Source organism: Oryza glaberrima, chromosome 6, assembly GCF_000147395.1.
Source record: "Oryza glaberrima chromosome 6, OglaRS2, whole genome shotgun sequence".
NCBI classification, from domain to species: Eukaryota; Viridiplantae; Streptophyta; class Magnoliopsida; order Poales; family Poaceae; genus Oryza; species Oryza glaberrima.
In genome coordinates, this window is record NC_068331.1 from 19,604,543 (window position 1) to 19,730,327 (window position 125,785).

Sequence of the window (125,785 nt, forward strand, 5' to 3'; positions counted from 1 at the left end):
TATATTAAAACTCCATTTCTCATGTACCGGCATAAAGTATGACGATTTAGGGAAGTTTCATGAAGCTCAGATGCAGTTCATCCTCTCTTCCTCTTTTAACTTCTTGTATTAGATCCATCGAAGTGCCATTCTCATGACCTGCAAGATTGTAGTTAGTTGTTAGTTATAAGTACTGCGCCCGTTGCTTTTGCACAAATGAAATATACTATATGATAACAGGGTGGGAATGGTGTACTGATTTCAAAGAGACCGCTTCAGTTGTTTGTCTTTACCTATGCAATTTCAGCCTTAAAATCATTCTCTACTTCCACAAAGGTAGTGCAGCTGGTATAAGGCTTTAACTCTCTTGAATTATGGATGGGAGAACTGATATGGACAAGTCAGATGATGTACTTCTGCCTGGTTTCCGGTTTCACCCTACAGATGAAGAGTTTCAGGAGAAAGATTCAGCAAAAGCCCCTGACCATTGAGCTCATCAAATCAAGCATGATCCATGGTATCCCCCAAGTGAGCTGTTATCTGCACCTCTTGTTCTTTTTGTTGGCAAATGGACTAAAACACTATTCAGTTTTGAAGATCTATGAAAATAGCAACTGTGGATTTCTGAAAGTAAACACTTTCTGTTTTTTTTGTCTAGTTTCTATGAAACTTCACGAATATTCGTATTTATGACTGCACTTGCATTTGCAGAAACTAGGAATTCAGTTTCTTGTCAGAGATCATATTGTTACAGCATGAATTGACTTGCTTAACTAGATTAGAGGTTTCTGCATTCATCAGATTCAAGAACTTTGATAAGCAACTAGCATCAGCTAGCCCAGGAAAGAGAGAAAGATTGGTTACTGTTGGGATGCGGTCGCTCGCAGTCGAAGTTGGGGCGCTTCACCAACGCCCCTCTCACGGTAGCAAATCCCTCCTCCGCCCTCCTGCACATGGGTGAGCCACATGCGTCAAAACTCGCCAAGAAAACACAGATCAAACAGAAAATATATCACACGAAACTGGATCATACCATGTCCAACCGCACAGATCAAACAGAAAATATATCACACGGTTCTACAATTGATGCATGCGCACACACAGACAGAGAGACACAGTCACTCACTCACTCCAGTGCCTGCTGTCAATTAAAGGTACGTAAGCTAACTCATTCTATAAGGCTCAATTAGGCACCTAGTAAATTTATAGTTGTGGACGTGGCCAATCAGGCACAATTCCTAGCTAAAAAAGACAATCCCAATTCGATTCGACCCAAGACGATTGAAGCAGCAACGAAAAATCCAAATCAAATTTAAGGATGGAAAAGAGAGGGAGGTGCGGGGTGCCGCGTACTGAATCGGTCGATCTGTTGGCTGGGAGGAGACGACGTTGGGCGGGAGCAGGCCGCGGAGGCCGAGCCGGTCCCTCTCCGTCATCGAGAACCCCGTGCCCTGCAGAGAAGCCACGCCACACGCATCAGCACGCTCCCCCGCTGCCGCGAAAGAAGAACACAAGGGCGGAACACAAGGGTTGAACCATGGGTCGTGGAGGATGTCGGAGCCGCGCTTGAGGAGCACCACGGGGCGGTGGCACTCCGTCGTGACGAACCCGTGCGCCAGCAGGAGGAGGTGGTGGTGGTGCTCCCCGCCGCGGCGACCGCGCGCTGGCCCCAACCCCGGCCACGTGAGCGGGAGCGGAAGCCGAGGAGAGGCCGCCAATGGGGCGCCGGGGACGTCGGGGAGGGGGAAGGGGAGCGGAAGGTGCAGGAGAGCGCTCCGGCGGCGGCGGTGCCCCTCTGCATCCTCCACGCGGCGACGGATGCCGGCGTGGCAAGCGGCGAGGGGGGAGGAAGCCGGCGTGGTGAGCGGCGATGGTGGCCGGTCCCGGCCCCTCCCGAGCGTGCCGCCGCTGGATCTAGGAGGGCGAGGGCGCGGCCGTCGATCCCACCGCTGCCGCGCCGCGCCTGCCCGTCGTCGTGGCCGTTCCCGACCTCTCCCAAGCGCGCCGCCGCTGGATCTAGGAGGGGGAGGGCGCCGGCCGTCGAGCCCGCCGCTGCCGCGCCACTCCCTCCCGCAGCCGTGGCCGCTCCCGCATCGACCGGCCCCTCCCGAGCGCGCAGCGCCGCTCCCACCCTCGCCGTCGTCAGTGAGAAAGAGAGGAGAGGAGGAGAGAGCGAGAGAGTAGAGACTGAGAGGAGAGGAGAGGAGTAGATAAGGTTGGTGAAAATTTTGAAGTGGGGAAGACGGGGAGGATGCAAATCAGACTTCTAAGTAAAACATAATTTCAAATCGAATTTTATGGTACTAAATAAACTCAAGTGAAAAAGTTGTCAAAAACAAAATTCTATAACTGATCTACAAATTTTATTTTGGTTATTTCTCGATCCGAGTTTGATTGAACTATATAAAATTTGAGTTTTAAAATATAAGAAATTCAAATAATTTTTCGGGTAGTAAATGATTTCAAATGGGAAAGTTGTCAACAATAAAGTTGTATAACTTATCAAGATTTACAACTTTTGTTTTAGTCATTTTTCTATATGACTTTGTTTGAACAGTTCGAATTTGAATTTCAAATTGTGACAACTTCAAACAACATTTACAAGTACTAAATGATTTCAACTGAAAAATTCATCAATAACAAAGTGATATAACTCATCAAGCTATAACTTTTATTTGGGTCATTTCTTCATCTGATAAAGTGGTTTGTAACATTGTTTACAAAATGTGTATATCTCTTATATAGTTTATTAACTATAAGAGAAATATGTAAATTTTGTGAACAATGTTATTATTACTTTGTCGGATGAAGAAATTACCAAAATAAAAGTTATAGATATTGATGAGTTATACAACTTTATTATTGATGACTTTTTTAGTTGAAATCATTTAGTACCTGAAAATGTTGTTTGAAGTTATCATAATTTGAAATTCAAATTCAAATTATTGAACACAAAGTCATATAGTAAAATGACCAAAACAAAAGTTGTAGATATTGATGTGTTATACAACTTTGTTGTTGATGACTTTTTAATTTGAAATCATTTAGTATTTAAAAATATTGTTTGAAGTTTTCATAATTTGAATTTTAAATTTAAATTATTGAAACAAAGTCATATAGCAAAATTACCAAAACAAAAGTTCTAAGTTGTAGATCTTGATAATTTATACAACTTTGTTGTTGACAACTTTTTCATTTGAAATCATTTACTACCCGAAAAGTTATTTGAATTGAGCGGAGGGAGGTAAAGTGGACTTCATGGCGAGGGAGGGGGCAAAAGGGCTGGGCCGTGGCCCAAAGAGGGAGGAGGGAGAGAGAGGCTGCGGGCTGAGGGATGGAGAGAGTAATACTTGGGCCGAAAAAGGCCCAAGTACAAAGAGAGGAATTTTAATTTATTTTCCATTTATTTTAATAGGTTAAATAAAGTTTAGGGTATTAAAATTAGTTATTGAGCTCCGAAAATTCACGGAAAATTTCAAAGAATGATTTAGACCATGTAGAATATTAAAAAAATATATCCTTCCATGATTTTAAAGGAAAATTTTAGTTACCTCATTAATTCATTTGATTAAATTGCTTTAACTTTTAATACTCCCTTCATCCCATAATATAAGGCGTGCACGCATTTGACCAACACTTAGTATAATATGAAATAAATTTTATTTGTTAAATTTACATCATTATATTGACATTTAAATTTACTTTCATATGGTTATAATTTTGTTGCTGTAAATCTTATAGTACAAGAAATTATAAGCTAAAGATTAGTTTTGGAGACCATGTCAACTTTGACCGTGCCTTATATTATGGGATAGAGGGAGTATTTTTTTTAGAAATGCATTATATATATCTATGACGTTTGCTTTGTGCCCCTTATGACAAATTAATATTCGTCACGATATCACATTGAAATACTTTATGACGATTTCTAGTTGGTATTAACGACGAACACCTTTTTTTCGTCACTAAGCCACCTCATCTCATATTAATTGTCATAAAATGGAATGTGCTAATGACGAATAGCTCCGATGTCACAAGGAATTCGTCACAGAAGGTCATATTTCTTGTAGTGTTTCTACCGATTATTCAGACTCGAGCACATCGAAGGGCGACAAGAATGCCAAAGATGGCAAGGCTAAAGGCGATAAAGACAAAAGTGAAGAGCCCAAGGATGATGAGGCTGGGGAAGAAGAGCAATTGGAATTCAATAACTTCCAGGACCAAGTCGACTACGGTGTTCATCAAGCGCTGATCAACCAGTCATGGGTGCTTGTCAACACCCTGACTAACATGATTAAATCTGTGGTCGATGGGACTAGCTGAGCATCAAGTTAAAGGGCCAACATTTCTTCCTAAGGGTGTGTTTCCACAATATAGGAATTTGGTGACCGGCAACCAGCAGCCTGTTTCTAATATACCTCCAGGGCAGCCAATGGCGTCGGCTTCGGCTTCTAGACCAGGTGCATCATCATCGGCACAAAGATCACCGGTTAATCCGTACATGCTAAGCAGGGAACAGCCTCAACGTGCTGGGCAGAACATCAATCGGCTGACTCAGGAGCAAATTGCGGCAATGTTCAAGCCACCTCAACCGACTGTTGAGCCGATTCAGCTGATACCGACTGAGCAGCGAACACCTATCAACTAGCAACATCAACATCAACCTGTTGGAGCTCAGTTTATTCCTGAATAGCAAGTGCACAATGTACAACAGCGCCTTCAGAATTATCTTGGTGGTAACTTAAACTTCGAGTATAAACCTCATTCACCACAAGTTCAGTACCAGCCAGGAGGGTCACCTCAACCACAGCTTGTACCTCAATTCAATCAGTTTGACTTAGTTCAACAGTAGATGCAAGGAGTGCCTTAGCAAATCCTAGGCCGACATGATTGCAGATGTGATGAAGGAGCAATTTGGGCTTAAACCAAAGGATACTGGAAACTTGTATCGGCACCTTTATTCTGAGTGGTTTGAGAGGGTTCCATTACCAAACCAATACAAGGTCCCGGATTTTTCAAAGTTTTCAGGGCAAGACAATGTGTCAACTTATGAGCATGTCAACCGATTTTTGGCTCAATGTGGTGAGGCAACAGCTGTTGATGCTTTGAGGGTCAGATTGTTTCCTTTGTCCTTGTCTGGATCGGCATTTACATGGTTTTCTTCACTGCCTTATAATTCTGTTCAGAGCTGGACCGATCTAGATAACAGTTTCATAGTTATTTTTAAAGTGGGAGTCGTGAGATGAAGCTTTCTGACTTGACAGCAGTTAGGCAGAAGCATGATGAGACTGTACAGGATTACATTCAGAGATTTAGGGATATAAGGAACAAATGCTATAGTTTGGCTTTGACCGATTCTCAGTTAGCCGGTCTTGCTTTTCAAGATTTGGTAGTTCTGATTAAGGAAAAGTTTTCGGCTCAAGATTTTGAAAGCTTGTCTCATCTTGCACAAATGGTAACTTTGCATGAGTAAAGGTTTGCAGAGGCTAAGAAGAGTTTCAAAAAGGTCAATCATGTTTATCCTAACATGTATGAGTCTGAAGAAGATGATGATTCCGAAGTAGCAGTAGCCGAGTGGGCAAGGAGTAAAAAGGTTGTGACATGTTAGTGGGTGAAGAATTCTGCAAAAGTTGAGAGATATGATTTTGATGTCACCAAGGCGGACAAAATTTTTTGATTTACTACTTCGGAAAAGCAAATTCAACTTCCTGCTGATCATATAATCCCATCGGCTGAGGAGTTAAGGAAGAGGAAATATTGCAAGTGGCATAATGCCGGATCTCATACTACTAATGATTGCAAAGTTTTCAGGCAACAGATCCAGTTGGCTATTGAGGGAGGAAAGATAAAACTTGATGGCTCAAAAAAGCCGATGAAGGTGGATGGCCATCCTTTTCCTGTCAAAATGGTGCATACATCTGGGAAGGCAGCTGATGGGGGAAGTCATCAGAGCTCTCGGCTTAATTCAGCCAGGATTATTAATAAATATCAAAGAAGACATGACAAGCAGGAGGAAAGGTATTTTGAAGATGATGGTGGTTTTGATCCGCATTGGGATTGTGAGTTTTTCAGGTTCTGCTGGAACGAAGGGATGAGGCTGCCATCAATTGAAGATTGCCCTGGATGTAGTGATGTGGCAGGGAGCTCGAGCCGATCTTACAGTAGAGGGAATCAGCTGAATCAGGAAAAATTGCATGTTCATCAGAGGTTGGGTTCGGTCCACCAAGATCGCTTCCAAGATGAGCATGAAGGCAGGAATTCACAGTGGTGTCCTTCTGGTATTTTTACTAAGAATCAGAAGAGAAGGGTCCAGAGGATGAGGAATAGGGAACGTTTTCAGGAAGTATAGCAAGAAATCAACCATCGGCTGAAGAAAACCAAGCAGGAATGGCGCATTAAGAGTAAAGTTACAATAGCCGATGAAGTTGAAGCCGACAAGGCGAAGAGGTTGCTCAAAGGAAAAGCTATTGCATCTTCGTCAGTAAACATGGTTTTTATGCTACATGCAGAATATGAAGCTAAACAAGCCTATGTTGACGATGTAGAGGCATCTGCTAGGTTGATTTTGTCACCAGAACAAGCAATTTTTGAGAAACCAGAGCGGACAGAAAATCAGCATCTCAAGCCATTGAATGTTATTGGATTTGTCAATGGGAAGCCGATGTCCAAGATGATGGTTGATGGTGGGGCTGCTGTAAATTTGATGCCATATACTACATTCAGGAAGCTAGGTAAGAATGCAGATGATCTCATCAAGACTAATATGGTTTTTAAGGATTTTGGTGGCAACCCTTCAGAAACTAAGGGAGTATTGAATGTGGAGTTAACTATGGCAGGAAAACTGTTCCTACCACGTTTTTTTTCATCGATGGGAAGGGTTCCTATAGCCTGGTGCTTGGAAGGGATTGGATTCATGCGAATTGTTGCATTCCTTCAACCATGCACCAATGTTTGATTCAATGGCAAGGTGACAAGATTGAGATTATGCCAGCCGATAGGTCAATTAATGTTGCTAGTGTCGATTTAGCTCTTTGGGAGATGGATGGGATTGATTGCCTATCTGGGAAAGTTTGGGAAGGAGATTATTTAAAAGTGTTCAATTGTGATATACAGCCAATTGAAGACGGAGAGCCCAAATTGTTACTTTGAGGGCGTTGTGGAGGGTTCAAATTTCTACACCAAGGACATGGCAGATGATCTCGATGGCAAGTTAGGACAGGGTTTCATGTCGACTGATGATTTGGAAGAAGTTGATATAGGTCTAGGGGATAGGCCAAGGCCGACATTTATCAGTAGGAATTTATCTCCAGAATTCAAAACCAAGTTAATAGAGCTTTTGAAAGAATATAGAGATTGCTTTGCTTGGGAATATTATGAGATGCCAGGACTCAGCCGATCGATTGTTGAACATCGGCTTCCTATTAAGCCAGGATATAAACCATATTAGCAACCACCTAGAAGATACAAAGCCGATATATATGATGCTATCAAGGCTGAGATTACTCGTTTATATGATGCTGGTTTTATTCGGCCATGCCAATATGCTGAGTGGGTTTCCAACATAGTCCCGGTCATCAAGAAAAATCAAGCTTAGGGTGTGCATCGATTTTCGGAATTTAAACAAGGCTACCCCTAAGGATGAGTACCCAATGCCAGCTGCCGATCAATTGGTTAATGCTGCTTCGGGACATAAGATTATAAGTTTTATGGATGGCAATGCTGGTTACAATCAGATTTTTATGGCAAAAGAAGATATTCATAAGACTGCTTTTAGGTGTCCCGGCGCAATCGGCTTGCATGAGTGGGTTGTGATGACCTTTGGGTTAAAAAGTGTTGGGGCTACATATCAGAGAGCCATGAATTATATATTCCATGATCTGATCGACTTGTTGGTTGAAGCTTATATCGATGATGTAGTTGTCAAATCAAAGGAGGTGTATGACCACATAGCCGATTTGAGGAAGGTTTTCGAAAGAACAAGGAAATATGGCTTGAAGATGAACCCCACAAAATGTGCTTTTAGTGTATTGGCTGGACATTTCTTAGGTTTCTTGTTCATGATAGGGGAATTGAAGTAACTCAGAGGAGTATCAATGCAATCAAGAAGATTCAACCTCCGGAGGACAAGAAACAGCTACAGTAGTTGATCGGCAAGGTTAATTTCGTTCAAAGGGTTATTTCTAATTTATCTGGGAGATTAGAACCTTTCACACCTTTACTTAGATAGAAAGCTGATCAGGAATTCTCTTGGGGGGCAGAGCAACAGAAGGCTTTGGATTTATTAAGGAATATCTGAGTTACCCTCCAGTTTTGATTCCTCCTCAAAAAGGAATACCTTTCAGGTTATACTTGTCAGCCGATGAGAAGTTAATCGGCTCAGTTTTGATCCAGGAGCTAGAGGGCAAAGAGAGAGCTGTTTTTTTTTTATCCAAGTCGTAGGCTTTTGGATGCAGAAACAAGGTATTCTCCAGTGGAGAAGTTGTGCTTATGTTTATATTTTTCTTGTGCGAAGTTAAGGCATTATTTGTTGTCCAACGAATGCACAGTAGTGTGCAAAGCCGATGTGGTCAAGTATATGTTGGAAAGTGGATATATGTTTTGATAGAGTTCGATCTTCGGTATGAATCACCCAAGGCAGTCAAGGGGCGAACCATAGCCGATTTTATTGTTGAGCATCGTGATGATTCAATCGGCTCAGTTGAGATAGTACCTTGGACATTGTTTTTCGATGGGTCGGTTTGTACTCATGGATGTGGCATCGGCTTAATGATAATTTCTCCTCGGGGGGCAAGTTTAGAGTTTGCCTATACTATTAAACCTTATGCTACCAATAATCAAGCTGAGTATGAGGCAGTTCTCAAGGGTTTGCAATTGTTGAAGGAGGTTGAAGCCGATGCTGTTGAGATTATGGGAGATTCTTTGTTGGTGATCAGTCAACTAGCAGGAGAATATGATTGCAAGAACGATGTGTTGATGGTCTACAACGAGAAATGTCAAGAATTAATGGATAGTTTTCGGTTGGTGACTTTGAAGCATGTTCATCGGGAGCAAAATGTTGAAGCCAATGATTTAGCTCAGGGGGCATCAGGATACAAGCCGATGGTGAAAGATATTGAAGTAGAAGTCACCACGATTACAGCCGACGATTGGAGGTATGATGTGTATCAATATTTACAGAATCCATTTCAATCGGCTTCACGAAAATTGTGCTATAAAGCTTTGAAATATACCTTGTTGGATGATGAGCTATATTATCGGACGATCGATGGGGTATTGCTTAAATGTTTGAGTGCCGATCAAGCAAAAGTTGTGATGGGAGAAGTACATGAAGGTATATGTGGTACTCATCAATCGGCTCATAAAATGAAGTGGTTGCTTCGGCGTACGGGGTATTTTTGGCCAACAATGTTAGAGGATTGCTTCCGATACTACAAAGGATGTCAAGATTATCAGAAACTTGGAGCAATTCAAGATTGTCAGAAATATGAAGCCAATTATCAAGCCATGGCCATTCAGAGGATGGGGCATTGATATGATCGGTCAGATTAATCCATCTTCAAGCAAGGGACATAAGTTTATATTGGTGGCGACCGATTATTTCACCAAATGGGTGGAGGCAATTCCTTTGAAGAAAGTTGATTCTGGAGATGCAATACAATTTGTCAAGGAATATATCATCTACCGATTTGGTGTTCCTGAAACTATCACGACTGATCAAAGGTCGATCTTTGTATCTGATAAGTTTGTTCAGTTTGTTGAAGGCGTGGGTATCAAGTTGTTGAATTCTTCACCATATTATGCGCAAGCAAATGGACAGGCCGAGGCATCGAACAAAAGTTTGATTAAATTGATTAAGAGAAAGATCTCTGATTTTCCTCGGCAATGGCATACAAGATTAGCCGAAGCATTATGGTCCTATCGGATGGCATGTCATGGGTCAATTCAAGTTCCTCCTTATAAGCTCGTATATGGACATGAAGCAGTTTTGCCATGGGAAACTACAATCGGCTCAAGGAAAATAGATTTACAGGATAAATTGACAGCCGATGAGTATTATAATCATATGGGGGATGAAATAGAAGATCTAGTTCAGTCCAGGTTAAGAGCTCTTGCAAAAGTGACTAAGGATAAGGAACGAGTTGCTCGTCATAATAACAAAAAAGTGGTGCCCAAGTCCTTTTCGGAGGGAGAGTTAGTTTGGAAATTGATCTTGCCGTTAGGAACTCGTGATAATAAATTTGGCAAGTGGTCACCAAATTGGGAAGGACCGTTTCAGATATACAAAGTTGTATCCAAAGGAGCTTATATGTTACAAGGGCTTGATGGTGAAGTTTTTGGACAAGTGCTTAATGGGAAGTACTTGAAGAAATATTACCTAAGTGTTTGGATTAATTCATGATCAGCTAAGTGTTGCCGATACATGCTAGCCGATGTGTTGACATCGCCTTTAGATGGCCGATATAAGTTATATCACCCTTAGCATTTTTATCATAATCGGTTGTGTTTTGCCGATGTATGATGGCCGATATAGATTATATCGCCCTTAGCAATTTTATCATAATCGCTTGTGCTTTGCCGATATATGATGGCCGATATAGATTATATTGCCCTTAGCATTTTTTCTTCTTATCATAATCAATTGTGCTTTACCGATGTATGATGGCCGATATTTGATATATCGCCCTTAGACCAATTATAATTTTATCAATGTATTCAGCTTTGCAAAATTAAGGGGGCAAACATATATGGAAAATACGGATTTCAAAAGCTACGGATTTCAAAAGCAAAAACAGTGTTAAACTTAAAAATTCATTACAGCCCAAAAGTTTGCAAATTTAAAACCAGATTACATGTTCAGTTTAACCAGACACATATTTTTGGATAGCCGATATAGCCCTTCCCCTAATTTGGTCTACTTCATCGATGATTTGGGCATCGGCTGCATCAGCCCCAGAGATCACCTTCAGATATTTTGTCAATTCGGTTAAGTATTTGACAAATGATTTCAGCTTTGATCTCTGGTCTTCAGTGGCTTTGGGCAGATCGGCAAGCTTCTGCTCTTCAATGGCAATTTGTGCGTTGCATTGTTCCAACTCGGCTAAAAGTTCTATCTTCCGAGCGTTCAGCCGTTCTATGTTGGCTTGAGTGGAACTCGGACCGACTTCCAATTCATCAAGTTTTGCCTTTTCTTCATTGATAGAAGCTCTGCTAGCTTGGATGGTTGCTTCGAGATCTCTTCTTTCACGACGATCGGCAATCCTTTGTTTAGCTTTCTCAAGCTTGAGCCGATGCTGTTCAAGATATGCTGCTGGAGTAATGACATCGGCTAGTTCATCTCGGAGTTGGTCATGGATTTCCAGGAATCTGTCTCTAATGGATCCACAGCTAACCACCAAAGCTTCCAGAGAGCCTTCAAGCCGTTTTGAGATGTCCAGTAGAGTTGCTTTCACATCATTGGCTAGAGGCACCAAGGCTTTGCTTGTGGTTTCTTCTTACTCATCCATAAATTGCCTGATGTCAATGGAGAATATGTCGGCTAAAACCTAGAACAAGGAAATATTAACATTACTGGTTAGAAGAGGTAATATGATAGCCGATATGATTTGTGGGTTCAAGACAAGTACTTACAGGTATGGCAGGAGTTGGTGCTACCTCTTCCTCCACATGATGGCTACCCGTAGCCGATGGAGTATGTTCACTTGACTCAGGAACAGGAGTTGGAGAACGATGAGGCTGAAAAGGACAAATCTGGATTAGCATCGGTTATTTAAAAAGACGAAAAGAAAATTTTGAAGGAGTATAAAGATTTAACTGGTGGAGTTGGCGCCTATGGTTTCTTGGAAGCTATCTTCTTTTTATGCAAGGGTACAAAGTTAAGAATCAGCATATAGATAAAACAAATTTGAGCAATGAATTGAAAATAAACACATACCCTTGGTTTATAAGTGGGATGAACTGGAGATGATGGGGTTCTTTGAGGAGCAGGAATATCGGCTGGAGGTGTTTGCTCTCTTGTTTCACTAATGTTTTCGGCTGCTTCATCCACAGCTTCTTCTAATTCTTCACCTTCAAGAAATTGCTCCACATCTGGATCTATAGATGGCAGGTCATCAGCAGCAGTCTTTTCCTTCTTGGATTTCTTTGTTGCAGCCGATGGAGCAACAACCGATTTTGTTCTCTTTTTCTTGCCAGTATCAGGAGTAATCGACACAAGCGGCAGACCATGTAGTAGTGTTGAAGTCTTGGGGGCATAGTAGCCGATGACTGGGGGAGCTAAGCCACCACTATTAGGAAGGAGCCCTAGAGCGTATTTGATCTCCAAGCCGCTATCACTATGATTGGGAGGGGAAGATTCTGTTGTCTGCAGAAAGGAAAATTACACAGTCAAAATTGATGCATCGGCTTACAATTGACAAAATTGGAGAGAATAAAGGATACTTACTTGAGGGACAGCTTCAGGGAATAAGTCTGTCATGTACATTGAAGCCGATTGATGGAACAGATGTTTTTTCCATTCTATCCACCATCGGTCAAATGCTGCACTTCTCAACATTCTCAGCTTAATGTTCTCAATGCTGCCTAGAGGTGGTCCTGGTATGTTCAGCAGCCGATCCATCATAAGTGCCGATGTAATCTCTCCCCTGCTTTGGATCTTGTCGGCAAAGAACAAGCTGATCGGCAGTTGGCCCATCCCTAGTTGTCTTGCAGCACTTGTCGGATGATAGAATTCGTAGGAGATCTGAATGTTTTTGCCTTGGTAAATGCCGACAGGGAGTATGCAAGGGGTAATGGATGTTGAGAACACTTCTCTGGATTTGTCATACTTATCAGAATTGATTTCATCAAACCGGAAATCAGATGGTAGTTCGAAGCAGGCAAACCCTTCATATGCAAACCAGATTCTAGAATTCCTTGGGAAGCCATCATAGAAGTTAGTGAACCAATCTCTGAAAAGATCAGCCGATAGCTTAGATCTGGTATAGGTAGATGCTGCCTCTCCAAAAGACATGCATCGGCACGTAGTAACTTCTTCTCCATCGTCATTGATAATCGGCTCAAACCTTGGGAATTGTGCTTCTGATAGTGGTGGCCGATCGACAACCTTCATGGTGTGCAAGTTAAGCCAGATTTGAAGGAGCCACCAAGGTGAGAATCCTAACGAGCGATCAATCGCTCCGGGCGATCAATTCCCCCTCCATCCACTTTCCTTTTTTGGCACTGCATTACTTTCCTATTTTAGAAAATTTATGCACCCAAAGTTTACACACCTAAAGTTTACACATCTAAAGTTTATACACTTAAAGATTACAGACCCAAAGTTTATAAGTCAAAAGTTTATATATCCGATTCAAATTTAAATTTGAATTCAAATATTTTTTATATATAGTATTTCTATACATCTAAAGTTTATACATCTAAAGTTTATAGACCCAAAGTTTATAAGTCAAAAGTTTATATACCCGATTCAAATTTGAATTTAAATTCAAATATTAATTTGAATTTGAATTCAATTTTTTATATATAGTATTTTTATACACCTAAAGTTTATAGACCCAAAGTTTATAAGTCAAAAGTTTATATACCTGATTCAAAGTTGAATTTGAATTTGAATTCAAATTTTTTTATATATAGTATTTCTATACACCTAAAGTTTATAGACCCAAAGTTTATAAGTAAAAAGTTTATATATCCGATTCAAATTTAAATTTGAATTCAAATATTTTTAATATATAGTATTTTTATACATAAAATTTTCTAACTTTGTTTTTTTATTATTTTAAAATTTATGGTGTAGGAGGAAGAGAAGAAGGGGAGAAGGAAGGGGGAGAGGACGTATAGGGGGATGGGGGGTGATCGCTGGCAGTGATCACCTGCCCATTAGCGTCACCCCCACCAAGGACCTCCTGTGCCGATTAGCAATCCTAAGGCTATCTTAGCCGATGCAGTGCTCAGGGTCTGATACAGATAACCTAGGAGATATTTCCCAAGGGGAAATTGTTTCTTTTCTACTAGATTCTCGGCTATATGCTGCCAGTTGGCAATAGGACTACGGCTTGGGCCACAAAACAAGAATTTTTCTAGCCACATCAGGAGGAAGGTTGTATGCTCTCTTGGGGTAACTGGTCGTGCCCATGTTCTTTGCAACAAACCCTGACCAGCCACCAATGCTCCGGGTTTTGAACTCAAAGTTGGGCTTCATGTTTAGGCTAACTGGATTAGCCGATGATGTTACGTCCAGACCAGTTATCATCGTAACATCCAAAAGAGTAGGGGTCATCGGTCCTTGAGTAAAAATGAAAGCATTTAAGGCTGTGGACCAAAAGTAAATTGCAGCTGACATCATGGGTTCATCCTTAGCCATATCTGCTGCGGTCAGGGCTAGAGCTTGAGCTATGCCGATTTCATCCCAATGGGTGCGCTTTCTAGCCGATACCCGCATATACCAAGCTGGCCAACTTTTCTCGGCAGATGGCCAAGATTTGAAGGTGTTTTTCCAAAGACCTAAATTGGAGTTGGCAAATCTGAAGGGGATCCGATTGGTTTCAGCATTGATGAACTTAGTGGGATCTAAGTTGCTGATTGGGCCAAGATAAAATTGATACTCATTGGTTATGCTAGGAACCGCAACTTGATGAGAAAGATGCTACAGAAGAAAAGAATAGAAGATTGAGCAAAGAAAGAATCGGTCTTGCGCGAAAAAGAGGAGATTTAGCTGATGGTACTTAACTCAGCATATTCGGCGGTTGGTGCGCTTGAAAGGTCGGCGGAGGTCGACATTGCTGGCGAGGGAGTTGTCGTCACAGGGAATCGCCCGTGGAGTCGCCGGAAAGCTCGAGGAGGTTGCTGGGGAAGATTGGGGAAAGTTTTTGGTTAGAGCGGTGAGAACGGAGGTGACGCCGTGAAAAGTGCAAAGCGGTGGTTATTATTTAAAATAAAGCACAGAAACGGCCAAAACGGAATCGGAGAAGGAAACCCTAGTTAATCTCGGAAGAGGAAATTGAGAAAATCCGCAACATTACCAATATAGCGGACTTGGGGGGCATGTGTTAACAACCAAATTTGGTAAATCATGAACCAGATTCGGCATTGGAATCAAAGTGGATTCGGTAAAGAATTGTACTCGAAGAATAGAGTGCGCATCGGCTACACAGGCATTGGCTGAAGACTGCATCGGCTGAGATGGATCGGACAGAAGATAGCAGATACAGCCGATACAACCGATTTCGTTGAGATGGTTATGAAACCGTTTCCGGAATTGATCAATGTGCTATATGAGGATTGCCACGATGGAGATAAGCTCTTAGATAGGCAATTGTATCCATTAATTAGGGTATTTTAAATAGTTTCTTTAGAGATATGTTTCGGCAAGAGTCTGCCACAATGACTTGTTTGTATCTTAGAGTTTGTTAGAGATAAGAGTCGTGTCCGGCAAGGACCTATCATTTATCTCGGGTATAAATATGACCCGAACCCATGTAATTGACAACAACAGTTCAATAACACTCTCGGCGCATCGCCACCCTTTTACTTTCGTTTGTTTCGACGAGTTCTTGCTTTCGGGTTGAGCTGCATCGATTCCGATCTTCAACAAGAGGTAAACTTGTCATGACGACTTGCGTTCTCGTGATTAGTGCTTCCATCATTATGATACTCTAATCTTGTCTACTTAAATCGTCGAGTTATCATATATGCTTCATAGTCTTTATTTGTTTCGCCATCTAACCCGTGATCGGCTAGTATCTATCACCAGAGAGTAGCCGAGAGAGTTAGATTTCATTATTAATCTAGATTATATAGCTTATCTACCATCTTTCTGAAACTTTCATCATCTTGTCTAGATCTTGTACTTATTTTTATGCTTAATGTTGCATCGGTTGAGTTCGATGTCTTAAGTAATATCCATAATTGCAATATCTGGCTTGTTTTATGATCTCTAATGAAGATAGTATCGGAGTTTCAGCCGATCTTACCTGATTTAGCTATTTTATTCATTGTGTGCTTGATTGACATGCTAAATCTGCCCTTTATATTAAGATGTTATCGCATTAAAGTATATTAGGCTTTCTGTTTAACATATGTTGTTTGTTTTAATATCTTAATATAGAGTGGTATCGGAGTATTAGCCGATACATGCTATATCTATTTGATCGGCTATGCTATAAACATATGTATAATTGTTATCTTAAAGTGTATTTGAATCTAAGTGATTTATAATGTCTCGACTCGCTGCTCGATCTATCGCAATCACTTAGTTCAAGTATATTTTGAGAAAAGAATTATAAATTGTTAATATCTACAGCCGATCGAGTAGATTTAGTTTTACCTTGCTTCATTCTTCATTGCCGATCTAGTATCAACAACACCGGCTTAATGATTGACGATATGTCATCGGCTCCTAGCCGATCGGCTGTCGTTTATGGATTTAACCTCGGTTTCTTATCTTTCTTTCTTATTGATTGCAGGATCAAATCAATTGGCACGCCTTTGAACCCAAGAGCAAGATTTAGGACCTGCACTGGAGTTAAATAGATCTCCCAGGCCAGTGTGTGTTTTTCGCATCAACAGTAGTGAGACAATTTAATAATGTTAAGTTAATTAAGAGATACAATGCTATCTAGAGTAATGTTAAGTTCATTAAGAGATACAATCCTCTAGAATACTACAGTGGATTGTTATTCATTCTATTTTTAAATGAATGGTGCTGTCGACTTATGAACATAACATTTGATCATTAATCTTAATAAAAAAAATATGTAAATATGAAGAATATAAGTCGTGGGTCAAATAAAATTAATGATGAAATAAGTCGTCATAACAAAATAAATTTCAATTATATAGTTGTTTTAATAAAATATCACGGTATATAGCTTTTTTTAAGGGACAACAAAAGCTTTTCCTTGTATATTAGTTGAGAAGGAGAAAATTATATAAAAGACAAATAAAGATATGTACAAGGCCTGTCAAAAGAGACGAGGCTGAAAATAGGCCCCTAGGCAATATCTCCCAAAATTCCGAACTCCTGGAGCCTACCGGCTCTCTTTCACCCATGCTGCCACTTCTTCCTTGATCTTGGCTAGTATTGAGGCCAGCATTGCTACTTTGTTGATGAGGAAACTAGGTCCCAATCTTCCAACAGTCAATCATCGATGCATTTCTAACGCTCGGTCTCTTTTCCTTCACCCAAGCAAGTACCTCTGCAAACGAAAACAAATTAAACTCATTTTGCAGCAATGTTTGTTCAAATATATAACAAGTAAATCTAATATAGAACATATATACCTTTGGTTAATGAATACATAAGGTAGTCATGGTTATATCCGAGCTAGTTGTGTCCTCATCATTTGTGGCGAAAAGTTCTTGCATTCGCTCACACCAGATTTCTCGGGAAACTAGGATCACTAGGGTTAAGGGGTTGCCGAGGGTTGTGAGGTGCTCGACTGAGTGACAATCATTCCACTTGGCTATCTGAAGGTCCTTGCTAGTCCATCTCTAAATCTCCGACCACACTCTCTTTGTAACCCTACATTTAGCATTTAGCCAGCAGATGAACCGTAGATTCATCAACCGTACAACATAACTAGCAAACCTTTTAGTTTTGCCATTCTTCTTTTTCCAATATGCCCGCTGTTCATACACTATTTTGGATAACTAGCCAGGAGCCAGGAGAAGAATTTGCACTTAGGAGAAGATGCCCATGACTTCCAGATCATTTGGTTGAAAGCAGTTCTCACTACTACAGAAAACGTCATAGGTGCCGGTTAGGAATGGGCTATAGGTGCCGGTTTCCCAACCGGCACCGATTAGTCGGCACTTATTCCCAAAATTATAGATGCCGGTTTTATAACCGGCACCTATGACGTTTTCTGGAAAACAAAAAAAAAAGAAAAAAAAAAGGTCGCCGGTCTCCCCCTCGCCTTCCGCCACCACGCCGCCCGCCTTGCGCCACCGCCGTCATCGTGTGCGGCCACTTCACCACCACCACCATCCCAGATCACATCATCCCCATCGAAAAAATAACAGAGATCACCTCATCCCCATCCAAAAAATCAACATCAAACTACTACATATATGGTACAAACTATCAAGAACTCAACAAATTGGACATGAAGGAGGAGAAAACAGAGGTGAACTCCAAGAACTCACCACCTGCCGGACGCCACATCGCTCGTGCCAGCCTCCACCACCACCACCGCCACCGCCATCGCGGGATCCGGCGGCTGCCACCGGCCGCTACGCTACCTCGCCCAGGCTAGTCTCCACCATCACCACCGCCGCCACCTCGCTGCGCGTGCGCCCGCCTCCGCATCGTGGGATCCGGCGGCTGCCACCGGCTGCTACGCTACCTCGCCCAGGCCAGTCTCCACCATCACCACCGCCGCCACCTCGCTGCGCGTGCGCCCGCCTCCGCATCGTACCCGGGCTCAGGAAGAATTTCCCGATCGGTCACCCATCCCTAAATTGCTCCAGGCCAAGCACGGTTAACCTTGGAGTTCTTTAGAGATCGGCTTCTAGAAAAGAAGTTGCAACTTATTGATATGAGTATTCTATTAATCCTATTAAGCCCTAGGCTGGGATGTTACACGCTACCTCGCCACGCGAGCGCCGGCCTCCGCGTCAACCGTCACCACCCGGGCCTGCCACCGCTGTTCCTCCGTCGGCTGCCGCCTCTCCTCCATTGAGGAGGCAAAGGGAGAGGAGGGGCGGATGCTGTGGATAAGGATTGATGGGAAAGGATAAGGGGGCAGTGTGGAGGATAAGAAGGAGCTGTGGTCTGGTTTTTTTTAAAGTAGGTGCCGATTTTTAATAGAGCCGACACGCATACTTATATTATAGGTGTCGATTCTAGATTAAAAAAACCGGCACCAATACTATAGGTGCCGGTTTTTCTTTAAAACCGACACCTATAATATAAGTATAGGTGTCGGTTCTATTAAAAAACCGGCACCTATATTATATTATTGGTATCGGTTTTTCTATAGAACCGACACCTATATTGCTTAAAGGTGTCGGTTCTATATATTTTTCATCGTGTGGAGGTGGAAAAAGGCTTATAGGTGTCGGTTTTAAATGAACCGGCACCTATAAGGTCAGTCCCTATGAGGGTTTTTTATAGTGTCTCGCAGCCCCGAGAAATTGGAGTCTGTAGGCTGATTTATAATAATTTATGTGTATTGCGCTATAGTCCTCTCGGCAATTACACTCTCATTTCATCGAGTCAAAGTAATATAGTATTTTGACCGGAGAACTATAGTTACTTGCAACACAAGTCTATTATTAATAAATAATAACGTCACTTCCGCCCTGGAAATTAGTCATCAACACCATAATCCTTCTCTCTCACCGATCACCTGATAATTAAGGGCCAGCTCAAGCTAGGCCACCGTCACCGCCACCACCATGGGTTCGCGTTCCGGCTCGTCGACGACGACGAGTACGCCGCCAGTGGCGCCGGATGAGAGCCGGCCGCCGGTGGTCAAAGGACCGAAGATCTTTAGCTACACCTGCGCCGGCCTCGTCACGGGCGTCGCGCTCGTCGCCGTCGTCGTCTTCTACTGCAACCGCCACGTCCGGAGGCGCGCGCATGTCGTCGTCGCCGGCGCCGGCGGGCGAGAGGACGACGACGTGCGCGGCGTCGCTGGCGTGGCGGCCAAGATCCCGGAGTTCGCGTACACCGGGTCGGCGAGCGGCGGCGAGGGGGCGGCGCAGTGCTCGGTGTGCCTCGGCGCGGTGCGGGGCGGCGAGATGGTGCGGCGGCTGCCGGCGTGCAAGCACCTGTACCACGTGGAGTGCATCGACATGTGGCTGGCCTCGCACGCCACGTGCCCGCTCTGCCGGACGGAGGTCGAGCCGCCGCCGGGGGACGGCGGCGGCCGACCTGCACCGGCGGCAGATGAGTCGTCGCCGACGGAGGCGCTGCCACCGGTGTAGCACTGTAGCTAGCTAGCTAGGTCCGTCCATAGTCATCACATCACATCACATCATGATTAGTTAATTGATACGTTTTGGGAATATCATTTCTTGATTTGAACCTTATCTAGTTTGGCATGTATGTACTTTGGTTCAGCTTTGTAATTAAAGATCAGAAGGATTGCTGTAAAATATATACGTTCTTGGTTTTGAAATCACAGAATTTCAGGGCAACATTTTTCTGTTTTTATTTCTTGGGTTTAGTTGTTATTTATTATCTTAAAAAATTGGTCCTTTGCCATACAGATTTGAAACTGCGTGTGATTAATTTTATTTATTTTTTCCAATAGCAACAAAATTAGCCCCTTTTTTGTTTTAGTTCCCAAAATTTTTTCCCAAAAACATCAAATCGAATTTTTGGACACATGCATGGAGCAATAGATTTAAAAAAAACTAATTGCACAGTTAGGGGGAAAAATCGCGAGACGAATCTTTTGAGTCTAATTAGTCCATGATTAGCCATAAGTACTACAGTAATTCATGTGCTAATGATGGATTAATTAGGATCAAAAGATTCGTCTCGCGATTTCTAAGCGAGTTATGAAATTAGTTTTTTCATTCGTGCCCGAAAACCTCTTCCGATATCTGGTCAAAAATCCGATAACACCCAAAAATTTTCTTTTAGCGAACTACATAGGCCCTTAGCTCCCTTTTCACTTCCATGTAACCCACAAAAGCAAGCTTCGTTGACCCTATTATCACCATACCTACGACGTTTGGCAGTTTTCTATAGTCAACTAGTACCGTACTAGTCTTCAGAAGAAAAAAAACAATAGTGCCGTACTCAGCCGTATAAGCTACCTTGATTAATTCTCACATAAAGCCATAAACAAACATGATATTTCGTTGAACTAAAAACTTTCTTCCAACGTCTGGTTCGTTGCTGTCACAAGAGAGAGAACAGAAAAAGAAAACTCGCAACACATAATCTCTCCTATGTATCTTCTACATTGATCAGTTAACATAGGAATTTTATTAATGCTCCAAGCTAAGAGAGAGAAGAGAACCAAAGGGAGAAGTATTCGGCTTTTAAAAGGGAATTAAATTAAAGTAATGTTTGAGCTCATTGCTTGGTTTTCTATGGAATAACGGCATAGGGACCCTATCTTAACAAATGAACGGGTAAATCTCAATATGAAACGAGGATGAGCCACGGAAACAACAAAATAATGACCGTTTGATTCAAACTACGATAATATAAGGAGAAAGTATCATAGCCATAGTATAAGATAAATGGTAAGAAAAAATCTTGGGGCAAAGAAGAATCTAGAAAAGTTTAGTAAAAACAAAAAAAAAAAAAGAGAAAAGAGGACCGGTTTCCACTGCTGCTTATCGTCGCCGCGGCCAACTAGCTGCTCTGCTGATGCTCAAGCAGTCACCCGCACCTTCGCCGTTGCATCATCAATGTTGTTGGCTCACCTACAGCAATTAACAGAAGAGGAAGCGTTGTGGCGTAGAGGGAGTGCGAGCGAACAATGAGGGGAAAGATGAGTGAACTCTTCCTTGTCTTCTGCCTCCACCTTGCGTCGGGCCTAGCTCGTCCATTGGAGACCAGCAGCTAGAGAACTAGAGAGAGAGGGATTCAGAGAGAACTAGAGAAACCTCCTTAATAACAACCAGAGAAAATGGGAGAGAGGAAGAGAAAGAGGCCTGTGCAGCTCACAGCTCCCAAGTCCCAATGCCACCTACTCGTGACATCTTACTCTTGGAACTTTTTTTCATTTTCATCCTTCTTAGTATATTTTATCCTATGCTCCACTGAAAATTAAAAGTATTTGAGCAAATACTTAGTATATTATTACTCACCTTTAATTTTTACATTAGCAAGGACCTTATAAATTTCGAATTTACACCATTGTGGATAGCACTTTACATCTGTGATTTTGTTTGGCACCCTTTTCTAAAAACCTACAATGAATACTAGAGCATGGCAAGCAGCTATGTAATTGTCTTAAACTAGATCATTCCATTTCATGGCAGGTGGGCACATAATTTAGGAAATTTCGTGAGACAATGAGCAAAATTCTCTAATTTTGATTCACGGTAACATTTATTCACTACAAGATATATCTATTTATTTATAACTAAAATTCCTCTTTGAACACCTATTAAGCATGTCAAACAAAAATATATGTGCCACAAGCAGAGATATAAAGGAGGATAAGGGGTCATGTAGCAATGGAGATGGTGAGAAGGACACAGCTCAAGCAGCATCGAAGAGAATAACGGTTATAGTTCCAAAGATAGGAAGGAGAAATGCCAGCATATAATACGAATAAAAACCCTAACCTTGATTTTTGCATTTATCATTTTTATTCAGTCAAAATATGTGTTGGGCATTTCAGATTACAAGCCTATGTTGTTCAAGTATAATTTTGTATGTACCTAAGGTAAATATTTGATATTATGATAATAATGTTAGTCCCTTTTAGCAGGAATATTATTAATCCTGTTAATGAACTACAAACACTTATTCACACAAGGATAAATCAAGATAAATCCATAAATATACATGTAAACATATTTAACAGCGAGATAGGTTATAGTTGCGTGAAGACGTGACTTAATAAGCTAGATTACAGGAACTTGGTAAGCTCATATTCATTGTTCCGTTCTTCTAAGTACTTGTGCGAGTCTCTATTAGTAATTCACATTATAAAAACAATTTGACTTTTTTTAAAATGTGAAGCCACCAATATAACTAGAGCTTGTATATACTATGGTTTTGTAAAAAATCGAGTATGGTTTTACATCATTTACTCAAAATGTAAAATGTTTTCAACGACTTCGAGCTATGGTTCGTGATATCATGAATCTATTGTACAAACCTTGCATGAAGTCTACGTACACATCTATTATTGATGGTTTTCTTTTAGATAATATGACATATGTTGTTAAAAGAAGATGAAATTAAACCTGACCGGCCTCCGTGTGTCTACCACTACTACAAAACCATTTTTTCCATGTGGTCAAAATCGATATTCGCATATGGTTGAGTGCCTCACATGCACTCAGGTGTCTACGAAAATCAGATTTTTGCATGTGGATAGAGCAACCACACGTGAAAAATCCTATTTTCACACGTGGGCGCTTAAGCCGTCCGACCGTATGAAAAGTCGCCAAAAAAATCCAAAAATCGAAACCCTAACCCTAGAATCCAGAAGCCGTCACCACTACCGCTGCCATCGTCATTTGCCTCACCTGCCACCGCTGCTAGCAGATCCACACGCATGGGGGGCGGAGAGGTGGCGGGATCTGTGCGGGAGGGGAGGGGAGACCGGATCTGCCCCTCCAGTCACCGCTGTTGGTGGAACTGTGAGCGTGGGAGGCGAAGTGGTGGCGGGATTCATGCGGGAAGGGGAGGGGGCACTGGATCCGCCCCTCCAGTTGCCACTGCCGGCAGGATACCTCATGCCCGAGCCCGTCGCTCTTGCCCTCGCCCGCTACCGCCCTTGCCTGAGCCCGTTGCTGCCTCATCGAGAGGAGAGGGAATGGGAGGAGTGGGAGGCAAGGGGAGTCCATGGGGAGAGAGAGAAGGGAAGGAGTGGTGGGCGGGAGGAAAAAAAAAGAAATGGACTGGAGATACTTAATGGGAGAGAGAAGGGAGGGGAGAAAAAGGTGCGGGTATTTTTGTATGCAGGCTTCTTAAGAGGTCTGTATGTGAAAATAGATTTATTTTCATGTGCGGACATATTAAGAGGTACGCCTGCGAAATTGGATTTCGTATACGGTCCTTGAACCATGCTTAGAAGATCGAGTTTTGTAGGTGGAAGCTGTTATGATCCACCTGCAATCTAAAGAGGATCTCGTCCATAAAAATCAATTCTGTAGACAATGGATTGATTTTAGCAAATTTCCTCCTCACTATAGGGTGAAGGGGAAAGAAAACATAAGGATTTGCTTCTATATTTAAAATAATTGCTGAAATAATCTTTGTGTCTTTAGAATTATCTCTGTAGCTCCTAAAATAGAAAGAAAATTTCAAAGAGTGTCTTAAGGCACGGAGAATATAAGAAAAATTATTTATTTGTATTCCCTTATTTACTTTACTCCTAGTATATTTACTTTTCCTTTTATGTGTTGTCTTAATTAAAAATTTAGTGTAAATATAAAAATATAAGTCATCGAAATTTAGCATAAATATAAGAAATATAAGTCATAGTTCAAATACCAGTATAAGTCATAACAAAATAAATAATAGGTACATTGTTTTTTAAATAATAAGATAAATAGTCAAATAATCATCAATAAATCAATCGCGGTACATATATATTGCTGGTTGGTAGTAATATGTGTATTGCACTATAGTCCTCTCCTTCGTAATTAACCATTTCATAGGGTCAAAGTAAATAAGTATATGATATTTCGATTTTGACCGGAGAACTATTAGTTAGTTGCAAAAATAAGTTTATTTATAACGTCATTTTCGCGCTGGTAATTATTAAGCGCTTCTCGTCCGTGATAATTAAGTACCCCTTTGTTCCAAATTAAATATCGTTTTGACTTTTTCTTATAACATTTAACCATTTATCTTATTTAAAAGTTAGTTTAAATATTAAAAAGATAAGTCATACTTAAAATAATTTTAATAATAAAGTAAGTCACAAATAAAATAAATAATAATTTTATAATCTTTTAAATAGGACGAATAATCAAATATTTTAGAACGAAAGTAGGATATCACTCTGTTCTCTGAATCTGATCAGCATTCAGCAGAGGTACACTACAAACACACCTGTGCAATCTCAGTTCTCAACGCTGGTTAAAAAATAATGTTCTCCACTTAGTCAACACCACAGTCCTTATCTCTCCCCGATCACCCGATGCCGCGGCTCATTCCTCCACGGACAAAGCTCAAGTCACCGCCATCGCCATCGCCATCGCCAACGCCACCGCGCCGTCGCCATGGGTTCGCGTTCCGGCTCGACGACGACGAGTATGCCGCCGGTGCCGCAGGAGAACCAGTCCGTGGGCAAAGGGACGGCCATCTTCAGCTACACCTGCGTCGGCCTCACGGGCGTCGCGCTCGTCGCCGTCGTCGCCTTCTACTGCAACCGCCACGTCCGGAGGCGCTCGCCTGTGGTAGCCGCCGAGGGCGCCGGCGGCGTCGGTGGGCGAGAAGACGACGGGCGCGGCGTCGCTGACGTGGCGGCCAAGATCCCGGAGTTCGCGTACGCGGGGTCGGCGAGGCACGGCGGCGGCGGCGAGTGCTCGGTGTGCCTCGGCGCGGTGCAGGGCGGCGAGGCGGTGCGGCGGCTGCCGGCGTGCAAGCACCTGTACCACGTGGAGTGCATCGACATGTGGCTGGCCTCGCACGCCACGTGCCCAATCTGCCGGACGGAGGTCGAGCCACCGCCGGAGGACGACGATGGCCGACCTGCGCCGGCGGCAGATGAGTCGTCGCCGACGGAGGCGCTGCCACCGGTGTAGCTAGTTCTGTGCTAGCTAACTAGATCTCCATCATCATCACATCACATATATATATATATCATGGTTAGTATTAGTTCATATACGATGGGGCCACTTGCATGTCATTTCTTGATTTGAACCTTAATCTAGCTTGGCAAGTATACTTTGGTACAGCTTTGTAATTAAAGAACACTGAGAAATTAAAGATTCCAATAAAATATGTTACAGAATTTCCAAGATTTTCTTTTTAGAAAGAGAGGGAGCTAGCCCTCTCCCATTTCATTAACGAAAGACAATAGATTCTAACAGAGTCTTGTTACTACTTCTTAGCAGCGTCACTCCGATTGCAGTCTTCTTTGCGAGTCCTCTGATTTCTACAAAATGGGCCATGAATCGATCCAAGAGCAAATGGCATGAATTAGTTCTATGGGGTCATGCAGTTTTTTCTGCTTGAAACAGGTAGCCATTTCGTTTAACCGTTGTTTATCATCTGAAATGTAGTCCATTGGCATACAGATTTGACATACGTGAAATTATAGTTCTTTTTTCTCCAATAACAACAAAATTAATTAGATCTTTTTTTTCGTTTGGCGGTGAAGATTAATTATTAGCTCCCTTTTAACTTCCATATGTAACCTACGGAAGCAAGCTTCGTTGACATTCTGCTCACCATACCTACGACGTTTGGCGGTTTGCTAAAGTCAACTAGTACCGTACTCGACCGTATAAGCTATCTTGATTCTCAAATAAAGCCATAAACAAACATGATATAATTCGTTGAATTCAAAACTTTCCTCCAACGTCAGGTTCGTTGTTATCACAAAGTCGCAAGTTATAACTAGTAAGAAACTCGCGACACATAATCTCTCCTTATGCGTATATTCTTCAGAGATCATTTAACATGGGGATTTTGCTAATCCTCCAAGTGGGATAAGAGGAAACAGAGAGAGAAGATGGTTGCCGGTTGGGCTTTTCAAAGGAAAAGTAAAACGAGGTTTGAACTCATTGCTTAGTTTCCTATGGAATTTAAGGGCGCTAAGGGTAATGTACGTATATGGATATTGTCCTTGTGGGTAAGCCCAATAATAATAGTCTTCAGTTATTTTTGTTGCTACAATGGTGAGCGCTGGATGCACTTTAGACATGAGAACTATTAGGACATAAAATAAGTAACAGTAAGTAAACACACAAGAAAGCGAGGAGGGTGGGGGGGGGGGCAAAGGGGAGAGAGACATAACCTTAATGTATTCCTTATGGTTAGTTGTAGTGGACAAAAAGCTCAAATCTCGTGGCTTGAATCGGCTGTAGCGAGCTCAGCTCAGATCAACTCGAACTCGAAGTCTTAATAAATCGAGCCAAGCTAAGCATTTAGCTCAGGAGCTTAACGAGTCAGCTCACAAGCTACTCGTTTAGCTCGTTAGTTCAAAAGATCAACATTATCTTCACATACTTAGTGCTTCTTAATTAACTAGTGATTAGTCCTTTAATTTCATCCAAACTATTTATGTTTAATGAATCGATTAGTAGCTGTTTATTAATAAGTTTATATATGATAAAATAGTATATTAAAAATTATAAATATGATATAAATACTTAAACAAGTCTAATGAGATTAACAAGCTAGCTTGCGAGCAGGGCTAGGCTTTTAGCTCGTTAACCTTAACGAGCCGAACCAAGACAAGCTGGCTCGTTAAAGTAACAAACTCAAACAAACCGAGACTTAACGAGCCAAGCTGGTAGCTCATCCAAAGGACTACTATAATTAAGAACAACTTCCATAATATATAAGTATGCCATAAGGGCTTAAGACCCTTTCCTATTGCTATATTGTCGATGCAATCAATCTATAGAAGCTTGGTGAGATCAAATCCTCTGTTCCAACTTCCTGTAGTTCTTTGTGTATGTACATACTGAGCAATTAAGCTTAGTGCTATAAATAAACATGATCCACTGGAAAAGAACGATGAAAGATTTAGATTGATCCCACTGTTAGCAGAGAGTAGAGACCAATGTAAAAAGTGATGTTCCCTCAAAAAAAATAATGTAAAACGTGATGTTGTTCAAGAGGCATGAATAAGAAATTGCTTAGGGATATAATGTAATCCTACAGCTTCTTTGTAACGCAAGATCCTAAAAATATAGAAATGGAAAAAAAAAAAACGGGGCAGAATAGGATGTCATACTCCCTTTGTGACGGTTGGGGAGTGGAGAGTGACGGTTGTTTTACTCCCTTTGTGATTATTTTGTGGTTGTTGGGGTCCCTTTTACAAAATTCTGGATTTATCAGATTTCAGAGGACTGTAATAGATAACGTAAGGGCTGAAATAGAAAATTTCATGTCAGTACTGCTAGGGATGCATGCGCCGTAGGATGAGTTTGTTTGAGTAGTTATATCCAACGTGGAAACATCTTTTTCACAAGGCCATTCCGTCTGTGTAGCCTGCACTCTTAATGGCCTTAGGAGTTATATCACTACTAGAGAAACCATCTTTATTGGGTTGGCTAAAAACCACATTAGCCCTGGTTCATATTGTAACCGGAATTAAAAAAACATTTTTAGTCCCGGTTCAAAACTCTGAAGAGACTATACCAACCAAAACTAAAGATCAGGGACCTGTCAGAGCGCCCGGGATCTTTAGGACCGGCAAAAGATCCCTACTTTAGTCCCGGTTGGTAACACCAACCGGGATTAAAGATTATTTAGATCTTTAGTCCCGATTGGTGTAACCAACCGGTACCAAAAATTAAAAAAAACACTACCGCTATGGAATCCTCCCTTATCTTCTCGGAATCCGCTGCGCACGCCTCCCAGACTCTCTCTCTCCCCCTTATATCCTCCGATCTCCTCCTCACACCCTCCTCCGATCCCCTCCTACCTCTCCTTCGATCCCATCCTCCCCTTCCCCTCTCGCGAGCCATGGCAGCGGCAGCCAATGTCTCCCAGCGGCGACGGGCGACGGGCGTTGGCAGCGGCGACGGGCGATGGGTGATGGCAGCGGCGGCGGGCGGCGGGCGTTGGCAGCGGCAGCGGCCCCCCTGCCATCTCCTCTGCTCTTCCTCTTCCCTCAGGCCGTGGCGGCAGGGTGTCCCACAGCGGCGGCGCCCTCCCCTCCACCGGATCCGGTGGGAGGGAAGGTGGCAGGCAGCGAGGGGCAGGCTATGAATTTGTGACTTTAGATGGTTTTAGATGAACGTTTTTTCAGATGTTTTGTGAATCTATTGTAGTGTCTATTTGATCTGTGAATTTGTGAATTTGATCTGTGACGTTCGATCTGTGAATTTGTGTATGTGAAATTCGATCTGTGAGTGTGTGAATTTGAGAAAAACAGTGAAAAAAAATCTTGATCTGTGAATTTGTGATGTTTATTCGATGGAAATAGCAAAAAAAATGGAAAAAAAAAGAAAAAAAACCACCAATATGCACGTGGTGCTACCATCTTTAGTCCCGGTTAGTGTTACCAACTGGGAATAAAAATAGAACTTTAGTTCCGGTTATTTCACCCGGGACTAAAGATACCCATCTTTAAGTTATGGCCCCGGTTTGCAACGTAACCCGGGACTAAAAAGAGGTTGTAAACCAGGACTGATGAGGCATTCTCCAGCAGTGTATCTTATGATACCTCTGCTAGCTACAGATATTATTATATAGCATAAGTTCATATTATAAGTAGTACCACTTATTTGCTACCAAACAATAATTTATAAATATAATATTTACTAGCAAACATGCCCGTGCGTTGCAATGGGTGAAAAAAACATAATGATAATATACGTCTTTCATGCATAACCATGTCGATGACAATCAGAAAATTGGAACATCTTAAATGTAATAGCCCAACCTCGATGATGGCAACCTTACGATGCTTGCTTTACCTAAAATAATTGGATTATTCATATGACAACATGCATATAATCTAAAATATTCTTTTAATCTCATTCTTGCAACCAATCAAATTCTACATTGCCTCGTATGATCAAGTCTACACGAAATAGAGTCACTGTCCACTCTTCTCTATATAACAATTAAAATATGTTTATTTTCTAAGATTATTTTATATAATATGTTGTCAAGAATAGTAGCTATACTTCACAAAAATAGTATGATAATTGCCTACGAAGATGTGCAGGGTCTCCAATATAGGAGAATAGATGACGAAACAAAAGTCGTGTATGAGATGGAAAAAAAGTCGATGGATCCTATCCGACCAAGTGTCCATCAATTTAGCGCTTCTTTCTAATAGTTTTTTCCACGTATGCTTTTTTTGCTTTTCTATAGACGATGGAAATATTTTTTTTCTCGTGTATTTTTTTACGAACTGCGGAACTTTTTTCTAGCGCGTTTTCTTTTGTGCTTTTTTCTGACATTTTTTCTTTACGCATTTTTTAAACTGTATTTATTTTCTCAGGCATTTATTTATTTTTAATATACGGTAGAAACTTCTCTTTTTAAATAGTTACATTAGATTAGATTAGAGATAAACGGACTACTAAAACGATGAATAGAAATTAGACTTTTTTTCTACCCTTTTTTTTGTAGTGCACTTTTTTTACGAATGGTTTTTTCGCCACTTTCTTATAGTGTCGGACCTTTCTAGATATAAATAGGATTCCATTTTCTTTACCGCGTCACATATAATTTCTTTTTATTTGGAATCGGACTTTTTAATTTTTTTTCACCCTTTTTTTACCGAGTCGACGGAGTCGGATTCGTTTCGATTTTTTCCCTTTTTTTCATCGTACATATTTGTTTTTTCGCCTTTTTTTTATTGGAATTTTTTTGTTTTTTTCGCCCAGTCGATTTTTTTACCATATCACATATAATTCCTTTTTATTGAAAATCGGACAATTTTTTTATTTTTTTTGCCTTTTTTTTACCGATTCGTTTCGTTCTTTTTTTTTGCCCCCCCCCCTATTTTTTCGATCGGACATTTTTTTTTTCGGTCCGGTTTGTTGGATCGGACATTTTTTTCTCCCGGTTTTTTTCTCCGTTTTTTTATCGGACTCTTTTTTTTCCCCGTTTTTTTTCACCCGGTCTTTTGGTTTTTTTCGCTCCGTTTTTTGGATCGGTCATTTTTTTCTCCCGCTTTTTTTTCTCCTTTTTTTGATCGGACTCTTTTTTCGCCCGGTTTTTTCCTCGGTTTTTTTCGCCTGGTTTTTTTACGGATGATGGAAGCATCTCTTATTTTTTAAGTAGTAAAGATATATGGTTTCTTAGCGACTTAAAACCTAATAATTTAAAATAAAATACGATAGAAGAATATAAAAATCAATTCTGAAACTAAGTTTCAAATTTAAATTTTGCTCCATCTAGCTGATGAGCTGATTTGCAACCACCAATATCGTGCGACGACCATGAAACCATCCCATTTGGCACATTAGTGCACTAGCGATCTCTTCCTTTCGCCACCATATGAAATAGACAACCAAATACTCCAAAATACAATGTTACTTAACGATCCTGTTTTTTAACTAACCCGTCACATTCACACGAACGGTGAGTGAGTCAATCACATAATAAGCACATTATATTGCACGACAACGTCGTCGTACCGCCGCCGGCCATGATCACGCAAAAACAAACCGAAAACGCGCATTTGGCAGATTACTCTGCAATCAATTAAACCCCTAGCGCTTGACCTCAGATTTGGCTTAATTCCAGCTTTCTGAAATTAAGTTTAGCCTGCAGTTGATTCGTAGAATAACCGTTAAATCTTGTCAAATTAATTAACTCGATGATGATATTTGCAGGTTATAAAAACATGCAGATTCATTTGCACACAGCGCATGCATGCATGGCTGATATGTGGCCTCCGGGCTTGCCCTACCCTTTCGCCCCACCTCCGCCACGGTGGCCATTCTCGCCGCCGCCGCCTCCTCCGTGGCGGCCGCCACCGTCGACGCCGCCGTCCCGCGGCCATGACATCTCCAGTTCTTCTTCTTCCGGCGGGATCGTCGCCGGTGTGCTCATCAGCCTCGTGGCCGCACTCCTCGCGCTCGCCATCATGTGCGCCCTGTGCCAGGGCCACCGCAACAGCAGCCGCGCATCAGCCGCAGCCGCCGCCGCCGCCGCCGCCGCCGCGGCTCAATCGCGACCGCCACCGCAGATGCGCAGTGGTGGAGATGGTGGCGACGACGGCGGCGGCGGCGAGCGGCAGCTCGGCAGGTCGAGCGCTAGCCCCAGCGCGCCGCCGTGGCCCACCGCCCTCGTCCCGGCGTTCACGTACAGCCGGTCGGTGAGGCGCAACGTGGGCGGCGACGACGGCGAGGAGGAGGAGACGGCGGCGGCGGCGGCGGCGTGCTCGGTGTGCCTGGGCGCGTTCCAGCTCGGGGAGACGGTGCGGCTGCTGCCGGCGTGCCTCCACCTGTACCACGCCGAGTGCATCGACCCGTGGCTGGACGCGCACACCACGTGCCCGCTCTGCCGCTCCGACACCGGCGACCCATCGCCGGTGGACGCCGGCCGGATACCGCCGGTGTAGGCAGGCGCGCCGCCAGGTCGTGCAATTAATTGAAGCTTCTTCAAACGGAACTAAAAGGAGAATTTGTCGGATAACTGCATGCGATTAATGTCTGAACTTTCTTCAGTAGTTTTGCTGACCTTAGATCTGATGATGCATTTGTGGATAACAAAACAGTAAAGTAAACGGCCAGTCCTTAAAGTTAGAGCGAGATGTCACTTAGTTCCATAATCTTAAAAAATCAACATTAGGCTGGTCCGCCATCTTGTTTAAGTGACACCTCGTTTCAACTTTAAGGACCGACCGTGTACTTTACTCGTAACAAAAATTAAGCTACATAGAAATGTAAAAACGAGGGATTTGTCTTTATTTGCCATTTAGAGCGTCTGCAATGTGTGAACTAGAAGAGACACTGAGAATCTTTTCACTGTAGCAGAGGTTCTACGCACTGCAAACACGGATCTTAAACTCTTAAGCACCAAGTATAGAAACGGGCTTTTCTCTTTAGAATGAGCAACTCAAATCAAGAAAAAAAATTACAAGCATGGCAGGAAGCCTTTTTTTTTTTACGGGAAAAATAATAGGAAGCCATTGCCCACATACAAGTATTAATCTTGTACCTTCTGAGGCATTTGCCACCATTTTTTTCATATATATTACAAACACAACATTCAAATTTTATAAACTCTAGTTACACATTTGCCCATGGATCGCTCTTTCAACCTGTCTTGAACTATTCAAACTCTCCACCTAATAACCAAGAAGATAGAAATTCAGTGACCAACATCTCAATTTCTCAATTGTTTTCCCTATTCTTAATAGTCCCACACTCCAAACTCCACTTTCACAACATTTTCTTCCATATGGTGTTCACCTAACTTCAGCACAGCAAAATTATCATCCTTATGGAGCTTTTCATCATCATTTTCCATATGAAACCAATCTAAGCCATTCTCCAATTGGAATGTTTGGGGTAGAGTCAAGCTGGTCAATCATACTCACCAATTGAGTTGGTGGCAATGGGCTGAGGTTCAGCATCTCCAGTGTATGCGGTACAACTAATGTTTGGATGAGACCAGGATGGTCGATCATACTCATCGATTGAGCCAGTGGCCATGGGTTCAGGTACAGGTTTAGCTTCTCCAATCTTTATAGCACAATCAATATATGCAGAGCAAATTTGCAATGAAGAATGGACTGAGAAAAAAGATGATGAACAATCAAAAAGATTATAGGATTGGAGTGAGGCTGACAACATACAACTAGTTAGTGCTTGGTTAAATCACTCCAATGACCCAATAGATGAAATTTACATAAGGGTAAACATTATTGAAAAAGGTTGTAGATGAATTATATTCATGGACTAATTGAAGAGATGGAACTCATTGGACAAGGATGAACAACAAGGTTGTCTTGTTCAATGGGTGCTGGATAAGAATGAAGAACACATATGGGAGTGGTCAGTTTGATAACCAACTTATGGGGAAAGCCAGTGCTAGTTACAATCAAATTACTTCAAAATAAGGCATATAAGGGCAAGTCTTCACACTAGAGTACTGCTGGAAACTTGTCAAAGACCAACCAAGAACAAGAGTTTACATCTAGAGTGACAAGAACAAGAACAGGAAATTGAAGCAAAACGAATTAGGCACTTGCACATCATCTTCCAATCAAGATATTGAGAATACAAGTCCACTTCATCTATGTCATCCAAAAGGGCGGATGGCTACGAAGGCTAGAATGGAAGGAAAAGGGAAAATTGCTGCTCAGACATCCTCATAAGACCTAAAATTGAAACATAAGAGGATAAACTTTACTATAAAGCATCAGGAAAAAAGAGCATTGGCAATGGAAAAAAGGGCAGAAGCAGCAATGGTGAATCAATACTTCAAGCTGATCGGTGCAGATACCTCAAACTATAGTGATACTCAGTTAGAGGAACATAACAATTTGAAGGATTATCTAGGTAGGCAGATATTTTCTCAAAAGTAGTAGTACTTGCATTGTTTGGCAATAATTGATAGATTATGTAATGGTAACTTTTGTAGCATTGTTTTGCATGGTTCAAAAAAGATTATTCATTTATTTGTTTCTTCTTCATTTCCTTGTTCAGAAATAAGGTTTAATCGACAATGCTCGATGTCTCATTTCCAACTTCCAACAAGTGAATTCCCTTGGACTTGCAGATAACATCTGAGACTCTAGATTGCAACCCTCCTCGGATCAAAGTCTAGTGTGATTACCATCACAAGTTTACAACTCCTGAAAATTATTAGGATTTTATAGAGGGCCTAATTCTTAATTCTTATGATATAATACCTAGCCTAAAATATGATCACCTAATTCTCAATCTTAATGCAGAATTTGGTGTACTGCTTGGAATTGGAAAATGAAGTTGTTGGTTCCACACAGTTGTAGTCATTTGCCCCGTTCTTCTGTGTGTGTAACGGTACTGGACTCACAAGCAAGGTCACTGGCTTGATGACAAAATCATTGCCGATGATCGACTAGTGGTGTTGGCATCCTCCGGGCACCACCTACACTGGTTAGGACCATGACTAAGAGTCTAGTCCTGCACCTCTCAAGACCGGTGTTGTTAGTGTTTATCAGGAGAGAGCAAAAACGTGAAAGAAATCCTTACCTTTTAGCCAAGGCCGGTCTGAACTTTAAGAGGCCCAAGGCGAGATAAAAGGCATATGCCCTATATTTGAATCCACACACTAACAATGAAACACAAACTATGTACTAATCATGACAATTCAATGTCTATTGTTAAAGTACTGAAGATGAAAAGATTCACATCAAGCACCTCTAGAAAAGTACTAGAAAGCAATAATAGAAATAGATCAGCCTAAAGAAATTAACTATTCACTAGTTTTGATTATCTTTACCTTGATGTGTTGAAGTATCATTTAACTATGGGAGTATTTCTGTTGTCTATTCAATCTTGCAAAATCGGCAGTACTGAAAGCAAGCTGAGTTGAAATTCTTCATAATAGACTCCTTTCCACTAATAGAACAATGGCCATCTTGAGGAGTTGAGGTTCCTCTTTTTGCAGAAACGAACTAACTAGCGATGGAAGCAGCCAAATAAGTAGGATATGAGGATAATAGACTAAAATAAGTAGGATATATACGAGGATAATATATTGTTCTACTAATAAAACAATGGCCATCTTGAGGAGTTGAGGTTCTGCTTATTTTTAGAAGCGAACTGACTAGCGTTGGAAGCAGCCAAATAAGTAGGAGACGAGGAGAGTTCGTTATGGAAATCGGAAGAGGAGGCGCATAACATAACTTGTGGTGGATGCAGAACACAAGCAGGTTTGGCTTCGTGGACTCCTGGGCCTCTCCTAGCTAACAATACAAGGCTAAGTGTTCAAGAGTTCTTTTTTTTTTTTTACTTAATCTAGCATGGCATCATCAGTGCATGCCTTATTAGTGCTCTCCTTGCCCCAAGGCTAGCCCTGCTTTAAGCATGGGAAGCTTACTCCCTACTCCCTCCGTTTTACAATATAAGACTTTCTAGCATTGCCCACATTCATTTAGATGCCCACATTCATACATCTAAATGAATGTGGGCAATGCTAGAAAGTCTTACATTGTGAAATGGAGGAAGTATTTTATAACATTGTGGGATGTGGGCATTTCTAAAAAAAAATTAGAGCGCATCCGACCATGCCACGGTTATTAACGTGTGTGTGCGGGTGGCAGGGTGTCCCCATGCTACTAGCTTGGTTGTTATCCGAGATCAACCAATAGATTCCAATTCCTATTTTGATCTAAATGATTCCCATTCTTCTCACTTCTGAGTATGATATTAATCCAAAATGTAACTATTCTATTTTGTTAAAGCAAGGTTCAAAATGATAACTTTCAAAAATCCTAGTGCAATGCATCATTGTGAGAAAAAAAAATAGTCGAAAGCATATAAGAAATAATGAAGAAGGTAAAAACATGGAAAGTTTTGTAATGATTGAGCCAATAGCAAAACATGTTTATGTATTTGACCTCAAAAGGTACAAAATATTGGATATGCCACTAATTTAACCGCCTCGATCCGGCAAAGTTGTGTGACCATGCATACCTCGTTTGCTTTAGGCTCGTTGTACCTTTAGTACTACCAGTGTCTCAAAAACCTTGCTTCGTACTATACGCCTAGACAAGTAGGATGGATATTCATAATTAGATAATAGAGTATTTTGAGAACGGACAAAGACTTCATTTCTGGGCTATATACTTGAACAAGAGATTTATAGTTAGAAAATAAAGTATTTGAGGATGGAGGTAGTAGCAAATGCAAAGTCTATCCTACTAATAAATTTGGTGTATTCAAAACTTATCTGATGTTTAAGACTACCGACAATTTGGTACAACGGCGACGTCCTTAGTTTCATCCAAAAAACTAAAATAAAAAGGGAGAGAGAGATGTCCTTAGTTTTGGCGGACAGCTCTTGCTCTGTGTCAACTCGTAGCGATCATCGGGGACCTGACTTGTGCGCGCTTGCTTGTTTGCCTAGGGAAAAAACCGATTACTTCCATTAGGTCTAACGGGTCCATCAACCACTTTCAAGATGTTTTGATGTGATCGCTTGCCAAATTCTGTACTACTCCTTGCATCTTCCTTCAACCAGCCCAGTCCTTGTCAACGACACATTTAACATACGGAGTAGTATAACTCTGACCTCTGTATAATTAGAGAAGGTATAATCATACTCCCTTTGGCTGATAATATTAGTCGTTTTAGACAAGGGTAAAGTCAAACTTTAAAATCTTTGACTACAAATAATTTCTAAAATATTTATCTTAAAAATATGAAAACCACATGTGTAGATTAGTCTTAAAAAGTACTTCAATAAAATAATATATTTGTTGAAATTTTTATATATTTTATAATATAAAATAGTTGTCAAAGTTATTTTTTTTGAAGACCGTGCATTTGTCCAAAACCACAAGTATTATCAATCCGGAGGAAGTATACTCCACCGTGTGCCCGGTCTGATGCAGACAAGTATCTCGCATTCGTTACGAAACACTACTGACCCAATGGTCGCCACTTCGCCAACCACCAGAGAATCATTCATAATTCATTCGGTGAGGCTCCCTCCATTATTCAGACGAGCCAACAACCTAATCATCAGAACACTCCATTTCAGCTGGATAAATGTATAAAACCGCGAGGAGGAGGCCGTGCACGCAATCTGACAAAACATAAATTTGGCTCCTCCACCTTCTTCACTCTCACCCAATGCCATCCAATGCCATGCCTACCTGAATTCTTGAGCTCACCCTCTCCCGGCATCATCATCATCATCACCACCACCATGCGCCTCGAGATGTCACCCGACAACCTCCTCTTCTTCTGCTCCGTCGCGGCGTCGGCGGCCGCTGGATTCTGCCTCTTCTCGCTGTACCGGCGGCTCGCGCGGCGGTGCCACCACCACCACGTGGCGCCTGCCGGAGGATCGGAAGAGGAGGAGGAGCGCCGGCGGCTGACCGCGGTGGCCTCCGGCCTCCCGGCGTTCACGTACGACCGGCTGGTCCGGCACAGCGGCAAGGGCGCGAGCTGGACGGAGTGCGCCGTCTGCCTCGGCGTCATCCATGTCGGCGCCATGGTGAAGCTGCTGCCGGCGTGCGCCCACATCTACCACGTCGACTGCATCGACCTGTGGCTGTCCTCCCACCCGACGTGCCCCCTCTGCCGGTGCAGGGTTGATCATCCTGGGCAGGGGCAGGAGACGGCCAGGCAGCTTGCCCAGCTTTCCCCAGCATAGATAGAATTCACCATGTCTGCAAGAAATGTATTAGTTAGGAGTTAGGATTCTATTGGACTTTTTTCAAGAAAAAATGTGCATATGCCGTGTATCAATTGATGGATGTGAATGTAGTACCTGACTGGAAATGTGGATACAGTCATCAGGGTTTCATGAATTTCTTCAGATTGTTAATAGACTTCATTGCAAGATGAGCTTTTACCAGAACTTCATAAGTGTATATAAGATAAACTTCTCCAGTGTCAGTATTAAGACATACAAAATTCAGAGCATTGTAGCATTAATTCCGACAGGGGAATGCATGATATAGCCAAAATGCTGTAGTGATATTTACAGCTGAAATGTTACACACAAACTACCAAAGCAAAACTGAAACAAAACGAAAACGGAGATGGCAAGGACCCCTTTAAATGCTCATTAAATAACAGGAGGGAAAAGGGGAAGCTTGAAAAGAGTATTCCTTTTCTCTACACAGACTTGCAAAGAAATGATGCTTCAACCACAAATACAACAAATTGCATTTCTGCAGTCCAGTAGTTTATCATATACTAGCAGAGAGGAGTTTATGAAAATGTATCAGAAGGGAAGGCATCGAAAAATGTTACAGACAGACATATGCATAACAACAATGACCAGAAATTCAGTTGCCTGGAAGAACTTTTGCTTAAATCTGCACCAGCTGGACCATAAGTTGTTGTTCCTGTGAAGCTGCCATTTTTTGGAGATGTGCTGCAATGGTATGAAGACAGGATTAATGATTTCGCAGAGATTCAAAAAGTTGAAGGCATTTTATTGTATGTGCTAAGAGAAATTTTCTGTCTATTGGTGACATTACAAAGAGTACTGCTGTAACTATGGTCTCTAAGAAATACAAGCGAGCAAAGCAGCGGCGGATTAGAAAGAGTAATTTCCAGAACCACACATTTCTTTCCTCATGGTACTTATCTGTAGGTTTTATGATAATACTGCTTCACAAAACCCCACGCTAACCAAATATGGCATTGTATAGCAAGCGGATCCTCGCCTATCCAGTCCATTTGGTAATTACGTCCGAATGCCAGCAAGCTATAATTTGGTTAGGGTGCGATACAGTGATTATCACCATGAAACTTAAGTGCCACTAGCAAAAACAAGTAAAAGTAATAAAAGATCAAAGTTATATGCAACTACAGCCATAAGCTACTGACAATGATTTGTGAATAGACTACAGAATAGTATTTATCCTGTTTAGTTGGTGTATATGAAGTACGAACTTTTGAGCAGACAGAATTCCCTATTTGCTAATCACTTCAATACTTCTGATTTGCTAATCATTTGACAGAATTCCCAATTGCATTAAATTGGTGTAACAAACTTCAACAAACCTTAACCAAATTTAACAAATGCATAATTTCATAGCACTCTGGTAACGATGTAAACTTGCATAACACTCTAGTAACGATGTACAGTTTTGTTTGTTATCATGTATGGACATGCTTACACATCTTGGATCTGTCACGTTCTATAGGCCGGGCTTCAAGCACTGGGCTGTGGCCCAGCCAAACAAGGTTGAGGCATTAAAATGGAAGCAGCAGCAACGCACAAACACACGGATGAACAGATTGCAGAATGCTTAGGCATCAGGTCTCTTCCTCCCCCTTGCTGCTTCATCCTCAAATTCCTGTTCTCTAGTTCCGATCCTCTGCTTCTTCCCTTGCACTATTCACATACTGCCATTGGTCAAAGTTTTGTAGCACCACCCAAAAGGGACCAATAATAGCTCTGTTGATTCTATACATGATCGATTTTCGATCTTCCCAGTCCAATGACTATGCACTAAACTGTCAATGACACTCCAAAAGATCTGTTGAGAATTTAATCATCTTGCACTTGGGCAATTCACTCCCCCTTGAGCTTGAGAGCTCATTTTTTTTCTGATGTTTGAATCTAATGAATGTGTTCCTTAATTGCACTATCAATCATTTTTCATATTGGTTGGCTGTCGTACTAGCAACTTATTCATTGGTTCGCCTCATTGGCTGTGTTCAGATCGCATTGGCTTCTTCTAATGATGTTTTTGTAACAGAGAAAATATTCTTAGTCGAAGTAATGAAAGCAAGGCCAGATTATTTATTGTGGTTCATAATTCTAGCAGAGACAATCAAATCTGGCCCTTATTTTTCATTGCGCAAAACCAAATACTCTGGAAACAGTAGTATTAAAGAAGCCACTTTTCAGATATCTGAATGCTCACTCTGTACCAGTGAGTTCAGGGTGTTTGCCATTAATGATATGAGCCGTACTTCCCAAACATTGGCTAGTGGCTACATCATACAATGCACCCAGACCATCAGAACTGCAAACCCCCTTTATAATTACCCCTTTTTTTGGGTGGAAGCTAGCAACTGGAACTCAGCCTTGGGCAGTACTATTGAACTACTCCCTCCATCCCAAAATATAATAAATTCTAGCATTCATATTTGTCTGAAATATAACAACTTCTCCACCTATATTCTCTTCTCAAGCAATCACAACCTTCCGCCACTCAAATTCCCTACCAACCTCCTATTCTCAACCCATAACAACATTCTCCCATTTGATTCTACCAACTATTTTAATACCCGTGTCCAATCCAAGACGAAGGTAGTGCGTACTGAAATACAGTTCCCCAAACAGTAAGGATCAACATAAGATCCAGCAGGAACCAAGAAGTTTAAGCTAAATGTAGTTTATCATTGCGTGTATGTTCCACCGACAAAAAAGGGAAACGGGAGCTTGGAGGCTAACCTGGAAGGAAACACGCAGCTGCCATGGCCTGCAAAAAAAGAAAAAGAAAAAAAAGGAGTACTCGTTGGTAAAATTTGAAAATCAGTTGAGCGAAGCATCACTGAGGAAGAGGGGTGGTGGGAGCTTGCTTACTGGGGTTGAGGGCGGTGAGGGCGGCGGCGCCGGAGAAGTCGCAGGCGGCGGGGGCGGCGGGGGCGCCGCCGGCGCGGAGGAAGTAGTCGTTGAAGGCGTAGGAGGCGTGGGCGAGGAGGTCGGGCGGGTCGTAGCAGGCGCCGCCCTGCTGGATGGCGCGGCAGTCGGCACCCCCCGCGGGGCCGCACGCCCAGTCCACCGCCGCCTGCAGCGCCGCGTCGTCCGCGTTGTTCTTCGCCACGCACCACAGCTGCCCCCCGCCGCTCACCCCCACCCCCGGCCCCGCACCCGCGGCGCCGGCGCCGGCGACGGCGAGAAGGAGGAGGAGGAGAAGGGGGAGGGGAAGAGGCGAGGAGGCGGCGGGCATTGGATCCGCCTGAATGGTGCCAGCGAGTAGTAGTGAGAGCGAGCGAGCTGAAGTGAGCTGTGATTAGTGAAAGTGTCGAGTGTGAAGTTGGGAGGCGACTTGATTTGATTTTTGGATGGAAACAAAGGCGGCGGCGCGTTTTGAGGCGTTTTTAGCACAAGCAGCTTCGTGTTCGCTTCGGGGTTTTAGGCTTTCCAGTGGAGAGAGGGGGCCACGATTGCGGCAATTCGCGTGGCTTTGCTGATGCTGCTTGTGCTTTCTACCAGTAGTTTCCAGAGGATTTTTTTTTTTAAAAAAAGAAACATGGTGCAGTCGTCTACAATACACGCACTTACTTTATAAATACACACGCAATCATATCTTTATAAGTACTCCCTCCGTCCCTTAATATAAAGGATTTTGATATTTTGCTTATACCGTTTGACCATTCGTCTTATTAAAAAAAGTTTAAAATTATTATTTATTTTATTTGTGACTTACTTTACTATCTAAAGTATTTTAAGCGCAACTTTTCATTTTTTATATTTACACAATTTTTTTTAATAAAACGAGTAGTCAAACAGTGCAAGTAAAATATCAAAATTTCTTATATTAGAGGACGGAGGGAGTACCTCCGGAAGATGTTTAATTGGGTTTTTTCTCTTTTAGTGAATAGCTGTAATGATTATAATAATATAGCAGAAAAAATATACAAAATTATAGTCATGAAAGACTATAATTAGGGAAAAAAACAAACCACCACACACCGATGCTCCAATCACACACCAAAGATTTGGCATAGAATCGGCCACTGCTATGAGAGATCAGATGTTGCCAGACCTCCTAAGGGTTGCCACTAAGTCGTCTACAAACGTCTCTAAACAATTGAAAGGATGGCTTTAGAACATTGCCATGTGACCGGAACATTTTGTTTGTAGCTTGCTCCAACTAAAATGTTATAAAAAGAAAATATAATTTCGTCAATAGGATTTTGAAGTAGCATAAGCCCACACTTTATTTAAGCCATATTTTACACAATTCTGAATTCAGTTTTTTTAGCTGAGTATTCTTAGCCGCACAAATCCATAGATCTTGGATATGCAATTACATTAATAACATTTGGATAAATCATTTTATTCCCATTTTAAATAAAATAGAAAAATTTAAATAAAATAATATAATTTAATAAACAAGCTTCAAATCCAGTTTCGATTTATGATATGGACTGCAATGCCAAACAGCCTTTGGAGTACTAAAGTCCTTTATTTTTTTTTAAGAAGACCAGCGCGGCCCACTGGCAGTGGCAGAGTACTGTAGGGCACCCACCCTACGAAGCAGCAAGTGAGCAGCCGCGGAGCGGAACCCTCTCGAGGGTTTCAGTTTCACTTCAAACCCCCCCCCCCCACAAAACCAAACAAACAAACCCTCGTCGAGCTCGATCCCCCGCGGCGCCTCACCCCCTTCCTCTCCCTTGCCGCCTCTCGCCCCCACTCCGCCGCCGCCGCCGCCTCGCCTCCCGCGGGATCGCGCCATGGCATTGAACGCCCCCGTCCTCGTGCTGAGTAAGCGCGCCCCCCTCCCCTTCCCCTGCTCTCCCTCCCTCCCCGTGGCTAGGGTTATGGCCCCTCCCGCGTTTCCCGCCTCGGATCTTTTCCATAGGAAACGGTGGTTGTTTCGTGCCTTCTAGGTTTTCGATTTGGTGGTGTCTGTTTGACACCCCCCTCCCCTCGTGTGGTGGGGGGTTTACCTTATCTCTTGGTGTGAACCCGAGATTTGGTTTTGGTGTTATGGTTTTGTTAGGTTTTTGTCATTCTGATCTGATCCCTGTCGCTTCCGTTTATGCGGGAACTTCTCTCTGATTTTGTTTTGTTTTTTTTTGTTTTGATTTGAGCAGAGGACTCGCTGAAGCGGGAGTCCGGCACGAAGGTTCACCATGCCAACATCCAGGCCGCCAAGGTGAGGACAGACTCTTATAAGCTTTTTATATACTGTCTGGATGTGGTGAAGTTGTTTTTTTTTTATTGTACTGTAGGTGATAATTATCACACAGTCAATTAGGGGTAACCGGTGCTAAACAAGATGTCAGATTATTTTTGTTATACCCTTCTTTGGACAGCACATAGTAGGTGTTTTAGATGTAGGCATATGTAGCAACTTAAGCTGTTTTTGTGATTGTTGCGACCCAACCATTGCTTTTGCATTATTTTCTGTTTTAGATTAAAATTTTAAGACCTAGCTGGCTGTCTGGCTAGCTGTAAAAATTGTTAATTTTGAGAACAGAAATGAATTTTCCTGTCACTTGGTAAAACCGTGATCAATTGCTCTGCAGGCTGTGGCAGACATCATCCGTACTACACTCGGTCCTCGGTCCATGTTGAAGATGCTTCTGGATGCTTCTGGAGGTGCTGTCTGAACTCTAATCTAGTGTATAAACACTTCAGTATTGCACTTTTCACGGTGCACACTTGATGATTATTTACTTGTATTGAATAAGCTTTGGTACAGTTGTGCTTCATTCTATTGTATATCTGTTAATTTTCGTGTCGTCCCACTCATAATGCTAGCCTGCCATAGCCTTTTCAGAGGAATACGTTATGTTTAAACACAAGACACTAGATTCCCACTATTTACCACTGAAAGTTGGGTGTATACACAGATATCCTTCCGAAGGGCACAGCCACGAATAAGTTACTAATCCAAATTTGTTCTTTATTGTGTATCTGTGTAAAAATCCCTCCCTAGTCAATATGTTGGCTCTATATGTTTGATGTTGTTACGTTCTGATGCAAGAGCAGTTGGATTAAATTAACTCACTTATTAAAGTTGACATTGGCTAATTGTTTTTTATTTGTACATTTATTTATTACCTACTCAATTATCCCATAGACTACTACTCAATCCTCCCATAGACTAATGTGCTTCCTAAGTAATACAAATCAGGATCAGTGTCTTTCACAAAGTATTTGACAGATCTCGATTGCTGTAGACATACATAATATTTTGGCCATATTGCTGTAATAAATGGGCTTTTCATAACCTTTTCTAAATCTTCACAGGACTAGAATTTGTAAATAAAATTTGTCGCTAACATATTAACTGTGTTTTAACCTTTTTTGAGCCGTGCCAACATTGTAAATGCATTTGCAAATTGCAACAACATAAAACTGCACATGTTTGAAGAAACCATGCCAAGACGCCTATTTCTAAGTTACTAAACCAATGCTTGAAAATTATGCCTGCATTCTCACTTCCACAAAGACTAGTTCCACCGATGTTTGAATTGGATTGCCACTAGATGTCTCACGTGAAGAGCAGCATTAATTATTTTGTCGCTTGCACACAATGATTTTTACTCAGCTTTTACACCTTTATGTATGGAAATGGCTTGTTTTTTTATTTTTTCTCTATATTTTCACATCAATGATCTTTCCTTCACTTTTCTACTTTTGTTTTTTAAAAAAAGTGAAAACAGTAGTTGAGTGTCACTTGTTGCTTATATTAACCATAACTAGTATTAATGATGACCATCGTTTACTCAAAAAAGTTGAGTCTCTTCTGGGCAATGACAAAGCAGTTCAGCCATGTTGCATGTGATCCTTTTGAACTGGTTTTACTCAATGGATAGTCCAAACAGGCTTTTGCACCACATTATTAGGTCACTTGCATACTTTTGTTTATGCCATTTGCAACTTGCGCCTTCATTTGTATATAGCTTTTTAAGAAAATTATCGTGAGTACTTTTGTGCAGTACATTATGCTGAGAACGGAGATAGAAGATAATTCATTTTCTATCTCATCACCTTGGAGGCATTTCTGTTTTCACATTTGCAATTTTCCTGGTTTTACAAGGTCCATTGTATTTGGGTTCTTTCTGTTTTTGCAGGTATTGTGGTTACTAATGATGGCAATGCTATATTGCGAGAAATAGATATTGCACATCCTGCTGCCAAGGTATGTGGAACGTTAGATGTTTTCTCTCTGTTGAGTACTACTGATGAAATTATTAGTCTGATGTGTTAAATTGCCAATATTTTCTGCTAATGTATGAATTAGTATTTAATCTAACTTTCTTGTCACTCTTTGGCAGTCTATGATTGAGCTAAGCCGTACACAGGATGAAGAAGTTGGTGATGGCACAACATCTGTCATTGTTTTAGGTATGTGTTCCCTGATTCATTCAGTTTCATTCAGTTTTATTTAAATGTCATATGAGATCGCAACACTAGGATATCGTGACATCTCTTTCTGGTCGAACTAAAACACTTGGCTATTACTATGAACTGCAAAGTCATCAATAAACGTCTGTGGCAACTGTCAAGGAAAGTTAGCAAACCCCACTACAAATTTTAAGCTAACTCTGCATGATTAAGTAAGATTATTTTGGTGTGTTAGGGGTAGAATAGCAATAACTTGTAGGTGCTCCATCAGATCAATGTGAGCAACTTTGTTGGATTTTATCATTTTCTTCTGATGCACTAACTTTAATTATTATTTTTTAGCTGGTGAGATGCTCCATGTTGCAGAAGCATTCATTGATAAGCACTACCACCCAACTGTTATTTGCCGAGGTATTGCTTGATCATTGTATCAGATGGTGTTATTTCCTTTGTTGATTTTTTAGTCTGTTCTGAAACATTTAGTGTCTCTCATTTTCAGCATACACCAAAGCTCTTGAGGATGCTTTAGCTGTCCTTGACAAAATTGCAATGCATGTTGACGTGAATGACCGTAAGTATATGTCAAGCTTATTACAAATATTGCAAATTTTAGTTTGGAGAATCTATGTATCGTCTTCTGTGTTTTTGTTACTGATTTGAGTGAGATGTACCATAATGCAGGTGCTGCTATGCTAGGGCTAGTGAAGAGCTCTATTGGTACAAAATTCACGGGTCAGTTTGGTGACCTTATTGCTGTAAGTATTTCTTTTATTCAAGATTTGAGTGCCACACAACTTCTCGGTTAAGTGTGTTCAGTTTATAGTTTATCTGACGTCTTGTTGTACTATGCTCAGGACCTTGCTATTGATGCTACTACAACAGCAGGTGTTGACCTAGGTCAAGGTATGCGTGAAGTTGATATCAAGAAATATATCAAAGTGGAGAAGGTTCCTGGTGGTCAGTTAGAGGATTCACGGGTTCTTAAAGGAGTTATGTTCAATAAAGATGTTGTAGCTCCTGGAAAAATGAGAAGGAAGATAGTCAACCCCCGCATTATCCTTCTGGATTGCCCTGTTGAGTACAAGAAAGGAGAAAACCAGACCAATGCTGAACTGATGAAGGAAGAAGATTGGTAAGGGATGGATAAATTCAAATGTTTTGCCAATTTGAATTGTTGAACTATTGTGGTGCTATTGAAGCAATGTAGCATGGAATAATTTGTAAATATGCTATTTCAGGCAGGTTCTGCTAGAGATGGAGGAAGAATACATAAAGAACCTCTGTGCGCAGATTTTAAAATTCAAGCCTGATTTAGTTGTCACAGAGAAAGGTCTCAGTGATCTTGCTATCCATTACCTAAGCAAGGCTGGTGTTAGTGCAATTCGTAGGCTAAGGAAGACTGATAACAACAGGATTGCTAAGGCTTGTGGAGCAGTCATAGTGAACAGGCCAGAGGAGCTTCAAGAATCGGATGTTGGAACAAGAGCTGGCCTCTTTGAGGTCAAGAAGATAGGTGATGAATTCTTTACCTTCATTGTCGACTGCAAAGATCCCAAGGCATGCACTGTTCTTTTGAGGGGAGCAAGCAAGGATGTCCTGAATGAGGTTGAGAGGAACCTTCAGGTATTTGTTAATGTTCCTGTGGTACCTGTAATTTTGCATGCCATGTTCACCAATAACCATTTCTTATTCTTTTTGACAGGATGCCATGTCTGTTGCAAGGAACATTTTGAAAAACCCAAAACTTTTACCTGGAGGTGGTGCTACCGAGCTGACTGTATCAGCAGCACTGAAGCAAAAGAGTTCTTCAGTTGAAGGTGTAGAAAAGGTACTTTTTCAGCATATTTTTATGTTAGTGATTTAAAAGGTTAGCAAAGTGTTCTCATAAGGAGGTGCTTGCCTATTTGTATGTTTGTCTAAGTCATTCATCAATGCAGCATTCATTAGTTTTTTTAATGGCTACTTTCTGTTTTGTGACTATGTTATATCTTATTTATATTTTGTTTGTTTGGATCAGTGGCCCTATGAAGCTGCTGCTTTAGCATTTGAAGCAATTCCAAGAACTTTGGCTCAAAATTGTGGGTTGAATGTCATCAGGATAATGACACAACTCCAGGGAAAGGTAATAATTAAACTCTTCTTGTTAGCACTTGTGGAAATGTTGGAAGCTGGGGCTCTCAGTCTCAGAGGAGGGACTCCAGCATTCATGGATCCTGTCTAGAGTGCTTCACTTCTTCAATGGCTGACTGTTGAAAATAAGCTAGAGGGAAGATGGGGTTAAGTTTCTGGGTAGAGATTTGACTAGGGCTTGTCTGAAAAGAAATACGGAAGCTTTTGTGATGTTTGATTTTCTTTTTTAGTTTGTTGAGTGGGCATAAGCATATCATAGCAATAGTTTCAGATTACTGATCTTTTTACAGGATATGTTGGTAAGTACTTCGTGAGACCCTCAGGACAGACCTAAATTTCCAACTACTGAGTATAATGGAAAGGACAGTAATGAAACTGTGAATTGTCCTTATATACCGACTCAGGAATAATTATTAATCTTATTGACAACCTAGTATTCCATCTTTGCATCATGTTTCTTGAGGGCATGTGCAACAGTACTCTCTCCGTTCCAAAATATAACTACTTCTAGCACTTAGAATTGTTCCAAAATATAACAACTTCTCAATCAACATTCTCTTCCCAACCAATCACAACCCTTCACCATTCACTTTTTCCACATGTCTCCACTTCTCAACTAATCACAACCTCTCCCCATTTAATTCTACCTACTTTCTTAATAACCGTGTCCAACTCTAGAACTTCTTAGGGCATGTACAATGGTCTTTATTAGCGGTCTCTCTTTATTATCATGCAAGTATATTTGGTGACGTGGAAGAGAGAGGAAGAAGGAAAGAGAAAGATGGTTTCTACGCATGACAACGGCATAGAGTCGGCTCTTAGCATTTATTAGGAAATTTTTTGTTGCATTTAGTCTAATAAAGGAAAGATGACTAGTAAGAAAGTATTTTGGTACATTAATGGTTAGAGACCATATTGTCTTAACTATTGTAACGTGATAGCCTCTAATTAACGTAGAGACCATACCGGTCTCTACCTTTGTACTTGCCCTAAGGGACGGAGGTAGTAATTAGTAGCGGGCTCTTAACATTTCTAATTATGAATATTTACTAACATGGAAGAGAGCGAAAGAGGAGACAACATCCTCAGCAACGACTCTTAGCCTCTATAAAATGGAAACTTGGCTGCATGAGGGTGGAAAAAGTGAAAAAACAATAATCATTTTTTTGTGGTTAATAGTTAGCCATTGTTGTCTCAACTGTTGTAAGGGCAGTCTCTAAATGATCTTGTATTGTCTGAGCTCATACTGGGCTCTACCTTTGAACATGCACCAAGTAGTACTTAGAGAAGTAATTGTATTTGCATTACTTTTTGTTACCTGTTTCTAAATGTCTGTTTTTTCAGCATGCAAATGGTGAAAATGCGTGGGTTGGCATTGACGGAAGGAGCGGTGACATTGTTGACATGAAAGAGCGGAAGGTTGGCCTTTTTCTCCATGTGCACTGCTGCATATATCCTGCTTATGTTGTGTACACATTAAAACACCATAGTATTGCCTTGTCGCAGATCTGGGATTCTTACAGTGTCAAGGCACAAACGTTCAAGACAGCTATCGAGGCAGCTTGCATGCTTCTTAGGATCGACGACATCGTCAGCGGTATCAAGAAGAAGCAGGCTCCTGGAGCCTCAGCTCCTAAACAGCCTCAGATCGAACAGGAGGGTGACGCGGACAATGAGCAGATGATCCCAGAGTAGAACTTGTGTGCTGTTGGTGTGAGGAGCCTGCACTGGCGATGTTATGCTCTAAAGCCAGAGTAAGCCCATGAAGGGAGAACGGCTAGTTTGACATGTGAAGCTTTTGCGAGTTGTGTTTCTTGAATGTTTGTTCTTGGCTAAGCCTCCATGGTTTTTTCTGGTTTTAGTTTGAAAATGTGCCGCTTTTATATGTTTGATTTAGGGGCACGATGAGGTTTCTCGTTCTGTGTATTGTATCAGCATTTTGGGATCCCACGTTCTGCGGGGTTAGCTGCTGTTCGTTTTATTAATGTACCTCGTACTGGACGGCTACCGGAACTTTGATTAAGCAACAAAACTAGTATTAGCTTTATGACTTGCATTCCTTAAATCGGAGAAAGAAATTCCTGTTAGACTTATGTTTCTGCTTGATCATTTTATGTTTCTCTATATCAATCTTATACTCCCTCTAGCATTGCCCATATTCATATAGATGTTAATGAATCTAGGCACACATATATATCTATATTTATTAACATATATATATGAATGTTAGTAATGCTAGAAAGTCTTATAATATGAAATGGGGGAAGAAGATCATTTTACCATTGTATGTCCTTGGGTGCGGTTGACTTGTGACTCATCTCACTTTACAACATGCATGATGTACCTATATGAATCTATTTTTTGGTCATAGCGACGGTGATTAGCACTGATGATGGATGTTGGTGTCATCTATCGTACGCACATTGCCTATAGAGTGTTTAGTATGAGTTTAAAAATGCCTGTAATATACCACGCTTTGTTTAAAGTTTAGATGTTATGTTTGTTGACACATACTGGCGAAAGAAAGTAAGAAACAGACCACAGATACTGGCAGTATAAATGTTTGGAAAAAGGCATAACCCTTCTTTTTCTAATGTGAACCACGATTTTCAAAAGTTCAAATCTTTCTTTCCCTGTTATAAAAATTGAAGGTGATTCTAGCGCGCGTCCAGCATCATGTCACGCGTGCGGCATGCGCTCGTCCAATTTGGTTCGGTATCATTCCATCACACGTCCGATTTTTTGTGCGACGTTGCATCTCATCCACGTCCATTGTCGTCCGCGCATATTTGTGTAGTCCATGAGTCTGACCACGTGCAATCATTTGCCCATGTGGGACACCCGCAAGCGATTAGACCCGTGTGGATTGCACGTATCCTGCGGCTCGCGTGACGTGCTTATATGAGAAACTAATTAAGATCCAAAGCTAGTGTTCTTCTCCCGCATGCAGACATGGTAGAACCAATGCTTGCCATGCCACTGGCCGCCATGGCGCTAGTGTTGGTTTGCAGGCTGGCCGTCAGTGGGGACTACTTCCCTACCGAACCAACTAGAACTCCAAAGTGATTTCCTCATTGACGGTTGGTAGCATGTGACGGTTGACGGGGTACCCATGCCCGACGCCTACGGGGGCAAGTGCCCAAGTTGAACATTGTCGAGCTTGGTGTGCGAGCCGATGTGCTGAACTAACTTATCCACGTGACGGTGGGGAAGCCACCAAGGCACTATGCTGCCCGCTCATCACCAGCCTGGCTGTCCTGGACGTCGTGGCTATCAACACCAACGTGCTCGGCGTCAACCTTGACGTCCCCATCGATCTGTCCCTTCCTCAACTATTGTGGATACAAGGTCCCCATCAGCTTTCAGTCTACCTAATCAAGCTCTTAAATTATTACTTATCCAGTCAGATGCTTGCTTGCATCATGCTAGTTTGCATGCAATGTGTGCTAGGATGGCAATGTGTGCTAGGCTGGTAGTTAGCTTCCTTAGTTACCGGAGACATCAGCGAGAAGATGGTGACACCACCAATGTCAAATTGCACAAGAACTAGTTCTCCATCCTGATTCCCGATTTTCAGCATGCAACACCACCTTGCCTGCTCATATCCCCCGATGAGCGCGAAACGCTGACCTAGGTGAAAAAGGAAGGCATCCCTCAATACAGCAGTCGAGTGCTGCTACCCGGAAGTATGACGGGCTACGGGTTAACATGGTGCTAGCATGGTTTGTCAGAGCTGAACTTGACGCGGTGGGTAGCAACAACGCCACTGTCATCCATTAGCTCGATGCATGTTACTCTGTGTTTAGTTACTTCATGTGCGACACGTACGACTCTATTTCTGCTTGCTGTGCGATAGAGTTTCGCGAAGGAGCTCACTGTATGTGTTGATATGCTCCGTGTAACCTAGCACGAACGCACCGTTGTCATCGTTGTGCATGCTGTTTGCTTGGACCACTAACATTGTACATATCCCTAGTGGCTACTCCAGAGTAATTTAATCTTGTGTTTCGTGACCCGTACATGCAAATTAGTCGATCATCGCCATTCACCGTCAAATGCATTGTTCGGATGCAGTCTGCAGAACAGATGGAACACATACAATAAACACTGGTGTTGGTAGGAAGCAAATATTCCACAACTTGGAATCATCCTGGAAAAATATTTTCAGTGGCAAAACTACACAAAAGTTAAATTTTGCGTGTGTACAACTGTATCAAAGGCCAGATTGTTAACCTAACGAGGACCGCTAGTCGACGGTATCCCATTGCAACGATCATGTACGGGATAAATCATGGGGCACATGCGCAAGGTAATGAGCCACTCGCGCTGCTGCCACTCATCAACACACGCGGAGCTACGTGCACCTTGGTGCCAACGCCCACGTAGCACAACACCATCCAATTCATCCCTCTTGCTCTGCCATGTGAAACCATCCGATTCATCTTTCTCTACTCTGCCACGTGGAAAGTTGTGCTGCTCCACACCAATGCTAGCTAGCTGCCTAGCGTTGTATGAAGGGAGAAAAGCACATATGTACAAGAGCCTATAAAAAGTTTCGAAGAGGTTGGTGATGATACGGATAGGTGGGAATGCTACGAGTATACGACGGTACCAGGACTAATACTCAAAAGTACCAGATCTTATGATACTATAGTACTAAATCTTATGATACCATATAGGCACTACATTTGATACCCATCGGTGCCAGACTACCTGATCCAATACCATTGGTACCAGGGCTGATATCCATGTATCAAATCTCATCTAATATTATATGGGTACCAAGTCACATACTTTAATGGTACCAAATCTAATAGATATGTGTATCAGGTCTGATACTTATCAATAGTAGACTATCGAGTCTGATACCTATTGGTACCAATCTGATTCATAGGTACCATCGTACCAGGTCTTATCTGATACCATATAGGTACCAGGTATCACTAGAGTTTTTGTGATGGTATCGCAAATAGCAGTGTAGTTGCTAGTGGTGATACCTCCTAAGCTGAGGTGATGATACTTGTAGGCACTTATGATGATACCTGCTTAAATAAAAATGATGATACATGTAACTATCGATGGTGATACTTCTCAGGTATCAATATAGTTATATATACTTGTACTTGTGATGATGCATGCACTGGTGCACCGGTTACCACCTGCACATGCGGATCCATGAAAGTCTAGTTCTACCATGCAGTCATACATGAGGACTCTACTATGTCTTGGGCCATCGTGCATGCATGTACACATTCACTAAGTGCATGGACCCCACTATGCATGACCCGATTGCGGCATATGTACCAAACACACTTAGGTATATACTCCATGAGAGAGTGGAAACAGAGGCGGCCCTGAAGGCCATAGAGCTGTTGGTGCCAGGCCACGGTTTAAGACTCAATCCTGTGCGACGGGATCTCGTTATATAGTTTTTCTTTAACGTAAAGTTAAAATCCGTGGACATTAGTTGTTACTCAAAGTCTTCAACATGAATTCCAAACTAAAATCACTAAAAAGTCGCAATAAACTTATTAATAATAAATAAAAAGTAAACCTATTCATTTCAAACTTAGTAACCATAATTTTGTTTCAAGTTGTTATATGATTTATTGCTAATAATCTTCCATTCGAGGATTTAATATGTATAACCAAATTTGTCTTCACTCGTTGATTATTAGCAATAAATCATATAACAATCTTGGAACAAAAATTACAAAATAAATGAAACCCAAAAATTTCACCAAAAACCCCTTCACCTTTCCTAAAATCTTTCCCAAATCTCCCCTCATTCAATGCCCGAACGGAACGCAAACCCAGGCAGGAGAGAGCAGCGTTTCCGTTCTCACCAGCCCCCAAAATCCCCCCCCCGCCATGCCCGACTCCTCCGCCGATCCCCAACCCCCACTCCAACCCTCCGCCGCCGCCGCCAACCCCGATCCCGACATGCCGCCGCGGAAGGCCCCCGCCGCCGGCGGCGGCAAGCTCAAGCGGCCCCTCACCCTGAAGCTGCGCGCCGCCGCCGAGCAGCGCCTGGCCCACCTCCGCGCCCGCCTCCGCCTCCACCCGCTGCCCCCGCCGCCGCCGCGCGCCCTCGCGCCCGAGGGGTCCCCCGAGGAGGCGGCGCTCCGTGCCCTCGGCCTCCTCGGCTTCGCCCGCCTCGGCCCCGCCTTCTCCTCCTCCGCCTCCGAGCCCCTCCGCCCCGACCTCGTCGCCCACCTCGTCGCCTACTACGACCCGCCCCAGCGCCGCAGCTTCGTCCGCGGCGTCCGCGTCGCCGTCACGCGGAAGCACTTCGCCGACGCGCTCTGCCTCCCCTGCAAGCCGTCCCCCGCCGCGGCCCCGCCGCCGCCCGAGGATGCGGACCCCGCCGCGGTCGCCGCCGCCGCCATGGAGCTCTTGCAGGCCTACGTCCTGCCGCCGTTCCAGGGCGACGACATGTGCATACTACCCCCCGAGGTGGCCGCCGCGGAGCAGGCGGTGAGGGACGGGTCGGCGCATAGGGTTGACTGGGCGGGCCTGATCTGGGGCCTCGTCGAGAAGGAGATGCAGGATTTGCCCAAGAGGGACGATGGGCTGTGCTACTACGGGGCGTATCTGCAGAGGCTCATCTGGGCGCAAAAGCCGGAGCTGTTCGAGCGCACGGAGGAGGGAGAGAGAGGAGGAGAGGTTGTCTTGGAGGTGTCCGACATGGATGAGGAGGACGGGGAGGATGATACGGATGTGAAGAGCAAGAGCATGGAGGAGTTGGAGTCGGGGGATGCAGATGCTGATGCGAAGAACAGTAACTTGGAAAAGTCGGAGGCCGGGGGTGCAGATTTGAGGAGCAATTGCTTGGAGGAGCTGGTGTCGGGTGATGCGGATGTACGGGGGACGAGCGCGGAGGAATTGGAATCGCATGTTGAGGACAAGGTGAGTAAGGGATTGGAGGAAACTCGTGCAGAAGATGTGGATGCAAATCATATGGACTTGGATGAATCAGAGGCTGTGGATGAGGATGCAAAAGGCAAGAGCTTTGGTGAATCGGAGATGGGGTTTGTGTCTGTGGAAGAAGTTTCTGTTACACATGAGGTGATGCTTCCTAATTACGAGGAGGTGGCGACAGAGGGAGATGGCGATACAGCAATGGCTGCGGTAGAAAATGATGCAGGCTCATTGGCAGAAACAGTAGTGATGACACATGAGGAGTTTGTGGCAGTGCCTGAGGATGATGAAGAAGAGGCAGATGGGGATGAGGAGAATGATGCAACAGGGTTGAGCTTGGGCATCGGCTCCGCCAATGATTATGACAGTACAGATGGTGAAGAGGATGCAAATGTGGAGAATCTGGGTGAGGGTGATAGTGGCAATGAAGAGGCAGAGGAATCAGAGGAAGATGCATTTGGGCAGTATAGGGGCGAAGATATGAATTGGACAATGGGGGATGAGAAGGATCACGGGAGTGATTTTGTAAACCTTCAGTTCGATAATTTGAACAAAGGTGATGATGAGATCAGGAATGAAGTCAGCTACGATGATGGATTCTCTGGAAAGATGGGATCTTTGCATGGGATGACATCCACAAACCTTCTGCAGGCAATGAGCTCAATTCCTGCGACATACAATGTTTCAGAGAACGCGCCTGACCTGTCGTCCGGAGAATTCTTGGCTATGGGGGCTGATGCTCATAAAAATGGACTGGACCTAGGGACTGGGAGCTCATATTTCTTTGAGAATAATGGGAAGAGGCACATTGGAGAAATTGAAGAGTACAATGACCCTATGCCAGGCCATGAGCAGTTTGACCAGAGAAATCCAAATAAGAGAATGCGGAACAGCAACAATAGTAGTATACCACCTGGATCATCAGTCTTCAATGCACATTTTGCAGAACCCTTTCAGAGCTTGATGAGCAAAGCTAGCATGTTCTATGAACAGAAAGAGAGAGAACTTCAAGATGTTCTGGTGGAGAAGCAATATTTGGCCAACATGCTCCAGGAGAAGGAACAAATTATCCAGTCGTTGAACTCAGCCAGGTTTGAGCAAGAGAATAAGTGGCAAGCAGAGCTTAGACGCTTTGAGCATGATCTGAATGTGATGGCACAATTGGTTACTGGTTATAGGAGGGCATTGAAACAGAACCGAGCCTCTTTTGATGAGTACAGGAAGAAGTTCCCATGTGACAAGCCTCGTTATTGTGATGTTGCTGGTGGCGGTGGCCTTGTTCTTAGTGTCAAGGAGTTGGAGAAGAAGCGGTTGGAGGAGGTGCAGCAGAAACTTGCAATAGCAAATGAAATGATTGAAAACTTCCAGCATGAATGGTTTTCAAAGCTTGATGACTGGGCACGTTCTATCCATTTTATATGGTGCAGAACAGAAGAACTGATTCGGGAGATCAATCTTCTCAGGGAAAAAAGAAAAGCAACAGTTACAAACCCAGCTACAGAAGAAGCGAAAGTTACAACCCCAGCTACAGAATTAGCGGAAGTCACAACCGCAGCTACAGGAGTGGAAGTTACAACTCCAGCTACAGAAAAGGTGGAAGTTACAACCCCAGCTACAGAAAAGGTGGAAGTTACAACCCCAGCTACAGAAAAGGTGGAAGTTACAACCCCAGCTACAGAAGAAGCGAAAATTACAACCGCAGCTACAGAAGAGGTGGAAGTTACAACCCCAGCTACAGAAGAAGTGGAAGTTACAACCCCATCTACAAAAGAAGTGGAAGTTACAATTGCAGCTACAGAAGAAGCGGAAGTTACAACCCCAGCTACAGAAGAAGCGGAAGTTTCAACCCCAGCTACAGAAGAAGTGGAAGGTACAACCCCAGCTACAGAAAAAGTGGAAGGTACAACCCCAGCTACAGAAGAATGAGTTCTCACTTTCCTGACATTCAGAGGTATGTGGATATCATGCAAACCAACATCTTGATTTCTTGTGATATGGATAAATTTGTTGGTTAGGACTGAGAAGATTAAGTAATCTGTTGTATTAGGGATGAATGTAATTGTTGATACTCTTAGGAGACGTATGTTTTTGGTATAGTTGGGAAGAATTTCTTTACATATTTAAGAGTGTGCATACTGCATGATATTTAGAACTGTATCTAAGCTATTATTTGAAGCGTCCATACATTTTTATGAGAGATGTTTTCTTAGAATGAAGAGTAAAAGTGATAGGAGGTAAAGAAAATTTCCTTATTTGCCACTGAAAGTTGCACTCTTTTCTTACTTCCACACAAAGCTGTCCATTTCCTCGTACGCCTTTCGTGTTCCTTCGATGTCTTGCTCTCCATCTAACACCAATACGCTGTTAACTGAGTTGTGAAAAGACCACTTTGCTGGCAGTGGAAGCCTCATTGCTGTTGCTGCACTTGCTCCTTAAGTTGGTGGGGTCCTTACTGCTGCACTGAATACCTCCTATGAGCCACTAGCCTACCGCCCATTCTTGTTCAACAGCTTTGATGATATTCGATTTGAGTTGCTCCATGCTGGATAGATCTGGCTTCATGAGTTAGTTTAATACTCCTTCTGATCTCCCTATCTAATTTCCTTTTTCAAATTCTGCATGGATGGCTGGATGCCCTCCAGGTTTCCAGGGGCCTCCATTGGGGTGGCTGCTTGTGTGGCAAGCTTGCCGATGGTTTTGTGTGCCATCTCCTGGTCTTCCTCTACTCCCATGATTTTGATGTATTGGCTGCTGCCACTGACAAAGAAGAGCCTGCTGACTTCCTAGCTATGTAACTTTGTACATATCTATATTTAATATGTTATAACGGTAGGAGTCTCTCCTACCGTTTCTCGTCAAAAAAACTTTGAGCTGCCAGTCATACCCATCCTCCAGATCTGCCACCACTGCCTTGAACCACCAGTTGACGAGCTCCAGTTCATGTGGGGGCAAAGTTTGCTGTTTTTACAAAATTCTGAGCTCTAAGGGTGGTACTCTTGTGGCTTGGTGATGTGGATGTCACAAAAGGGTAGAGAAGTTGAACTAGTGGTGTACAAGGGAATAACAAATTATGAATGAAAAATATGGAAAGTGCATCGTGAGATGGAAAATAAGGAATTTTCTCTAGGTTGAATAATGAAACGAACTCATTAACTCATTCCACGAGGTATTTATGACATCCTTTTATTTAGTTATGCCACTTGATGTATTCCCTGTTTTAACAGTCGAGGATGACTAATAAGGAGGTAATGGTCTTGAAGGAGGCTGGGGTTAATTTGGAATGCCGAGGTTACCTCGTACTAGGTAGTTCAAGGTGAAAAACGGAATCTAGCACAGTTCAAGACTTTTCCCCTTTTTTCTTAAAACAAAAAAGGAAATTGCCTTTGAGCATCAAATCTTTTGTAGAACCAGTCCCAGTATCATATTAGTAATTAGTTATTGCCTTGCTAGATTTGCACATGGTGCATTTTTCTTTTTATCTTGTTGATTCATAAAGGTACATGCGTGTATTATGTACTAAAACATTATCATCCTCATACAACCCTATTAAATTTGCGCAAAACCCAAAGTTACCCTGTGTGTGATAAAGAGCAATAGAGTCTGGTTAGAAAATGCCAATGTATGGTTGATAGTTGATACATAAATTTCATGCTGAGATTGTTTATACTTGTTTGCTTTTTTTTTTTTGGAGTAAGCTATCTTCCTATAAAGGACCTTAGTCAACTTAGTATTTCAAATCAGAACTGACTATTGGGGCCAGTTTTGCATCCACACAACCTTGATTTGATAGAGGAGATTGCCATTCATATTTTTGGGCATTCATGAGTGATGAGCTTAGATGCGTAGTTAACTTCTTCTTCTTCTTTCCTTTTTTTTTTTTTTTTTGAAAAATAACATGCAGATATGCACCTCATGCGTTCTGAAATAGTTAGAATCCTTTGATGTTTTCCGTAAGTTAAAATTTGCTAAAGGAAATTCTAAAATTGTGGTCTTGCCACAAGATATCAAAAAACATGGTTCACTTATTAACTAGAAGACACTCTTTAAGTTTGTATTTCGTAGTAATTTGATGCTGGACACTTATCCTGTTAAAATAACATATTTGACTGATTCAGGGAGCAACTTTCGAAAATGGCCTCACTGCTTCTGTTTTCTCCATCGAACTTGTTTAGCCTGAATTCTTTTTCGCTTTCTCTCTTTACACAATCTGGGTCCAAAGAGGATGATTATACATGCATTGTTCAAGAAGGCGCTGTGCACTAGACGGTCGACAGGGTGTTGGCTAGGTCCAACATGACTAGTGAATTCCAAGCAATTAGCAAGCATATTGCATAAAAGTTACACAATAGAACAAACAAGTAGCAGCACAAGGACCTCCAAGGATGGTTAGCTGCCTAATGAGCCATCTAATGGCTAATCGGTGCGGCTATCTAGCGCTTAGCGACTAGGGCCAAACTTTTAGAACACTGAATACATGTACCAAGGGCAAAATAGACTTTCTGCAAACCTTATCTTTCTTCACTTGGGTGGAAATAATATAATGATGCTCGCAGAGTCCATCAGCAAGTAACACAATTTTGGAATGTCTTGTAGCAAATCCCGCAATTTTGGAGTGCCCTGCAGCAAAATTTCCTTTCATTAGTAATATGTAGTTATGTACTTGTTCTACTTATTTAAATATGAGAAAAATCCACAATACATGACTTCCTCATACTTCTGTGGTCAAACTCAAGTGAAAAAGGGTTCTATAGCATGAAAAATTCATTGATGTTGCTCCATATACCATCAATGTTCTGTTACACTTAATACCTTCAAATGGCTGACCTGTTAATGTTTTTACTAGTTCTGTCAGCTTGAGCCTCCCAACCGTTCCGCACTCACCTTTCTTGGTTCTAGCCTGAGCTTCATCCCCTTTCCTCAAAATCACCCCCTTCCTTTTGAAATCAGGGTTAGAAGACCCCATGTGATGATGGTCAGAATGAAACAGCAGGGGAGCAAGTGCTCTATCCGGCAAAGGCTCCTGCACATGTGAGGCGGGTGTTGTGCAGGAGAGCAAGCAAATGCGGTGCATTAGTTTGAGGCGATGTTTAGACGACTAGGTTGCCATCATGGAATACCATAGCCGGGGCACTTTGACAGCTCAGAGTTCTCTGATACAGCTAGATCATCACATATGGAAAGATTTAACGGGTGTCTAGAACAGAGAATGAAGCAAAAAATTGAGGGCAAATTCTGCTCCATGGGATAAGGTCCCTTACCAACCTGGTTCTATCTCCAGTTCCTGTCAGAGATGAGTTAGCCCACCTGCACTATATCCATGCCTCCATTGCAGGTCAATCAATCATCGATAGACCAAGATGCATCTAGATGTTTTTGCTATGTAGTATTTCACAGGGCACATTGGTCTAAAGAACAAAAATCTCTATTACTCTAAGGCCTTGTTTGGTTAGTCCCACCCACAAGGGGATTGAGGGGGATTTGGAGGGGAATAATTCCATACATATTGAGATGTGGAATTAATCTCCCTCAATCCCCTCCAACCCCTCCCTCACGGGGAATAACTGAACAAGGTCTAAATGAGTTTTCGGCCGTTGGCTCTCCCAACTCCACCGCGCTATGTGCGTAACCTCCTGTTATCCCCTACAAAACTGAAAAAGCCAACTTCCCCAAAAGACCAGCTACCCAGAAAAACTGGTTCAGATCTGCTTGGTTCGGTGCCACCCTCACCAGAGATCCCACATGTTGCTGCTGTCCCTCGTATATTGTTATGTTCTGTAGCACTGCACATGTATTTGGCTAGTAATACAGGAATATGGCAGATGGTGACTACCATATAATGGTAAAAAATATGAACAGAGCAACCTTTTCATGGTATTAAAGTGTACCAAAATATTTCAATGGTAAATAGTGGAGGTCCCGACTCCTGAGTCCCACTTCTAATGGTGTATTTGTTTGGTCATGTTTTGAAATGCACTTCATTAGAGGAAATAATTTATTGGATTTTAGATGTTGATACATTCAATACAAGTGATGAAACTTCAGTCATGAAAACCATTACGTTTTTATATTTTAAACGAGTTGAAACCACATGCTGGCATGCTGCATTCATTACAATGCCACCTGCCAATTAGAGGTAACTTCGAGGATTATGCTATAATTTTTTGTTTTGATTCGTTGTTGCTAAGTTATTAAATTGTTCTAAAACTCACATGACTGGAGTGCTGATAATGTGCATGGTTCTGGCATTTTGTGACTGAGTTTCAGCATTTTTTGTTCATGCCATCCATTTGTTTGTCATGTGCAACTATGCAGTATCCAGGATCACGAATATCCTTATTGAGTTTTTGATCTTGCATATGTTTGGTCTGGCATAAATTGTATCAATGTTCAACATTATTTATAGATTTTATTTGTTTGTTAGCAGGATGTTCAGTGAGCCATGTTTTCCGGGAACTAACATCATTCTCTGTGTGCTAGGTTCTGATGTGAAGATGCCTACTGGCCTCCCCACTATGGCAATGTCATTGTGGATCTGACGAACTCTCCCTCAGAAATGCACTCCAATTCGATGGGTATTTTCATGTCAAGCCCGCGCATCAGCGATGTAGCTACCTGGTGGTATATTCTAGTAAAGATCGGCATTAATCCCACTTGTAACGTATCCTTGTTCAAGGACGGTTAAACGGTTAGTGCTTAATTTAGATGCCCTTTTGACGCAATCACTTTGCTGGGCTCCTGTTGGATAGAACAAAATTGTGCATTCTCATCCTCTGTTTGCAGTGATAGTTCAGTACTTCAGTCGTAATGCAGATTTTTCTTCCATTGTCATGTCTTCGGTTATACCAATGAGTGAGAGGTAATGGATTTGGAAGATATCCCTGTGACCTGGCTGGCATTAGATTATAGCTGACACAACACTAGACATCTGTTCATGTGTGGAGAAAACCACTAGAGATGTGGTAGAAAAGCTGTGTGCACGTTGGATTGTTGGAAAGCTGGTGTCTGCTAAAGTTTTCATAAGCACAAGATTGTAGCTGTGTAGTGAGGTTGCCATTTTGGTTGCAAATTGTGGAAATTCTGAGTTCATTGTTCAGGCTGAGATGGCATGCTTGAAAACTTAGTTTGATCTGCCTGCTTAAGCTTGTACAATGGAAGCTAACAATTGGTAGGGATACAGCTACAAGTTGACCAACATTTGCGATATATTTTTTGTTCTTTTTGAGAGGAAACATGGCGAATCTTACATGTAGAACAGGGTCTAACACCAAAGTTTTGCAAGAACATTAACGTCACATGAAAGATAGGCAGTATTCTGGAAGACGTAGTTGATGGCAGCCTGCCATTCATCAGTGACAAGCAATAAGCATGTTTTGGTTGAAATTAAGTAAAATCTGAGATGCATAAATTTCAGAGGAGCAGAAAGTCAGAAACAGGTACGTCCTATGCACTCTCCTTTTGCACAGTTAGCAGCTTCTTTTTAGGTCTCCCCATTTTCCCCCTTTTGCTTTTCATGCCAAGATATGTTCCCTGTAAAAACAGCCTGATGTTTGACATGTCCTAATATCGTTGCAAGATATATAAAATGGCTAAATAATAAAAAGGCAACTGAACATTCTCTCTTATCTTTTCCCCTCTGAAGTTTAGTAGCGAGTAAAAAATTATTGCACAGTTCGTCAATGTAATTGAGGATTTGTCTTGGCAAAGGAAAATGAAAAAGAGGACCCAGTGAATGTTCAGTTTCCTATGAAATTCTTATGAAATCATAGGTGAAGGAAAAAAAATCTTCCAATTTTCACATGCCCAATTCCTCCAAACCGAATTGAGTGAACAATACTTAAATCCTGTAGGAATTGGATCCTCCAATTTCCTTCTAAAGTTCCTACGATCCGAAGAAACCCTGAAGATATATATCTGCCCTCATTTAGTCCATGATTGCATATCTTTTTTTTTTCTGGCCTCTTTTCCTAAATTTTATTTAATTTGTCAATTATTCCCAAAGTGGGCTGTACGGCTGCTCGACATGTGAGCTCTCGTTGTAACCGTAGCCGTAAGTGTAGTAGCACGGCTCTCTGACGAACTCGTACCCTGCCACGGCGGCGGCGAGGCCGTCGCCGTCGCCGTCGACGCACCAGCCGCCGCCCATGTCGTGCCCCATCGCCGGCGGCAACTCCGCCCGCGCCCAGTACTCGAACGGCGGCGCCGAGCACGAGCCCGGCCGGCTGCTGCCACCACCGTCGAAGTCGGACAGCGACAGCACGTCATCCAGCTGATCCAGCCTGCCGCCGTCGCCGCTCGCCGGCGAGCCGCCGTCGCCGGAGGAGGACCCCAACGGCGGCGCCGACGTCGGCGCCGGGGCAGCCCCGGCGCCGCCGAGCTCGGCCTCGAGGGACCGCATGACGCGGCTCAGCCGGTCGTCGGCGTCGTCGCCTTCCGGCTGCTGCTCCGCCGCCGCAGCCGCCGCCGGCGTGTCGTCGAGCAGCTCCATCAGGAACGCCCCGTCGACGACGACCACATCCGCCTGATGACCACCGGCGCCGCCGCCGCCGTAGCTGGACTGATCCGGCACCGGCACGGCGGCGCCGCCGCCGCCCTGCAAGACGTGGCGATCCATTCGTGTAGTATGGAAACCGTGGAAAGAATCGATCGAGTTGGTGGTGGTGGTGGCGAAAGGCGAGAAAGACGAAGGAGGTATATATAGCCGAGGACACGTACGTACGACGAGAGTGGGTGGTGGTTTACTTAATTAGACAGTGCCACTATACTATCTCTGTGTTTAATACGACCGTTCACCTTTATAAATGAAGTTTTACCTTTCGTCTCTTTGAAAACTACCGCCTCTATACTAAAATATACTACCTCCATCACAAAACATAACAACTTTCAGCTATAAATCTAGACATATATGTGCCCAAATTTATTGCTAGAAATGCTAATATTTTAGAGCGGAGGGAATATAAACCTAATACTGAATATATAATCTAGTAATACAAATTTAAGCAGCCACCTATTTAGATTGGGCCAAGATCAGCGGATCCACAATTCTACTAGAGGGGAAGGCTTATCTCCGACTTCCTCCTCAAGACCCCACTTCTCTTTATTCTCTCCCTCTTCTTCCTCCTTCCCTGTCCCCTTTTTCTCAATGGTGATTCAACGGAGTAGCACCCACGCTGAATCCGTCTTTAAATTAGGACTGTCTATATTAACACAAGATATATCTAATCCAACATAAATTGCTATATTTTGGGACGAAAGAAATATGTAAGTATAATTAATTTTGGTGTGACTTATTTTATCATTAAAGTTACTCCAAATATGGCTTATATTTTTCATACTTTCACTAAATTTCTGAATAAAACAGTGTTTAAAAGTCTGTATTGTCATATATTTTATAAACGGAGGGTTAGAGTTGATAACATGTAGTACGTAGTAGCGTGTACTGGCTGTTGCACGCTTGTTCCCCATGTGCAGCTGACTTGGCTGCACAACTCAACTAGTAGCTAGACAACGACGGGCCTTTCCTTCGTATATATAGTGTGTCACTGGGAGGGGCGAAAAAAAAAAACTAGATAGCGTACAAGTTTATATGTATACCTCGTGTTACCCATGTGTTTATAACCGCGTTTAATTTACATCCTTCCAAGAGGCAAGAGCATTTGTAAGATGCAGAAAGAGAAAGAAAGTAGGTGTGACAATGGCTTTTTTAAACGGTCAAGTCACCGGGTCAGTGTCGTATATTTGTTGTGAAGGTGATTGGGTTTGATCATAAAAAAATTGGCATACCTATTGGACATCATTTCTATTTTCTAGTTCTTTTCCCTTCTAATTTTGTGGCCAAATATATAGCTTCGTAGAAGAAGAAATGCGTGGTATTGAGAGGGAGGTACACTGGTACACAAAATATTTTCCTGGACGCCGGCCCCGGTAGATTCCAGACGAACCGTAAGTGGTGTTGTCTGGAAAAACCGGTCGACCGGCACCGGGCTACTGCCCACACGGGAAAATGCATTATCCCGTGCGGGCGTCTTAATCCGACCGCACGGATAATCCCCATTATCCCGTGCGGCTCCTTAAGAGAAACGTATGAAAAAATCAATTTTTGCGTGCGGGCATATTAAGTAGACCGCACGCGAAAATACCTCTCCCTCTCACCCACTTCAAAATTTTCACACCTCCTCTCCCTTCCTTTACTTTTTTATTTTCACTCCCCTCTCTCTCTCACTTCCCTCCTCTCTATCTCTTTTTCCATCTCTTTATCTTCTCCTCTCCTCTCCTCTCCACAGGACGCGGCTGGCTCGGCGGCGCCGCCGACGAGGTGGCGGCCAGGAATGGGCGCGAGGCGACGCGGCGGCTGGAGACGAGGCGACGATCGGGCGGGCGTGACGGCGAGAGGCTCGGTAGACGGCGGCGGTGAGCGACTCGGGAGTGGCCGCGAGGGGTGACGGCAACTGGCCCCCACTCAATCCGGCGGCAGCGGCCATCCCCCGCCCAGATCTAGCGGCGGTGGCCATCCCTACCCGGATCCATACGGATACGGCGGCGGTGGCGGCCGGCACAATGGTGGCGGCGGCCGGGAGTGGTGGGCTTGAGAGCGGCGGCAGTGGTTGGTCGTAACGGCGAGCGGCTCGGGTGCGACGGCAACCGGTCCACGCGCGGATCCGGCGGTGGCGGCTGTCCCTCGCCCGGATCTGGTGGCGGTGGCCATCCCCGGCCCAGATCCGTGCGGATCCGGTGGCGGTGGCGTCCGGCACGACAGTGGCAGTGGTGGGCGGGCTCGACGGCGGCTGCGCGGAGCGGTGGCGGCGTCGTGATGACGACGAGTTGCGGTGGCAGCTGGTTGCGGCGGCGGTGGCGGCGGCCGGGTGTGGCCGGGTGATGTGGCGGCACGACGACGGCGATGACGACGACGGGAGCGGCGGCGAGCGATTCTAGGGTTAGGGTTAGGTTTTCATTTTATTTTATTTTTTTGTGCATGCGGACGGTATAAGTTGACTAGACGGGATAGTCGATTATCTCGTGCAGTCCACTTAACATATGTGGTTAGGCCGCCGCACGTGAAAATATTGATTTTTTTCAAACCCCTGGGTGTAGACGGGTGCTACCTCCGCACGGAAAAATGGATTTTGACCGCACGGAGAAAAGGATTTTGTATGTGGTGGAGGATGTGATGCCGGTGGGATATTTAGGATGACTAGCTAGTCACATGCCTGTGCATTGTTACAACGGGATATGGAGAAAATATTTTTTTCTTTGTTTTTACTTTCTTTAAGTTATGATGTGGAGGCGCATTGCAACGGGTTATGGGACTTTTTTTTTTCTTTTCCAATTTTTTCTTTCGGTTTTCTGGGACTTGAAAAGGGTGCGGACGGAACAGTTTTTTTTTTTTTATTTTTGGAACGTGGGATAGGTGGAAACCGGAGGACAACTCCCTTTTATGGTAGTAGAGATAAGCATATATAGATATGTGATATTTTAAGTAAAGACAATGATCTAACTGCGTTAAGTACTTATAGGTAGTGCTTAACACCGTTCATATGTATATGTGCACAAAGAAAATAATGTACAATTTGTTTTCACAGGATTATATATTGAATAATTCCCTTGACTACTATAGACTATTGAGGCTGTGTAGACATGTTTTAAAAAAACCATTGAAACTAAGAGAACATATCATAAACGATTTAAACATGGATCATCTAGACTATGAGAAAGACCACCATCTCTCTCCTTTTCATCTCCAGTTCATTCTTGGTGGCTTTTGTCAACCTCATCCCAACATCTGCTAGGACTAATGTATCTATTTCTATTTTTATTGGACAAAAATAACATACTCCCTCCTTCCTTAAATATTTGACGTCGTTGACTTTTTTAAACATGTTTGACCATTCGTCTTATTCAAAAACTTTTGTGAATTGTGTAAAACTATATATATACATAAAAGTGTATTTAATAATAAATCAAATGGTAGGAAAAGAATTAATAATTACTTAAATTTTTTGAATAAGACGAACGGTCAAACAATTTTTAAAAAGTCAACGGCGTGAAACATTTTGGGATGGAGGGAGTATAGCAGTCAGGACGAATACATCTATTTCTTCTCGTCATGTTTGATTTTTTTTGTGTATTGTATAGTGTGGTTCGATTGGATGATTGAATGTTTTGCTATGCAGGCACACGCAAGCACACATTTTTTTTTAACCTAGCATAGCATGTATCTACGTACCGTCTCCACCGTGGGTGGTCATGTAGTCTTAAAATTGATGACCTATAATACTTTCCGTACTTTCCATTTCTTATAAACTTTTAGGTGTGTTTTTGACTGTGTGTATTCTAATTATACAGATGTCGGAAATATATTCAGTGTTTTTTAACCATCTTAATGTGGTTGGCTGAGTTCAATAAAATTTTCTATTATCTTAATTAAAAAGGTGACATCTCCGCGTCGTTGGCAAGCCTCAAATATATATTCCCTTTCTAATTAAATGTCACTTTCTTTCTTTTCTTTGTTTGTTTCTTTTTCTTCCATTGCTTGCTTGTCTAAAGAGAAAACTAGTACACGGAAATACGTTAGAGGAAGGCTCCTAAATTATCGGCAATTATGTCCGTCTTTTTCCCACCCAGTGGGTCGTCGTCCCTTCATGTACGCTCCTCTCCAAGTCCATATTGGAGTATTAAACGACCATGTCATTTTCATCAACAGGGAGCATCTTTTTAAATCGATTATATATATTCTTTTTCAGTTTCATCAATTAGCTAGGTTGGTCTTTTTTTTTATTTCCTCACAATTAATTTCCCTGACTTATCGGTCTCTCATTTACCCAATTGAATTATTGGTTCTACTATTTGTGCATTGTTAGAAAGCGGTGTGGTCTATTAAAACCCAACCAAATACCCATTAGACCATGTTCGGTTAATCCCAAGAGGGAGAGATTGGACGAATTTATTCCACACCTATCGTGGTGTGGAATTATTCTCCCTTAAACCTCTCCAATCCCCTCCAAATCGAATATGGCCTTATGAATAAAACCGTTAAGAAATCTAGTACATATTACCTTTAAAGTTTAGTTGTTAAATAAAAATGATAATGTGAAAGAACTAGTATGCGGTTCTAGAGTCTTAAGGGCTTGTTGGTTTTAGAGGAATTTTAGTTTGTAGGAATAGGAAAAATAAATTAATAGGAATAAATGCATACATTAACTCATATGAATTTTTTCATAAGTTTTGATTGGATGGAAAATTTTCTATGTTCTCTCTATAATTTGTACTCCCTTAGTCCAAAAAAAAAAAAACTCAAACTAGGTGGGGATGTAACCCCTCCTAATACAACTAATCTGGAAGGACTGTTCAGATTCGTTGTACCAAAAGGGGTCACATCCCACCTAGGTTGAGTTTGTTTTGGACAAAGGGAGTAGGAAAGAAAAAAAATTCTCTAATTTTCCTCTATCTCATTTGTACAAACCAAATGACATCCATAGGAATTCATCGTTAGAAATCCAAATCCTTTATTTTATCTTTGAAACCGAACAAGTCTATTACTCTATCCACAAGGACTCTCCACGAGGACTCAAATCTTATGAGCGCGAATATTAAGTATATGCGAGTGCGTTTTTAATAAATTTTTAGTGAGAATAGGAGTTTCCACTTGTGTTTGCGTATTTACTTTTCACAAACAGTACAGTACAAACACAACACCCACAACGCATGCACACTCACTCCACTGGTGGAGAAACCATCTTTGGTCGGTCCGGCAAAATCCACAATAGTCCCGGATCCAAAAAGAACCGGGACTAAAGATTGTTTTTAGTCCCGGTTATAAAAATTTTGATCTTTAGTCCCGGTTGGTAACACCAACTGGGTTCATCCCCTGTCAGATGTATGTCAGGGGGCCGAGGATCTTTAGTCTCGGTTGGTGTCAATAACCGGGACTAAAGATCACCACTTTAGTCACGGTTGGTACTACCAACCGGGAGTAAAGATCAAGATGATCTTTAGTCTCGGTTGGTAGTACCAACCGGGACTAAAATTAAACACGTAGTATATAATCCCTATCACTTATCCTCTCCTCCACAGTTACAACTTAACAGATCGAATCTCACCCCCTCTCCTCAGATCTATCCTCTCTAACTCTCTTCTCCAACTCCTCCACTTCCTCCTCTCCTCCCCCTTCTCTCCCGTTCCTCCTCCCCTTCCTGGCCGGCCTCCCCTTCCCATCCGGCGGGCCGGCCAGCGGCGGGGCCGCGTGTGGCGGCGGCCGGCGGCGGGGCGGCGCGCGGCGGCGGGCGGCGGCCGGCGGCGGCAGCGGCATTCTTTTTTTTTAATTTGTGATGATTCACTGAGATGTATTTGTCCAAGAAGTTACAAATTTGTGATTCATTGTTTGGATCTGTGATGTATTTGAGTAATTTCTTAGGATATTGTGATGTATTTAATTTGTGTGTATAAGTAACTTTATGATTTGTGATGTGGATTTGGTGATGTGAATTTGGGATGTCAGTTAGATTTGGGGATTTGCCTACTTGATTCAAGAGAAAATAAAAAGGAAAAAAGAAAAAGGGACCATCTGCACTGCCGTTATTGTTTCTTTAGTCCCGGTTGGTAACATCAACCGGGACTAAAGATCCCCTCTCTTTAGTCCCGGTTGGTGGTAACAACCGCATCTTTAGTCCCGGTTATTTTAACCGGGACTAAAGACATCTATCTTTAGTCCCGGATCCTTACTCCCGGTTGGAAAACCAGGATTAAAGGGGGTTCCCAACCGGGAGTAAAGATGGTTTCTCCACCAGTGGATCTTATGAACATACACACTCACACTCTACCCCTATAAGTACCTTCGAAAGACTAGACCGGTATATCTTTAGATTGACGAAGTCACTACTGCCGTCTCGTTGTCGATGGGTACGTCGCCTGCCACTTAAAGAATAATTTGCCGTAAATACGAGCACCATATCAAATCTAAGATTTGAAGCCGGGTGAAGTTGATTCCACCGTAAAAAAAATCTAGCCAGTTGATTTACCCTCAGCATGTGTTACGGCTGCACTCGCAGGTTTGTGAGTGTGATGTGCTTCATAGTGGCGCATGTGCACATCTTGTGTAATAAAAAATAAAAAGGATAATAACTATTGGGATGAACTATAAAGGATAATATACAGTTGTACATACTATAGATTCGTATATATCCGCGACTAGTCAGAATTGCAATTATGGGGATGCCTAACATAACCTAATATCTTGGATTATATAATTCAACTAAATATTTTTGAATTTTTTCTATCACATTTATTTGTATGGGATGTCATGTAATGTTTAAGTTAATTGAAATATTCTTGATTCTTGATTTATTTTACTACCAAGATCTTGGCTGACAACTTTCATATAACTAAAATCCTAGCTGTTAGATGAATTTCCTATAACTCATTTAGTTTACGTAACCGATGTCACTTTCCCCAACTTTCCCGACTCATCTTTATCTTTTTCACGCGCACGCTTTTTAAATGGCTAAACATTGTGTTTTTTTTTTCAAAAATTTTCTATACGAAAGTTGCTTTAAAAATTCATATTATTCTATATTTTAAAAAAAATAGCTAATACTTAATTAATCACGTGTTAATGAATCACTTTGTTTTGCGTGCGCAAGAGATTTGTCCCAACCAGCAGGACCGAACACAGCCATAAGGTTCTTTCCGAATGTACCGCTACAACTAAACTTCTCTGGTTTACCATAAGTATATTTTCCGACCTATTAAACAATATATATTTTATTTTAAAAATTGAATAACTGTTTGCAATAATTGTTATTTAAATGAAAACATACTCATCACTTGTCTCGTTCTATGTCACTCAAATTATCAGCAAAGACGACAAAGAATGCAGCCTAAGATCCTCCTACCTATACCGTGTCGCAACCCGCAATAAGAGACGTACGGGTGTCCTGTACGAAAAACTCTCATAGTAGTTGACTTTCATGCATAATTGCATATGGAAGTTTATTGTATGGGCTCTGGATATATATATATATATATATCGTTCCTCGTTAATTAGTATTATACTTTATAAGGCTGTGTTTTGATCCAGGGGTCAAAATTTTTACCGTGCCATATCGGATATATGGACACATATTTAAAGTATTAAACGTAGTCTAATAATAAAACAATTGCATATTTCGCCTGTAAATTGTGAGACGAATTTATTAAGCCTAATTAATCCGTCATTAGTAAATATTTACTATAGCACCACATTATCAAATCATGTAGCAATCAGGCTTAAAAGATTCGTCTTGCAATTTACACGCAATATGTAGAATTAGTTTTTTTTATATTTAATACTTCATATATGTGTCTAAACATTTAATGTAACAGTGTGAAAAAACTTGCCAGTGATGTAAACAGGCCCTAAATTAAAAACTATATGAAAGAAATATTGTCACATCCAATTAATAACCATCCAGACCCATCCCTAACACCCATCTTTGCCAATATTTTATTGTCTCGTGTTTATCATTACATCGTGACATATTAGTGGCCATACAATGTATATATCAACCAACAATAGCCTATGTACCTAAATTGTGACTATTTGTTGCTGTTGGCTAGATTTGACACGCCAAAAATTAAAGTTTGTATAGTTTTGAGTCATATAGAATTGTATCTGTCAAGCTTAAAATTTCAGTTGTATGTAATGCATAACTTTAGCTCAGTTAAGTTCAATTTTGTTATTACGTGACTCACATATACCCGTGGGTTGCAATTAAATATGGGAAACATGGTTCAATTTTCTCTCTCATATTTCTTCTTTCGGTTTATTGAGCGTTTTATTTGATGTGGGATGGGGTGGAAACTAAGCGGTTTTTTCTGACACGAGCGATGGGATGGAAACGAAAGAAAGACTTGCTTTATTGTCTATCCAAGTTTGAATATTTTCCATGCAATGTTGTAAACTTTTACTAATTGTAAGTTTATTCTATGTTTACATATTTAAGTTAGAATAATTTATCATCCAACCTTATATCTAAGAAATGAGGAACTTTACAGGAAGTGATGAGAACTGTTGGATTGTTATTAAGCAATGAGAAAAGTGGCAGAGATAATTTAAAATTTAAGTCGCCTAAAATGTAGACACACTCATTGATATATTTAACTGCTTGCTTTGTACTTCCCAACATTCAGCTGGAGTGACTAACTCATGCAAAATTTTCATCACTTCAAATGAAATTATAAATTCAAATAAAGTTCAGTAAAATTATACTAATGATTAATTTATTTGTTGCATATTGATTGTAAAATAGAGATTTACAGATTGAGTAAAATATCATACACGTACCTATGCAAGCTAAATCCTGGCATATATACCTTCACTAGTACACTACCTAATGAATTATTTTCTTCTTTTATGAAAAGGAAGAAGTGTCGTCAGATGCGTAACAAAATTACTACTATAACTAATTTGTATCTAAAAAACCCTATATATTTGATATTTTTATATATGTGCTAAATCGACCATCACATCATATATCATGAATATATTTCTTAAGCTCTTTAGGTGACAAAAAGATATTTTTTTATAATAAGTAACGACATCAGGAAAATTAAAAAAATTCCGACAAGTCAGTTCTGACGGAATTTTCCTAACAGTGCCATATCAGGATGTATTTTCCTGACGTGATTATGCATTTTGCTGACTGTTTGGGCTGTCAGGGCTAGTTGAGTTTCTGGTAGCCAGTGACTAGAGCTATCTGTCAGGGCCCTTTTATTTTGTAGCCGACTAGAATATTCAATACATCTATGTTTATAAATTGTTTCTAAGTAATACAGATGGTAAGCAAGGACGATTCATTTCTTATGGAATGGTAGAGTCATGGATATATTGCAATGTATGATTCTCTTCAAATCCTGATGCTCACAAATATCCCTAAATCCGAGAATATAATATCTTCTTTTTTTTTTTATCAATGCACAGCCATTTTGTACGTATTGCGATGTGCACATTGTGTGCATGATATATGTGACCACAATAATGCCTTTGTCCTCCTACAGAACCTTATAGCGGGGTTGCTAGCAATAAGAAATGAGACCATCTATTATCAATTTGATAGAAGCCTCCTAATATATTGTGATTTTTAGATCGTTAGATCCCTTTGAAATTTGAGCACATCCCAAAAACCCTAACCCCCTCCTCCGCTTCTTCCCTCTACCCGCCCCGCACCAACGCCAGCGACCTCGACGCCTCAACCCTGTCTCCTCCACTACCACCGCCCCAATGCGCCACTGTCTAGCCTCACCAGTAAGGCCCATCCTGGCTGGCTTTCCCCCTCCCCCCTCTCGTTCTCCTCTATCCGCCGGTAGCTAGGTGCCCTTGCACCACCATCTTCCCCGTCTCCAGCAGCTCCCCATTGCTCATGACCGCTGCCTCATAACCACACGCTCCGCTTTGCCCTGCTTGCCAATGTTGGCTGTTACCCCCATCCCACGGCCACCCCAATCCAAAACCCTGAACCGTAACTCATTGGGTCACTGCTAGTCCCCGGAACTAGATCGAGGAGGAGTTGGGCATACAAAAATCTTCGAGCAAATTAGGTGGTTCAAAATCTGTAAGAAACCCACTTGATTTTTTTGTCAAATGCCATTTAGCAATTCCGACAAGATATAGTCATCCAGACACCCTGCACATTGCCCTTGATGTGTTGCTATCCAAAAGATCTACATGGAAATTTTCTCTCTAATTTCAAAGGTCTCCGGCCTCTAATAAAGCGAGAAATTAACAAACTAAAAGGTGTAAAATATAACGAACCCTGGGTGCGTAATAACTAAAACGCACTTCCCACATAGTAAATGTTTTACTACGTGTTATATGTTCTCTAATACTGGACAGTAAATATTTTACCGTTAGACTTAATATAGGGATTTGTGATGATTGCACTTTCAGTGTGCATTTTTTACTAAGTGAAACCATCACAAATCCCTGTACTAAGTCTAACATATAACTCGTAGTAAAACATTTACTATGTGAGAGGCGTGTTTTAGTTATCACACACCTAGGGTGCGTTTTAGCACACCCCTATATATTATATATAAATATAAAACTTGAGAAGTGGTTTTTCCAGGCGACCAAAACATGTTTCCGTAGGTGGCCAAATCTTCCGCCTATACCTAAAGGACTATGAAAATCATCAACTTTTAGTAGGTGGACCAAGTGCCACAGGCGGCCTCTCCATCTTCCCAGTCGCTATAGCCGCATGCCCATGAAAATAATCTCGGAGCAAAAAAAAAAAATCCCTACCAGACCCCCCCGCTTTCACACCCCTTGCTACCATAACAAATCACAATTCTCACAAAATTTTCATCCATCCAACAAATTCCAATCACAAACATCCATACATCAACACAAGAGCACCGGATTCAAATTCACAACACCGACTTGTAGGTTAACATCAATCAACATGGAAACAACAAACAGAAACATCATCATTGTCATTGCAGTGTGGTGCCAATGAAGGAGTTGTCGTCACAGCTCCGCCACTGCCTACCTTCTCCCTGTTGCCCTCTACTGGTGCAGTTGCCACCGCCGCCTCCCCCCTCCGGTTGGATCTGAGAGGAAGAGGAAGGGGAGGAGAAGGCCGTGCCTTCGCACTCTCTTTTGTCGCCGCCGCCTACTTCCCCCCTCTGGCCAGATCTGGGAGGGAGAGGATGGGAGGGAGTGGAAGAAATAGGGAGGGGAGGGCTGCGTCGCTGCACTAGGATCTGGCCGAGAGGGAGAGGGAGGGCCACGCAGCCGCAACCTCTTCCGCCGCTGCACTTCCTGGCGGGATCTGGCCGGGAGGAAGTGGAAGGGCCGCACCGCCGCACCCTCTTCCGCCACCGCCGCCGCACTCCCCAGCCGACAGGATCTAGGAGGGAGAGAGGGAGGGGCGAGGGGGGAGGGCCGCTCCACCACACCCTCTTCCGCCACCGCCACTGCACTCCTCCCTCTGGTGGGATTTGGGAGGGAGAGGTTGGGGGCGAGGGGAGGGCTGAACCGCCGCACCCTTTTCCACCACTGTCCTCCCCTCTCTGATGCTGACTTCTACTGTAGGAGAGGAGAGAGGCTGAGGAAGAGGGAGTGGGGGAAAGAGGTGGAGGTCTTGGGACTTAGCGGATTTAATAGCTACTACGTATCTCCATATTTTGCCACTAGACCACTTAAGGTCCCTCCTGCGATAATAAAATTTTTCCAAAATTATTTTTATAGGCAGAGTGCTTAAGGCTCTGTCTAGAAAAATTCGATTGTCGCAGGAGGGACTAGATCTAGGGGGTTTCCAGCTATTTTTGCAAACGGTATTTTTTTAATTCGTCTGGAAAAATAAAAGTCCTCGTGTTGGTAAAATTTATTTTTCTAGTAGTGGCAGTTTGTGAGGCTAGACATGTTCTGACCAAATAGTACTACACATACATAGACATAGACATCATCTAGATACACATACAAGTTGCACCATCCTCTGATCCACACGCACTATAGGAGGTATGGAGCACATGGCAGCAAAGCATGTTTATGATAGCAAGCTTAGGAAGTAGCAATGCATCCAAATTGGGGGTCTTATCCGTGGAATTTTCTCCCACTGTGGTATATGCAGAGGAGGACAATGGCAAACGCAAAATGGGTGGCCACAGGCCACCTCTGAGTGTTGAGTCGTTTACCACACATGCATGCACCTGCCAAGTGGATGTCCATCCGTGTCAAGCTAGATTTCCTAGCTTTCCAAGCATATTTTCTTGTCCTTGGATGGGTGTACATGCATCACTAGCGCTGTACTGAAATGCCAATAATTGAGTTAGTTTTTTTTTCTTCCTTTTGGGTTCTTCAATTATTAGATGCCATAGTACGTACTTGATATTGACCAAAAGGTTCAAGTTCTGCCCGTGTGAATCATATTTGTGATCTCCACCTTTTGGGGTTTAGTTAGTCCGACATTTGATATTATTTAACGTAGGGAGCATAACTTAAAATATATGAACAATCGATCCACGACTCACGCATCAGGTAGATATGCCACCTTGATTTGTTGCTTCAGTTGGTAGACTTTTAAAGCTCAGAAGTGTAGCTCTAGAGTCCCCCAAGGTTTGCTCGTAGCTAATAACTGGATAGCGAGCTGAGCCAACCAAATGTATCGGACTATAAGACGTTGTTACTTACAATGGCGCACTGAATTATATAGTCAATATAGCGAAATCAAACCGACATTTTTGTGTAGCTGAATTTTTTATTAAGTAAATTGAAGTTTGTACTGGGTAGAATGTATCTTGTTTCAAACTGGCTTTACTGTAAATTTTCACTTTCCACCATGTTATATCAAAATAAGTTTGACATTTACTAGATTGAGTCATATAGTTAAAGGAAAATCTTATAAACTACAGGTGAAACTTATGAAATGTTTTGAATTTAGACCATGATTTACAAAGTTCCATTCGTATTTTATAAAATTTGATGAAATTTCTATAGGTTTTTGGTGATGTATCCTACTGCTAGGTGAAACTTATTTTAAAACAACCTGGTGTAAAACGAAAGTATGTTCTAAACCTAGTGTAAAGTGAAACAGTGTGTTTTTACCCGGTGCAAATTAAGAGTAACTTATTCATTTTTGTTTGATTTTTCGGTCCTTGAAACAAGAGAGGTGTGGATGAAAAAGTTGGTGTAAATAGTTTATTTAACCAATAAAAGCACAATATTTTCTCCAATTTTTTTTTACAAGGTTCATTTATGAAAGAATATGTTGTTTTATGACCAAGTACATAAATTGGAATGACGTGAATAACCCCGGTCCCTAGAAATTAATAAAAGTAAAGGACCATTGTGCAACCTCGAATCGTTGTGAAGAATGAAAAACAAATAACTTTGAAAATCAAATACTATTTAATCTGAACTATCAGAACCATTTAGTTTTTAACCTCGGTCAAAACTTGGGAAAGATTTTAGTTGATCTGTTGCTAACAATAAGATGGGTGGCCCATGGCTTCCCCTAACTCAAACTTTGAAACGTTTTGGACCGGGAGGTATAAGATCGATCACTTAGCGTCCATTTGATGCATATTATGGATATTTCATATCCCTTTCTTTATGCAGTATTTTTCTTACTACACCGCTTGCTGTCAGTCACCACTCACCAGTGGAGAAGATCATGGTTATCTTATTTTATATAATTATATTCTATATTTGGTGTTTGTTCACTAATTTACGTTATAGTGATGCTTCTACAAAGGAAAAAAAAAACATACAGTCCACAATTAGGATCCATGTCGGCTTTGAGCTTACAGCTGAAAGGTGTAAAAACCATCGGGGTTACGACTTTCCTTTAATGTTCTTCTGCAGCAAGTTGTTGCTCTTATTTTGCTCTTATTTTCTTATACAAAATTATGAGCCCCCGTCACTGATTAACCCTTATCTACTTAACTTTACTTTTATTTCCGCGAGGAACATGCATGATTGTGTTTCTCAAACAACGCAAGCAAGATTAATATTTGCAAACTTAATTCTCGTGTGGATAGTGGCGGTCCCATCGGTCCTGACCTTTGCATTTCCTTTTCATTCCCTTGATCGAGTCTTTTCCAGCCATTATTTCTGCAGTCAGACGCATACACACACATACACAAATCTGATGCTAAACATATATATACTCGACCATAAGTTAGGTATCACTCGCTTTTCACGCACGTAAGCTAATACCTAACGAATATATATCACCTTAGCACGCACTTTTCTCATCTTACACACGTTGGCATCGATCCTTACTTTGACAGCTTCCTTTCAGGATTTGTTAGGTCAATAATGCAAGCCATGGCGCCCAATAGACTTGTTGTGTGAAGTAGCGGTACACGGAATATTTGCTGTGATATCCAGCAACAACTAAAGTATGTCAGTCAGGTCAATAACCCATGAAACATGCATGCATATGTAATAGTGACTGGATATGATAGGATGGTGCTCTTTTGGTGGTGCCTAGCTAGGGGAAACTGTTTTAAACACTCGGGTGGACGTCCATCTGTTTCTTGCATGTCATCAAAATGATTATAGAAATTTTTTTAAAAAAATTAACATGATAGATTAATATGTAATATATCATCTCACAAACATGCAAGTTCAAATTCGACCTCTACAAGTTCTAACAAAAACAACAAATTTGACTGTAAATATATGTATACTAGTTAGAGTTTAATTTGTTATTTTTGTTACAACTTGTAGAAGTTTAATTTGAACTTGCATGTTTGTGAGAAATATATCACATATTAACCTACTTTAGATTTTTTTTTTTTTGGAATTTTTTCATAATCATTTAGGTGGCATGCAAGAAACGGATGGACGTCCACCCGAGATATTAGAATCCATCTCCCCTAGCTAGCCCTGGCTACATGTACACCAGTTTCTTTTCTGAGAGAGAATTTATTGCATGAGACTGAGTTTACTTTAGATCAACGATTTACCATCAATCTTGTTTCCCTTTATAATATGCCACTGAGTTTATCAATTATTTTATAATATGCTATTGAGATGGATACCTTTGAAAATAGAAATACTACAGAATGATATACCGTTGCAATGGAATAGCTGATGTGATATCTGATCTAATACCTACCTACAAGGCATCATATCTGGTACTAGAAATACCATGACGATGTTAGCATAGAACCTAGATACCAGATCTGATACCTACAGGGTATCATGTCTGGTATCAAAGGTACCTGATCTGATACCTACGATATCATACTAACGTCAGCATGGTATCTTGGTACTAGATCTGATACCTACAGGGTGTCATATCTAGTACATACATGGTATCTGCTGATGTCATGCTGACAACAACTGTTCTGTTGGAATGATATACCGTTCTGTAGTCTCCCTCTTTAAAAAAAAAACCTAAAATGCTCTTCAAGACTTACAAGAGTTGACTATTGGTTGACCTGCTATAAGTCTTAAAAAATATAAAAAAAATTTATATAGCCTTCTTACATAATATAAAAGCATGTGTATATTTTAAAATTTTATTTTGCATGTATTAAAATACTACTAAGTAATATACATAATTTTGAAATGCACACAAATGTCTATATTTTGTAAGAAGTCTATGTAAAAAAGAACTTCCATAATTATTCAAAACTTCAAGTAGGTCAATCAATACCCTTGTATGACTTAAAGGATATTTTATTCATTTCTTGAAAAGTTTCCACCCTAATGTTATATTGTAGAAAAAATTGATAAAGTCAGTAGCATATTATAGAGGGAGATAAAGTCGATGCATGGCAAATTATTGTGATATAAAATAGATTCTCTCTTATTTAGATGAATTTTCATCGAAGCGGTAAAGTTATTTTAACATGTGTCTTACATAAACTGTCAATTCATATGTTTATACACTGCAAATTACAAATCTTATGCTGCAACTTTTTCTTAGTACTCGCTATAAACCAGGGGGGCAATTAATTACCTACAACTCCCTCCGTCTCAAAATATAATAATCTCTAGCTAGTATTAGATGGGACACGTCTATGAATATGGATAAGGGGCTGTCCAGATTAATAGTACTAACTTCTTATATTTTGGGATGAAAGGAGTACTTGATTCCTTAAGACATGCTAGTGCAAAATAACACATAAATAAAAAAAAGATGAAAACGAAAGTCAAGAAATACTTACATGAGTGTTATGTTAGCAATCATATGGTGAAAACATGTGACTGAAATCATGAAAAATATGGCTCATTTTTTTAAGCAAAATTGACATGGTATTTATTTTATTAGCTCTCCAATGTAGTAGGTTCTAAGACCATAAAGTCAACTATTTCGTTTTTAACACAACAAATAGAATTTATGCCCGATGTGCTTAAAATGAAATCTCGATGAGAAAGTGTTATCTTCCTCCCGCTCCAAAATGGGTTGAAGGGTCTGTTTGGCATAGCTCTAGCTTCACCTTTCATGGAGTTGGAGCCCAGTCAAACAGTTTCAACTCCACCTAAAATAGAAACGGAGTTGGGTGAAGCGCTCTCACAAAATGAACTAAAGAGGTGGAGCTGGGCTTAGGCTGCTCCACGACTCTACTCCAAACTCCCAACTCCTGGAGCTAAATTTAAAAGTTGAAGCTCTACCAAACAGACCCGTAAAATATATGAATGCATCCAGTGGCTATAGAGCTAACATTAGTAAGTTCTTTGTTTCTGTCGATCGATATCGATCTCTTGATAATTTGATGTCATAGGATTAGTAAGGGCCTGTTTGGCACAGCTCCAGCTCCAGCTCCACCCCTCCTGGAGCTGGAGCTCAGCCAAACAGTTTCAGCTCCACCAAAACTGGGAGTGGAGCTAGGTGGAGCTCTCTCACAAAATGAACTAAAGTTGTGGAGCTGGGTTTAGGCAGTTCCACAACTCCATTCCAGACCCAACTCCTGTAGCTAAATTTAGGAGTTGGAGCTGTACCAAACAGGCCCTAAGTATGGTAGCAACTTTGTGTCCCTAAGCGTGTAGTGGACGTAGACGGTAGACCCAATCACCCAATCCTTCCTTTAATGGATCTAGTGTGGCCACCACTCCACCAGCATCCAGCATCTTCAACCCACCTTCTATAGAAAGCCTTTGAGCTCCTCGTTGTGGCCACCAGCATCCTCCTCACCATGTTCCCTAGCTTGTAGCCAATCCAATCATCTTCAACCCTAGACATGCACACATACGGTTCATGTGGTTCATGTCACTTGGCAAACCCCGAAATTTTGATAATTTAACCTTTTAAAAATTTATATAAAAAATGAGCCATAGCAGAAACTTATTGTAAATATAAACCGTGACCTCAGCGTCATCGGGATTGACGCTAAGGTCCAATGGCGCTCAGCTCCAGCGAGCATGGGGCTAATCGGCCGCTACCATGCTAACAAGTCCGCGTGCAAAGTGTAAGGGGATCAATGCCATGCGGCATGGCACTGACCCCCATAATACATCACAGTGGACTAGTGGTTTACTAGGTTCGATTCTCCCTTTGAGCACTACTTTTTTTAAGCTTTATCTGTTACCAATGGGAAAAGAAATAAAAATATGCAAACCGAGAGACAGAACCTAGATCACAACTCACAACCCTGCCAAGTGAAGAGCTTTACCATTGGGCTACACTGGGGATGACGATTGCAAAGGACATATCCTCTACTTAAGACCTTACTTGGAACATGGCACTGACCCTTTTGCACCTTGCACACAGCCTCATCAGCGGGCAGTGGTTAGCACCATGATGGCTGGTGCTGAGTCATTGGACCTCTACGCCAATTCCGATGACCCTAAGTTCACGGTTTATTTTTAAAATAAGTTTTTGACACTATTTATTTTTAAATAAGTTTTTTTAAAGATCAAATTATCAAAATTTCGGTTACAAACCAACACTATTCACATATCTCTCACTAATGCACAGGTCCACCTATCAACTTATTCAGCCATTGCCCCATCCTTCTTCGATCTTGCGCATTCGCGCTACATGGGTCACAACCTCAAGGACCAAGCTACCACAGTCCTCCCTAGCTTGTCCCCTTTTCTCTCTGTTTTCTCCGTAGGATGGAGCTCCATCAAACTCTACACAATTATTGGACTAATCAATGTGAGCCTATATGGTGCCATTCTCAGCTTGGATATCTATCACAATACTCCCCCCCCCCACCCCCCCTACCCCCCTCCCCCCACAAAAAAAAAATCCTCATTTTTTTAAATTTGGTAAAAAAAATCAAATTTGGTTAATTTGATTAAGTTTCAAAAATTATTTATCCTCAAATTTATGATATTTCGCTCGCCTCCCCCCTCCAAAAAAAAAAAACCGTTTCTACGTTTTAGAAACGTGCAAATGATGTAGTACTCCATGCGTACGGCTATATATATAACCACCAATGGTGCTTCCCCTAGTCCTGAAACAATATAATCTTGTTTGCCGTTAAAACAATCTCCTATTGTTCATAGAGAGAGAGACATCAATAATTAAACTGCCTCTAAGGGGGAGTCCCAGGACGAGGATTTCTTTGGTAGTTGCCAAAACCTAAGACTACTTTCTTTTTGGCAATGCACAAAACCTTGGGTCACAACTCACAACTGAAAGATAATTTCTGGAGCACTCAAAGCTAGTTAGTTGATCACACACACTCCCAACTCTCAACGCACTCAACTTACGGTGGACGGCTTGACCGAATCCAGAGGATTTTACATTCGTTGGACAAACATCCAATAATACATTGATGCGAATAAATTAAAGGATTATCTGTGTCTTTCACTGTCACAAATGACAATACTCAATCTGGAGCACTTTTTCTTCCTTGTGTTCTAAAAAGGTTGTTCATCACTTCTTTGCTAACTTAGATCTGCATGATATCTTATCTTCTCCCACACTCGATACAGAATGTGTGGCATCACCTCTGCATTATTGTTCCAAGTGGTCTAAAAGTATATATATAACTAGCACAAGAACAGCTCATCCCATGTAGTAAGAGTCAGATCAATCCTACTTAATTATCATGACATGCATCATCAGATGATTCATACTTGATTAAGCATCCTAATCCCCTAGCTAATTATTGTTACTTACTCTTAAATTAGGAGAATTGGCAGAGTGCACACACGATTGAAACTAGTTAATAGCAGAGGGGCATCTGACCTAACTTAAACCCAGATAAGCTAAAGTGCTCTAAATTGGGTAGTAGCATTTGTAGCAGTACATACTGAAATTAAAGCCTATAGTGCAGAACGTATCTGACCTACCTTAGGATATATCTAGTTTGGAGACTTTAATTTGAAGTTCCCTACTTAATTGGAGGCTTTTGGAGTAGGACCAGTGTATACAAGAAAGAAGAATAATTAAGAGAGCTCTAGTAAATCTCAACCATTGAGTAACAAGATACTGATATGGCACTTGGCACATATAAAGACAAATGATCCTTTTGCTAAAAGATGTGGAGATTAGCCAGATCTTGCTATGATGTTAATTAATTAATTAAAGAGGTTTCTTGAAAGAAGTCTATGACTTGTGACTGATGTTGCCAACTGAATTTGTCTGATTATATCCAACATTGGTAGTAGCATATTTCCATAATTTCAACTTGTAAGTGCTTCCATATTTACTAATCACTACTCTCTCCGTCCCAAAATATAAAAGCTTTTCGCTTTCAGGATTTGTCCCAAAATATAACAACTTCTCCACCATAATTCTCTTCCCAACCAATCACAACCCTCCACCATTCATTTTTCCCACCTACCTCCACTACGTACTCATCCAATCACAACCCTCCACCATTCACTTATACCTACTTTTTTAATAACCGTGTCTAACTCTAAAACTTCTTATATTATGGGAAGGAGGGAGTATAAGATATGGGAAGCTCAAGATGGGGTTTTTTTTTGGAAAATTGTCTTCTAATATGAACAAGTAAGATTGGCAATCCGGTACTTATACATATTCATAGCAACGTATAGTGAATGAATTCTCCTGTACAACCAATCGGTGTGGCACCGCACATTATGTAATACGAACAAGACATCCGGTACTCTATATTGAAAGCAACGTATAGTGAATGAATTCTCTTGTACAACCGATCGGTGTGGCACCGGAGATTATGTAATATGAACAAGTAAGACATCTGGTACTATATATTCAAAGCAACGTATAGTGAATGAATTTTCTTGTACAACCGATCGGTGTGGCACCGGAGATTATGTAATATGAACAAGTAAGACATCCGGTATTATATATTCAAAGCAATGTATAGTGAATGAATTCTCTTTACAACCGATCGGTACTCTGGCACCGGAGCTTATGTTGGCTAGGCACACTAAAGTTGAATCCCATTTACAAAGCTAGATGGTTTTATTTTGTGGTTTATGGCATTTGATCATACTAAAGTATTAACCTTTCTAGCTAATTTAGGAAAACATTGTACTTGTGTTTTAAAAACATCTTAATTTGAAAAAAACACAATTATATATTGAAACTACACTCTTTTCTTTTCTTTTCCCAAAAAGGTTTTTCCACATTAAATCCATTCCCCATAGTCATGTAGTCTGCCATACGATTTTTAATAAATTAATCCATGGGACTACACACTTGGCTAGATATGTTTGAGTAAGAATAACTAACTTATTATCGACTAAGGTCTCGTTTATTTTAGATTAGTGAGCAGATTATTACCATGAAATATCTACTTGATTTTAGATATAATATAAATATTTTGAAAATAAACTTAATAAAGATCTAAAACGAGTGTTCAGTTATGTAATAGAAGAAGTTTTAAAAACATATTAGTAACTAATCTGTATTAATAATCTAGTTAATACTTCAAAAATAATTCAATAAATCATCTGAAAAAGCTCATTCTGAATACATTAGCACCACAACTTAGTCGTCTGGTAAGCGAGATTCCCAGATGTTAAGCCCACCTGCCATGGAGATTAATTAGTGCCAGGAAGCAACCATATATGCCCGTACAAGTACAACTAGACCAAATATTTGCAATAACTGGAGCTAATTAACTCAAATTAAATCAATTAGCATCTGTACCTTTTTCCAGATATGATATAGCTTGGAATCTCTTTTCTGATTGTGTTCTTGTTCGATCAATTATTAGACTAAATAGTAATTGATCCGATCGAGCACCTGCACAAGCCAGATCGACCATATATTGCTTGTGTACTATCTTTATGAAATGACGTATATATAATTTTAAAGTTATTTTAGTCCTTCTAGTCTGCACGTGTTAATTGATTAGCAGTCTAGCACTGTTTTTCAGTGACCACCAGCAAGGAGGCAAGCACAATTAACCACCGGATAATTAAACAATCGAAAACAGAATATTTTCCACAGAATTGTGTTTTCCGGATAATATTTCTTGGAACGCAGATATTTTGTAGACATTTCATATAAATTAGTAGAACTACGCGCACTCCTAATATTTAAAGCTCCAAGCATGCATCAGTTCAGGCCGACCCCACCCCACGTCCCGTCATCCCACTCCTACCATTGTCGGAGTAAACGATTTATTTCTATCGTGCGCCTCTACCACCCACCTTTATTCGAGTAAATGATTTACTTCAATAATAAAAACAACTCCCCTTCTTGCGATCACACCACACGTCCTACATCGTGCTCCCACCATTATCGGAGTAAATGATTTACTTCGATAAAAACAACTTCTTTGCTTCCGGTATAATATTCTATGTTTCCTGTATCCAACCAACCACTCTCGCCCCCATTTCATTTTTTTTCTTTTTTTGGATCTGAATCGATCTACCATCCTAGCCTACAGATCGGCGACACACCATGGAGGAGGACGATGACACCGTGGCGGTTGATGGCGGTGGCAGGCGAGCGGTGGCCGGCGGCAGTTGAGGAGAAGGCACTGCTTCGGGCCTCGCCGTCAGACGCTGGGTAGCATCTTAACCAGTAAGGAGGTGTTCATCTAGGCCAATAGCAACAACCAGCGGCTGCTCCACGTCGGCGACATTGATAGAACAAGCAAGTAAGGAAATGACACTCTGATTTGCATCTACATACTCTCCTTCCATTTCACGCATGAAGTCCTAACTTTTTTTGCAAATCAGATTAACGTGCAATCTCCAATATTATCTTAACTCAGTTGATGGGCTGCATAGGTTCTACATTTGCACATCGTTCTCCATGTGGCTGGCCGCAGAGGATAGGGTGGATTCCGCTGGTGATGGAGGTTGTTTGCTATTTTTCTTTTGCTCGTCATCTCTATTGACATGAACGAGAATGTTTTTGCAATTTTTTTCGTGCTTGCTAGATGATGGATGGCTGCTACTGTGCAAACGTCGAGCTCATCTCTATACCACACCGCTACATCCTTCCATGATTCCATCATCAACTACTGCTCGCCACCCGGTTGTCCTCTCCACTACCTGTCACAAGACACAAACCATCCTCTTCATCCTTATAGCAAGATCCAGCAAAGCCACCAGATAGATTTTTGGCTGAATCATTTTTTTTTCTTTTATAGTTTGATTCACATGTGAGTAATTTTATTGCTTGTGTGATTGAGCCTGTAATTTTTTTCATTCATACAACTATTTTGTGATACATATCAACAATACTCTTGGTATCAGTTTTCACTCTTATATTGTATGTTGAACATATTACTATACGGTGGCTACGAGATCATGGCTATATCAAGAGGAAGGTGGTAATTGTTTTACTCGCAGACCACGAAATTTCAGTTTTTACTCTTATACTATGTATTGAATACATCAGTAAACATATTACTACACGGTGACTACAAGATCATGGGCTATAACGAAAGGAAGGTAGTAATTGTTTTACTCACAAACCATGAAATCTAAACAATATTTATAATATTGGTAAAAGAATTACTAGCGTTGTAAATTGGTAGTAATTCTTTTCTTTTACGACCAGCTAGGTATGGTGTCATACGATGTGAAGGCATTCATGCAAATAAATTTGTTACTTTTGAAAGAGCAGATGTGGGAGTCTGGGAGTAAATGAAAAACTCATCGGATTAAATTCGTTACTTTTGAAATGTGCATAAATACTAGAAAAATGAAAAACTCGAAAAGAAAAACTAGACGGTAAATATTTTACTAAAACGCGAAAACAAAAAAAACTACATAGAAAGAACGAAAAACAGAAAAATCTGGATGGCTAATATTTACCGGGCCCATTGATGAAGCACGGATGACATAGAAAAGAGAAAAAAAAAAACACGGAAGGTGGGTGGTAAAAAAAAAAGAAAAATGAACCGAGAAAAGGTGAGATGCAGAGGAAAGGTGGGGCGGTAAAAAACAGGAAAATCGGAAGGAGAGGGCATTGTGCGGCGCTCAAACTAATATTTCGCGCTGTAACGCGCGGATTAGTGGTACCAGTTCAATTCCCACAGAGTTCCTCCATTCGAAGGGAGCCCTTAGCTGGGCACCCGGCCCAGAGCAAAAATTGGAAATATATGCGACTTTCAGTATAGAAAAATAAAATCAAATTTTACTACAGCACAATTAAAATTTGTATATTTTGTTAGTAGATATGAAAAAGATTGTTATGGCTAAAAGGTATCTTACAAAACTGATAATTTGCTGAAGAATACGCTTTCATTTCAACTGAAAAGAAAAATTCTTTAAAAAATAATGCTCATAGAGCGAAAAACTTGATATGAGGATGAGTTGAAGATGGAATATCATTGAGAAGAGCAAGATTGTTGTGGAAACCTTGACCTCCTTTTGTTGTATGGATAACTTGCAGTGCCAAAATGAGGTAGAGGTTGTATGAGTAGCTGAAAGTAAATATAGTGGAACGAATTAAACACATCCATGCTCATGTCTGGTGGGACATCCACATTTTAATGTAGCAACGGGGTTCCCAATCTTTTAACGAGAGAATAATAACTTAGATTTGAGGGAGAAGATGACGCTGGTGGTTCGGTTACAACTAGCAGAGCGGCGTTGCGCCTTAGCAACTGGTACATTGGCTCTAATTTGTTGTTGTTTTTGTTGTGCCAAGAAGAATATTTAAGTTGTAGACAATCGAAGAACAAGTAAGAACAAGTTGATAAGAAAACAATTCACAACACTTGCCAAATGATAAAACTGATACACATAAAGTCAGGGTTCTGAATCAAGCATCCAGGTGGTTTAGCCGATACACGCGAATATGAGGAAGTAGCTGAAACTAAACTTGTATCTAAACAAAACTCGAGTGTTCTTGGTGGCTGCTGCTGCCTTAATATATGGTGGAGAACAGCAGGAGGTTGGGGAGACCTTAGCTGAAATGCTCCCTTAATGGGCTCTACTGAATACAAGGCCCAACTCACAAGTTCGATTTGATGGTGTTTCTGGATCCATCTGAAAGTAGACATCAAAACCCTTTCCAACAAGTGTTCATGAGCTTCCAACACTCTTTGAAGTAAAGAGTTATGGCCAATTGAAGTTGCCATTGCCTGTAGAACCGGACATGCTGTCTGAACTTTCCCTTGCTCATGCTGGTTTTCACTTGTTCATTCCATGGCTGCTCCTCCTCCCACCTTGTTCGTGTTCAATGTTCCTGATAATTGAGTTGTTGTGCTTGAGCTCGAATAATTGGTCCTTGCTGTATACTAGGTATGGTTGTATCAATGATAGGGATGTCCTCACCACATTCCCAGTCTCAAATGAGCCCACATAGTTATTTATTTTTCTAGGCAACATCAAACTTGTTAGCATATAAGAGTACTAGTAATAGAATACAAGAGAACAATTATACACTAGCTATAGGATTTATCAAGGTGAGATATTTGGGTTCCTTCAGAGAAAGAATTTACATAGACACATTAATTATCCATTACAACTGAGTTGTATCTTAGGGTATTGAATTCATATCAGATCAATTGATAGGTGACAACAAGCCAAGAAGACGCTTTCAATTAATGAATGGAGTTCAGAAGGCGCGCACATCAGCTTGACAAACAGAGATGAATAATTGGAGTATGTCGGCCAGCCTGATTAAGGCCCCATTTTGTCCAAAACAAACTAATCTCGTACTATGATATGTCCTAGTACAACGAATCTGAATGTAACATATTTTAGTACAATAAATCTGAATATAGAGTTTGTCAAGATTCGTTATCATATATTATGATGTGTATATAGATGGTTTATTTTGGGAAAGAGAGTATGAATAGAGGAATCCGTACTCACATTGCAGATCAGTGCCATCAAGGCATGGATTATAAACAGTGTCCACATGGTCCAACACTGTACAATACAGTTCAGCATGATTCGACTTTTTTTTTATGTTACGTATTTTGCCAAAAAGAAAAAAAGAACAGTTTGAATGGATCGCCGGAAATGCAAATTTTACAAGAGGTTGATGTGCTTGCACTCTGTTTTGTTGTCCTTCCACGAAAAGGGGCAAGATTTATGGAGACCTTGTGACCAACAGACACTGCTTGGGCTGCTCACTAGTTACCGACTCTAAACTCTAATTCAACAGCTCATCTCCACCACTGAGCCCCTGAGTTTTATCATGGCTCATGTGAATTAGTAGTAGCAAGAACAAACGAATAAAAAGTATATAGGATTGGAATGTCATGACTTGTTAGACTGCACTAGAAACAAAACCAATAAGTCCAGGAACGGAGGCACATCTGTTTTATTACAGATCATGCTGCGTCATCATAATTCATAGCATATGATAGTTGGATGAATTGCTACTGCTACATTCCTGTAAACTCTTCCAAATGATGCTGAGTTTGGAATGAATTACTAGTACAACATTCCTGTGAACTCTTCCAAATGATGCAGCTCTTCATATGAAATGCTAATGGATGCAAAGGTTCTGTTTGACAATCTCAACACCAAGACAGAGAAGCAGTCTTGTTCAAGGGTGAACGAACCAACTACAAAGCAGCTTGGAGCTTACTCTTATCCAAACGAGTCTTGAAACTGATTTGGATTTCGTATTGAGCTCCAAGTAGGCGCAGGCGCTTCAACCAGAACAGCTTCTTTTGCAGCTCGTGCGTTTCCGCTTTCTGTACCAGAAATTGTTTCTTGACATGCATCGAGAATTGCTCCCTGGACTTCTTGTCAATATGAGGTGATCGTAACACAGTATACAAGGATCGTGATTCAGGCAATCCAATCTTCTGCGCATATGGAATAACCCCTTGAACCTTGTTAGCTTGGCTCATAAAAGATTTCATTATTATGCGTATCTGGGCAGCCATGACTCAACAGCTGAGGAACTTATGTCACTGATCGCAAATACCCGGACACCTGGAGAAGGTAAATGTTAGCTTTGTCATGAACCACGTAGCAATTTAGAGCTTTCGACAGCAATGAAAACAAAATTTAGAGAAATTTAATAAGCACTAAAAACTCAGACAAATTTAGGCAGATGCCATTACTGTGTAGTGTTCACATGAGTGATAAATCTGTGATGTTCCAGCATACATATGAATCTAAAATGGTAGAAGAGCAGCAGGAAATGAAACAGACATAAGCACTTATAAGTTATAACAAGGGTTCAACATAGGGGTTTTAGCATACGTATTAATGTGCAATGTGAAGCCCAATCACACAATGTTTGATTGATTTCCTGGACCTGACTCCTGCCTGGAAATCTAGTGTGTTTCCAGCAACTTTACTTGATGAAGTAATTGACACCCATTACATATTATTGTGAAAACTGCGAAAGGCAGTAAGAGAAGCACGGTTCAAGAAAATAATTTCAAAATCCAATGTTCAAGATAGATAGATGATGACCCCCGTATGCATGTAAACTTGTAGATGAAGAAGTCAATACTCAACAGCATATATCTCTCCACTGATCTAGAGGTAATCACTGATAAGCTAGAGCAACACACTTTCAATGCCTGCCCGCTGCCTTGGTCCAGGACCCCAACATCTTGTTTCACCCGGCTACAACCCCTGTAACTTAGCCCCAAGGCATAGTGACAGCAGAGAAGATAATCTTCTAACAAATAGAACTGGTTTGTTGTGACTAGTATAAGAATTGAATAAACACTATAGCCTCAGCATTCAACCTTTTTAGAAGGTTAACATCATCAAATTTAAGGCCAGCAGCTTTGACTGCAGTAAGAATTGCAACATGAACAGCAGCCAAGAAAGCTAGATAATTCAAGCCACCATAAATCTCAAAAATTTACATACTACCAATTCAGAGCAAATTGAGATACATTCCAGAAAACCTGAGACTTAGGTAGCACCTAGCAAGCAAAAAGATTACCACATGCTGTGTGGTACCCAGGAACAAATTAGCTTCTGTTGAGTAAGCAACAGAAGGCTGCGGCAGACCATCTGAACCTTACATTTCCTCAATAAAAAAAAAAAAAGGTGCAGAGCACAGTGATTTCAGAACAGGGAATAAGTGATGAGAGGGGTTAAATCGGTCAGGTTAAAGGAAGCAGGGAGTTACAGCAGAGAGTAACCGGCTCAACAAGCAGTTTCCAAGAGGCGCGTGATGCCCAGATTTCCATACTTCCATGTGATCGTGGAAGGTCAGTGGCGTAGAGTGTGTATCCATGACTAGCCCATCAAATACTTTGCGATTTCACCACTAACAAATATTATTAGCACTGATTCCTGATCTCCATTATTAGGATTAAGTTCATTTGAATATAAGCCGGAAATTTTGATAACTAGCAAACCCAAGAATGGATTCACCTCTCAAGTAACACTCTTATCTTAGGAGTAAAAATGGCAGCAACCTACACAACACACTACAGATGTTTCTGAAGCTTCACGTATGCTTCCTCCCAAACAACACACTACAACACAGCACACTCTGGTCGCTATATGATCCAACAGATTACACACGATTCCAAATATTGGAACTCAGGGGTGAAGAAAATAGGCTAATCAATTCGTCCGACAGATTGAACCCCCGAAACATTTTGAGGAACAAACGAACTAACTGTTATTAGTACTAAGGTTAAGGCAAAGATAGAAAGCTTCCAGATCTAGAAGTGAAACTAGGGTTTAAGCAAATCCGAGAATGGTGTGGTTTAGGGACGGGTGACAGAGAAGAGGGCGGATTCTCACCTACGAGCGAGGGTGCGGCGGAAGCAGCAGGACGCCGGCGGCGCCGCTGCTCGCGGTCGCGGGATGGAGATCGGCGCCGGCGCCGGCGCTGGAGGCGGGCGAACTCGCGAGGAGACGGGAGATGGGATTTTTCTTTCTTTTTCTTTCTCTGGGGGAAATGACAGGCCCCGGGCCGGAGCCCGGAAGGCCGCTTCGTAGGCTCTGCGCGGCTGGGCCTAGCATTACGGCCCAACAGCAGAACTCATGGGATTTCCTTTTTGGAAAAAGTACACCGAAGGTCCCTCAACTTGTCATCGAGTTACGGAATCATCCCCCAACTGCAAAACCAGATAACGGGGGGTTGCTACTGCACGCGTCAGTTGGGCCCCCGCGCCCTTTTTTTTTTTTTGGTTCTTTTCCTTTTTTTTTTCCTAAGTTCGCATTTTTTTTCCCGATTTTGACGCGTGCGTTCCTTTTTTTTTTTCCGTTTCTTTCTTTTTTTCTAATCACCCCTTTACAAATACAGAATTGAAAGTTTTAAATTTTGGTTTGAAAGATTTCAAATCTTGATTTGAAAGTTTTTAAATCTGGGTTGAAAGTTTTTAAATATCATATGAAAGTTTTAAATTTGAGTTGAAAGTTTTCAAATATGGGTTGAAAGTTTTAAATGTGGGTTGAAAGTTTTCAAATCTGGGTTGAAAGTTTTTAAATGTGGGTTGAAAGTTTTCAAATCTGCGTTGAAAGTTTTAATGGTGAGTTGAAAATTTTCAAATCTGGATTGAATGTTTTCAAATCTAGGTTGAAAAGTTTTTCAAATTTGAGATGAAAAGTTGAAAGTTTTCAAATTAAAGTTGAAAGTTTTAAATTTAGAATATAGTCTTAAATTTGGAAAGTCAAATAAAACAACCAAACGCTAATACAGAGGAAAAAAAACCTAAACTAATCACAACACTAATCACGTTTCCTAATACAACCTAAATACCTAACGTTAATCATGTTTTTCTATTCTGATTTTAACCCACTGCTTTATGGACACGTGGTCTCTGTGGGCGAAAAAAAAAGGAAACGATGACGCGACAGCGTGATGGTTTGGGCCGTGTGAGATGGATGGGCCAGAAACACGCGCGATATAAGTTTATGGCGCGTACCTGCTAATTAGCAAAACCGTATCCTACATAACTTAACTAATCAAAACTAGTCACAATAGGTCTTTCGGTGGTTTTGACCCCGATTTTAGCGTACGTGACGGCTGAGTCAACTTGGGACCCACGTGGGCCCCACATGTCAGGATGCCACGTTATCTCTCTTTCCCTTCTCTCCCTTCCTTAGATGGGGCCCACTTGTCAGGTGTCTCTTCTACCTCCTTCCCTGCGCCAACACCGAGAGGAGAGGGAGAGGTAGGGAAGGAGGGCGCGACTCCAGTGGCTCGGCGGCAGCGGCCGGCCGGCGGTGGGGAGGACGTCGTCGGGGCGAGGAGGTCCGACGGCCGGCCGGACCAGCGGCCTGCGCCTCCCGCTGAGCCCGTTCGGGCTGCCCATCCTGGAGGTGAGGCGGCGCCATGCGTCCTGGCCGAATTGGCCGACGGCGCCATGCGTCACTGACAAACAAAATTAAAGACATGAATACATGATGCATGCTACTAAAAAAACACGCGAGAATCGATCGATCAGTGCCTCAGTGGTGAGTGAAACACCGGTCATGCAATGGAGCCATGGATGCAATGCACCGCACGTACCGTTGTTGTGGTAGCGCGATGCGGCGCTGGCGATGGCGAGATCGGGGGACGAGGCGGCTGCGGTGGGGATGGAAATGGAGAGCTGCGAGCTGTCCCACAGCGTCCTCCCGTCGTCGCTGCGCGGCCACTCGTCCAAGAATCACCGCAGGGGCTTCTCCGTCGTTGTCGCCGACGTGGCATCGTGGTGGTGGTGGTCCGCCGGTTTGTCCAAGCTCAGGTCGGCGGCGCCGCCGAGGGTGAGGCAATGCTCCTCGGACGACGACCAACCGTAGCCGCCGGACACCGGGAAGAGCGGCGTGCTGGTGTGTGCGCGTACATGTGCTAGGATGGCGGCGGCGACGTTGAGGCGTGGAAGGAGTCGAGGTGGAGCTGGAGAGGAGCTCCGCCACCGCCGCCGCCGCTGTAGCTGGGCACGTCGTCGTGCGCCGGCGGCGAGATGGAGAGCGCGGACGGGTGGTAGACGGCGGCGGCGGAGGGCGCCATTTCCACAGGCTTTCTTGAACGGTTCTTGCCGCGGTGCATGTGCTTCTCGCAGTACTTGGACTCGCCGTCGCCGTACGCCTCCCTTGACCACCGCCATCGACCTCCCCGGTCTCCATCACGGTCCTAGCCGACGTAGCCGAGGCGGAGGTAGAGGAGCGGGCCGTGGCGCGCGGCGAGGCGGTGGAGCGCCTGGTGCGGCAGCGGCGTGAGTAGGTGGAGGTGGCCCAGGATGGGCAGCCCGAACGGGCTCGGCGGGAGGCGCAGGACGCTGGTCTGGCCGGCCGTCGGACCTCCTCGCCCCGACGATGTCCTCCCCACCGCCGAGCCGCTAGAGCCGCACCCTGCTTCCCTACCTCTCCCTTTCCTCTTTGTGGTGGCGCAGCCGCGCAGGGAAGGAGGTAGAAGAGACACCTGACAAGTGGGCTCCATCTGAGGAAGGGAGAGAAGAGAAGAAAGAGATATGGCGTGGCATCCTGACATGTGGGGCCCACGTGGGTCCCACGCAGACTCAGCCGCCACGTAGGCTAAAACCGGGGTCAAAACCATCGAAGAAACTATTGTGACCGGTTTTGATTAGTCGAGAGATGTCGCATATCTGGTTTTGCGGTTGCGGGACGATTTTGTAACTCGATGACAAGTTGAGGGACCTTCGGTGTACTTTTTCCTTTCCTTTCTCAATTGTAGGAATAAGTCCATTTTACGTCCCTCATCTCCTGCGCTTGTGTGAATAGCATCCCTCAATCGGAAAACCGGGTATAACACCTCCTTCTTTTCTAAAAACCAGAGCAAATCACCTCCCTCGGTGATTTCGGAGGTGGTTTTGTCCTACGTGGAGGCGGCGCTCGGCGTGCGTGACGGCGGGGACGGGGACGGCGGCCACGGCGCCGCTGCCAGCGCTACTGGAGTCGCCGCGGAGGAGGTGTCCGAGGCGGCCTCGACGCGTGCCATCCTCTCGTTGTCGGTTTCCTCGTCACGGAGGAAAATGAGACAGCCGAGGTGGACGCGGTGCGTCCACGCATGGCCCTCCACAACGCCGCAGTCCATGTCGGCGAGCACGGCGAACACCTCCAAGATGAGCCCCGTCCGGTTGGCCCCCGTCAGCTCCAGCGTCGTCAACCCCTCGAGCGCCACCGGCCGCGTTGGCCCGTTCCACATCCCAAGAGACTACAAAGAAGCCATGTATGCCATTAGAAAAACCCAACTCCGTCGAACACTCGTGCAAGAATCAAGAAACCACCAAGAAAACCCACCAACCTGCTCGATGTAGGTGATGACGCTGTTGTTGGTGAGCTTGCAACCAAGACGGTCGGTGACATGGAAGACGTCCATGAACGGATGAACCACCTCCCATCCGACGAGATGGCACGAGCGACGGGACGGCGGGAGCGGCGAGAATGATGGGGCGGCGAGACCACGGGAGCCCGGCGGAGAGGTGGGAGCGGCGGGGCGGCGGGAGTGGCAAGAGCCACTGGGTGGCGAGACCGCGGGAGCCCGGCGGAGCGACGGGAGCTCGGCGAGAGCGGCAGGAGCCACTGGGCGGCGGGACCGTGGGAGCGACGGGCTCCAAGGCCATCTTCGTCCCCGATGGGCGACCTGAGCGACGGGGCTCCATGGTCTCGTGGAGAAGATAGCGTTGCGGCCGGGAGGTCGTGGCCGGGCGGGCGCGAGGGAGGAGCTCGCCGGGAGGTCGTGGCCGGGCGGGAGCGGGGGAGGAGCTCGCCGGGAGGCCGCAGCCGACCGGGCGCCGGGGAGGAGGTCGCCGGGAGGCCATGGCCAGCCGGGCACGGGGGAGGAGTTCGCCGGGAGTCCACGGCTAGTCGCGTGTGTTGGAGGAGCTCACCGGGAGGCTGCTGCCGGCCGGGCGCGAAGGAGAAGCTCGCCGGGATAAGAAGGGCGCCGCAGCGCGGCCGAATCCGCCTCCACGCGTGCGGCTGCGAGAAAGAGAGAGCAGGGAGGAAGAAGATAAGAAAAAATGGGGCTGACAAGTGGGCCCCCATGTCACGCCCTGAAGTCCTTCTCCCTAGCCAAAAATTCAATTAATAAATTGTTGCAAGAAATTATTTTTTAAAGGCAAGAGAGAAACCCTAAATTAATAAATGCAAATAATAATCGGAATCGGCATGTGGAATTTTTCTTGAGTTCCCCATGCTCTAAAATATTAATAGGATTTTTCGTGGAATTTTTAGAGCATTGGAAATAATTATAACCAATTAAAATAAGCAAAGTGCAATATTTAATCCCTGGGAAAATCCTTTTTCCCTTTTCTCTTTCCTCCTTTTTCGTTTTCTTGGTCCACCGGCCCATTTCTTCACGCATTGGCCCGCTCTTCCCTCCCACTCCCGAAGTTCACCCGGCCTCCCTTTCCCTCTCAGACGCTAACAGGTGAGGCCCACCTATCAGCCCTTTCCCCCATCTCCAGCCGCCGGCGCCCCACCTTCCCACGTTGCGCCGCAACCGCCGCTCCAGCTCGCGCTCCCATGCCGCCTGTCCTCCCCACGCACCCGTGCCCACGTCGCCGCCCTCCCCGTCGTTCCCACCCGTGCGCGTGCCCCCAAATGGGCAAGATTCAATTTGAATCCCTCCCCCCTATCTCCCTCCACTCCCCCACGTCACCGGCCAAATAGGGGCCATTCCCGGCCACGTCCACCTCTCCCTCGCCCATAAAAACACTCGCCCGAGACTCCTCTCCCTTTTCCCCTTTTCGCCGCGCTCTCGCACGCTCTCTACCGCCGCCGCGCCGCTCCCCGCTAGCGCCGCCGCTTGCCGCCGCCTCCGGCCATGCGCCGCCGCGGCTAGAGCCGCCGCCGCGCCAAGCCGTCGCCGCCAAAGCTACCCCGGCCGCCGCTTCCCCATCCAATGCCGCCGCCGGAACGCCTCTCTCCCCGTGCGCCGGTGAGTTTCGTCGCCCTTCCCATCTCCGGCCGGCCACGCTAGCCACCGTGGGTTTCCTCCCAACCCCTAACCCCTATCCTCTCTCTCCTAGGGTGTCGCCGCCGCCCGTCCGACACTTCGCGTCGCCGGTCGTCGCCACCACCTTCGCCTTCCGCTCCGGCCGCCATACTCGCCGGTGAGGTTCCCCTCTCCTCCCTCTTTCCTTTTCTCCCGTGTGCGCCGTCGTCGCCTTCGGCCGACGCCGCCGGCTTCGGCGCCATCCGCCGCCGCCTCCCGCCGCCGGTTGCCGTCGCCAGCAACCGTGCGCCACCGCCGCTTGCCATGGCCAGCCGGCCGGCTTGAGGCCGAGCCGTGCCAGGCCGGCGCCTTCCTCCTCCCCTTTGAGCCGCCGCCTGGTGGGGCCCACCCGCCAGGCCACCTCCTCCTCCTCTTGTGTCACTAACCCGTGGGTCCCGCCTGTCGCCCCCCCCCCCCCCCCCCGGCGGATGATGTCAGCAGGGACCTTTATTGCACAATAAAACTAAGTAAGGCCTTTCTTTTATAGGAATAAACACAGATAATCTTCTAAAATTCATAACTAATTCATCCGAGCACCGATTAAGTCCATTCAAGTCTCAGTAAATTCATAAAAATCCCTAGAATCCATTAAAAATAGTTTTGTTCCCTGTTTCAGTAGACTTATAGCATGTTTTGCTTGTGTGCTTTGTTTGTCGCGTAGATTTCGGCCGTTTCGTTGATCCGCGGTTTCTCGAAGACGCTACTGTGGTCTCATCAGTGCGAGAGCAAGGCAAGTCATGCATTACAATTGATCATGTTGTACCCACTTTACAATTGTCCCGCATTTCTATTAAATGTTGCATTGTTTTACAATATCATGTGGGATGGGTCCTTTTACTCAGCCATATATTGTTTACCTTATGCCATTAATAACTTAGGTTTTAAAATGACTAGATGTTGGTTTAGGAAATGCTTAGCCATGCTTAGTTCAACTAGTACACAAAGGGGGTCACATTAAAGCATAGACTTTGATTATGGGCATAGCTTTGGATTAGTGCCACCGCAATGGTGTTGGTTAATTAAAATACACTACATGGTGGGCTGTGGGTGCATGGTTTTGCTAGTCGTGCCCATGACGATTAAGGACCGGTTCACGGGATGCCCTGGAAGAACTTATCGTACTTACCACAAGCCAGCGTGGGCAACGGCTGGGCTTGTAGTGTAACTTTCCTCTAGCCGACGTACCCAGGCAAGGGTGGGCGTGATGGAGTTGGGTCGGCCGGAGTGTCCGGTTAATCGGCTTCCGGATTCACCGTGGCATGAGAGGGGACTGCCCGCTGCCTTGCGAGGAGTGGGGGTGAAACCTGAGGTGTGATGCGATTGGTTGGAGGGGGTTATGCAAAGGGTCCTGTCACGGCCTCTTTCCGGTATGTCCTGGTGGCATGTCGGCACATGGGAACGTGTCATGGGGTTGTGTCTTCTGGGTACAGTTGTACACCTCTGATCAGAGTAAAACTATTCGAATAGCCGTGCCCACGGTTATGGGCGGTCGACCAGATTCACCGTAATTAGTCTCACCCTAGTTAGCTAATGGAACTGGTTAGTTCAGGTGGTGATTTGGGCCTGTCTCAGCATGGTGTAGCGTTGAGCAGTGATTGGTTAATATGGATTAATTACTACCACTGTTTTACTGCTTTCAACTACTGTTTTTAAATGTCTGCTTTATGCAAATGAATCTTTAGCCTCCTTTGGTTATATCTTGCATCATACCTCCTCTTCCGATATGACTTGCTGAGTACAGTGGGTAGTACTCAGTCTTGCTCTCTTTTCCCCCACACCAGAGCTGAAGATTTTCCTAGTTGGAGCTGTCTTGTTGAAGTTGGTTTCGTCGCTGCCGTCAAGGATGCCTGTGGAATGGAGTCGTCTCGCTGCAGGAGTCAAGTCTTCAGGCTTAGCTCGCTTTTATCTTTTTCCGCTGCATTGGTAATCTTTTTATATTTTTGTAAGACATGAATCTGTATGTCAACAATTGTCGTTTGTGTACCCTGGCTGGTCCTGGATAGGGGTTTAATACACATTCAGCTTAGAAATTATGGTTCGTGAATTTCTGGGCGTGACACCCCACCATTTGTTTTATTTTAGCATTTGTCACTTACATGTGGGACCCACTTCTATTTTTAATCCCTTTGATGACCTGGCTGCCACATCAGCACATTTGAACCAAGTCAACCTACCACATTAGCCTAAACCACTTACAAAACCACTCAAGGAGTCGATTTGCACCGGTTTTTGAAGATGGGGGAGGTGTTATATCCGGTTTTGCGTTTGAGGGATGTTTTTCGACCGAGGACGATAGATGAGGGAGGCAAAATAGACTTATTCCTCAATTGTAATTTCTTAGAGAAAGTCTACTTTATATTCCTCATCGTTCCGTCTTGTTTAAATTATATCCCTAAACCAACAAGACGAGGGATCTAAAGAGGATGTTTTCTTAATTTCTTCTTACCTGCCGTAGGGATGACAAAACATCGAGGAATCCGCGCAATTTATTTTCATACTTCCGAAATACCTCAAACAATTTGGTCCCAACATCAGAAAAATAGCTGGTGTGATCAACTTTTGTAGTGCCAAGAAGGCAAAACATTGAGGAATCCTCGCAAGTCATGAATAAATGCAAATGCATACAAAATGGGAATATCTTTCCAATATTTAAGAAATTTCATTTTCATAGCAAAGGACTTGCCCTCATAAGAGTAAGTCATTTTCATTGGCTTGCAATAATGAGGCATTTTCAAGAATACTACATGCACAATTAAAATATTGTTGCAAATATACTCCAGATAAAACAACGATGCAATCATAAAAAGAAAAGTTTCAAGAAACGAATATAACTTTTTTTGACAACAAACCAAATTTGATTTGTCAATAGTGGTCCACCATTTTCCCAGTGATAGTGTGTTTGAAAAAAAAAAGCAATAATTAAATGCATGTAAGGTAATATACAATATTTCGCATAAGATAGGTGGAATTCCCTTCCTCTTGCGAAGGTGCCGATGGAACTTCATCATGGTTGGATCATGCAAGATAGCACAGGATTTTTTTTTCACATTTGTTTTTGGTTTTTTTCGTGCTCCAACAGCTACTTTTGGGAGAGAGTCAACTATCAATGAAGTGAAAAGTATAATGAGATTGCTCCCGGAAGTTGAGGTTAGGCATATTGGAATATGGTGTAATAGGGTAGCTCATGACTTGCACAACTCATGACCCTAGGTACAATGCATTTGTGGATCACGGATACCCAACGTTGAATTCATGATGTTGTAAACCTTGAGTGTAAAATTCTAGCTAATTTAATATAATAGGGGTGAAAACAGAGAGGATTTGGACAACAGCAGTCATACCTAGGGTGAAAATAGGGTGAAAATGAATTGGATAATATCCGATCCGATCCGAATCTGCTTGAAATGAGAATATGGTAGGGGCTTATAGAAATCCAGTGATTGTGGTATCTCTAAAATTCGGCAGATGCGGATTATCCAAAATTCCCATTGGATTATCCAATGGCCCAATTCATCACATAACATAAACTCCTTAGTTGTAGGCTCTCACCGTCTCATCTCATGCTTGTGTAGCCACCACCACTCATAGAAACAACTAGGATGTACCCCCCGCGGTGCCGCGGATACTGTTATAAACATAAATGAGAAACAAACACGTAAATACAATAAAAAAGTATGTTGATAAAAGATGAACCGTATGGAGACAACCTAAACATCACCATGCAAGAGTAACAAAGTTATATGTGCTTGAATATTAGTGATAGCATATTAGTTTAATTAACAGTATAGCACATGACAAAAATATTTGCAGTTGATAGAAATTGCAAAAGCTGGACGCTATACAGCACCAACCCATGATAGGCATAAGAACATTGACATCATGCCAAGTGAGCGCGTGATGTTGGAGCGTATACAACATAATCATATATTCTGACTAGTGCATTGCGCAGAAAAGTTTGCAAAATAGCAAACATATAAAAAGCTATAGCATGGTAACAAAACAAATGATAGTAAATGACAGCAGTTTTGCGCGTTTGGTTGTCATTCAACCCATACGGAAAGCACCAAACCATAAGGACAACCTGAGAAACCTGTAAGCATATGAAAAAAAAAGGGAAGCAGGTAGAATATTGTCATGATAACAAATAATCAAAGCATGATGTATCATGTTAAGTTTAAAAAGTAAGCAATATGATTAAATTGAGTTCACAAATCTGGGCAGAGTAAAACAACATATAATGTTTCGAAGTGTACCACACTGAGCTCAGTATACATATAGAACTGTCCATAATTCGTTTAGTTAATCACAAAGTTGAATGAGAATAAATAGCACATACTACACAACTGCTCAACTGCTTGATCTCGTCAAAAATCTTGTCGACAATATGCCGAATCAAGCATTCCTCAAAGATTCTATTGTTTTGTTCCTTCCAAATTCCTAAGACCAGCAAGACGAGGGACCTGAGCCCTTTGCTTTGCATCTTTCCTGACAAAGAGGTCTGGTGAAAGTTCGTAAGTCTAGTCCTCCATAGGAAGTGGGGGTTCAAACATTAACCAAGGATCAAAATATAAAATGAATTTAAACAAATCTCCACCTGTTGTCACCCCAGAACTCTCCAGGAATAAGGTCCTTCCCTATGGAGTTTCACTGAAATACCCTTGAGTTTTCCCTAAGACTCCTCCCTGAAAAATAGAAGAAATGTCAATGCTAGTCTTCCTATTGATGTGCTGGTACCCGGTACTTTTGTTTCTTCACTTTATGTAATAGCAATTGTCATATCCAGTATAGTATTAGATTGCCATTTATGTTTTTATTAGTTGAGGTACGCACACTTATGATTTTAATGAAAATTCATCGACTAAAACTACCAATGAACTCAACAGACCTCTGTGCTGCTCTTGTTTGCAATCCATCATATATCTTGCTTATAATTTCCATCAAAGTGACTTGGAAAATGTCACTTCTTCCCCTAAAATAACCTACATGCAAAAATATACAATTATAACAATAATGCTACAAATGTCCACTCATGCTAGATTTTATAATGCATTTCATCAAAGTAGACTGTATTTGGTTGTGATTGATGCACACTCCAAGGTGACAAGAGATGTTTTCCAACCCATCAAGCGAACAAAATGATAGTACTTATAGGGATATGATATATGTCACTTTTGATAAATAGTAAGGCATTTTTGCACCACAAAACACTAAAACCAGAATTCCAATACTACATTTGAACTCTATTCTCAGCATGTAGTGAAGAAAATGTACAACCCTAGGGAATGGATAGACAAGCACTTACCTTGCTAATGGCTACTGGTGGTTGTGTAAAATCTGCCCAGATCATAAGATATACAAAATTCGGGACGCTGGCCGTCTTGTTTCATTTTAGCAGCACACTATTCCCAAGCAGCACAAAAACCTGTACATATTCATGTTTTTCAGGAGTGTTTGAAACATTGGAGAATTGAAAAGCAAGCACACTCTTCCCAAGCAGCAGAAAAACCTGTACATATTCATGTTTTTCAACAGTGTTTGAACATTGGAGAATTGAAAAGCAGCATGGCAGAGTATGCATGTAAACATTAGGACCAATACTGAAGTTTCAAACAAAGGAATATCTTGTCCAGATTAGATACAAAAAGACTTCTATTGTGGCAGGAACATACTCTTTCTCCTTCAGCAGACATTGTCAAAGCTAACATTGATAATATGTCAGCCATTATCTCTGAAAACAGTAAGGAAGTACCATAAGCATTCATCACTGTGACAAAGAGAATCAGCCACTGCACGACTGGGAAATCAACAGACTACATACCTTCGAATCAGAAGATTCTGGCATGGTTTCGTGGTAAGACTTGAGTGTTCCATAGTGTGGCTGAAGGAGTTTCAGTGGCTTTGGTACAGACGTCATTGAGCTTGTGGCGGAACGAATCTCCTGCCATTTAGGAATATTGATATTTTAATGACAGAAGGTGAAGATCAAAGCAACAAATTTTGGTTTTTTACAAAAACTACAATAGCAGCAGTATTCCGTTACACTAAATTTAACTATGGTGGATCAAAGGAAAACCCTGTGAACCACTGCAAAGCAACAAAATTTGGTTTTACAAAAACAACAATAGCAACATAATTCCATTACACTTCACCAAGTAAATTTAACTACAGCGGATCAAAACTAAACCCTATGAGCCACTGCATTCACCATATTTGCATTGAGATCAGAAATCAAAACCTAGGAAAGTTAGCAGAAGATCACCAGACCTAAACAACCTACTGGTAATCAACAAACAATGAAACCCTAAAAATTTACCGGTTAAATTCAGCAAGCGAACAGTACATCATGCTCTCAAGCGCGAGCTTCTGCACGCCGGGATCAGCGCTCTTTAAGAGCCAAATCCTCGTCTGACTACCCACATAAAAAATCACCAAAGCAACACATCAGCATCAACACAATACCACAGAACGAATCCAACAAACGAAACCGAGGTTCCGAATCTCGATCTCCCTCCATCAGCCGTTGCGGGAGGGGCGCGAGGGGGACACTCACCAGATCATCATCCACGGGTGCCGCCGCCGCCGCCGCTTTCTGTGCGAGCTGGAGCTAGAGGCGGTGGTGTGGAGGAGGAGCAAAGAAGGGAAAGGGGATCGCCATTTTGCTTGCGGCCGGAGGCGACGGGTGTTTCGACTATATTTGCCCCCCTCCTCCAAGAATGGATCTGGGCCTTGATTTTAGCCTTGATTTTTTTTGGGGGGCAAACGGGAGCGATGAACACTATGGTGGAGGCGCGACGCTAGTCCGGCGGTGGACAGCAGCGGCACTGGTCCGGCGGTGGACGGCGGCGACAGCGGGGATTCAGGCGGAGTGAGGGGAGGGAGGATGCGCGCGGAGCAAGGAGGAGCGGAGCGAGGAGAAGCGAGGAGGCGGCGGGGATTCGTGTGACGGAGTCATCGCGTGGGGGCGAGAGTGCGGGCGGAAAGCGCGGTGGAAGGATGTGGTCGCCGATAGGAGGGTTGATGAGCGATGGACGGTTGAGATTGGATGAGATGGCGGATGGACGGTAGGGATTGATCCGAGTGATTTGGCCGGTAGGATTGCTAGGAGGCAACTCCTCCTTTTTATATTAGTATAGATATAGATATTTATTAAAAAAAGAACAGGGGAAAGTTATAATTCTAAATCCATACATTAGGCCTAGAATTTTCAAAATATGCCACTCAATTCGTGCCACCTTCAGGATTTGCCACTTAATTCGCAACACTTTCAGAACATGCCACCGAGCACGCGAATTGTTTCATTCTGCGACACTCCGTCTCTTCGAAGTTACGCCCGTCGCCCGTCCGTATCACGCCATCCATTGCGTCATGTTGCCGCCACTGGCGTGGGGGAGGTAGACCACTGGCGTGAGGGAAGGAGGAGCTTGGCCAGTGTTGGGGAGAAAGAGCTCGCCATTTCGGTGTGGAGAGGAAGAGCTCGCTAGCATGTGCGGGGGAGAAGCTTGGCAACATGGGGAGGAGGAGCTCCGCCGGCACGGGAGGAAGAGCTCGCCGCCATGGGAAGGAGGAGGTCCGCCAGCGCGAGAGGAAGAGCTCGCCGGCGTGGGAAAGAGCCATCGGCGTTGGGAGGAAGAGCTTGCACGAGGAGGAGCTCCGCCGGCACGGGAAGGAAGAGCTTGCCGGCATGTGCGGGGAAGAAGTTTGTCGGCATGGGAAAGAGTAGCTGACGGCGTGGGGAGGAAGAAGAGCTCGCCAAGCATGGGGAGGAAGAGCTCTTCGGCGTTGGGGAAGAGGAGCCGTTGGCGTGGGAAGGAAGAAGTACTCGCCGGTGTGGGGGAGGAACTTATCGGCGGCGCCCAGATGACTCAGTCAGACGTTGTGACACGGGCGGGTGACGGCGCTCCACTTCGGAGGGACGGAGTGGCATGGAATAAAATAATTCGCGTCCTTGGTGGCATGATATGAGAGTGTTACAAATTGAGTGACAAATCTTAAAGATGGTGCGAATTTAGTGACATATTCTGAAAATTCTCGCCTTGCTGGGCAGCTCTTTACGGCGCTGCGCAATAGCCTGTAACTAGTTCTTTCACTATAGCAACTAAGCAACTGTTGGCTATCAAACAGTGCATCGCATCATGCTGCCAAACAAACCTGCAAATCTAACCAGCATTGATCGACTCTGATTTGAGTTACAAATCTGACCAGCAAGTGAGGCTGCTGGGTGCCTAGGCAATGTATATGGGAGGGAATATATGACCGTGAGTTACATAGCCAAGCAAGGATGACCGTGAAATAGCAAAACAAAAAGGTGACGGTGAGTAAAGATCAATCGGCCGTTGATTTTTCAAGAAACGTACAGCCGTTGGATTAGATCAACAAACTGTTCTAACTTCTACCTGTACTGTACAACACATGGGGAGAGGGGAGACCCCATGCCTCTCTTGCCTGCCTTTTAATTGCTGGATTATGGTTCAATTGAAGGTTGGTGGTTGGTACTCTCTGCCACTTCTATAAATAATAAAACAAAAAAACACAGTTTTTTTTTTTAATCCTATGACAATATATGCCAAATCATCTAATCTATAAGGGCATGTACAATGGTATTTAATAGCGGGCTCTTTTCGTTGTCATGCAAGTAAATTTGGTTACGTGGAGGAAAGAGAGAAAAGAAATGAGAAACATCGTTGCTACGTATGACAACGGCTTAGAGTCGACTTTTAGCATTTATTAACGGAAAGTTTATTGTACGAGTGTATAGAAAAGGAAATAAGTATAATAAAAAAATATCTAGTACATTAATGGTTTATAAATCTTATTATCTATAAGAGAATAGTCTCTAGTGAGATTAATTAATAATGAGAGCTTGTATTAAACTCTAACTTTATACATACCCTAACAATCCACAAAAAGAACGGCGCGAAATTCGCATACTAGATCACCAAGCCATCGATCAAGCTGGCAGAGCAATAGCATTTAGGAATCCACAAGAACATATATTTATTTCAGCATCATCCATGGACGGACACACTGGAGACTGGAGAGAGATGGAGATCAGATCGAGCTCGTAGGCTCACGAATTCCAAGCATACAACTACTACAATCTTTCTTCACCACGACGGCCCGGATCTTGGCACCTCCAAAACCGACCTTACCCGCTGCTAAACTGCAACGCCATGTCTTCTTGGATCAGTTGGTGGCGGCGGCGTCGGCCTCGTCGGCGGCGGCGTCCTTCTTCTCCGGCTCCGGGGGCGCCGGGTTGAGCTGGAAGGCGGTGAAGGGGAGGGCGCGGCCGAGGCCGGCCGGGGTGCGGAAGACGAGCTTGGTGCCGGAGGGGCTGAGGACGATCTCGGAGATGGAGACCCAGATGAGGAGCTCCTTGCTCTTCACCCCGGCGACGCCGTGCATCCGCCCCTTCTCCACGAACGCCGTCACTTCGCCCGCGTACCACACCTGCTTGCCGATGGTGTCGAACGTGTGGGTGGCGCCGCCCGCCTGGGTCTGCCGGAGCCACACGAACCCGGCGGCGCGGTTGTAGCCCACCTCCTCCAGGGACGGCAGCGGGAGGAGCCCGTCGGGGAGGCCGAGCTCCACCAGCAGCTCGCGGGCCTTCCGCTCGCACAGCTCGTGCCCCGTGTGGACCTCCGCGCCCGAGCGGTGCTCCTCCACCAGCTGCGACGCCATCGCCGGAGTTGGGTTGTGTTGGGATTCTTGGCTTGCCGGAGTTGGGGAATTTGGGGAGGCGATGGAGAAGGTGATAGGGGAGCTCGCTTTTTATACGCGGTTTTGGGAGAGTTTTGGGGGATGGGATTATGGGAAGAGGAGATTCCGTGCAGCATTGGAGCTGGAATTGGAATTGGAATTGTTTGGGGGAATTAGGTGTTTTAGTTCTATCTGTGACAGCGAAAGCAAAGAGGAGAAGGGGGGAAATCTTCCATAAAAGGCATCTAAATTTGTGATATTTGCATTTAAAATCCATGGTCACCATGCCACTACAAATATGTCAAATTAGAAAAATGTCACTACTATTCGTGATATCGGGTATATGCCACAGCAATCTTTTAAAATTAGAACCATGCTACTCCATCGCGATTTATGTCGTCCATGTCACATTTTCTGACATCGGGGCCTTCATCTCCTTGTCGTCTTCGTCTGCAAGCAGCAAGCCTACGGCGGAGGCTGGCCAGCGAGCTCCGGGAAGGCTAGATGGTGGTCGTGGATGGCGACGACTCCACTCGGCGGTCGTGGACGGTCGAAGAGGGAGCCAATGGAGATGAGCGCAAGGAGATCCTCGACAGCCAAATCAATGCTGGAGAAGGAGGGCACAGTGATAGATGGGGGAGGGGCGAGACGGGAGGAGAGCTCCTCAGTGAGGGCAGCGGCGAGCAGGACGCACATCCGCTCGAGCTCATCGATGAGCGTGATGATGATAGGCTGGGATCTCTGCCCAGATCTGGTGAGGGAGAAGCCACCACCGAGCTACCGAGGTCCCGCCATCGCTCATCCGTCCTACCACTCGCTCGTCGCTTGTTAGTGCGGGAAGAGGCGGTGAGGGTGGTGGTTACTCGTGGAGCGCCAATGGGCTGGAGCATGGGGGCACGGTAGTGGCAGCGGGCGATGACGAGGAGCTGCTGTCCAGGCGCGACGACGACGAGGACCATGTCGTCAAGGTCGATGACCTCCGCTTATTTCTTCCGTGCCAGGGAGGAGGCCGAGCTGCACGCCGCCGCTAGAGGCCGCGGACGCAGAGCTCTCCTCGTTCTCTCCCGTGTGTCGGTGCTGCTGCTACTGGCCAGCGTTGACACCGGAGTTGAAGAAGCCGATGAGGTTGACAAAGCACACACCACAGACGAAGAGAATGTGGATCTAACGAGGATGACAGAAAAGTGTACGACGATGGCATGGTTACAATTTTACCAAATTTCAATGGCACCAAACCGATATCGTAAATAGTAATGATATTTTTTCTAATTTGACATATTTGTAGTGGTATGGATCCAACTAACCCAAAGAAGAACATGGTGATTTTGTGCTCCGAGGAATGTCTGTCATCCTCTTCGGAGAAGAAATTAGAGTTGGCGAGGACATCAAGCTTACTGGAGATGACGAAGAATGCTTACAAAGTAATGGTTTTAACTTGCGCAGTGTCCCAAGGAATTTAGGCCATGTTTGATTCAGCCCTTGGATTATTATAATATAGATTATTAGGTGATAGTTTATTATAATAGATTATTACAATCCACTCTAAACGTGCTTTTTTTTAGATTATTGGGTGGCTAATAGCTAACAAACAACTAATAATCTAAAGAAACAAACAGCTAATAGCTTATTCTATCTCAACTTATTATAATCCACCTTATAGTAATCTGGCTCAATAATCTAGATTATAATAATTTTAAGCTGAAATAAACAGGGCCAAGTATGTAGGTTAAACTTTATAATTACTCTTTCCATTTTATATTATAAGTAGTTTCGACTCTTTTTCCTAGTCAAGCTATCAAGTTTATAAAAAAAGTTATTAACATCTACAACACCAAATTAGTTTTATTGAAATTAACATTTAATATATTTTGATAGTATGTTTATTTTAGGTTAAAAATGTCGGTAGCGCTATTCCACGCGCTACAGCGCGGAATAATAATTCGAGCGCCGCACAACGCCTTCTCCTTCTGGTTTTTTCGTTTTTTACCACCCCATCTTTCCTCCGCATCCCACCTTTTCTCGGTTTGGTTTTTTTCGTTTTTTACCACCCCACCTTCCGTGTTTCTTTTTTCTCTTTTCCATCTTATCTATGCTTCATAAATGGGCCCGGTAAAATATTAACCATCCAGATTTTTCTCTTATTCATTCCTTCTCTATAGTTTTTCTGTTTTCGCGTTTTAGTAAAATATTTACTGTAGTTAGTATCTCCGCACGTCTCAAAAGTAACAAATATACTACGTGGAGTTTTTCATTTACTCCTAGCCTCCCACATCTGCTCATTCTAAAGTAACAAATTTACTCGCATGAATGCCTCCACATCGTATGACGCTATATTTAGATGGTCGTAAAAGAATTACTACCAGCTTACAATGCTAGTTATTCTTTTACCAATATTATTTAGATTTCGTGGTCTGTGAGTAAAACAATTACTATCTTCCTCTCGATATAATCCATGATGTCATAGCCACCATGTAGTAATATGTTTAGTAATGTGTTCAATACACAATATAAGAGTAAAAACTGAGATTTTGTGGCTTGCGAGTAAAACAATTACCACCTTCCTCTCGATATAGCCATGATCTTGTAGCCACCTGTTGATGTAAAAACACAAGGCCTGGGAGATCTGCTTAACTCCAGCGCAAGTCCAAAAGCTTGCCTTTAGGTGTATGAGTGTGCCAGTTGATTTGATCCTGCAATCAACAAGAAATAAAGACAAAGGAACTACGATTAAATCCATAAACGATAGCCGATCGGCTAGTTGCCGATGACGTATCATTTATCTTTGAGCCGATGTCATATGTAGATCGATCGGCAGTCATGAATAAGTAAGAAAGAACTAAATCTACTCGATCGGCTGTAGATATTAACAATATATAATCCTTATGTCGATATATATTTAAACCAAGTGATTGGAATAGATCAGTCGCCATGCCGAGACAGTATAAATCACTTAGATCGAAATATATACTAACAACAAGACTATATATGTTCATAGCATAGCCGATCAAGTAGATCTAGCATGTATCGGCAAATACTCCGATACCACTCTATATTAAGATATTAGAGCAAACAGAATATACCAAACGAAAGCCTAATATACTTAAATGAAACAAGATCTTAACATAAAGGGCAGATTTAACATGTCAATCAAGCACATAAGATAAATGTAGTCAAATCAGGTAAGATCGGCTAAAACCCCGATGCTACCCTAATCGGCAACCAAAGGCAGGCTATAGATTGAGATTTTAATCACGACTCATAAGATCAAACTCAACTGATACAGCTATAAGTATGAAAAGAAGGACAATATCTAGACAATCAAGCCGTTGATTGTTTCATACGGTGGTGGATATCCTATATAATCTAAGCCAACGTTGGTATTTAACCTGATCAGCTGCCTTCTAGCGATAGATGTTAGCCGACTGGAGGTTAGATAATAATATTGCCAAAGATTATATAGAATATATGCTAACTCGATGAATTACATAAACAAGATTAGAGTATCATAAAGATGGAAGCACTAATCCCAAGAACGCAACTACGCAAGCCGCCATAACAAGTTTTACCTCTAGTTGAAGATCGAAACCAATGCAGCTCAACCCGAAAGCAAGAACTTGTCGAAACAAAACGAAAGTAAAAGGGTGGCGATGCGCCGAGATTGTATTGAACGTGTGTTAGATTGATTACATGGGGCTCGGGGTCTATTTATACCCGAGATTACAAAATATGTCCATGTCGGACACGACTCTTATCTCTAACAAACTCTAAGATACCATAAGTCTTTGCGGCAGACTTTTGCCCAAACATATCTCTAAGGAAATTACATGAAATATTCTAATTAATAGATAGAATTGCCTTCTCAGGACTCTATCCATGCATGGCAATCCTCATGAAGCACATTAACTCAACCCGACAACGTATGCCGTGTCATATTGTCGGATTCAGCTCGATCGGCTAACCTTGTCCAACTCGGACTCTGCCAATCCTGGTCACAGCCGATCTGGACTTTAGCCGATCCTTGCTCTGTTTCCGAAACGATTTCCATCTCGAATTCTACTCCGTTCCTATCTTCATCTCTGATACTCAGATTACCAAATTTGGTTGTTAACACCACCGTGTAGTAATATGTTTACTGATGTGTTCAATATATATTATAAGAGTAAAAACTGGTACTAAGAGTATTGCTGATCTATATCACAAAATAGTCGTATGAATGAAAAAGTTACAGGCTCAATCACACACAAGCGATAAAATTACTCACATGTGAATCAAACTAGAAAAGAAAAAAAATGATTCAGCCAAAAATCCATTATGGAATCGTGGAAGGATGTAGCGGTGTGGTATAGAGATGAGCTCGACGTTGCGCAATAGCAGCCATCCATCATCTAGCAAGCACAAAAAAAAATGCAAAAACATTCTCGTTCATGTCAATACAAATGACGAGCAAAAGAAAAATAGCAAACAATCTCCATCACCGGTGGACTCCACCCTATCCTCTGCGGCCAGCCACATGGAGCACGATGTGCAAATGTAGAACCTGTGCAGCCCATCAATTGAGATCAGGTAATATTGGAGATTGCATGTTAATTTGATTTGCAAAAAAAATTAGGGCTTCATGTGTGAAGTTGAAGGAGAGAATGCAGATGCAAATCAGAGTGTCATTTCCTTACTTGCTTGTTCTATCAATATCGCCGATGTGGAGCAGCTGCTGGTTATTGCTATTGGCCCAGGTGAACACCTCCTTGCTGGTTAAGGTGTTACTTAGCGTCCGGCAGCGAGGCCCGATGTAGTGCCTTCGCCTCAACCGCCGTTGGCCACCGCTCGCTGGCCACCGCCATCAACCACCACGGTGTCGTCGTCCTCCTCCATGGTGTATCGCCGATCTGTGGGCTAGGATGGTGGATCGATTCAGGTCCGAAAAAAAAAAGGAAAAAACAGAGTGGGGGCGAGAGTGGTTGGTTGGGTATGGGAAAAATAGAATATATACCGCTAGCAGAGAAGTTGTTTTTATCGAAGTAAATCATTTACTCCGATAATGGTGGGTGCACGATGCGGGACGTGGGGTGGGATCGGAAGCAGGGGAGTTGTTTTTATTATCGAAGTAAATCGTTTACTCGAATAAAGGTGCGTGGTTGAGGCATGTGATAGGAGTAAATCGTTTACTCCGACAACGGTAGGAGTAGGATGACGGGACGTGGGGTGGGGTGGGCCTGGGCTGATGCATGTTTGGTGCTTGGAATATTAGGAGCGCGCTGCTAATAGTAGTTCTATAAAAATGTTGCTATATTTTTTCTATAAACTTAAAAATTATTGATTAGGAAAAAATCAAAACGGCTTATAATATGAAACTGAGGGAATAAATGATAATTCGTTGTTGTTTTTGAGTTTTCAAACTAAATTAAAGTGTTTTAGGATATAGAAGAGAAAGGCGTTCAATCCTAAATATAAAATGCTTCGATGCATATTTGGTCGATCTACTCGTATTTAATATCACACCATACAAAACTTAGTTTAAGAGATGCGGGTAACAAATTCTTTACCACACCAGACGTCATAGCTAAAGTGTGATAATTAAAGTAATAGAGGTGCATGGCATGTTTGTCTGAGGAATTAAAGATTTTGGCGTACCAGAACTGTATCGATGAAGCAAAATCTTCCAAAAATTTGTGATAAAGCTCAACAAACTGTGTGGTAGTTAACCAAACACTCCTGATACCATTGCCACTGATATGTGATTGCCACTAACATGTGATCAGTTCAAAGGTTTGTCGAGCCTACATGTCAATGATAAATGTCACTTGACTTTGATTTTGAAGATAGAGAATCCTAATTCATGAGCACGATGATGGCGTTCGCGTGCCGGGCGCCTGCACAAGAAGCATCTATCGTTTTCTCTATAGAACATCAGTCGCTGTTAAAATTTAAATTTTAAAACATGATTTTTAAAGTTTTTATCAAATTTTATTTTTCAGCATTGACATTTAAAGTCGCTAAGAATATATATATATATATATATATATATATATATATATATATATATATAAATTTTAGCCACAAATTACTTTCTTTCTAATATGCCGTATGACGTATTATCTGCATTTGACCAAAATTACTTTCTTTCTAATATGCCGTATGACGTATTATCTGCATTTGACCAAAGGATGGGGGCCACATCGTGTGCACATGAGACCTCCCCCACGAGGAGTGTCATACAATATCACTTGTGCTGGATTTCACGTTTTGTTTTACCATGCACTAAGCACATCAGATTTACGGACCCTCGCAGAAAATCGAAACACGTATTATTACATGATTAATTAAGTATTATGAAAAAAGTTTAAAAATAGATTTATCTCCGTTTTAATAGATAACGCCATTGATTTTGAACACACGTTTGATCATTCATTTTATTAAAAAAATTTACATAATTATAGTATATTTTATTGTGATTTGTTTTATCACTAAATATTATTTATATCTTATATTTTTGCACAAAGTTTTTGAATAAGACAATGGTCAAAAGCATGTCAAAAAGTCAATGGCGTTATCTATTAAAAAATGGAGGGAGTATCTTTTTTTAGCAATTTTCATATAGAAAATTTTTAAAATTTCATACTGTTTAGAGCAGGTACAATAGCAGGCAATTAACCAGCTATAAACATATTTTAATAAGATAAAAGATGAGAGAGAAGAGCAGCGGGCTACAGATCTGTAGCCAGCTACAGCACGGACTCCAAGACGCGGTGTGTGTATGACAAGTCGGACCATATATTAATAGTATAGTAAGCAACTATTGTATAAATTGGCTATTAGATTGGCTATAGATGAATTGAAGTTTGTAGTGGGCTATACTATTGAACTTACTCTTAGTAGTTTGTAAAGTATGTGTGTGAAAACGAAGAAGGAAAGTAGGTAATATAGTCTTAAGAACACCGCCTAACAAACATAGGGATATAGGAATGCAGGTTACAGCAAGGAGATTATCAACACCTCCCTTCCCTCTCTTACGGTGGACAATTAACATATTGCTACTTTCTCTCTTCACAAACTCTCTCCCACGTCAATGAAAATTGACGTGGATAGATTTTACTTACGGCTGGCACACACCCGCCGTACATGTCCTATAGTTTCGTTAAGGATCCAACTGCAAAACATCGTTTCCAGGAGGGGCTAACTGCAAGTGTTCGCTAGCAGCAAACATGCAAATCGCAGTTGCTGAGAGGAAAAACAGTACTGGTGGTTAGTGTTATCTTGTTGCAGGACGGTTCAGGATATTATGGTCGTGGGACCAGGAAGACTTAATATGAGCTCAGGAAACAGTCGCCACCTCTGTATTATGGGCATCAATTGATGCACCGAATAGGGCAGGCACACTTGCCTGTAGCCCTGTACTGACTAAGATTCCGCTGATAATTGTGTGCGTTTGCTAGAGAATCTTTTCTTCGAGTTACTGTTTTTGTTTGGTGGGAGTAACATTAGATAGATTTAGTGCACTACTATTTTTTTTTACGGTTCTCTACTAAAGTTTATTAATTAATACTGTTTTTATAAAAGAAGTATAACTTAGAGCATCTACACTATAAGAATGCATACTAATATATACTCCCTCTATCTCAAAATACTAGAAGAAAAGTTTAAACATAAATACAAAATATTTGCAGCGGGTATTTTTAAACATATAGCAAAAAAATTTGAGTTTATAGGGTAGTAAATCGACTTGGCAACAAATTACGCAGCTTAAATCATGTGCACCATTTAGGTCTACTATTAGACAAGGTTAAAAATAACGGTTCTTAAAACAACCAGTTACCCAAAAATGGTTAAACAGTTGTTAGTGCCGTTTACCGAATGAATGTTCAAATTTAAAATTATGAATGAAAGGATTGGTTGGATTCCATAGGAAACCTGGATTTAATTTAAATGGAATGGGGTGGCGACAGTCGTGGAGGTGAGGAGAATCGAGGACCACGGTGGCGGGCGGTCAAGGTGGCAAGCTCCCAACGGCGCGGATCGAGCCAGGGCGTGACCGACGAGCTCCTGGCGGGGCACAAATTGGGATGTGTGAGCTCTAGCTCCTCTTCGCCGTTATTGTCTTCCTCTTCCCCCTCTCCCCCCCCCCCCCCCCACCCCGCCAGATGCGATGCCACCGGTGGCCTCATCCCGTACCAACCTCTCTACTCTCAAGCTCAGGACGCACGGGGCTTTAAGTGGAGCAATGTTTAAAATAGCCGGCTATAGCCACCGCTATAGCGGGATATAGCGTTTGAGCAGGGTTGGAGCTAGGATAGTTAGCTTTTGACGCTAAACGATGTTTTCCGCTAATAGCGGCAATTAGCCGGCTAAATCCGCTAAATTACACTTCATTTAGCGCCATTCAGTTTGCAATTTGTGCTTGGGCCAAAATTCAGAGCAGGCCCTGGGCCTTCTCCAAGTCTCGCTGGTGGCCCAAAGGGGAGGTATAAGAGCAAGCTAGCAAGTAGCAAGGCAGCAACCCTAGCCATTCCTCAATCCTCTTGACCTCTCCTCTCCCCCAAAAGAGCGGCGGCGACGGCGGCGGCGGCAGCGCCATGAGCCTGTGATATACGTCGACCTGCGACACGATTCTTTGGTGGCTGGGCTGCGGAGTTAGAGTCTCGGAGGCAGCGACGGCCTCGACCTGTAGACTCGCGACTTGGGGCTGCTGAGGAAGAAGTTTCTTTCGAGTTTTGAGTTTTGACGCCATGCCCCAGCCGGAGCAACAAGCAAGTCAGACATGCAAGTTTAATTTTCTTCTTTTCTTCTTCTAAACTTAGTATTGTTCCTTTTGCTCATTTCAAATGTCAGGCAATGAGGATAGACAGAGGATTAGATAGATGGAAGATTAGAACTTGGACCATGTTAGCTCATGATTTTTTCCTGATTCCATGTTTATATGCATAATTCTTGACTGATTTCTGTCAGGCAATTACAAAACCGCTAAATGGGATTAGCGGCGCTATAGCCCGCTATAGCCTTTCTTAGCCTCTACAGATACCAGCCACTAAAAGCCATAGCCAGCTATTTTGAACATTGAAGTGGAGTTGGCCAATGGAGCTCGAAGCGGTGCGGATTTGGGTGGCATAGGCCGACAGAGCTCGGGGCTTCCAACCGCCGCCTCTTGTTCACACCGCCTCCCTACTCTTCAGTGTGCCGCCATCCACCGTCCCCCTCCTCGTCGCCAAGGTGCTGGGGCAGATCAGGATGCCGTCTCCGCCGCTCATCCTCTAAAGAGTTGCCGCCTACCTCCCTCAGGCACGACACGAAGGAGCTCGATGGTGATAGCGACGGGAAGCTCCGTGTGGCATCATTCTTCTTCGCGTTCAGTCCTTTTTGGTTGTCGCCGCCACTCAAAGCTCTGTGCTGGGGAACAGGGGCACCGCGTAGTAGCCTCATGGGCCTGACAAAGGAGGAGACCCTAGGAGGGTGGGTGACTGACTGATAGGGCCCATGTGTCAGGTTCGATGTTGATGGCTGGTGGCTGGCAGTGGCGGCGACGATTCCTGGCCAAGAGCGCACAATTCCCAGCCAGCGAGGGCATTGCCCATGTGTCGCACTACGATTCCATGCAGCATGCAGCTTTTCGAGAGACGGCGAAGCGTTGCGGCCTACGGCGAGAAACTGCGAAGACGGGATGGGGGTCAACCGTGAAATTGGGAGCGTTTGAATCAGGTGGCGGCACACAGTGTTGTGGAAGACGGAATACGGATGTCGGACGGGGAGAGTATCGTCAAACGATTAATCGGAATACGGATGATTAGTCGGAATATGACGGAAATTTAACGTTTTGCAAATATAAGTACATAGTTAATAATAGTTTGTCCTTTTAGAGGTAATTAAATCCATATGAACACATTCTAGTTTCCTAGTATATATATTTAAATAGAACAACCATAACATGACATTAACTTAACATACACGTACTAAAGTTAATAATGCAAAAAATATCATAATGCATATTTATGCATTAACTAGTGGTAGGTTCAGTTCATAATGCCTGCCATTGCTGCTATAACAAATTATATATAATAATACCATGATAATTTGCATTACACGTTATTGAAATCTTATACAGTATTAGTGCATTTGAAAAATATTTGGTCTTCAAAGAGATTAATATAGTAGTACATGCATGCTGTACAGGAGTACGAGAGAAGACAACTAACAGGATAGGCTATTGTGCGTGGGCTGGGCCCAGTGAATTTGATCATGCCCGATTATATACTGCCAATACGGCCTATTAGTCGGAAAAACGCTGGATTAATCGGTAATAACAGGAATTATGCGTTTTTGGACGACTAATGAGGACCGTTTTGCCAAAATGTGACGGACTGCTTACCGTCACCGTTTTAACGGGCGTCATAGCGGCCGTATCAACCGTTTTCCACAACACTGGTGGCACATGCTGTTCCACTAATTAAGCTGAGTTTTTTTTTCACTTTCCCAACTCAAGTTTTTTTTTTCACTTTCCCAACTCAGCTCTCTTATTTTTTGCGTGCATGCCTTTAAAACTACTAAACGATGTGTTTTTTTTTAAAAAAAGTTCTATACAAATGTTTTAAAAAATCATATTAATTCATTTTTCAAGTTATTTTAGCTAATACTCAATTAATTATACATTAATAAGCCACAATATTTTCGTGCTGCCTTAGTGGACCCAGATATATTGTCAATGGCAGATGCGGCGGTGTTGGCAGAATAGACACCATGCACCACTACTGTTGTTTTAAATAGTATATATAGCTATTCTTAAAGCATGTCCAGATCCGTAGAGAAAATAGGAACGGAGGATGAAACAACATTTAACTTTTAAATCCTGGTGATATATCGGAGTCCTATACATTTGCTACACTATTTCATCCCATAGACTGCCCCACTTCAGACAACTAAATGATCGGATCAATGTATCTATCGATCAGTAGAGCGTTGATTTGGACAACTGTACCTTTTATGGGATAATTGAATAGTTGGGACCTTATTTGCTACAATTGAATTTAGACGTATATTTCAATGTGTTAATTAAACAGTTGGGACCTTTGCTACTATTAAGTTTAGACCTACATTTCATAAATTTCGTGTATTTAACAAAGCAGTTCGACATTGCCTTCAGGTCGAACGAACGTGGCAAAAATCTCCATCAAGACAGCGACAATTGTCTTGTAGACGAATTTACAGAATTGCGGCAAATGCCTTTGTTTTTTAAATGAAAATCCCAATCAACTTTAGCAGCATGTAGATCAGACGTTAATCCTTATTGGGCCAGAGATAGTTGGGCACTTTTTTTTTAAGAACCCATGCATTTATTCAATATATAGAAGATTACATATATATATATATATATAAACTAGACATACATGAGTGATGGATTTGGATCAGGTGCGGTCACAATAGTGACTGCAACTTAAACAATAGCCGTACGCATCGTTGGATACAAGCTGGACAGCCTAGATCGCGCATTGTACCGTCGACAACACTGTAGCAATAAATACTGTAGCACAGAGTACTATTCACATGGCTACTGTAGCTTTGATCTAACCCGCAAAAAATAGACGGCCAAAGTTGCGTGCAGTTGTTAACTTGCAATCACTAGTGTGACTACACCTGATCCGAATTCATGAGGGATGATAACATCTCTAGAAGAAATAGTGATTAATTTGCCCACAATAGGACAAGACAGACATACATCACAATTTGCAGAAAGACCTCTAGAAGATAAACAAGTTACATAGAGATCCTGAAAATAAGCAAAGAAGGACTCTAAAAGAAAATTAAAAAGCAATCAAGTCCTTACTTTGCTTCTTCTTCCGATCCGATGACCAAAACAATAAAGTCGATAGTGGCGATGGCGAGAACGAGGTTGACCGCAAAAGATAGTATCGAGACACAAATCCAACAGGGGTCTCTTATAAGTAGAGGTTGAAACAGATTCAATAAATAGGAGAAAAATCAGTCTAGCCTTGAAAACACACCATTGAAGACAAAGAAGGACATCAAATCGGTAGGAATAAACTTGCCGGAGTTGGTCTGAAAGGCCGGTGCTATCTTGCCGTTGTGGAGGAAGAAGACCTTCCACCAAAGGACATATCGGCTGCACCTGTGGACCAGAACTTCTCAGCCATGCAAGACAGCAAGCAGGATGAAGACATCGTCATCTCCCTTGAGCTGTGCATGAAAGGGAAAGAAGAAATCTTAACATGAGATAAACTCGATCTATAATGGGATAGACCTAACTGCAGGATGAACCCGACCACCCACTGGACTCCCCTCCCCTTGTCGATGACCAGTGGCCACCGAAGACAGAGGGGGAAGGGAGGCGAACAGAGGAAAGCTAAAGACACACTTTTTTTTTTGCCGTCGCATAGACTCTCAGCCTCCACCGACATAGAGAGAAAAAGTGACCTCTCCTATGGTTGGGCACTTGGGTTGGACATATTGTCCAAAAGGACAAGCATGCCCTCATTCTACACCTATATGTATACTAGCATTGTGGTCCCTTTTCGGGTTTCTTTGCATCGCATAAATTTTACAGCATATTTTTGTTTGAATTAATATTGTGCTCTTATCCTCATTTCACGTAAAATGTTTGCACTCGGTGTTACAATCCATTGGCATCCATCTTTATCACTAGTGCTTCTCTATATGGCTAGACAGGTGGGATCGACTAAATCATGTGTTACTACAATGAGAATTATCTTGATATAGTAGTAGATACTGACACGTGGATCTGGACCCACGAGCTGGGACTTGGGCCGTGCCGGGCTAGCACGGCCTGGCCCATCGTGCTTCGTGCTAGAACGGGCCGTGCCGGCCCGGCACGGCCTACTAATCGTGCCGGGCCGTGCTAGGCCGAGGTGGAGAAGAAAGGGCCCAAGCACGGCCCAAAGCACGGCGGGCGCTGTTCGGGCCGTGCCGGCCCAAGCACGACCCACTTGTTACCTTGCCGCCGCCGCCGCCTAGTTGCTTCGCAGCGCGCCGGTGCCCGCCGCCGCCTGTTGCTCCGCACTGCGCCGACGTCGATCGGCCACGCATGCACGCACACTGAACGGCAACGGCACGCACGCACACTGAAGTCTGACCACGCGGCCACGCGCCCACGCCCATCTGCATGGTACAACAATAGTCAACATGCGACCATGCAGGCATGCACATCTGCATGGCACTGTTCCCTTGATAGTTGAGAAGGAGTAATTCCATTCAGATAACGCGTTCAGATATCGTCACAGGAGTTACGTTCCATTCAAAACAAAACAGAAATCACCATCTGGGCTCCCCGGCATGCACGCACGCACTCGACGCTCGAGGCACCTGCCTCCTGATCTCCTCGCACAGTCGCGCTCGCGGTACGGGCCGACTCCTGCGCTCCTCATGCTGGGCCGACCTTCAGGCCTTCGGGCCATTTTCGTACTGGGCTGGCCCAGGCACGGCCCAGTGGCCGTGCCGTGCCGTGCCGCCCAGCGTGCCTCAACTTACGGCCCAGGCACAGCCCAACTACGGGCCGTGCCGGCCCAGTCCATTGCCATGCCGTGCTGGGCCGTGCTTTCCTCGTGCTGGGCCATCGTGCCTTGGGCCGACCCGACAAAGCACGGCCCAAGTCCCAGCTATGCCCGCGTGTTAGCCACTGTTACTGCATCGGCATTACGCCGAAGGATCATCCCTGTTGTGGCTGCTGCCGACTGCCTTTCTTGCTGCTGCGCTGTATGAACTGTTGTTTCTGATCGGCTGCATGATCCAAGGCCCGGGCCTGCCGACTGCCTGCTTACTACTGTATTTTTTTTCGTTCTAATTTTTTTAATATTCACAGAAATATTATACCAGCGAAAATATTTACAGAAATAGATCATGCCGCCCAAGTGGAGAGCAGCAAGGTGACGTGGCACACGGCGCCGTGTACGCATTTTGCGCTGAGGTAGGTGAAATGCAATTTTCACCGCATGCAAAATTCACATGCCCGCTCAGAAGCCTCCAGCGCCTGCTCACACACGTCACCCTGCGCCCTCGTCCTCGGGGAGGGTTACAGAGTCTATTTCTGTAAATATTTTCGCTGGTACAATATTTCTGTAATATTAAAAAAAAATAAAAATGAAAAAAATTCCTTACTACTACTGGTGCTGCCACTGCTTGCACTACGGCTGCTTTACGCTGGCCGAAGGCCAAAGCATCCCAAGCCAGCCCAACAATTCTTGTCTTATCTCTTTTCCTTTTCTTTTTCAAATCCTATATATCTATAAAATTCATCCCCACAAAGTATAGTTACTGCTAATTCTCTCTTCTCTCATAAAACCACATCACCTCAATTATTTTTAACCTTTAAATGATTCACTAAGGATGTAAATTGCATCTCTTTCCTCCAAAAGGCACACCATACAGCCCGATCATTTATAACATTTGGATAATTGATAAAGGTAAAAAAATATTTAAACACATGAAAAAATCGTAACGTAGGTAAGAAAGAAAATTTTAGAACTCATATCTACTATACTATACATAATTCTCCCGCAGCAACGCGCGGGGTACCCATATAATATTATGGGGGTATTACAAACACCGCACTTAAAGATTCAAAGTTCCCATCAAACCCATCTATACCTATTAGGAATTTAATTAAACCTCAACGTATATAACGAAATGTAGGAATGAGGCAAGAGTTGGAATAAGTCAATTTGGCAGTAGGGCATAATATAAGTCTCTTTTTGATCATATTGATAGATGTTGATGACACTATTTTAATTAAAAATCTGTATTTTGTAAAATATTTCTCTTAGTATTGTATCAAAACTTTATTCTCTAAAATATTATTGTTGATGATGAGATGATTGGTAGCTGACGATGATGATGATTATATCAGGATATTAATATGATGGATAGGGAGAGCTCAGGGGAAGTGATGATTATTAGGGCTCTCTCTGAATAGAGTGTATGCATATAAGAATTAATCACCTCTTATTAGTATTAGAGAACCAAATAAACCCTATCAATTATGGATCCGTCTCAAGTTATCAACTTTATTACACTCTACATGGGTATGGAGTAATAGGATGGGAGATGATACAAATCCCATCCGCAAATAGTTAGGATGGGAGATGATATAAACCCCACCAAGTGATGATACATACTTTCTCAATGCACATGGTGGTGTGGAGTATAGTAAATGGAAACGAGAGAACAAGTCTTGTACTCTGAGAAGTCTAACAATTGAATGGAATGTGAAGGCCTAAAAATAAGAGTACTATCCATAAAGTGGTATAAGCCTGCACAGTGCTCAATAAAATTGTGAGTCACGCCTGTCTCTTGAATTGAAAGCTACACAGAGTTGTTACTAATTCTAGTCAATGTTATGAGTGTAATTTAGTTTTTAAATCTTTTTTATAATCCTTTTACAAAATAGACTTAGAGTTTTGATGAATGATGAAGGCGATGATGTTATAATAGGTATAGTATATAATATAAATTGATAAACTATTATTCGTGCATTGATATTTTGCTATTAATGATTTTCTAAGTATGAAAGTGCCCACCTTTACTATATAACTCCTTTATAAGTTTTGTTCTTTGCAGTTATAAGACAGAGTATAGATGTTCATAAGACTCCTGGAGGCAAATTAAAGATAACTCTAACTATTTCTCTTGTAGTCTTGTGATCTCCAATGGCCAGGTGTTATTTGACAAAACATAGTTTGTTAAATAATAATCCATGGTCTTGCACTTTTATCATTAGTGGTAAAAGTGTGGAAACTTTATAAATGATATCAGAGATGACTTTGTGGTTATACGTATATACGTATCTTGTATGCGGGCATACAATGTTGGATGAACCCGATGAAGTGGTCATGGTATGACGTATGTGCATCGAAAAATGTACGTATGTGTGACACCAATAGGCGTTCCTGTACGTTTGGAAAGCCCAGATATAGACGGGTACGCCTAATGGGCAATCGATCGCCATGGGGATGGGGTAGCGATCAGATTCGCTCCCCACCCCTCTCCCTCCCTTCCTCCACCTGGTTTCCTTTTTTGGCACCGCATTACTTTCCTATTTTAGTAAATTTATACACCTAAAGTTTATACACCTCAAGTTTACACATCTAAAGTTTAGAGACTAAAAGTTTATAAGTCAAAAGTTTATATATCTGATTCAAATTTGAATTTGAATTCAAATATTTTTTTTATATATAGCATTTCTATACATCTAAAGTTTATATATCCGATTCAAATTTGAATTTGAATTATATCTGATTCAAATTTGAATTTGAATTTAAATATTTTTCATATATAGTATTTCTATACATCTAAAGTTATACACCTAATGTTTATAGAACTAAAGTTTATATACCCGATTCAAATTTGAATTTGAATTATATCCGATTCAAATTTAAATTTGAATTCAAATATTTTCTATATATAGTATTTCTATACATCTAAAGTTTATACACCTAAAGTTTATAGACCAAAAGTTTATAAGTTAAAAGTTTACATACCCGATTCAAATTTAAATTTGAATTTGAATTCAAATTTTTTATATATAGTATTTCTATACATAAAATTTTCTAACTTTTTGTTTTTGTAAAAGAATTTGTGGAGATGTATAAACTTGAGGTGTACAAACTTTAGGTGTATAAATTTACTAAAATAAGAAAGTAATGCAGTGCCAAAAAAGGAAATCAGAAATCTGATCACCCCTAGCGATCGATCGCTAGGTAGCATTCTCAGATATAGACGACGGGGATGTTAAATCTTTGAGTATGGGTATCTGTATCGCTCCACAATATTTGAAAAGAACAAAAATGAAAAAAGAGTTAAGAGAAGAGTTGTTGAGCTGGTTGGGATGCTTTGGCCTTGGGCCAGCGTAAGGCAGCAGTAGTGCAAGCAGTGACACTAGTGCAGCGGCAGGCCCGGGCCTTGGGCCATCCAGCCGATCAGCAGCAATTCAGCAGCAATCATGCAGGCAGTCGGCAGCAGGAACAACGTAACTGATGTTATAGTCCCACCTCACCAGCCAACTAGAGAAGCACTAGTTTGTAAGGATGGATGCCTGATGGCTTGTAACACCAGGCTCAAACTTTTTAGTGAAGCGAGAGCGGAATTGCAGTGTGTTGTAGTTATGCCTACTTAGTAGGGTGGGTTTGTTTGGGTTAAGTGTAGATCATTTGGATCACATTGGTTGGTTTTGAATGGGCTAAGATTTCATTTTGGAGTGGAGCGGTCTGGCCTATGAAGAATTACGGTTTGGGCTGAAGTGGATGCAGGTTGACAAAGAAGGCCAATCCATGGATTGTGGTTGTGCCCATGGATTAGCCCCCAAATCTGTATGTGCCCTGCGAGCATACTTGTCGTTAGGAACATAAACGGACGGATAATGCTCATATCATATTCGCTTTCATATGCCGGATATGGAAACAAATATAGATAGCTCGAATACGGAAACAAATATGAATTATCTCAAATACGAATAAGAATCGAATATGATCGGACATGAATACGGAAACAAAATTTTCTCAGAACACAAAAACTAACTCAACTTGTAATAGAAACAAATATCTATATATAATTAGCTCATTTTATATAAAATATAGTATAATTTATAAATATTTTTAAAAATTTAAATAATATTAATAGTGTGGACTAGTGTTAAGAGATGAACTACTATTAAAATCTAAAAAATGTATATTGAAGGTCATAGAGTTATAATGAAATTAGGTACTCCTATGTCTTATGGCTTCTATAGATATCCAAATAGTACTGTTTATCAAATATCCGAATTATTATCCATATCCGATGGAAACTTCGATATCATACTCGTACTCGTATCCGAGAGAAAATATACATATTTGTATCCATATCCGACCTATTCGAGAATTATCCGATCCGAAAGGTATCCGATGAACACGAATACGAAAGATATATGTATTATTATCCGTATTTTTTTTCTTTTTCTCCGGATCGGACGGAAACTATCTACTCCATTTTCATCCCTACTTGTTGTCGAGGCTTTGAGGACACCCAATTCCCATTCGCTGCCAGCGACTGCCTACTCATATTCGTTGTCATCCTGCCCCGTATTCGAGCGCATTGGTTGCACTAATAAATCAAAGCAAAAGCCAAAATTTGAATTTTCAAACTTAACTGTGAAGTTGATTTTAAGATATTTTCATCGTAGTTTCTTTTTCATTATTGGTTTTGAAGTTGCTACGAACTCATATATTAAAGTTGGGACTATCTAAAATTCTGGTGACAGATTTTTTAGAAAAAATCTTTCAAATATAATTACAGTGTAAGTTATATGTAATTACAGCGTAATTTCTATGTAATTACAGTTTAAGTAATTTTTATTTTAATTCAAGTTTGGATAACTGCTCACTTGGTTGAGGCGTGATGCGTGCGACCAGTTCGTCCTAGGATCGAATCCCCGTTCTTGCAGTTTGCTGTGTTTTTGTTCTTGCAGTTTGCTGTGTTTTTTATCTTTGGCAACCAGCACGAATCTAAACACGAAACCAATGGATCTCTGGTAACCAGCACGAATCTAAACACGAAATCAATGGATCAGAAATCGAAAGATATCCATAGAAAAAATCTGTCGACTGATTTGTAGCCTTTCCGATAAAAGTTTTACCTACAAATTTAATTTTATTTCATAATAACAGTCCTAACCCATAGTGTCTATAAGCAGTGTCTATGGTGCCATGTCAATAAGACATCACAATAAAAACTACACTCCACAACCCATGATTTCTTAAAGTGGGCCATTAATAAATACATCATCTCTTTTCTCTACCAATCATATTTATTTTTCATCTATTATGAAGACACTATTATCTCCCAATGCAAAACTTGATAGTGTCTAGTACATAGGTTCTCGTGTTGAAGCTGTGTCTTGTATGAGACCCAGTTTTTTTCTCTCTTTACTCTCTCTCTTAATTAATATAGTGCCACATAAGTTAAAAGTCTTACATGACAATATAGTTAATGCCATAGACACCATTCTAGATGGAGGGTTGGGACTATCCTTAAAGAAAGTGAGTCCCCCTCCCCCTCCCCCCATTTCCTGCCGTGGCGCTTCTTCTTTTGTTTCCGACCTCTACGCTCCCCACACAAATCTTGGCCTCGGTTCCATCTCGTACATTGCCGCCACCATCTTTTCCCCTCCTGGCCTCCTCATCTTATTCCTCACCACACCCTCTCGCTTCTCCCTCCTTCCTTTCATCACAAAGAAGGGCTAACCATCAACATTGCTAGATCTTCGTCGCCAAGAACGGCTCACCCTATCATTCCACATATGGATATCCTCCATTAGCAGCCTTTTGGTGGTGGCAGAGGCTCGAGGTGTGGGACCAACGTTGATCGACAGAAGCGGAGCTCAGGGCGATGCAGTCGGCGGTGACGGGCAGATGCGAAACTTGGGGCTCATGGTGGTGGATCTAGTTGCAGCGAAGGGAGAGGGGGCAGATCCCATCATCAGCACTGTAGGCCTCCAGCTTCACGGTCACCACCCCCGCAACGAGGCCTCCGAGCTCAAGGTCATGCGTGGCTGCCGCAGTGCTCTCCAGCTTGCAGCCTTGCAGGGCTCCCTCCACACCGCGACTGCCGGTCATCATCTCAATCTTATGGATGGCTACAAGCCCACAATGCCGAGGACCTGGACTGCTGGATGAGGACGGGTTCATGGCTTGTTTTAGTATGCAAGTGAGTTCTACGGGTTAGCCTACGTAGTCTACCACTAAAAATAGTTACTCATAAATACGAGTATCCGTATAAAAAAAATATTTAAATCTGAGAGAGCTGATTACACAACCTAATCAATTGACCTACACTCATTTCAATGTTTTTTTAACGTAATTAACTTCAAGCATACCGCTTAGTATGCTTAATCACTTTTGAAATAAAACAATAAATAAATGATTGATCGAAGGTTTTAGAATATAATTTGAAAGTTCCAATTTTATAGTTGAAAATTTTAAACGGAAAGGTTTAAAATTGGAGTTGAAAGTTTTGAAAATTGAGTAAGGTTTTAAAATTTTAAGTTGAAAGTTCCAAATTTGTTTCTTTTAAAAAATGATTTCAAAGCATTAGATTTAAAATTTCAGTTTTGTGATAAAGATTTTATTTTGCAGCCAGGGTAAAAAGATTATTAATGATAATTAAAGTTAGTTTTGTCTTTAAAAAAATCCTGGAGTGTGAAATTTGGCAGATGCAGTTACCGCTCTGCTCCAAAATATAAAAAGGTAAATTAGATTGGACATAGTATAATGCCATGTATCTAGAAAAGTAAATTGCGTTGACTGTATATCTTGGCTAGTTGAGTGAGCCTATGGTGCAACTAATGGACTTGAATTGGTTTGGTTATTGGTTTAGGCCTTGAACTAGTGTGGCA

General features: G+C 42.5%; 9 protein-coding genes, 1 long non-coding RNA gene and 2 pseudogenes across 12 annotated transcripts; 6 read left to right on the forward strand and 6 right to left on the reverse strand.

Annotated features, from left to right (window-relative positions):
- Nucleotides 1-19,335: 19,335 nt before the first annotated feature.
- Nucleotides 19,336-20,110, forward strand: LOC127777928 (RING-H2 finger protein ATL39-like). Its single transcript, XM_052304549.1, has one exon. The coding sequence runs from the start codon at nucleotides 19,378-19,380 to the stop codon at nucleotides 19,906-19,908; it is 531 nt and encodes a 176-aa protein (XP_052160509.1). The 5' UTR covers nucleotides 19,336-19,377; the 3' UTR covers nucleotides 19,909-20,110.
- Nucleotides 20,111-24,723: 4,613 nt separating this feature from the next.
- Nucleotides 24,724-25,841, forward strand: LOC127777840 (RING-H2 finger protein ATL39-like). Its single transcript, XM_052304458.1, has 2 exons — nucleotides 24,724-25,440; nucleotides 25,690-25,841. Exon 1 carries the CDS (start codon nucleotides 24,853-24,855, stop codon nucleotides 25,375-25,377), a length of 525 nt encoding a protein of 174 aa, XP_052160418.1. The 5' UTR covers nucleotides 24,724-24,852; the 3' UTR covers nucleotides 25,378-25,440; nucleotides 25,690-25,841.
- A 5,451-nt stretch (nucleotides 25,842-31,292) lies between these two features.
- On the forward strand, nucleotides 31,293-31,835 carry LOC127775546 (E3 ubiquitin-protein ligase EL5-like). Its single transcript, XM_052301803.1, has one exon. It carries the CDS (start codon nucleotides 31,359-31,361, stop codon nucleotides 31,833-31,835), a length of 477 nt encoding a protein of 158 aa, XP_052157763.1. The 5' UTR covers nucleotides 31,293-31,358.
- A 5,086-nt stretch (nucleotides 31,836-36,921) lies between these two features.
- On the forward strand, nucleotides 36,922-37,588 carry LOC127775349 (RING-H2 finger protein ATL39-like). The gene has a single exon (XM_052301571.1). The coding sequence runs from the start codon at nucleotides 37,073-37,075 to the stop codon at nucleotides 37,586-37,588; it is 516 nt and encodes a 171-aa protein (XP_052157531.1). The 5' UTR covers nucleotides 36,922-37,072.
- Nucleotides 37,589-37,827: 239 nt separating this feature from the next.
- On the reverse strand, nucleotides 37,828-41,038 carry LOC127775348 (PLASMODESMATA CALLOSE-BINDING PROTEIN 5-like). The gene is made up of 3 exons (XM_052301569.1): nucleotides 40,487-41,038; nucleotides 40,355-40,382; nucleotides 37,828-38,317 (listed from the first exon to the last, which is right to left on the reverse strand). Exons 1-3 carry the CDS (start codon nucleotides 40,851-40,853, stop codon nucleotides 38,152-38,154), a joined length of 561 nt encoding a protein of 186 aa, XP_052157529.1. The 5' UTR covers nucleotides 40,854-41,038; the 3' UTR covers nucleotides 37,828-38,151.
- A 1,193-nt stretch (nucleotides 41,039-42,231) lies between these two features.
- Nucleotides 42,232-49,166, forward strand: LOC127776817 (T-complex protein 1 subunit gamma). The gene is made up of 14 exons (XM_052303368.1): nucleotides 42,232-42,394; nucleotides 42,727-42,788; nucleotides 43,162-43,234; nucleotides 44,716-44,783; nucleotides 44,920-44,989; nucleotides 45,332-45,400; nucleotides 45,489-45,560; nucleotides 45,671-45,744; nucleotides 45,844-46,121; nucleotides 46,228-46,612; nucleotides 46,692-46,817; nucleotides 47,007-47,111; nucleotides 48,464-48,538; nucleotides 48,626-49,166. Exons 1-14 carry the CDS (start codon nucleotides 42,364-42,366, stop codon nucleotides 48,812-48,814), a joined length of 1,677 nt encoding a protein of 558 aa, XP_052159328.1. The 5' UTR covers nucleotides 42,232-42,363; the 3' UTR covers nucleotides 48,815-49,166.
- Nucleotides 49,167-52,943: 3,777 nt separating this feature from the next.
- On the forward strand, nucleotides 52,944-60,913 carry LOC127776110 (uncharacterized). Its single transcript, XM_052302445.1, has 2 exons — nucleotides 52,944-55,991; nucleotides 60,518-60,913. Exon 1 carries the CDS (start codon nucleotides 52,991-52,993, stop codon nucleotides 55,964-55,966), a length of 2,976 nt encoding a protein of 991 aa, XP_052158405.1. The 5' UTR covers nucleotides 52,944-52,990; the 3' UTR covers nucleotides 55,967-55,991; nucleotides 60,518-60,913.
- An 800-nt stretch (nucleotides 60,914-61,713) lies between these two features.
- LOC127776111 (uncharacterized) lies at nucleotides 61,714-62,715 on the reverse strand. The gene has a single exon (XM_052302446.1). The coding sequence runs from the start codon at nucleotides 62,649-62,651 to the stop codon at nucleotides 62,028-62,030; it is 624 nt and encodes a 207-aa protein (XP_052158406.1). The 5' UTR covers nucleotides 62,652-62,715; the 3' UTR covers nucleotides 61,714-62,027.
- Nucleotides 62,716-91,885: 29,170 nt separating this feature from the next.
- LOC127776979 (growth-regulating factor 2-like) lies at nucleotides 91,886-93,189 on the reverse strand (annotated as a pseudogene).
- A 277-nt stretch (nucleotides 93,190-93,466) lies between these two features.
- On the reverse strand, nucleotides 93,467-94,089 carry LOC127775655 (ACT domain-containing protein ACR7-like; annotated as a pseudogene).
- Nucleotides 94,090-99,870: 5,781 nt separating this feature from the next.
- LOC127775498 (uncharacterized) lies at nucleotides 99,871-102,678 on the reverse strand. 3 transcript variants are annotated; one of them, XR_008017991.1, is made up of 8 exons: nucleotides 102,260-102,678; nucleotides 102,023-102,114; nucleotides 101,528-101,647; nucleotides 101,379-101,437; nucleotides 101,012-101,131; nucleotides 100,595-100,688; nucleotides 100,304-100,391; nucleotides 99,871-100,207 (listed from the first exon to the last, which is right to left on the reverse strand). It is a non-coding gene; the product is annotated as an uncharacterized LOC127775498 (long non-coding RNA). The 3 variants fall into 3 exon arrangements; XR_008017992.1 differs by having other exon boundaries at nucleotides 99,871-100,194; nucleotides 102,023-102,118; XR_008017990.1 differs by having other exon boundaries at nucleotides 102,023-102,118.
- A 2,000-nt stretch (nucleotides 102,679-104,678) lies between these two features.
- Nucleotides 104,679-105,534, reverse strand: LOC127775769 (uncharacterized). Its single transcript, XM_052302062.1, has one exon. The coding sequence runs from the start codon at nucleotides 105,385-105,387 to the stop codon at nucleotides 104,893-104,895; it is 495 nt and encodes a 164-aa protein (XP_052158022.1). The 5' UTR covers nucleotides 105,388-105,534; the 3' UTR covers nucleotides 104,679-104,892.
- Between the last annotated feature and the right edge of the window lie 20,251 nt (nucleotides 105,535-125,785).

Excerpts from the sequence above, each read along its gene's own strand:
- LOC127777840 (XM_052304458.1), top strand. The coding sequence starts at position 24,853 with ATGGGTTCGCGTTCCGGCTCGACGACGACGAGTATGCCGCCGGTGCCG.
- LOC127775546 (XM_052301803.1), top strand. The coding sequence starts at position 31,359 with ATGTGCGCCCTGTGCCAGGGCCACCGCAACAGCAGCCGCGCATCAGCC.
- LOC127775348 (XM_052301569.1), bottom strand. The coding sequence starts at position 40,853 with ATGCCCGCCGCCTCCTCGCCTCTTCCCCTCCCCCTTCTCCTCCTCCTC. Across the intron at positions 40,383-40,486 it reads CCTCACCGCCCTCAACCCCA|GCCATGGCAGCTGCGTGTTT; the intron begins GTAAGCAAGCTC and ends CTTTTTTTGCAG. Across the intron at positions 38,318-40,354 it reads AGCTGCGTGTTTCCTTCCAG|CACATCTCCAAAAAATGGCA; the intron begins GTTAGCCTCCAA and ends ATACCATTGCAG.
- LOC127776817 (XM_052303368.1), top strand. The coding sequence starts at position 42,364 with ATGGCATTGAACGCCCCCGTCCTCGTGCTGA. Across the intron at positions 43,235-44,715 it reads GCTTCTGGATGCTTCTGGAG|GTATTGTGGTTACTAATGAT; the intron begins GTGCTGTCTGAA and ends CTGTTTTTGCAG. Across the intron at positions 46,122-46,227 it reads CTGATGAAGGAAGAAGATTG|GCAGGTTCTGCTAGAGATGG; the intron begins GTAAGGGATGGA and ends ATGCTATTTCAG.
- LOC127775769 (XM_052302062.1), bottom strand. The coding sequence starts at position 105,387 with ATGGCGTCGCAGCTGGTGGAGGAGCACCGCTCGGGCGCGGAGGTCCAC.
- LOC127775349 (XM_052301571.1), top strand. The coding sequence starts at position 37,073 with ATGCCATGCCTACCTGAATTCTTGAGCTCACCCTCTCCCGGCATCATC.
- LOC127776111 (XM_052302446.1), bottom strand. The coding sequence starts at position 62,651 with ATGGATCGCCACGTCTTGCAGGGCGGCGGCGGCGCCGCCGTGCCGGTG.
- LOC127777928 (XM_052304549.1), top strand. The coding sequence starts at position 19,378 with ATGGGTTCGCGTTCCGGCTCGTCGACGACGACGAGTACGCCGCCAGTG.
- LOC127776110 (XM_052302445.1), top strand. The coding sequence starts at position 52,991 with ATGCCCGACTCCTCCGCCGATCCCCAACCCCCACTCCAACCCTCCGCC.